General features: G+C 39.2%; 5 protein-coding genes across 8 annotated transcripts; 2 read left to right on the top strand and 3 right to left on the bottom strand.

Moving 5' to 3' along the window:
- Positions 1-4,981: 4,981 nt before the first annotated feature.
- On the top strand, positions 4,982-7,011 carry LOC146500474 (uncharacterized). The gene is made up of 4 exons (XM_085134459.1): positions 4,982-5,505; positions 5,709-5,802; positions 5,990-6,077; positions 6,191-7,011. The coding sequence occupies exons 1-4, from the start codon at positions 5,460-5,462 to the stop codon at positions 6,572-6,574; spliced, it is 612 nt and encodes a 203-aa protein (XP_084990585.1). The 5' UTR covers positions 4,982-5,459; the 3' UTR covers positions 6,575-7,011.
- A 4,718-nt stretch (positions 7,012-11,729) lies between these two features.
- Positions 11,730-49,048, top strand: uxs1 (UDP-glucuronate decarboxylase 1). Of its 2 annotated transcripts, XM_085134456.1 has the most exons (15): positions 11,730-12,453; positions 13,031-13,058; positions 19,348-19,396; positions 24,639-24,682; positions 26,683-26,743; positions 30,288-30,468; positions 33,801-33,905; positions 34,744-34,803; positions 35,364-35,485; positions 39,872-39,991; positions 40,444-40,487; positions 44,923-44,983; positions 45,088-45,145; positions 46,867-46,970; positions 48,327-49,044. In XM_085134456.1, exons 1-15 carry the CDS (start codon positions 12,363-12,365, stop codon positions 48,456-48,458), a joined length of 1,260 nt encoding a protein of 419 aa, XP_084990582.1. In that variant the 5' UTR covers positions 11,730-12,362; the 3' UTR covers positions 48,459-49,044. The 2 variants fall into 2 exon arrangements, with proteins under 2 accessions (XP_084990582.1, XP_084990581.1); XM_085134455.1 differs by lacking the exons at positions 11,730-12,453; positions 13,031-13,058 and having other exon boundaries at positions 16,344-19,396; positions 48,327-49,048.
- A 90-nt stretch (positions 49,049-49,138) lies between these two features.
- On the bottom strand, positions 49,139-61,851 carry ecrg4a (ECRG4 augurin precursor a). Its single transcript, XM_085134460.1, has 4 exons — positions 57,489-61,851; positions 54,248-54,289; positions 53,954-54,123; positions 49,139-49,727 (listed from the first exon to the last, which is right to left on the bottom strand). The coding sequence occupies exons 1-4, from the start codon at positions 57,556-57,558 to the stop codon at positions 49,578-49,580; spliced, it is 432 nt and encodes a 143-aa protein (XP_084990586.1). The 5' UTR covers positions 57,559-61,851; the 3' UTR covers positions 49,139-49,577.
- Positions 61,852-63,551: 1,700 nt separating this feature from the next.
- On the bottom strand, positions 63,552-68,874 carry otos2 (otospiralin 2). Of its 2 annotated transcripts, XM_085134462.1 has the most exons (3): positions 64,475-68,874; positions 64,238-64,302; positions 63,552-64,112 (listed from the first exon to the last, which is right to left on the bottom strand). In XM_085134462.1, exons 2-3 carry the CDS (start codon positions 64,299-64,301, stop codon positions 63,898-63,900), a joined length of 279 nt encoding a protein of 92 aa, XP_084990588.1. In that variant the 5' UTR covers position 64,302; positions 64,475-68,874; the 3' UTR covers positions 63,552-63,897. The 2 variants fall into 2 exon arrangements, with proteins under 2 accessions (XP_084990588.1, XP_084990587.1); XM_085134461.1 differs by having other exon boundaries at positions 64,238-68,874.
- A 3,453-nt stretch (positions 68,875-72,327) lies between these two features.
- Positions 72,328-112,487, bottom strand: LOC146500478 (cytoplasmic protein NCK2-like). Of its 2 annotated transcripts, none has more exons than XM_085134464.1 (4): positions 112,372-112,487; positions 87,545-87,786; positions 76,989-77,764; positions 72,328-74,408 (listed from the first exon to the last, which is right to left on the bottom strand). In XM_085134464.1, the coding sequence occupies exons 2-4, from the start codon at positions 87,768-87,770 to the stop codon at positions 74,214-74,216; spliced, it is 1,197 nt and encodes a 398-aa protein (XP_084990590.1). In that variant the 5' UTR covers positions 87,771-87,786; positions 112,372-112,487; the 3' UTR covers positions 72,328-74,213. The 2 variants fall into 2 exon arrangements, with proteins under 2 accessions (XP_084990590.1, XP_084990589.1); XM_085134463.1 differs by having other exon boundaries at positions 112,176-112,467.
- Positions 112,488-118,781: the final 6,294 nt, after the last annotated feature.

The raw sequence follows: 118,781 nt of genomic DNA on the forward strand, positions 1-118,781 counted from the left end.
TCTTTGTTGTTGTTTTTTGTGTGTGCTTAGAATGTAAAAGGGACACACACTCAAAAAGGCCAACAGGAAAATTTTATTTTTAATCCAGTGTTTTCCCCAAAAGACTTTCAAGTGGGTTGGTAGACAATGATCAATGAGCTGTTCAATTCAGGACCTGGGCAAACAGATTATCCTAAGCTGAGTGCTCATATTCTACCCAGTATTCAAGCACATCACTGCAACCCCCCCTGGCTTCTGCTCCGTGGCTGCTGAATGACCCCTCATCTGGGACTCTCCTCAGCTCTTTCTAGGACAGTGGCACGGCTGCCCCTCTGTTGGTCTTCCTTGGTCTCTTGTGTTCTGGGGGCCTCTGGATGTCTGGAGTTTTGATCTCCTCCATACCTGCTTCATGCCCTGGAGGACGGGGCAGTGGCCCCCCACACCCTCTAGCAGATCATTACATGAAGGAACCTTTTAAAAAAACAAGCGCGTCCATGCTCACAGGTGTACACACGGGTGATCACACACACAAACTACACCCTTTTTGGCTCCTACCTCAAAGCACACTGTGCTGTCGATCTTACGTGCTGCACAATAATGTTTAATATTTAGTATTTACTGTCATATTCCCATATATCATTGTGATGTTGTTTATTCTATTACTCTCATTTTCTTCTGCTTGTTTTCTTTTTTCTTTCTCAACAGGTGATCCAGGTGATCGATATATGTATTTTTTTTCTGCTTATTCTGTTGGTTTTTGTTTTTTGCCCTTCTCCCCCGTCCCTCTTCTCAACTGTTTTTCTTTCCCTCTTTCTTTCTCCCTTTTCTTTCCCCCAGTCAAGTCTGTCCAGTATTCAGCAAGTGAAAATAAAATAAATGATAAAAGGTGAATCAAATGGACCATTATGGCAAAGCTGGGATGGTCAATTTGGTAAAGAAAATCCGTTGGGCATCTTTCTTCGCCTTTAGACAATAATTCTGATGGCAAAAGAGCCAAACGGGACAGGCAAGAAAAAAAAAAGAGAAAAAAAAAAAGCACGACCAGGATATGAACTGTCTCAGTCTATATTTATTATAGCTTCCTCCTCCAGCAGCCCTACACCCAGCCCTCATAAGTGAATCTAGATTGTATAGTTAAATCAGCCATCAAGCAGGATGAAGTGTGTTATTTTGATGTCACTGTTGAAAATTTGCCTGCCTGTCCCTCTCCCCTTCTGTTTTTCTTTTCCTTCCTCTTTCTTTCTCCCTTTCCTATCCCTCACACATGTCTGTCCCGTCTGTAACAACTGAAAATAAAATAAAATAAATAATAAAAACAAAGGTTGATCAAATGGACCAATACGGCAATGCCATGATGATCCATTTGGCAAAATAAATCCATTGGGTATCCTTGTTGGTCTTCAGACAACAATTATGACGGCTAAAGAACCAAATGGGGAAAAAAAGAAAAGAAAAGAAAAAAAAAAGAAAATTTGCCTGCAAATCAAATGAATAAGAGTAAATTAAATCCTCTAAAGTTTTAAGGACATGATAAAAAAAGAAAAGAAAAAAGATCTGGTCATTTATTTGACAAAACTTAAGCCAAAATGCATGTAAGAAATTGAGGTATTACCCTTGCTGTTTCCATATGGATTAAGAGGTTAAGTAACAGCAAGATATTGCTAACAAAATGCACTTGATTTACCTGTATGAAAGCAGAAGTTTTGACAGTTTGCAGGTCTGGAGCATTCAGGTGTTTGTGAACACAATGCCAAGGAAGGAGGGGATCAGCAGTAATCTTAGAGTAATCCTTCTCGCAACTGTTTTTTTCCTCATCAGTATGGGAAAGGTTATAAGGTTGCTTCCAAACAATTTGAAGACAATTTTTTAAGAGAATTAACAGGAGGAAAATGTTCAAGACAATGTCACAATCACGTTATGATTGGACCTTTCAGCAAATTTACCCTAAGGTCAGACCATGCAATGTTCAGAGAAACTGCAAAAAACTCAAAAGCTAGGTCTGAGACTCATGAAAGCACAATCAAGACAAGAGAAAACCACAAGATTTTTAGAACAATGTCTGTTGGATAAACAAGGCCAAAGTGAAGCTGGCCACAAAGCACAGCACCACATTTGGAAAAAACCATATACAGCATATCCTTACAAACACCTTATCCCCTGTGTGAAGCACAGTGTAGAGGGGGGTTGATTTGGGTTTGTGTGCAGCCACAGGACCTGGGCACCTTGTACTCTTTGAGTCGACCATAAACTCCTCTCCATACCAGAGTATTCTAGAGTCAAATGTGAAACCATCTGTCTGACAGCTAAAGTTTTGTTGAAACTTCTTCATGCATCAGAACAATGAACCCAAGAACGACAGCAATGTTACAACAGAATGGTTTGAAAAGAAAATTCATCAAGGTGTTGCCATAACCCAGCCAAAGTCCAGACTTCCACTTGACTGAAATGCTGTGCTGGGAGAGCTGTAGATAAATGAAATCCTACAAACCACAAAGAATTGAGGGAACACTGGAAAGAAGAGTGAGACAAAATTCATCATGTGAGGGACCGATGAAGCCACACCGAAAAAGCTGCACGGGGAGCATTTTGGCTTAATTTTCATTAAATAAGTAATGACAGTGTTTTGTTGTTCATAATGAGACATTTAATCTGAAACAGCAAATGTCAGCTTCTTTGTAGTGGTAATGGAAATCAATATAATAACTGTTGGGGTATTAGGATATATCACAGACTAGACAATTTATGCCATTATTGCCACTTTAAGTACCTGCAGCTTCTTTCTGGAAAAAACATGTGACCTGTAGTTTTGATTGTTTGCTGCACAGCCTTGTGCTTACAGTCTCACTGAAAAAATTAACACGACATTTCCAGTAGCGAATTGATAAAGTGACTCTCTCATTACTCTGTTTACCCTCTTGTTACAAGGTTTCCTCTGTCGATCATGAGTTATGCCTGAAGAACACATGGAAATGTCACAGTAGATTGTAGGGCTATGCAGTCTTTGTGGCGAATAAATGATGAAACAGGAAAAGCCCAAAAATGAAAAATTTATATTTTTTATTCTAATTTCTAATACTGTTCATAATGTACAAATCATGTATTGCATGCAGCAGGATCAAGCTCTAAGCATACATTTATTATTGCCCTTAAAATAAATTAAATGTAAAAATAAATCACACAAACAAACTAAAGGAAATTGCTAAAGGTATTTAAAGCCCAACCTTTGCCTGTCACCAGGTTATTTATGAGCCATTTGAATGGTCAATCCCCATAACAAATAAAGGATAATCAATCATCTGTCGATACTGGATTATATAACCAGTTAAAAGAAAAAAAAATCAATTTGGTAACCTTATCCCTATGTGTCTTACAGCCAGAGGTTTGGGTGCAAGAAGTATTTCTGATGAGCTCTATTTAGGTGTCTACAAAGTGAATGTTCAGAGGGTGGTTGCAGACAAAATAATAACCTTAAAGAACAATTACAGTTATGAAAGCAACAGCAAGCTTGGCCTTTCAATGACTCAATGACTAACTCACTCACTGGTCTGATTAGAGGTACACAAATCAGGCATAACACTATGACCACTGACAGGTGAAGTAAATAACGCTGATTATCTCTTTATTATGGCACCTGTTGGTAGGTGAGATAGATTACAGAGCAGGCAAGCATGAGGATTTGAAAGAGTCTGACATGGGCCAAACTGTGACAAAGCAAAGAGCTGCACTAACTGCAGCCCTTGTGCTGCAGTTTTGGAAATGCTCTCACCAAAGAGCATTTCCAAAACTGCAGCTCTTGTGGGGTGTTTTCAATCTGCAGCGGTCAGAACAGTGATCAACCAGCAGTCAAACTAGCAGAGGCAGTGGGATGTTCTGGGCAATGCTCTGGTGGGAAACCTTGGGTCTTGCCATCCATCCATGTTACTCTGACATGTACATCCTTTCATGGAAACTGCAGTCCCTGATCATTGTGGCCTCTTTCAGGAGAATACTGGGCCATGCCAGAAAGCAAAAAAATGGATCAGAAATGGTTTTAGGAGCACAAGAATGGACTTGAAGTGGTGACACTAGCTGTGTCCCATTTCAGGGTCTGCACGCTTGAAGTACGCGCACTAGGCGTACTACGTACGGTGCGTACTATAAGTACGAGAAGTGCGGAAGTGAGAGGCTTGTGAAATGGGACGGTATATGCTTCGTCGCGCTGTTCAGGTTTCCTAGCAACCATGATACTAACCGCGAGACACGTTACATACAGCTTCGTTTGACAGAAATGAAGGAGAAAAATTTTTGTTGGTCATTCATTTTTGTCATGACATCACTTTGATTAGTTGAGTATCTGAGGCTGAGACCACAGGACTGTAAAACATGATTCAAGGGCTTCATTTCTGTACTGAACAGTCATTTAAGACTAGCTAGTAAATAATAATTACTTAATGTTGTTCATGAGACTAAAGTCATCTCACTATGGTAATGTAAATATCATATGGCCAATATTATAGTATTGTCAGATTATTATCTATCTATCTATGACTGACTTTATTTATCCATAAAATCATCAGATTCTCTGTAAGATTAAGTTCAACTATATATATATATTTAGAAGTAGAGGCTTTAAAACCAAGTTAACGCTGAAAGTACAAACATCACTAATGTCACACAACTTTGCCGGCATGTGGCCAACAGCAATGTTTTAATGTTCTTCATTATTAAACATTCGCACATGAATAAGTGACGTCATATTCAGTACTTACTTTTGACAGTTCACTCTTCGGCCGCTCCCTTCTTGCGGCAAAATTATCCACACCCACCGCCGCGCTATGAATTGTGGGATATATGGGACCACGAAGCGTGCACCGGACCACGCTTGATATTTGGGGAAATCAATGGCGCATTTGGAGTATGCATTTGAAGTACACTTCGAATTGGGACAGCCGTCGTCGCGTGGCGGTGACGTAACCGCACTTAAAATGCGTACTTCAAGCGTGCAGACCCTGAAATGGGACACAGCCACTGGTCGTGTCCAAATTCATGGGCTGCTTCCTCCTGAGGCCGCATTTGTAGACCGATTACGTCACAGCGACGCGCCGAAGGCTGTCCAAATTCGTAGACTCCTCCGAATGCAGCAGACAAATGCGTCCTCCTTTTCCCCGAATTTGAAGGATGGGTCGGGTGTGTCCTTCTTGGCCCACCATATCCCAGAATTCATAGCGCGGCCCAGCCAAGCTCCAGTTTCCGGCAATGGCGGCCGCTACTAAGTTTTAAAATTACTCTTATTAATCTTTCTGGGCCACAAAATAAACTTTAAACATATTTTCAGGCGAGAATGTGGGTGTGTAAACATCAAATATCTGCTCGGTTTGTCAAAATATGACATATTTGCAAAAGTGCTTCGACGTTGTCGGTGACGTCTGTCACCCCACCAGCTCCATAGCTTGCCGGCCCAGAATTCATTGGACATAACTTCATTGCACATTCACATAACGATGGCGGCACAAAAAGATACACCGGGAGACGAATACACTTTTAAATGTAAGTATATGAAAATCTGGTGGTACAAAAGTTACATTTTATAGCGGTTATGTTGTTAGGGTTGTGAATTTGCATAGACTTGTAATATTTATTTAAACAATCTTCATAAAAAGTGTCCGTAAACTAGCTTGTATGGTGGGTCCCGCGGTTTTTCATTGGCGCTTACATTTTTCCCAATCAACTTTTTTGTGATATGTTTAAAGGGACCAAAGAGCAAACGGCAAACTTCATCAAAACTAGAGGAGAAAATGATCACCTCTTCACCGGGGTAAAAAATTCAGCAACTGTGGGATGGAGGTACACGAATAAATCAATTTACACATCATATTCATCTGAGTACGGTTTCAATAACCCTCATTCTGTACAGAACCTGTGATGTCCAGACGATATTCCTCTTGTGTTCTGCTGTGAAAACTTTTGGATTTAGGGATTATTATAGTTGTTATGGTTTTCTCTCTTCTCTTATTTTTTTGTGTGCGATCAGGACTATTCTCGAGAAGATGGGCCTGCAAGGGAAAGTCACCCCCTTGCAGGCCAAAAAGAAGTGGGATAACTTAAAGAAAAGATACAAAGTATGTGTGCTGTCAAGAAGATAATTTTTAAGAATGAAATTTAATAAATGTACATTTACTAAAAGTTGTATTGTTTATATTTGTCTGTCATTTCTGATTTCCTCTGCCTTTAGGATTGCAAGTGTCCAGGGTCAGGTGAGGGAGTCAGTGGGAAGCCCACTGCTGCTACTTGGCCCTGGTTTGGCCTCATGGATGAGGTGATGGGACAGAGGCCTTCCATTAGGCCCCCTGTCCTTATTTCCTCTCTCCCTGAGGACACTCCAGGGCCAAGTACAGCAGTGGGTAACCAAAGCGAGATGGAAGAGGAGACAGATGAGGAACGAGGTCAGCCAGCAACAACGGGAAGGAAGAGGAGAAGGGAAAGAGGGGATGAGCTCCTTGAGCTCATCAAAGAGGACATGCAGTACCAAAGGGAGGCTGAGGAGAGGAGAGAACAGGAGAGCAGGGACAGGATGGACAGACTTTTTTCCATACTAGAAAAATTAGTTCCTAAATAACTTAAAAATATATTCAGATAATGTTCTTACTTTGTTCTATTTGTTATGTCATACTAAAAGTTTTTGATTAATGAAAATTAGTCCCCAAATTGGTTGTGCCTTCAGATATTCTTTTTTTTTTAAATACATTTCTTACCTTTTTCTGTGTTATTTTAAGTTTTTCATTATGAATAAATTGATGAAAACAGATTTCACTGAACTCATTTTATTTACAGTTTTTAACATGTATGAACATAAACTTTGAAGAGTTTTAAATGGACATTTAAAGGTAAATAACAATAAAACAAGAATATTTCTAAAACATGAATTTTAGTCAGAGAAGGAAAAATATATACAAATATTTACAAATTTTCACACAGGATTAACCAAAGTGACCTGTTCCTGGACCGTTTTTAAAAAAATATATACTTTGAAAGATCACACAAACAGAAAATCTCTGGCAGTGTTGCTGGATTTGCCGAAAGAAGATCAGACATGGATGGGGTGCTGCAACTGTGACCCGCGGTTTGTCTTTTCTGGTCAGAAAGTGGAGAATCGCACAGGGTGGTCTGCAAAGAGTTGTAGGATGCTTCCTCCCTCTGTCCACTGCATCGTCCATCCACAGGTTTGCAGGGCTGACTCAATCGACGGCTGCCACACCACTAAGAGGTTTTTCAGAAATATGCAAACCAGAGAAAGTGGATTCACTACTAGTATAATACATGTGACTCTGTAGCAGACAACAGTTTGAAAAAGTGGTATTAAAAAAGATGCTTAGATAAATGTTTACTTGCCTGTTAACAGTAGTCATGGTCTGGTGGTACCTCCTCCAGGGCAGACACCTCGGCAGACAGCTGGTCCCGCCACAGAGCACCACTGACTGCCTCCAATCCAGCCTCCCCCTCATCATCCTCTGCTCCATCTTCCTCAGGTTCATCCTCAGGAGCCACAATGTCGCCAGCACTGAGGCAAATGTTGTGGAGGATGGCACATGCTGTTACTACCTGTAGTGATATACATATACACATTATTCTTTCATACACACATATATATATATATACACAATTAATTTGACATTGGGTGGTCACTTACATGAGGTACAAAGGTGTGGTGCACCTCCAGCGCTTGCAGGAAGATGGCCCTGAACCTGTTCTTCATCATCCCAAAAGCACGCTCTATTATGGAGCGTGCCCTGGAATGATGGCTGTTAAAGCGCTGGGCTCCCACACCTTGGCCTGGCCTCTTGTAGGGTGTGATGAGGGGGAGTGGATGCTGGAGGCATGGGTACCCTCCATCTGCGAGGATGAAATGCCCTGGAGGAGGGTAGACTGACTGTCTGTAGAGTGGGCTGTGGCGGAGCACCCTGGAATCATGCACCGACCCAGGCCAGCCCACGTACGTGTCGATGAAGCGGCCCCGATGGTCACAAACCGCCTGCAAGATGATTGATGGAAACAGCTTTCTGTTCCTATAGCACTGACCATCAGGGCCACTTGGACACTTGATGCGTATGTGGCAGCCGTCGATTGCACCCACCGCTTTCATAAAGGCTCTGTGGCGTGCCAGCCCTGCAAACCCACGGGACACTACCTCCAGGTCCTCTGGGGTTGTTGGGAGGTGGATGACCTGGTAGCGAATGGCCAACACCTCTTTCGTGACTCTGTGGACGATGTAGTGGACAGTAGAACGCGGCATCCCAAACACTCTTGAGACCACCCTGTAGGATGCTCCACTTGCCAACCAGAAAAGAAACACTAGGATCTCAATTGTGGCACCCCATCCATGCCGCCGATCCTGGTTCAGGAGATTTAACAACACTGCCAGAGACTCCCTGCTTAGCCGAAAATCAGGCCTTGGATCCTCCTGGCTAAAAAAACGGTCCAGGACTGGTACACTTTGGTTAATCCTGCAGTACAACGGCCTTGTCTGGTTAAGGAAAAGGTGGAGAACAGCATAAACAGTTTTAATAGAAAGGTATGACTTCATTTATTTTATTACATCAAAGCATTATTCTGATTACTAAGCTTGAGTAAAATATACTAACACTGAGGAATAACATTTTATACATTTCATCTGTTTAGCTAAGCTTTTTTGTGAACTCAAAAATAACCCTATTTTCAGCTTTCTGACAATTTTACTGCAATTTTATGTACTAAAATAAGTAACAGATCATATAAATAATTGAAAATAAATGTAAACTTATAGAAGAACATTTTCTAAGAGATTTTGTTCATATATTTTGAATGACCGCCGTCATTCAGTCACTGAAATTATCCATAAAACTAGCTAAGTAATTCCTAAATGCATCAAGATTAATAGTTTTACCTGGATATGATTTTCTCTGATGAGCCTGGAGTACAAAACATGCCGGCGATGACGACCGCGACACAGTTTTTTCAGCTCGTTGATAATTAAAAATGAACACAAAAAACGGAGACAGATTTCAGGGTCCATTTTCGATTTTCGCGCTGTGGCGCTGACAACCGGAAATACTCTGAATTAAGGGCGGGAGTAGATCCGAGAAGGCTAGACCGTCCAATTCCACAGCCGTTTACTTCCGGCCTACCCGACCTCCTGAGGAGCCGGCCCACGTAGACCGCGAAGGCCGGCTCCTCAGGAGGATGCAGCCCATGAATTTGGACACGACCACTGTCTGTGAAGCTGATCGTTTGTTCCTGGTGTTGCAAAATAAACTGTTTACAGCAATATTTTTTAATCATTTTGATGGTCACTGTAGTGGCTATATTAATTTCTTAAAGTTCTCCCTGTCTCTTATATTTAATATTACCACACTACAGACAGACAAGCGCCTAATCACAACGATGGTAAAACCACTGCGTGTCCGCTTGTTTATTTTCCACATAAACCTTTCACAATAAGGCTCAAGATCCTGTTGAGACTTTTCAAAAATAAACTGAATCACGTGGCAGATGCAGAGTGTTTACGGAAGAAAAGCAAAAAAGAGCCTCAGGTGCTAAAAAAATAATAAATATAATATAATAATAATAATAAAATAAACCTTAGACTCAAACGTTAGAACAGGCTTTTCCCGCAGCACGCTGTGTAATAAATGGCTCCAGGTTACATTTCAGATCTTCTTAGCCTGCACTTACCCACTCCTCCAGTCAGATGGTTTTATCAGTTCCATGCTCCCAGCCAGTAGCGGTTTTAGATACGGGCGACACGGGCGGTTGCCCGGGGCGGCATCGTGGTGGGGGCGGCATCTCGGACATCGGCAAAAAAAAAAAAAAAAAAAATTGCTCGTACTCATGCTGACCCAGACTCAGCCAGCGCATACTGGGGATCGCATAGACATCGATCGGTTTTCTATCGCCCATTTGCTGGGAGTAAGGGCGCCCTCCGTTTGCGAGGTGCGCCTGCTGCTTGCGGCACAGGGAGGAGAGGGCGGGGCGGCGGGGGATTCTCTGGCTGGCTGGAGCAGTGTCTAATAACCAACTCGCAAAATAAAACAAAATAAAAACAAAACAACAAACTCGAAAAGACCAGACATTATAATACAGACTTATAATTTGAAATTCGAAATTCTATACACGAAAAGTGAGCGCAAGAGCCCTCAGTGCTCGCTGCTGAAGTCAAAGTAAACTTTATTGTCATCTCCGCTACATACAGTCCAGTATATAGAAAGACGAGACGACGAGGCTCCAGTTACAGCAGTGAAAGTAAACAAACAATAAATATAAGAAGAGTAAGAAAATAAATATACACTTTAGGATCAGGGGTAAAGGGATCAATAACAATTTAAAATTTATAATTTACAGTTTGATGATTTAAAGTCTCACACACAGCCCGTCGAAAGGGGAGGGGGGCCGGCTGCTTCCAAATAGAGCACATTTCATTCATAATGTTGTAAATCCAAGCCCATTATGTATTCATGATTTGAATCCTGGGTTGTGTGAAATCTCAGAAATAAACCCTAGACAAAGTGAACTAAGGTGTAGGTCTATTAGGTTATGTTGTGGTGATCCTCAAGTTGGGGGATTTGTGTTTATACTGGAGTGCAAAATTAAAACCAAGATGGACAAGAAAAGTTCAAAGCCATCAGGTGCTCAGTTTAGAAAAAAGAGAAAAGAAGAGGAGGAGAAACGAGCAAAAGATGCAGGTAAGCAGATGTGTCATTGGATAATGGCAGGTCATCCTGAAACAATCAGAATCAGAATCAAAATACTTTATTAATCCCTAAGGAAATTATGTGTGTTACAGTTGCTCCAAGAAGAAATGGTAAAAATAGTAACAGTAACAGACTAAACTCCAAACAATACAATATGTTACAGATTTTAATATTAATTAGTCATTGTCAATTGTTGATTTGTCCTGTTCTCATTGTATGAGGAATTATGATGGCTGTTTGGTAGCTGTTTGCATACAATGCATCGATGCATACTCTCTCTCTCTTCATATGTCTGTGTCTGTGTGTGTTTCTCTGGCGAAATTCAGTATGGTTCCGACAACAGTTTTATGTTAATGTATAATCCTTAATATGTTTTATGTGTGTGTGTGTGTGTGTGGGGGGGGGGGGGGGGCAGAGGGAGTGTTCGCCCGGGGCGCCAAACGGGCTAGGACCGCCACTGCTCCCAGCTCAAATCTAGAGGTGACAGGGCTTTCTCCATTGCCGCCCCGAGACTCTGGAATAGTCTTCCCCCCTTCATAAAATCCTCTTCATCCTTGGAAGTCTTTAAATCGAATCTCAAGACCTACCTATTTTCCAAGGCTTTCGGATCTCTTTGATGAGTGATCTCTTTGATCACTCTATATATCTTTTTTTTTTAAATCCTAAAGTCTAGGTATATCTACTAGTGCAAGTATATAAACAAGAACAAGTACAAGTAAGCGGAAAATGGGATACAGTGGTTTAAATGGGAAACTCAACAAGGTTCACTTCACACTGGAAAGTAGCGCAATGAATGAGCCATTGTGTGTTATGAAAAGAAATGAGTTTGGAACTTGAAAGCTACGCCTTCTTAAATAATGGAATTTAAAAAAATTACTACAAATAACAACTTGGGTAAGATATGTCTAAAATTTAAAAAAAAATAAAATTATATATATATATATATATATATACACATGTACACACACAACATCTCACGAACGTCACAGAGGCTGCAAGAAAAATCAGGCTGCTTAATCGAGCACCGAGCGGTCGCTCATCTGTTATTCCTTGGCCCAGGCGAGAGGAGCAAACTTCGATATTTCAGTGGTGTTAAAATTGGCGACTTATTTATTCTCGCGGTGCTTATTCGAATATGAACGTTAGCCACGGCTTATTTCTGCTATTGTTTCAATGGCAGTTATATTTAGTTTAGAATCTTGTTATACAGGCGTAGCTTAATGTGAAGCTAACGGCTAACCGTCCGTAGTGTTATCAATGCGTTACAGTAGTTTGAAGCTGTGTGATAGTCACATCCGCGTGCGAAAGAAGTAGCCATGTACTGCAGCTAATATGACCGCCTTCTCCGTGTGGGTATAAATGGGGTCAGCGAATAAGTTTAGACGTAGTTGTGAACGTTGACACTCCACGGTTTAGATTGCCACCTTTTTGTGTGCTACCTGTGCGTGCGCTGCTAGCCACGTAAACTGCTCCCGCTCGGTGTTGACGTAGCAGGACGTAGCATCTGTCCCTTGCCTGCCCCGCCAGGCTACACTTTCTGTGAATTTGTGGTGCCATCGCCAGCCTGTCCGCCCAGTAAAACCGAGACACACCGAGGACATGAACCGATGTAAAACAAAATGCTATAGCTGGACCTGAACGTGCAGTTCGCTTGTTTCCTGGTCCTGCTGCATTGAGCGGATGATGAAGCGGATCATCTGGATGATATCAAGCTTAAACAGAAGAATCATGAAGCTGCTTTTTGCCCTCGCTTTGATCGCCTATATTGCCTGTAAGCGCACGATTTTTAAAAAATCTTTGATTTTTGTAGTCAAGTTGCCATCTCTACAGTTTATTTTCACTCATGACAAACTGTACTCGTGTGACAACAACCAACTGTTGGGTGGCCAAGCCCCCAGCCCTCCAGTCCCCCAGAGTGCACCTTTCAAAGGGTAGACTGCCTACAAGTCGCCCCTCTGGATGTTTTTGATTTCATATAATTGTGTCTAATGCCTTTGGGAAATTTAAAGGATATTTTAGGAATTAATAAAGTAATGAGCAGGCTAATTAATACTGAGAATAAAAATTTGTTGCAAGTGTTCAGAGATTGGACACACTCAAAATGTGACAATTCTAGTAACGACACTAACTGCTATAGTAAGTTCATTGCTCAGTGATTTCAGATCCACTTGTGAAACTGTACAGCAGTAGTTGAAAAAACAATTGGATCAGTTTTCATTACTTGTTTGTCTTCAGCAGTTTTTGTGTGTATCATTGAAAGTCTAGCTGCCTCTTAATGTGACACTGCTCTGTTTATTCGTATTGCATTCATGATGATGCCATTAATGTGTTCTCTTTCTCTCTTTTAGCTGTTTGGGGAACATACACCAACATGAGGTATAGTAATTCATTTATCTTCTGCTTGAAATCATATATAATCATATATCACATAATCATATAAAAGAGAGTTTTCACAGAACTCTGCGCATTCCTTTGGGAGAACTGAGTACACACCCCATGATTCAGTAGCTTATAAAACCAGCTTTAACAGCAACAACTGAAGTAATGGCTTTCTGTGTGACTTTATCAGTCTCTCATATCAATGTGAAGGAATTGTGGTCCCACTCTTCTTTACGACATTGCTTCAGTTCATTCACGGCTGGGAGCATTTGTTTATGCAAAGCTCTCTTAAGGTTGCAATAAAGCATTTCACTCAGGTTTAGGTCTGGACTTTGACTGGGTGGTTGGAACACAACATCCTTGCTCCACCCTAATGTCCAAGTTATTCTGCTGTCGATTTGCTGCTGTTCTAGGGTTCATTAACCAACTGCTTGGCCCAGTTTCAGCAAGGCTTTATCTGCCAGGCAGATGGTCTCATATTTGACTTTAAAATACTTTGGCATACAGAGGAGTTCATGGTCGACCCAATAACTGCAAGGTGCACAGGTCCTGTGCTGCAAAACAAACCCTAATCATTAGCCCTCGACCAACATGCCTGATTGTTGGTATTACATGTTTGTGCTGATAGGCTGTGTTTGGTTTTCTCCAAATGTGGTGCTGTGCATTATGGGCAAACATCTCCACTTTCTTCTTGTTTGTCGAAAGAATGTTGATTTTTTATTTTTTTTTAAATGTCTCTTAGTATTAAATGGTCTGACCTCGGGGTGAATTTGCTGGTATGTTCACTCCCAGGAAGATCATAGCATTATGTAAACACACGCCTGACTCCTCCAGATCAGTGTACGGCTTCTACTTACTCTCTTAATTCCTAGAAGTAAGGGTGTACTTTGTTTTGCAGAGGACTGCGCAGCATACTGTGGATTTTCTTATCAATATGACTGTATGATTGATGATAGTCTGTTTAAAAATACACGATTTATTTCCTTTGTTTTACTTCTGATTCTGACACAAACTGCTCTGACTGCTTGTAGGCCCAAAACTTTGGGGGGAAATATTGATACATTTATTTCTATGTTGTAGAATAATAGGTAAAGTATTAGAACTGTAAAATAACACAATTCTAAATGGGGGAAAAAGGAAATGCACCTGCCGTTTGTCTTCATAACAGGTTTGGAAGCTTGGATTCTCAGCCATCTGGCAGCTTTTGTAGATACTCGCGTTACAAGTTTTTCCACCAGTCACTGCTGCCCAACTTAACTAACATGTAAACCTGGTTTGAGGTCAGGAGGAGACACAAACTCAGCGTCAGGGGATCAAAAGCTGGTTTAGTCATAGTGCTGGTCGCAAGTCTTCATAATGGGAATGGCAGCTGATTAACCCATGACCAATTTGCCCGTGTGCTGTGTGTGAATATAGTATTGTACCTAATGCGTCACTAATTTACTGGCCAGGACAACTCTGTCTGTCTCATAATGGTAATGTAGTAGTTGGTAATCTGAGAGGGTAACAATCTGCTTTTTCTTTTATTCATGCATTTATGTAATTTCAGAGAGAAACTATACTGAGATACTGAACTGTTGTTCAGTCCTCATTAGCTCCAACATGACCCGCTCAGCTCTGTCAGCATTATTTAAAGTGCTCAAAGAACCTGAGACAGAAACATAGTAGCATTGTTGCCATCTAAAATGGTTTTGGATGTGTCACTACAGTGTCACAAACATGTAATACATAAGATGAATTACAACATACTGTTTTTCCATTTTTAGTTTGATTATATTTGTACAAAAGTACAATAACTTTAAGCATTTACATTGAGACTTGAGGTAAAGTGAACAATAGTATCTGTAACCTGTTGCAGCAGGTGTAGAGCCATTAAAAGGTCAGTGTTTTATTATACATATACAAAAAGAAATTTCCATTAATGAAAAGATAAAAAAATGTCTACTGTTAATTATAGTTATTAGAGCAAAAAACACCAGCCAAGTAAAATTGAAATTTGTTGTTCTCCCATATTCACGCAGCCATAGGAGCCTTATGTTTTGTCTTAATAAAGCAGAACTGCTTTATTAATTGAAGCCTTTGTTTTACACCATAGCCTATTACTGACTCTGAAAAAGTGCACAACAGTCCCTGCAGTGATTGGCATTTTATTTGTTAATGTTATCATTGCAGTGTTTTAGACTAAATTAATAGCTGTTTAAGAGCAGTGGGGATGTTATACTGCATACACGGTTTAGCAAACAGCAAATGAATGAGCACTGAAAAGTATGATAAACATTCATAAAAGTTGGTCTTAGTTAATTGCCATACTTGGGCAATACAGTGGTTAGCACTGCCGCCTTACAGGAAAAATGGTCTGGATTTGAATCTTCTTGTTGGCCAAGGCCTTTCTGTGGAGTTTGCATCTTCTCCTTGTGGGTGCCTTAACTTCCACCCACAGTCCAGAGACATTAGTGATTCTGAAATGGTTGTAGTTGTGGATCCAATGGATATAAAGCATTCAAGTTCACAGCATGAAGTACTCTATGAATGTGTTTAAAAACACACACATTTTCAGTTTGAGTAGCTACTGTGGGGAAAAGCTCAATACTAGGGCTGCCACAATTAGTCTAATAGTCACGAAATCATCGACGACTAATTTAATGGTCGACGCGTCGTTTGAAGCTTTGTAAGATCCCGAAAGACGCAGGAATACGTAGTAGGATTTAAGAGTGTAATAATGGACTGAATCAGAAGATGGTAGCGCTGCATGTCCAGGGATGCCAGCTGCCGTTAAACCCCCGAAGAATAAGAAGAAGCAGTGACCTCCATCCTTCATTTGAAGTGTAACTGTGTAAACTTCAAATATCTGCTCAGTTTATCAAGACACCACATATTTTCAAAAGCGCTCCAATGTTTTCGGAGACGTCTGTTACCCACTAGCTCGATAGTAGAGGTGGGAATCACCATACATCCCACGATACGATATTATCACAATACTTAACGCATGATACGATATTATTGCGATTTTTCTTTTTAAAGGATTTTGCAATATTCAGATTCTGTACATAAAGGTAAACTTTATCAATATTCATTTTATCTAATAACAAAGTCTCACACTCAGTCTTTCTCTCATTTCAGTCAGTTTTATTGTTGACAAACTGAACGGTTTGTATTACAGTCTAGTCCAACTTAACTGAATACAACCATCTGGTACAATTATAGCTATTCTGAACTATGCAATTTGTGAAAACTATGCAGCCCCTTCAGCAACTGAAGAATTTGAAAGAAAATTAAAAAATATATAATTTTACATTAAATAAAAAAGTTTTAAACTTAATTAAAATAAAACATGTCTTAAATTAAAATAAGTAAACTGTCATGTTTATTGCTGCCATAAAAAAAGTTAAACACATTTGGACAGTGAAGGAATGTCAGGATTCTTGCTCAGAAAAAGGATCAACTGCAACATGCTCTGAAGTCAGAGCATGTTGCAGTCCACAAAATATCGATTTTTGCTGTCCCTGTATCGATACATAATTAGCAAACAAAATATCACGATACTACACAGTATCGATTTTTTCCCCCACCCCTACTCGATAGCTAGCCAGGGTTCAAGGCTTACTGGAGAACACCGGACTCCCAGCCTATAATTTTCAAACCTCCGTGGTCTTTCGTTACTCAGGTTAAACATGATATATAAGTCACTCAGATAATTTAAAAATTTTATTGTTTGGCTTTTTTCAGTGTTTTACTTGTTCCTCAGTAAATTGGTTTGGCTGAGATTAAAGTTATAGTTTTTACACAGCTGAATAAATGTCAAGCAGAACTGATTAAACAGAAGTCTGAGATGGTAGAGAATTTTCTCCAGTGTCCTGTTATATTTTACATAGAAAAAACAGACGGCCGAGTTTATTAAACTCCACTGAGACAATCTGCAAATTTCATTAAAAGTTTAATAAACAATCATCTTGTCTTTATTTTTAGTTAGCAAATACCTTAAACACTTCAAGCTGTAAGCTATCAAAATAATTGTTTGTTGCAGCCCTACGCAATACTAATACTTTTATTCCATTTGGATCAAGTTAAAGTGAGGAGAATTCACATTTGGACACAATTAGATTTTTTTTTTCCTTGTCTCAGCTGATGTCAGCAGTGCTCCCTCAGTTATGGGAATTTGTATAGCTAGCCTTCTTTTGTGTTGTTTTAGAAAATTAATGGGTGAATGTAAACTGAGTCAGTGTAAACCGGCATGTAACCACTCGATGGGACTGATGTGTAAACACATGCTGCATAGCTGTGTGAAAATTAACCTTCAGTGATAGAAGACTGCTGTCAGTAGCACTGCTAACATTAGCCTCACTCGGCACATTAATCTGATTATCTGTACAATGTTTTGCATGGTTTGCCACACCAGAATTTTATCAATGTTTTAAATGTGATTAGGCTATTGACAGATGTGATTGATTTCAACAAGCCCTATGAAGGGCTTGTTGAAAAGACATTACTTTATGTAGATGTGTTTAATAAACTCATAAACATAAATACCAGCTTTTTTCTGTTTCAAATTGTAAACATGCCGAGGAACCTTTTGTATTAGTAATTGTGGCCAAATTGTTGTACTTCAAATGGGTGGGAAAAAAATATAGCCGATGTAAGTCTCCAACAATGCACTTAACACTAATCAGAATTCATAGCTTTCCCTGAATGCTGGCATAATGTTTACTCATCTCTGTAATGTCTCCTTTTTTGCCAGAAGTAGGGCGTCTCATGAAGACGACCATTCTGCTCTTCTGTTTTGTGCTGTTTTATCTGTTTAATTAACCAGTCCTGACAAGTGTCTGTGGAGCTCAGTCTACAATGTGTCATTACTCCATAATGACAGATGCTTATTGCTGCACAACAACAGGAATTTACGGTTATGAATATACTGCCTTGTATGATATGAAATAAAAGGAGTAATATAAAAAAGGCATTCTACTCCTGGCATTCTGAGAAGACTTAGCTGTCAGGGTTAGATTGAATTGTAATGAAACAGCTGCAGTGTGGTAGCGATGGTGAAAAAGCAGCGTGTAGTAAGATGTGTTAATCCTCTTCAAAGATGGTGGATATGCTGGCTGACTTTGAAGTCAGCTATGCTCGCTTCCAGCTCTGTATTTTATTCCTGGATTGTGCTTTAGGTGCTTTGAATGATTTTGCTGTTCAGAAAAAAAAATTGTATTCCTGTTAAAAGATACCTGAGAGAAATGGGCTGGGATGCAAACAGAAGTGGAAGCCTTCTGCACTCAGGAAATATAGAAATGCATAAAATAGTGACTGTGTTGCATCTCTCTCATAGTTGCTTTTAACTGCTTTTCTACATACATTTTTCTTAGCTGTTGTAAAACAGCTTAAACGACTTAGTGGGATTACAGAGAGCAGCTTTATAGCAGACTATAGTCATAAGCTGTTTGATCTCATTATCCATACAAGACAAACATTTCATTGATATAATGTTATTTACATCTAGAGGTTCTGGCTCTTCAGCAGTGTAATTTACAGATGGGACTCCCTCCTCTGAGAGCATTAGCCTAGCCCAAAATCCGGCTTCAAATTGGGCTGTGTTGTTGAGTCATCTGTGATGTTGTGAGAACAAACATTTTGCCTTTTGGCTGTTGTTGTGGTGTCAACCAAAACAGAAAATACTTGCATACTACTTCCTTTCAATTGACATCAGCACAACGCAAAAGTAGAAAAAAATGTTGGAAACTGAGCTTTTAGAGCAGTCTCAAGCCGGAGCTTTTGGCTCACTGGGATTATTTATGCATCGATTTGCAATATTTGAAATCAATATTTGAATGTTTGTTGTGTCGGTCTGTAAATATGAAGGGTAAAACACACCATGTCAGTAATAGACATGCAAATAAATTCAAATTAAGTTTAGAATGTAATTGATAAAAACATTAAGCTACTTAGGTGCATGTAATGAAATAAAAGGCCATACAAAATATTTACTGTGAGTCAGGTAAAGCATGTAAAACATTTCTGTATTGTATTAATCAGTTGCATTTAGCTGGACTTTTCCCTTGCCTTTTAATCGTTATTATAATGGATTACCTTCTTGAGCTAGCCCGAAACACTCATCCCTGTTCTGCTTCGCTATCAATTAATAGTAAGCAGAAACAATGAATGTAGAGGGTTGAATGAACAGACAGGTGATGTGTTGTGTGTTGCTGCCTATAGGTCACAGCATGCTTAAACTTGTAGTTATATCCTTGTCCTTGATTAAGTCCTTTGGCCTTTTCTTTGTATCTCTCTCTCTTCATAGATCAATACAAGAAATCGGAGAAATGAAGATCAAGCAACAAATTGAAGACGTGAGTTTGAAATAAAAAAGCAGTTCTCACCACACTGATCTGTTTTATATTCACAGGTCCAAGGAGCTCTGCTCTGTGTTATCAGTTACTGTTTCACTTTCTCTCAGACTCACAGACATATTTGACATTTGTATTAATAATTTACTAGAATACACCCTCACAAAGGTGTACCTGTTGGGACAATCCATGCTTTTACTTCTTTCCTTATTGATCTGACCTAGATTTGTTTTGTTTTTTTGTTGAAAAACACACCACCACCCCAAATCAGGTCACCTTCTTGTCAAAATTGTTCAATAATCTTCAGACTCTGCTTTTCATATGGTTGGAGTCACTTTTCTTATTATTTGTTTATATACTTTTCATTGACCAGTGACTTTTGAATGTATTGTAGTTTTTTCTGTTACCCAAACTCTAAGTTTAGAAATTTTTTATTTAGTTTGGAAGACCTATAACACAATTAGTTTCTTTTCAACGTAGTCTTCAGAATTTTATTTGTTTTTTGAATCACTTTTTTTTTCTTGACTCACAGATTACCATGCATTTAAGAATACAGTGGATGGTTGGTTTTTTCTTTGTTTGTTTGTTTTTTAACCTCTAGGATGACATTTCTTTGTTTTAAGCTTATCAATACTCTGCTAAAAATTGAACAACTGTTGACTGAATAATATATTGACACATACTTTCCAGCCTTTTTGTACTGCTTGCTGTCAAATTATTGTCAGGAAGTTGCCATTGGAAACCAGCTGTTCCCAGTTCAGCGATTGCATTGTTTATGTTTCTTGCTCTAGTTTTTCTGTGACCTGTTTTTTTTGGGGTTTTTTGTTTTTTTTATTAGAGCAAATGATAAAGTTATATAAATGAGGGTGCCTTCTGTCAGCAAGGATCATCAAAGCTTTCAATATAACTCCACAAAAAGTGTAATAATGATCTCGTCAAGCAGCACTTTTGCAGATAGCCACAGTTTGCCATCGCCAGTGTGTGAATGTGAGTGTGAATGGGTGAATGACTGAATGTAGTGTAAAGCGCTTTGGGGTCCTTAAGGACTAGAAAAGCGCTATACAAATGCAGGCCATTTACCATTTACCATTTAAAATATTCAGTTTTTCTATAAGGCTGGAAGGGTCACCCAAGCAATGTAAACGATGTGGAGAAGAGCATGTAACTGCAGTTTTTGTTGAATGTAATTTAGTACATGCATAAGACTGGAAACATTAATCATAAATTCTTTTCTGAAGTATTGAATTTTGGTAAAGAGTAAATAGCAGTAAATCTGCATGCACATCTTTATCTGCCCTCTTGTAACTTGGGTGAAACTATCGTTAGACGTAATCCTGGGAGATATATTTCAAATCTGTTAAGGCATTAAACATCAAAACCCACAAAGAGCAAATTCTGTGACAAGACTGTTGCTGACAGTATCAAAAGCCTTGGACAGATCTACAAATAGTGCACATCAGGGTTGCTTCTTGTTGAGTGAATTAACTGTCGTCATCAGTAACAGCTGCAGCAGTTACTGCGCAATAAGCTCTGTAGCCGAGGGAAATTATTATTCTCAGGCGAGCGACAAATTGTGAGCTGACTCCTAATTCTAGGATTTAGAACAGGCAGCACAGGTGGATAGTTAAGTGTGACCAACTGCAGGGGATTTTACATGAAGTGAAAATGGATTTAAATATTTGTACAAGTGGTGACAAATAGGATTGTAGATGCGTGGAGTCAGGTCTGCAGACCAAAACAAAAAAACACTCACCAGCTAATTTTTTGCTGTTTACTTTTGTCTATGCCTCATCATTCTGTGACAGGTCTGAAAAAAATGTTAAATAAAGACTAGAAGCAGAAATGTTTTTTTAATGGTTGAGTTGTTGGTTTTGACTTTGGTCTTAAATATACAGCACTAACTTATAACCCCCCATCAAAATAATAATTAAACGCTTACCATGTCAACTTGGTGGTTATTGCGTGCAGTATGTGTATAGAGTTTTCTTTACTTTTTCAGTATAAAAAAGCTAGATAGATGCTCTTTGTTTCTTGTAAAAGTAATGAAACATTTCCTCTGAGTTTTGACTCTTAGAAAAAAGTTGTTGTTTTTGTTGTTTTTTTTGTTACATTTACATTAAGGTTTAATGTGAGTATTCACTTTGTGACACAGTCTGGTAGACAATAGTTACTTAGATCATGGCAAGATTATTAGAGGTAGCATAATTGTTGTTTGGTTAATAGACTGCAAATCTGCTGTAACATATACGTTAATGAAGATTTGTCGATTTACATTAATCCAGGCGTAGGCAACTCCAGGCCTCGAGTGCCGGTGTCCTGCAGGTTTTAGATGTGTCCTTGATCAAACACAGCTGATTCAAATGGCTAAATTGCCTCCTCAACATGTCTTGAAGTTCTCCAGAGGCCTGGTAATGAACTAATCATTTGATTCAGGTGTGTTGACCCAGGGTGAGATCTAAAACCTGCAGGACACCGGCACTCGAGGCCTGGCGTTGCCTACCCCTGCATTAATCTATCCATTATCCTCCCTTTATACATAGTCAGGTCATGATGGCAGCAGGATAAGCCATGTATCTGAGTCCTGCTTCTCCCCAGCAACACCAGTTTCCAGTTGTTTCAGATGATGAGATATAGAACCTTTCAAGCAGGTCGACACGGTCCTGCAGGAGGCATCCTAACCAGATACTCAAACTACCTCAAGTGGCCTTTTGACATTAAGGTGAAGCAGTTCTGCTCAAAGCTCCTTCCAAATTTCTGAGATCCTCGCCCTGCCTTTAGAGCTGAGCCGGGTTCCCTACAGACAAAACTCAGTTTATCTCAGTTCATTCGAAACCTTTTGGTCATTACCCAGATGTCTTGACCATAGGTGAGGGTCAGAGCATAGGTGGACTAGTAAATCAAAAGCTTCACATTTTTGGCTCAGCTCTCTCTTCACCACAGCACTCCAGCACAGCACCTGCCCTGCTGATCCACCACCTTGCTATCAGTATTGAATAGGATACCAAGTGATAAAGTTGGTGTAGCATTACATGCATTGAAATTTTCAGTTGCTGTGTATCACTCAGAGTTTTTGAATGTAAATCTGTGTTTTTATTCAGGAAAACAGTTATTTGGAGTTCATTTATGTTGGCTCCATCCAGCAAATTGAATCGAAACCGAATTTGATGCACATGAGGACACACACTGTTATAAAGTCAGCTTCGTAAAAGCAATTATAATTCCCTCAACATTGAATAAAAGTGAGTGCTTATCACAGATTGCAGATGGTCACTGAAATAATTGCAGTCTGTTATGATGTTGACCTTAGAGTTTTTGATCCTGTGAAAGCCATCATATTACTGGTAACCTTTTTTAATCAGTCTGAAGTATAAACTAAGTAAATCCACACTGTGATTATAACATGAGGTGCAAGCAGACTTGTTATTTATACACTGAACCTGGGAAATGACTTACTGCCATAAAGCGCTTAAATGAATTCAATAAAAGGTTGTGAGGAGATTTTACTCCTGTTAGCTAAAAATAGGATTGTTGCACTTTGTGCATCCTGAAACCTCTTCAGTCCTGTTTATGCCTCAGTGCCACGACAGCTGTGCCCAGAGGTGCTGCGTTTTTTTTGGCTTGTCCGTTTGTACCTTCGTCCAACCGTCACACTCTCATTAACGTGACTCCTCTTGAAAGCAGGGGATTTTTTTTCATAGTTGAAGTCAAAAGTGAATAATTTTTATTTGATGATCAGATGTGACTGTGAGCTCATGTTAGGCCCATTCGTGGGAAGGATATTGCAGGAACATATGGAGGGAAATTGATTACATTTGGTGCGGCTGATTAGATTTCTTTTTTTGCCATTGGCCAAGGTCACTGTGATCACACAACACATGGTTTTGTTCATGACTTGAGGATTGATTTGCTCTTATGGTAATATTACAAACCAGTGTTAATGGGATAAAACAATAAGGTGAGGGTATTTTATAATATGGGCTGTTGCATTTTAGACTACATGCCATTTCACCCGACCACATAAGCACACATACTCTGTTCTGTGCCTTTTAAGCAGATTGTAACTCACACACAAGCTTCTGTGATTCATCAGGGACAGTTTAGGGTTTAGTATTTTGCTCAGGGACACTTTAACATGCTGCCTGGAAGGGCTGGGAATTGAACCACTGACCTTCCAATTGGTAAATGCCCCAAAAATATCTTTTGACCTTTTAAAAGGTCTTTGGTTCCCAACTATTAAATACTTTGAAAGTCTTTACTCCATGTATTTATTTAAACACACAAATGGATGCAAACCACAGGTTGAGTGGTTGGCATAGAAATGCAAGGGGTAAATTCTAGTTCAGTCATACAGTTATACCTGTAGAAAACACTGTCACTGCAGGTAGCTGCAGGGAGTTTTGAGTAATAGGCAAAGACTTCATTGAATAGTTATTTTTAATGCAATGATACTACAAATTAGTTTTGTTCTGATTTCTCTCGAGTTCAGTGCATACAGTGAAGTTGTCATTGCTGGTTCAGAGTGTTGGTCAGACAAAACAGGCAGTGTTAATATAGTCATGTTGGTTTTCTGTCTTTTAAAATTGTTAGATATAAACTAAAATAAAAAATCTATTTCTGACATTTGACAGATCAGGTTTTTTGAGAAGAATCCTGCAGTGAAATAGGCAATTATATTAAAACAATCCGCAGTGAACGTGTTTATAGCATTTTGTTATTATAAATCATTGGATATACTATACAGGAGTGCTTGTACACTTGAATATAGGCTTATCAAGTATTTCACAAAGTTGCTGTCTGTGAAGTTCATCCTTTTTCCATCCCTTTAATCTTGAAATTCGACTCACATTTCTCTTCAACTACAATGAAATGTTTCTATCAGCCCTGACTCAATTCTCTCTCGGAATATCTGTCATTTCTTGCTGCTCTAATCTGTACCAAAGGAAAAATATTTTCAAATGTCCATAGGGATCACTATGCTTTTTGAATTGTTTGCATTGTATAGGCCAGTTTGGGTCTAAAGGACAGGAATATTCAGTAAACATAAAAATTTGCACATTTTGCAAGGAATACACATGATTTCATCTCTTGACTAAATCAATGTTATGAAAATAACATGAACTTGGTGATAAACTTACATTAGCATGCTGCGGTGGTAAAATTGAACCAGTGGAGGATTAATTTATTATTTACTTAAGGGCATTGCTAATTCAGCTCATGCATTTCTCCCTTTTTTGTCTCACTTTAGGTTGTGGCTCCTCTCAAAGAAAAGATTCGTGACCTGGAACAAAGGTTTGCATCTGGGTTTTTTTGTTTTGTTTTTTTTGTTGTTGTTTTTGTTTCCATTGAGATGTTAAAATATTTGCTCATAGCTCGGTGTGAAGGAAAGCTTAATGGACTAATAAGTAGGTTTAAGTGTCAGCATTATATATGCCTTCATTTCCTACTTTAAACTGTTGAATTTTCATTTGAAATTGCACTTATAGACTGAGAATGCAGCATCTGAATAACTTGAACATGGATTGACATTCTGTGCTTATTTAAAACGTTTATCTCTCTTTAACAGATGTTGAAGACAGAATGAATGCAACAGCAGCTAATTAATTGCATCTGGTGGTCTTTGTTACTTGTGATAAGAAGATTTCTACATCACAGGCTATCAATTAATTAACCTAATTTTGCATTGTTTTTATGATAGCATCTCTGGGTACAGTAATCCAGCTTGAAGATGTTAATTATACATATTTGTCTTTAGTACCTTTAATGCTAATAACGCTGACATAAAAAGGTATGTGTTTAAATGAGCCCGTTATCCCTAGTTTAACATGTGTTAGGGCAACAAGAACCTCTAAATGGAGCACATTTTATATCTACCTTATGCTCCTGAAGAGCGACTGTGGATCATTGAAAGCTAAGCCCTGTGAAAAACAGTTCTCCCTTACTGCTTTAACAGGATTTAAGAGGGGAGATATCAATTAGGTGTCGCCAATCAAATGGTCTTAGTTATTTGATCATCAGCAAGTGTGAGCACCTCTATAAAGTAGAAGATCTCACGGTTAGTTGGTATGGAGCATTCAGGTGTGTGTTACTAAAAGGCTGCAGCGTTCCTAAGAGTGGACGTTCTGGTAAATTCAAAGTGGAGATGTTTGCCCGTAAGGCACAGCACCACATTTGACAAAACCCAAACACAACACATCAGCACAAACACTTTACACTAGCTTTCAAGCCAAAAAAAAGGGGCTGCTTTTCACAGTGTTTCCTTGTGAGTGAACAATATTAAAAGAAAGTAATTAAATAAATCAATGAATAAAAGCTTGAGCTAAAATAATGGAGGTACTGAATATTGTTTCCCCTTGAGTGAGCTAATTTTGAAATGAAATATATGATTGTTTAAGATGTCATAGATAAGGAATATTGAATGCTTTTTGATTTTTATGGTAATTCTAAATATTCTTTGGTTCATGATGTTTTGGAAAACCATAAATAACCAAAAGGCAATAGTAAAAATTATTATGAGTAGTAGCAGCGCATTCATTTTAAATTTTCCTATGACAGCCAGGCCTTCATTTGTTCATATGTTTGGTCAGAGGTGCTACAAAATGTGTTTGTAAAACACATGAAATTATTGATAAAACTCTGAATTTTGCGTGAAACGTTCATACACACAATTTCTGCGCAGACTTGTGTTTACAGAGATACTAAAGTGATCCCGAGCACAGCAGCAAATCTACAACAGAAAGGCTAACATGAAAAAATAGAAGAATCAAGGTGCTACAATGGCCCGGTCAAAGTCCTTAACTCAACCTGACTGAAATGTTTTGCTGCTACCTTCAAAGAGTTGAGCATTAATGAATGCCAGCTAATCTCAATAAACTTTAGCATTGTTGAAGGAGTAAAGTGGGCCAAAATTCCTCCACACAAAATGTGAATGTTCTGTGAAAAATGTTCTTTTTTTTCATCATGCAAACAGCACAGGCTTAGTGGTGCAGCATTGTGGTTATTTAAAGGCCAGTTTTAATAATCGAGTTGAGGTTATTTTTGAAACAGTGTTGTATTCCCATAAGCAATCTTGAAATAAATACACTTCTCTAAATGATTAACCAGCTCATATCTTCGTTTTTAATTGTAGCTACACCAAAGGTAACCATAAAATATAGTTTATTGATGTTTATTAATAAGATTACAGGACTTGGATTGAGAGTAAGGTCCTAGATTGTTCTGTTTTGCTTTGGGCTTATGTGATTGTTTCTCCAGATGTTCTCTACAAAAGGTTTTTGTGTTCTCTCTTACAGTTTTTCTCAGAAATACCCACCGGTGAAATTCCTGTCAGAAAAGGATCGTAAGAGAATTTTGGTATGCAACACATCCAAGTGCAAATTGTATTTTCAGTAACCATGACATGACATAACTCTGAGCTTTCATAAGCAAAGGCCAACAGAAACACAATCTTTCCTCGAAGCCTGACTTATCTCCATGTTAACAGTAAACTGAGGGAAGTGTATCTTAAGTAGGGATGGGTATTGTTTAAGTTTTATCTGATACCGGTGCCAAATCGGTACTTTTGAAATGGTGCCGGTGCTTAAACGGTGCTCTACCGGTGCTTAAAGAATGGAGAACACAAACTTTGTCCAAAAAGCTCTTACGTTTTTATTTTTAGCAGTCTCTTATTTTTCTGCAAAATGATAAGCACCGTCCAGCCCCACACACGGGGCGATCCGCGCTAATGGAGATTTACCACACCCAGTAGATGTGCTCGGTGTGAGGTCTTACAGCAAGCTATCAAATACGGTGTATTTCTCGGCTTTTAAAAAAACGCTATGTGTTGCCAGGTGTTTCATCAGATTCGAGGTGTTACCTCCTTTGCACAGTATCACCTTAAAGCACTTGTTGCAGGCTGCTGAGTTTGCATCTTTTGCTGTGAAGTACAGCCAGACTTTTGACCGCTTTGCCTTGGGCATTTTTAACCTGTAGTTCTGCTCTAAAAGAACGTACGTGCCTGGGCCCGCCTACTATCCTTGGAAAGGTAAAATGATTGGCTAGAATCCAAAGTGGAAAAAAAAAAGCACTGAAATAAAGCACTGAAACGTGCGCTGCTTTTCAGTCTGGTTACTACCGTTTATGTCAGAACCGGTGCCATTATGGCACCAGATACCGGTACCCATCCCTAATCTTAAGGTGCTGTCTGAGAGAGCAGACCTGGATCGAAGGCCATCAGTGCTTCCTATAAAACACTTGCTTTATAGCAGTTTTACAGCAGCTATCGCCCACCCTAATTCTTGAAGTGGTGCTCACTATTGGGCCAAATGGGTGGAGCTGGACCTAGTGCTGAACTAGAAGGTCAGTAGTGTTGTGTGACATGGTGCAAACTAAATACAGCTTATTTATAACTACACAACATCAGACAGAAAACCATTTAAACATACAGATACCACACAAGCAATTATGAAAAATTAACTTTAAGCTAATTCATAGTGTTCATTTTTACGTTATGCTTAATTTTATATTCTTTATATGATAAAAAAGAATAAGGTCTAGTATTAATGTTGGCAGTGTATCACAGAAACATCTCGAGATATTCTCAAAAGAAGTCTGAACTTAATTATCTAGCTCTTTAGCCCTCCTTTGAGTCAGACTGTGAGCAGTAATGTAGCAACCAAGGACCTTCTGAATTACTCACCATCCTGCAGTGGAGCAAACAGGAAGTTGTGACATGGGCAGAGTTTTTTTTTGGTTTTTTTTTTTTTTGTTTCTTTGGGGGGGGGGGTTAGTGAAGAGTTCTGTTTTTTTCTTACGGTCAATGAAAACCATTTGGTAACTTTAGTAACTATACATAAAAGATGTTAACAACAGTGGCCTCAAAATACTTGGATTAGACATACACACATAAAAATAAGTGAGTCAGACAAAAAACGATTTCACAAAACTAGAATAAAAAAAATGTGTTTATATTGTGATCAACAGTTCAACTGAATCCATATCGGTCACATGCACTACGCTACAAAGACCAGTGAAAGACATTCCATGCTGTTTATGCGGGGTCATAAACAGACTGATTATGTTGGCTGCCACAAAAGCAGCAGTCCCTGTCCTGCAATTTCAGCCTTTGTTACCATGTGAAACAAAAACATTGCTAACGGCTGAGATTGGAAGTGTGCTGGAATTGAGAAGCAGTATTCAGATAAAGCAAAGAACGCATGATGAAGGTGCTTATATTGTGTCCCATTCTTAATTTCTAATTTGAGTTAAAATAGTTCCACTTTTTGACCGTTTTCTTTTGCCTCTGCTCCAGTAACATATGTCTCCAGAGTCACTGTGGAAGAACTCGTTTTCGGTGTATGCCACTGAGGATCAGTGCAGTCAAAGGGATGAATCAATTAATAAATATTTCCATTTGACAGATAGGAGAAGATCTACTCCAGAAATACCCACGCAGTCTTTGAGCCTATTTCCGTTAATTAACTTTGGATGATTGATGGTGTCCGGAGCTGCACTGAGGTCAAGCAGCACCAGGATGTAGATGTGTCTGTCCTGGTCTGAGGTCTGAAGACATGAATAAGTTATTTGTAACCTTTAGAAAAGCAGTTTCGGTGCTGTGTAGCTTGCTGTTGTAACTAAATACCGCTAGCAGTTGTTCTACAACCAGTTTCTCAAGATTGAGGCCAAATTTGAGATTAGTTTAATTTCATAAATATTCTAAATGAATATGTACGAATACAAAGCACTGTCTACTGCCATGGCTACATGGCATAGTTACTTCAAATTTAAAAATGTACATATCATCAGTGCAAAATAAACATTTTAAGGGATTATGTGAGCCTACTGGTAATGAGCAAATGAAACACAACATGCTTCTTATTCCAACAACGGGCAATAATTCAGGTCATGCATTCAGTTAACTTGCTAAAGAGTCAATAAGTTAACCCTTTAGTATTTTATTCAGTGTAGTAGAATCATTAATCATTTAGCAGATAAAGTGTTGGAAAGGTTAGAAAGACACTGCAAGCGTAAAAAACAGAAAGTAAGCTTTCATAAAGATTGAAGAGGTCACAAGAGTATAAGTAGTGCAATGAACAAGAGTTGAAACACAAATGCTGCATTGATTAAGAGGCGTACTGTTGGAAAATGGATGATCGTGTGTCTGACTTGGCACGAGTATTAACTGTGCGGCAGTTACTTTAGTGACTGCATACAAGGTGTGAAACACACTGAAAGATGTCAGCCTCTATGTATTATGAGTAAGAAGGAAAAAGTGAAAGAGATTAAACAGCTCAGGGACAACAGCAACTGCAAAGTGTTGGCCGTGAAACATGGAGGTGGGTGCCTTTATATTAAAGCTGGATATGGGTGACGAGTGACATTTATGGATGGCACTATATATATATATATATATATATATATTCAAGTTTGTATATGCAACTATTGATTGATTGCACAGGAATGCATGCAAACGACTTGGTTTTAAAGTTAACGTCTTCTAGTTTTTTCTTCTATTATCTTCTAGTAACCCTAACCCCTAAGTTGTTTGTTTGGTGGATGTTAACAGGTAATAGTGGAAAGTAAAGCAACAAAATATTAGCCTATTATATTATGATACAATATCACAATAATCTATGAAACAATGGCACAAAACCTCTCCACAGATTTGAGTCTCCCATTAATATTCATTTAATGGGAGATAATGAATCCTGCTGGCTTACGTAGCATATTTAATTGTATTTTAAAACGGCGGAGCACTTGCAGTTAGTGGAATACAGCTGTGGATTTGCATGCATGCTATGTTGAAGGTACTGTTTGCTCACAGGCTGCATTTCATTGCTTTGTAACGTAATATACACTTAAGAAGACTCCGCATACCCTGACATTGCAAACATATCCATCACTGTGTGTTTGCTATTAGATAACTGGAGGAGCTGGTTTTGTGGGTTCCCATCTGACCGACAAATTGATGATGGATGGCCATGAGGTGACTGTGGTGGACAACTTCTTCACAGGAAGAAAGAGGAACGTGGAGCACTGGATTGGTCATGAAAACTTTGAACTCATCAATCACGATGTGGTAGAGCCTCTCTACATTGAAGGTGAGTGAAAAAGTGAAAGTGGTAGGTAATGACCTTTTCTACTTATTTCTACTGTCTGCCTGTTGGTTGAAACAAGTGGTATAATCCACAGTGCTGCTATCTCAAGTTATTTTCCATTGAGTCAAATGTGTTTGATTCCAATCAGTATATCTGAAATAAGAAAATACGCTCTGTTTACTACAGCCGTATTGAATAACACCCCTTAGAAAACAAATATTACATCACTGCCTTGTGAACAGCTCACTGAGATATAAGTGCTCTATGTCTTCAGCATAAAGTAGCACAGTGCTTGATGAAGCCAGGCGTTCAAATGATGATGCAGGCTTATGTACACTCTAAGTTGAAAACTCAGACTTCATCCTGAGCTAAAAGCTAGGATTTTAACATGATTTTAACACAGTCATCCACCTGCTCTTGCCCACTTTGACGTGGACATCATGAGCATGGTTATTAAAACTCTGCACGCTTTGCTGGTTGATCACAAAATGCTTTTTCTGTTATACAGTAAAGTTGTTTATTTTTAAAGAAATGCTAAAAGTTAGGGTTCTACCTGCAGGTGGAAAGAGTATTGAAGTGACAGCGTTTACCTCAAAATATGAAGTTTTAGAGTGAGGAACATGTTTTTTCAAATTCGTTTTTTAGTTAGGTGTTTCTCAAAAACATTCGATTGTGGTTGCTGAAGTCTGACCTGAGCGAGCCAGAAATAAGAAAGTAAGCTTGCATGGAGGAGGGCAAAAGAGACAGGGGGGCTAAAAGGGCTTGTTTCAGATGGAGCATAAACTGATGGTGTTGCACAGAGGGCCAGTATAACAGTTGACATGCAAAACTACTCTACTGGAGTCCCAGAATAAGAATGTAGAGCTAGAAGCTACAAAAATAGGTCATCTTTAATGCTGTTCTGAGTAGAGGTTACACCACTCCAACCCCCAAAAGGATCCAAAAAAAAGAGTAATTTTAAGAAACATACAGTACTTTGGTGTCCACAGTGATGACTTATCACAGGGTCGTCTGACAGTGTTGTAATTCTAACTGCATTTACATTTTAAAAGTTTAATGCTGGAGAAGCTCAATTAAACCTATGTAACTCAAAACATTCATGCTTTGTAGTGTCATACAAAAATATACAAACTATCAGGTTAGCATTTCCTGGATGTGGTTATTTTTAAGAATGGCATTTTAGGGGTTATGAGAATTGAAAATGGGATACAAAAACAAAAGCATCCATCAATAGTTATCAATAGAAGCTATCTGCACGGATTGGAGTGATCAGTAGCGGTACGGCATGTTTGATGCACTTTCTATCACGATCTGACACCTCAGAGTGGTCAAGATCTGTAGGTGCCTGTCAGGATGGAAAGAGCTTTGGTATTCTGTTTTGATGTCAGAGTATTTGAGTTTCTCTGTTTATCACTTTTTCTTCCAGTCTATCTTTAAATTCCCAGTACATGCTTAGAAGAGAATTGTTCCAGGATGCTGAGTGCCTTGATATTCTCAGTCAATCCAAGTGTGTTGACATCGTTTGTTTGCTTTGGTATACCATCTGTCAAAAACAGCCTAACACTCTGTTAGACTTGGTGTCTACATAAGTGGACGAGAATGGGCAGAGGTGGGATTATTAACGGCAGGGAGGATTGACGGCTGAGGTAATAGCAGCCAGCATGTCTGCTGCAGAAAGGACATACTTAGTATTTTGTTCCAGTGTAGCAATTGGTTTTTCTGCCTGATAATGTCTTAAAGACGTCACTGCAGTTTGGTGTGAAAAAATTTCCCCATTAAAGTACCATACGCATGGAGAGTGCTAATGATGAACACATTTCATATGGAAGAGATCAACCAAACATGTCTGATTTACATTTAATGTTATTGCTAATATACAGTCTTGAAAATGTATTCTAAAAATAAATGCGCACAGCGAAAGAGATCTCCTGTTGCTCGCAATAGTCTGATCTGACGTCAGTGTCTTTGGAATTTTGAGAGGAACACATTTCTTGGCTTTTAAAAAAAAATGCCATGCGTCGCCAGGTGTTTCATCGGATTTGAGGTGTTACCTCCTTTGACAGTATCACAGTATCAGCTTAAAGCACTTGTTACAGGCTGCTGAGTTTGCATCTTTTGCTGTGAAGTACAGCCAGACTTTTGACCACTTCGCCTTGGGCATTTTTAATCTGTAGCTCTGCTCTAAAAGAACGTACGTACCTGGACCCACCTACTATCATCGGAAACGTAAAATGATTGGCTAGAATCTAAAATGTATCACATCTCAGGAAAAAAAAGCACTGAAATAGAGCACCGAAATGTGCGCTGCTTTTCGGTCTGGTTACTACCGTTTATGTCAGAACCGGTGCCATCATGGCACCGGATACCGGTACCCATCCCTATTATTAAATAACTTTGAGGATCATTGTAATTTTATGAAACATTTTAATTTGACACGTTTGAATTCGTTTAGTTAAAGAAAGGATATGAAGAACAAGTTTTGCTCCTCTCCACACAAATGATAGATCCAAAGGAGGAAAAGGTTGCTACAGTTTGGTGCCAGTCAGGTTACAGGAGTTTCCATTTAAAACCAATGTGCAGCTTTTAGGTCTCTGACTCTGGGGTTTATTCTCAAAGCCTTTGTATAATCAAAGATTCCCGGGAAAGCCATGGGGGACTCAGTGAATATGGAAGTATCCCACATATTGTTTTACCCATTGGCCGTTTGCAGTTTGGGGTAAAAAATAATCGAAATAACTCAAATAACACGACCTACTAATTTCTGATTACGTATGTTATTTATATTGTTCTAAACGCTTTTAAAAACCAGTTGTCTTCCATTTAAAATGTTTGACACATATAGATTTGCAACTCAACCTTGAAAGCCTCAAAGAACAACTGTTCTGGTTTGCAGTAGTACTGTTTTAAACCAAGCATTTCTTCAGAGCTAAAACTTGTTGTATTTCGAGTTTAGACTTACCTGCAGCTCCCAAAGTATAGATAGTTGTTTGTAGTCCATTGTTCTAATATGATATAGCACATATATCTGTTACTTTTAAGCCCTTCAGCTTGAATCTGCTGCATTATTACAGCTTTTTACCTCTCAGCCGTAAAAGGTTAAAGGGGTATTGTAGTCACCCACAGACACCCAAGTTTGTGAATGCGATAACTCAAGGACAAAGTGATGTAGGAGTTTTTTGCTTTTTGAGTTTAGTCTTTTCTCCTGCTCTTTTAAAGCCTAAGCTTCTTAAATTGATTATCAATAAAGGCTTTAAAACTAAGGAAAAAATCCTCATATACAAATTTTATGAAAACAGGATTGATTTATTGATTATTGTTTCCTCTGCTCTTCACAGTGGACCAGATCTATCACCTGGCATCTCCAGCCTCTCCTCCTAACTACATGTACAATCCCATCAAAACACTGAAGACCAACACCATTGGCACACTTAACATGCTTGGTAAGTAAACTCAGTACTCAAGGATAACTCAAGGATAAGGTTAAGAAGACTCACTAATTGCATTGCCTGTAAATCAGAATTGATGTAGCCTTTTTTTTTTAATTTCTCCATCCGTTTAACAATAAAATATTGTAAATAATTCTTCAGTCTTCAGTTAAGCCTGTATAAAAAATGTCTTTGTTGTCAAGTCAGACTGAAGAAGTAAAGGGAAAGAAATAGGATCCATTAGTCTCGCTCATTAAATTGTCAGCTTTTTATCCAGCTGCTCCAGAAAAAAATGCCTGTCATATTATTTTGTCTGGGTGCTCTCAGAATATTCAAACTTAGGTTCATTACTTAAGGATATATGATTCTGCGACCTATTCGATCCTTCATGAGAAGTCTGGTGAGGCTTTTTTTGTGTGCTAACAATAGTGATTAAGCTTTCAGATGTAAAATGCATTTCAAAACTCCATCAGTGGTACAGCTCTGAGAGAAGCAAATAACTTTTCTTTTTCATTTTCCTGCTGGTCAGATAATAAGTACTGAGTCAGAATAGCAGGTATATCCTTAATAGTCCTGTCATTTTTGAAGGGGCCACCATGAAAAGGCTAAGAAACTTTGTCATCCCCAAACAAAATGAAATGATACGTGGATACCAATATAACAAAAAGGACCAATGTACTGCTCTATGAGAATGTTTCCAGACACTCTCGAGTTGTACCGTCATTGTTTGAAGACAGGTTGCCTCCCACCAGATCACTTGTGCAGCCACCTCACGATCTAAAGTGGTTGCCCAGAGGTTCAGAGTGTTACCCGCTCAACCTACCATAACACTGTTGTTTTGTTTGTGTCCTAGGCCTGGCCAAGCGTGTGGGCGCAAGACTCCTGCTGGCTTCTACCTCTGAGGTTTATGGAGGTAAGAAAGATCTCTGAAGCTGGTTTTGTTTTCCACTGCCATTGTGAGCCTTTCCCATACCTGATGTTATTTACTGCTCATTCCTATTATCCATCCTGCATCTTTCACTAAAACGCAGTTTGGGTTTCAATCACAGCAAGAGCACAAGATTGAACAAACCTGGGTGTTATCTTATGTGTATGTGTGCGCTGTTAATCAGATTTTGAGAGTCATAATTGATGAAGAGGTTTAAAAAATCCAAATGATTTCTTACAATTTGTGCTTATTGTGAGGCTGAAGTATTGTACCGTGTTTACTGTGAGATTCAGAAATGGCAAATGAGAGCTTTACCCTGAATGCTAATGAAGGTATGTCATTCAGCCTGTTCTTACAGGCCTTAATTATTTATTGCAAATGTTTCATCTTATCTGCTAAGTGGTAAAATGCAGCTGTATCTTCTAGGCAGATATGGACGTGTCTGTGTGTGCACCAGTGAACAAGCAATTTTTTCTGTGTGGAGAAAGCTGAGCTGAAATTATGTGAAAACTGCTTGATCTGTTCCTGAAATAATTTTGTTTCAGATCCAGAGGTACACCCCCAAAATGAGGATTACTGGGGTCACGTGAACCCGATCGGTCCTCGAGCGTGCTACGATGAGGGGAAGCGTGTAGCAGAAACTATGTGTTATGCCTACATGAAGCAGGTATCCTCATCATTTAACATTTACTGTACAATAACATCGTCTATTCCTGATAATTATTATAAAATAAACCCTACAATTATCTAAAAAAACATTTAAATACAAATGAAAATCTCTACAATAATTGAATGTTTCTACTTAAACAGACACTTAATACTTTCTGGATGAGAGGACTAGAAATAACTGTCCATGCAAGCGGTGAAAAGGTTTCTAAGATAAACAGGTTTCTAGCAATATATTTTTTTAAAGTGATCATGTTTTGCTATGAGGCTGTTTTTAAGGCGATAGTTTCCTATCAGGCATGTCGACCTTGTGTTGAGACTTGTGTTTTATGATGAAAAATTCAGCAAAGCTCTTCATGATTTCAGTTATGTTAAGACGGATTGGTATTGACTTGATTGACAACAGCCTTTGATGATCAGATATGATTGACTTCTCTTGCCTTTTCTTCAGGCAGGTGATATTTATTTATCTGCCTCGTCACCCGCGCCCCCCTCAGAGCCTCATTATTTTTTTTCACACTTACTGAGAGAATTCTTGGAAATGGCTGGCTTTCAGAATCAAATGTCAGCTGTTTATGCTGCGGGACGAGAATATTGCACATAACATCTATTGCCCGGTCATGCAATCAAAATTCATTAACATTTAAAAAGGGATGAATGTGGGTTATGGAGCAGATGAAAAGGCATGTCTTACCTGCCTGTCGCCATAAAGAAACATTAAAGGGTGTGTGTGTACAAAAATTACAGAACAGTTTTTTCCAATCAAGTTATTTGATTGGACAATATGAAATTATGCTTAAAATGTCTCTTTACTTGGTTGTTATATTAATGATCATATGCATAACTGTGTTACATTGTAACAAAGGTGAAGATGAACAAGATTTTAAACAAAACATGCGACAGAGAGAGGAAAAAAAATAGAGCGTATGCTTTTGTGGTACAAAAAACCCTCCGATTATTCTCTTGAAAAATACCTGTGAGGAGAAAAAGAAGCTAAAGTGTCATCACAGATTTTCAACAGCAGGGAGTACACGGTTCTTAAATTAAGCACAGAGAGCTACTTCCTTATGGGAAGTGCCTGATGTGTTTTGCATAAAGACAGTACTGTGCAAGTCTTGAACTTCTCATTTCTTTGTTTTTTGTCAGGAAAATTGGGAAATAGTTTATTGAAACGTGCAGCCATACATGGAAATATATGAGGCAGGAGTTTTTACAGTTGTACAAACTTGGAAGTCAATATTTGGTGTGACCACATTTATTCTTTAACACACTCTCGTAGGCAGATTTTCTGATAATTTCTTTAAGTAGTCTTTAGGAATAGTTCGAATGTTCTAGAAGAATGGGGATTTTTAAGGACATTCAACACTCTTTTTTTGGATGTTGGCTGGCTTTGGTTCAGTTCTCTGCACTACTGTACTACTGTACAGCCTGTAGTAGAGCACAACTTTCTGTTTCTTCATGAGTATCTGAAATCTTGCTGAAAAGTTGGAGACTGTTAGAAATGATGGAGTGCAAAATGTCCCCCTCCCCAATTTTATCAGATTTATGCTTCAACAAATGAAAGTGAATAAAATGATTCAGCTGGAGCTTCACTTGAAATATTTTTGAAGGTAGAAACCTGCCAGTTTTGAGTGACTGGCTAAGCAGTGTGTACAACCTATAGAAAACGTTCAGCATAAAATATGAAATATGAATGAAACATGAGGAGTGGGGGATTAAAAGGTTCTGGAAATGGACCTTTTAAACATGGAAAACCGTGACAAATTTAGATTTGGCGGGTTTTCTGTTTACCATCATGCACCTCAGGCTCTTTTCAGTGCGTCTGATTTTTTTTTTTATTATATTTTTTATGCTCACTCTAAAAATGTAGCCATGTCCCCTGAAGCTGGGTCTCCTGTGGTGTGTAAAAATGGCAATCCCTTAATCAAATTTTCTTTTTTCATGAAGTGGGCAAATTTGCATGGAGTCTCATCTGGATCAGTCCAGGTTGAGAGAGAAAATTGTGTTGGTGTGCCAAAAATAGTCTCCAGGCTCACTGGCACTTTCTTACTCTGACACCTCAGGGGGCCAAACAAAACTCTGCATTAACAGCCTGACCCTGGGCTTGAACCGCCTTTAGGTTTGAACACTGTGACCACTTCAAGTGTCTTTGATTTAGCTTGGAGATCCAGCTCTTAACACCAGTCATGATCCATTACTAAATGTAGGTCAGTTTGAAACCCAAGTTGATGTTTTCTTTCATCTGCAGAGATTAGGCAAATTTAAATCAGGTGTTTTTCATTTTTGTAGGCCCCATTCCCAGAACCTTTTGATCACACTATCCTATTAATATAGAAGAAGGTGATTATATAGATATATATGTATATAGTTGTAGCTTACATGCATACCAATGCTTACATTAAGACTTTTTGTGTTCACTGGTTAAGTGATCTTTCTATATTTGCAGTTATGCAGTCACAGTGTGTCTAAGACTGCATTAGCTTAATGTTAATTTGCAGCTTTGTTAATGTCAGAGTTTAGAGGTTCCAGGTATTTTGTCTGAACTTGTCAGTCTTCTTCCTCTGTACACTGGAGTCATTTTTCACTCTGTTTAATGCTGGGACAGCCTCATCCTGGCACTAAAGATTTATCATACGGGCCAAGTATTCAGTGTTTCATTTGCAATTCGGCACGTATTGGTACATATTTATAAATCTCAAATTTTTACATTTTTAGAATGCCATCCTGTGCTTTGAGTCATATTTATTTATTCATATTTATGTTTTTCTTTTTATCCAAGAAGTTATATTATGGGTGGTGTTCCTAAAAGTTTCCCACAGGTAATGTAGCTGCAAGTAATTTAAATGTAGTCAGTCTGGCTCATGACCAGAACATAGAATCACAGATATCCAGGGCTACAGTTTTTTAAAAATGATATATTCCTGAGAGTCCTGTCAACTCTTTTCATGGTTCTTATTTATTGTCTATTGTCGTAAGTGTACTAATTTCCTCTTAGAAGACTGTTTTTACCAACATCTTCGGTGAGGTGCATGGACTGAGATTAGTGGAGGAAAAGTAACCCTGCTGAGTGCGTAGGAGTTTACCATTATTTACGGGACTGGGTTACATGAGCACACACGCACAGCCCTTTCGAGACCTCTTCATCATGTTGTCCTCATTGTGTCCTTAATCTTCACCACACTGAATATATTTGCAGGATGTGCCTGTTGAATTTCATGTTCCACATTTTCAAGAGAGCAATTTCCATAATTTTTATGTTTTTATTCATATTACACGACCAAAGACGATTCCACGTAGCATCTGAAGTAGTTTGTGGTGGTGCATGAGAATGACTTAAGAAGGTCCGTGGATTTAAAATAAGGAAGAACTTTCTCACTCTGGGATCAAGCAGAGTATCTATCCTCTACTTGGCCTCGATTATTTACTGATTTTTGACAAGTGGAGGTGATTATGTATGTGTCGGGATGGTATCCTGGAAAAAGTTCTGGCTAAAGGAGTTGGTTTAATTTCCTCCAAATTCTCAGATACTGCTTGAGTAGAAAACATGTTTAATGAGCAATGTAGGAAATTCTTTCTAGATAATCAACAACGTATGCAAAATGAGTCCTGATGCTGTGAAGACGACTTAAAGCTCTGTAGGGTCCATGGAGTTGATCCTTTAATTGTTATCAGGTCAAAGAATCAATCTCAATAAAGTGGGAGATGGTTTCCCCAAAAACAGAACAAAGAAAAATGTCTGGTTAAACTTAAGTTACATTTTTATATTTGGCTGTTTTGCTGGGCACTGAATATAATGGGAGCAGTTTCCTAGTTCAAAGCTTTTTCTCCACTTATTGACTACAGATAAAAGTCAGCATTTATCTATGAGAGGTTCGTTATATCTGATTGTCCATGTCTAAATAAAGTGTTTGTCAGACATTCAAATGCTCATTATGGAAGCGGGCTGCTGATGCTTAAAAACAGTAAATCTAAAGAAAGTTATTAAAACAAGGACACAGCTGTGTTAGTCTAACAGCTGGAGAGATTCTTAATATGTGATTGTGAGGCCCCCCCACCCCCACCCCATTACACATTTATGGCTTCCGACTGTTGGCGTCAGCTGAGTTGTTACAGTTAACAAAGGCTAATCTACTGCCCTTGTCCTTCCCTAATTACCTGCCATGTTGGAAAGGAACTCATTTATTTGTGTGTACGTCTTATTTGTGTGGGTCGATGCTGAGTTTCTAGTTTTTTAAGTGAGCCCAGCCAGACAGTGTAGAGTCAGTGATGTGTATAAAAATGTATATTTGTAAAAACCACAGGATGCTCAAGGATTGAGTGTTGAGATCCTTAAAAAGTATTCAGACACCTCAGAGTTAACAAGTTCTCGGTTCTCCTTTGCTTACAGGAGGGTGTAGAGGTGAGAGTGGCAAGAATCTTCAACACGTTCGGCTCCCGTATGCACATGAACGACGGACGTGTTGTCAGTAACTTCATCCTTCAGGCTCTTCAAGGAGAACCTCTCACTGTATGCATTTTAAGCTTTTTACTTGCTCGGCTTTCACCTCATTTGTATGTGCTGCAAGTATCGAGGCACATCGGGATCATTTTAAAGCACATTATATTAGTCCCACGTGGAAGATGGTTTAATATCCATATTACATATAATTTTCTTTAACTGAAAATTAAAGGATGGGTTTTATTATTTCAAATCTAGATCCTGACCTGTTTAACATAATTTTTTACATCATAAAAGTGGTTTAAAAGCATTACATTGAAACCAAATATGGATGCAGTAGAGAGAAATGTAAGGAATGGGAGCAGGGGAATAACATACATCCAGAGGTCCAAAGGGGAATCTGCTTCTGAGGGTATTTACACAGGGTAACACATGTTAACCTTGGCCTTGACTTTGACATTTTACAATGTCAGCTTGCTCATCACTCAAGGATAGCCTGTTTATTTTATTTCTTCTTTTAGGTTTACGGTACCGGCTCCCAGACAAGAGCCTTTCAGTACGTAAGGTAAGTTTACTAAATTAAACCCATTATATTTATCCCTGAAATGCACAATTTTTCTCGTCAATCTCCATTGTCTCATTATCTTAGACAACTCTTAAGCCACACCCCCTTTTATTTTTATTTTGCTTCCAAGGAGCCAAACTTTCCTTCTATTTTTTGAAGTAATCTTGAGCAATAGTTCTCAAGGCTTTCTGAAGATCATACAAAGTTTTTTCTTTTGACATTTGTTGCTTTTTCACTCGTTTTCAGTCCAGTTCTTGTATTTTCAGCTTTATGTAGTAAGACCCTCAGCACTGACCTATGAATCATTCAAGTATAACAAGGCACCTGATTCAAAGGATGATCCTGTGTCTTAGCAGAAAAATAATTTTAAATTGCATATTGAAGCACTTGGTTATGAGCAGCTGGTCACATAATTTGCATTTCTTTAGTTGAGTCTACAAAAAATAATAATAAAGATAACAGTTTGACATTCATAAAATAGTATTTTACAAGAGCTTTTAGCTGAAAGCTTATTCAGTTTCCTCAAATATATTACGAATACACTGCTTGTCGAAATATGTCAAGTGGCAGGTCTAAAGTAAACTATCTACAACAAACGAACAGTATCTGAAAGTCAAGTTTTTAAGAGACCAGAAAAAGTCTAGCAGAGGCCTGACACACGATCGTTGCCACTGTAAATCTTGTGTATGTTTGGAAGAGGTCAGGAGAGGGTACAACAGTGAGTGTGTACAGCCATCTGTAAAACACAGTGGAGACTCATTTCAGCCAGTGGTGTTTGAAGTCTGAGAAGTACAGTCAGATTTTGAGACACCATTCATACCACCTGAAAAGCTGCTGATTGGCAACACCTTCATTTTTCAGCATGACAATGACTCGAAACACACTGATAATGCAGTAAAAGCATTTTCAGACGAAAACCCCGTTTTCAAATCTCTCCAGGCTAGTGTGGACGTAGCCCAAGGCTGTCAGTCATGGATTAGCCTCCCCAAAGATCCAACCTCAACATTATTGAAGCGGAGAACAGAACAAAAGGCAGCCAACATTCAAAGAAGAGCTTTGAATGTCGTTGAAGCTGCCTGGAGAACTATTCCTGAAGACTACTTAAAGAAATTAAAGAAAGCCATCAAGGAGAGTTTAGACCAGCGGTCCCCAACCCCTGGGCCTCGGACCGGTACTGGTCCATGAGTCGTTTGGTACCGGGCCGCAAGAGTTGAGGCTCAGGTGTGAAATGTATGGTTTTCAGGGTTTTTATCAGTTTTCAGCGTTATTTTGTTATCGTTTTTATCGTTAACTCGGTTTTCTTGGGTCTTTTCACGTGTGTTATGAATAAATCTTCTTTTTTTTGGTACCGGTACTAGTTTTATTTTGTTGTATTTATCCGCGACACCTTAACAGCCGGTCCGTGAAAATATTGTCGGGCGTAAACCGGTACGTGGTGCAAAAAAGGTTGGGGACCGCTGGTTTAGACTATGTTAAATTAATTAGTTAATACCAAATATTATGTCTTGTTAGTAATGTAAAAGCCCTGTTTTTGTTTTTTTACCTCATCTACTCTATTTCCATTTATATTTGGTTATTATTTACTGAACATTTCTTTATAAATGAAATGAGGTGTGGCTCAAGACTTTTGCACACTATTGTGTGTCACCTGTTTCAAATATTATAACAAAAAATTACTAATAATGACAAATAACTTTTAATATGAAATATTAAGCAGTCTCTGTACACACACATATGCCAATGTAAACCAGAGTGAGGCTTTTGTTCATGGTGGCATTAAATTGTATGAAAGATATGTTTGTGGGTAGAGTTTTACACTGTTGTAGATTTTAATATAAAGTAAAGAAGCATGGTGTAAGTTCAAAGAGTATTTACTGGTTTCATTTCGTCAGACTGAGCAACAGGGATCAGAGGCACAGAGCATTTGAAGCTCTCGTATCTGATCGTAATATTTACCTGATGCCCTGTATGACTTTTGTGTTGTGTAAACAGTCTTGGGTAATCACATCTAAACTTTCACATCAAGCAATTAAAGATGCGCACTGGAGAATTTCATAATTTCAGTTCTGAAATGTTTTATTAAAAGTTTTTACAGAATTTACAAACAGCATTCATTCATGCATTCAATTTTGCATTGAAGTTTCTTTGTGAGTGATCAAAAGAAAAACAAATAGTTGGATTTCTAAGTGAAAGTAAATCCTTGGAAATTAACAGCAAATGTACCAAAAGTGTTTATATAAATGGTAACTGTGTCAATAAATAAAGTAATATGATGAGATAAAAGGAATGAACTCAATGAACTTTAGATTTTTAAAAGGAAGAAACATAGGGTGAAAAGGTGTAATAAATATGGTTGAAGTTATAAAGAAAATTTGTAGAATTATTTATAAATAATGAACAATTTGGGGAACAGCACTAAAAGATTCATTGGTGTGAAGAAGTTCACATCAAGTTTCTGCCGGGGGAGGTTCAAACATGCTGCTTTGTCTATTTCATCGTCCATTTTCTTAACTGCTTATCCAGCTCAGCTGTTTAAGAGGCGGGGTACATCCTCACACGGCTGTTTCATCAGAGTTAATTAAATATAAAGTAATATTAAATGTAATAGAAACAAAAAGCACAATTAAGTTCCCTTAACTGTCTCTGTGTTTGTTTTTGATATCAGATTGTTAACCTGCTAAATTCTAAACTAACTTTTCCAGAGTTGGACAGTCTTATCTCAGTGTCCACTTGCCTGCCAGTGTTAAGGTCTAATTATGTTAATTAAGTGTGTGTGTGTGTGTGTGTGTGTGTGTGTGTGTGTGTGTGTGTGTGTGTGTGTGTGTGTGTGTGTGTGTGTGTGTGTGTGTGTGTGTGTGTGTGTGTTAGGGAGAGTGAGAGAAACAAATGGTCCATATTTGATTTGCCCTTTAGGTTAGAATCATAAATTGTTCCGTACACTCTCCAGACACTTTGTTAGATACACCTTTGCTAGTATCATGTTGGACCTTTTCTTTCAGAACGATCTTTAATTCTTTGTGGAATCGGTTTTGGTTGGAAATTTGTTGGTTGCACATCCATGATGGGAATCACCCATTCCACCACATCCCAAAGGTGCTCTGTTGCACTGGGACCTGGTAACTGTGGAGGCGACTTGAGTACAGTAAACTCATTGGCATGTTTTAAAAGCCAGTTTGAGAAACCAGTGCATTACCCTGCTGAAAGCAGGCATTAGGCAATGGATTCACCATAAAGAGATGAATGTGGACAGCAATGATACTCGGCTAGGCTGTGGAGTTTAAACAATGGCCAGTTGATACTAAGGGGTTCAAAGTGTGTAAACACCTTTACACCACCAGCAACAACCTCAACAATTGATACAAGACAGGATAGATCCATACTTTCATCCAAATATCACAAAAATGGAGTTCAGGCAACATCTTCCATTGTCCAATTTTGGTGGAAGTGTCAAAACTTTATCCTCAGCTGACAGATGTGGCACGGTTGATGTGGTGTGTACTCATAGATGTTCATTGGAACACCTTGGTTGTAACAAGTGGTTATTTGAGTTGCTGTTGCCTTCCTGTCTGCTCAAAGCAGTCTGACCATTTTTCTCTGCTTCATATCTTTGTGTGTGAACATGTGTGAGGTGAAACCCCAGCAGATGTTCAGTTTCTGAAATAATGGTTTCTGGTACATCTGGTACCAATGTCAGTGCCATGTTTAGTCATCATCCTTTCTCATTTTGATTAACAATTTCAACTTCAGCAGGTCATATTGATCACGTCTGCATATCTAAATCCATTGAGTTGCTGCCATGTGATTGGCTGATTATACATTTGTGTTAATGTGCCATTCAACATTTGTCCATAAGGAAGTGACTTGTGTGTGTGTGTGTGTGTGCGTGTGTGTGTGTGTGTGTGTGTGTGTGTGTGTGTGTGTGTGTCGTGAGTAATTTAATTGATGGTTAAAAAAAAGGTATGAATTGATTTTCTTTGTTAGCCATGCTACTAGCATAAATCTGGAGATGTTCAATGTAGCAGATACTAAGCTTGGTATATTTTGTTTGTGGTCTGTGCAAGTGTGAAATACGTATACCTTAAATAATGTCATTTAAGAATGACATTATTTAAAAAATAAATATAGGACAACAGAAAAAAAATCAAACTTCTGTTCGTGGTTTTTAATTAGCATCCCTGAAAAGGAGCCTTTAGCCAGCCACAATGTCCAGGATAATCTGAGAGATTATCTGAAAGTGGACGTGCCCTATTTTTCCGGAAATGTGTTTATAGCCCTGTGTTGCTGTACTAGAGTAAAACAAGTGTCAGTCAGGGTATGCTGATACACTTGCATAGATAACACGTGGAGTATACACGGTGTTCTGATTAAAGAAATCTGTGCATGTTCATAAAGTGTCCTTCATATTAAAAATAGAGTGTGCTCCTGTGTTTTCCAGTGATCTGGTGAATGGCCTTGTCTTGCTGATGAACAGTAACATCAGCAGTCCAGTCAATCTGGTGAGTTCATAATATGTGGCTGCGTTTCATAAATTGAAAGGCAAATTGATTCTGTGTGTCTGACACTTGCTGACTCTGATGTAATGGATTAATTTGTTTTTCAGGGAAACCCAGAAGAGCACACTATATTGGAGTTTGCTCGCCTCATTAAAAGTCTTGTTGGTAAGTCTTGTGCGGCCTGTGCCGGCTCATGCCTCGTCATCTTTTTATCCTGGTGGTATAAGGTCGCCCTCACTGGGAGGAAGTTGACAGGGCATTTAAAAGCAGGATCACTTTCTTGTTTGGAGCAAATCACAGCTAACCATAAATGCAACCAAAATAGCGTCAGCTGCAATGGGGATGTCAGCGGGCCTCAGCATGAAGTATGCTAATGAATGCTGATGATACCTGAGGCAGAGAACTATGAAAGACTGCTCGGTCATAACCAGAATCCAAGAATGTGATAAGTTGATGGATGTAAGGCGTATTCCAGTGGATTGGTGACAGGTGAAGGTTCACAAGCTTTAAATGGGCTGCAAAAAGTGACCTCATGTGACAAAATAACCAAAAGAAGGGACGATATGTCAGATGACACAGTGTTGTGTATATCATGTGTTGATCAGTGTTTCTTATTTGTGGTAGTAGAGGCTCCAGTCTGCAGAGCAGTTCTAATCAAGACAACAATAAGTCCAACATGAGAGTTATACCTGCTGATTTCTTTTCTTTTTTTTAAACGTGTGTATACGTGCAAGGAAGGTTTGTTTAAAAGTGTGTCTTGGGAAGTCTGGCAGCATCTTATGCCCACAGAGTGTATGATAAAAGATTAACTTTTGGGGTCTGAATAGTGAGGTGGAAGTGCCCTAAACCTGCACTCTTTCCTGTGGCCAACAGGGGGCATTTCCTTTGTTGGCACCAAAAAAATCTATCTATATGTTGAAAATAGATATATTAAAAAAAATGTGAAAATGAGTGTTGATGTCTGCTTTATTACCTCAGTAAACTGTTTATGGATTTTCATTTTCATTTTGTAAATTGTGGTGCCCAGCAGAGTGAAAAAGACGAGTTCTCACATAGGAAGAGGGATTCAATTCAATTCAATTTTATTTATATAGCGCCAAATCACAACAAATGTCGCCTCAAGGCGCTTCATAGATACAGAGAAAAGCCCAACAATCATATGACCCCCTATGAGCAAGCACTTTGGCGACAGTGGGAAGGAAAAACTCCCTTTTAACAGGAAGAAACCTCCGGCAGAACCAGGCTCAGGGAGGGGCAGCCATCTGCTGCGACCGGTTGGGGTGAGAGAGGGATGACTCCTTAAGTACACACTTTAAATTTAAATCTAAGTTCTGCACTGCAGAAACACCAAGAAGGAGGTGTTTTGTTGTTTTGCAGTGGTAAACAAATAAGTCTAGAGTTTTCATTTTAGTTTTTTGATGATATTGGAAAAGTGTAAACTCAGTTGCAGCCACCAAATCTCTGAGTGATGGAAAAACAGACCACAGTGTGAAATGTTTGTCATCATGTGAAGCACACTGTATTGAATGAATAGTTGTGATTGGTTCAGCACTATCAAAACCAGGCGTAACCTCAGGGGTGTCAAGGGTTATTTAAGGTGGAATTACTTTTTTTTTGTCTTTGTGGTCTCTGCAAAGAGATGCATGTTTGTTTGTTTGTTTGGTTTTTTTTATGTTTTACTGGTATAGTGTCTTACATTATCAGTCACTATAGTGTGACATCATATTGCAGTCTCTGACTTACTTTCATAGTAACCAGCCAGGGCCAAACCTAGCACTGAATGTAGTTCCCTAAAGGTAAAACAGTCCCTTCAGTTGGCTCTGTGAAGAATAATAACATCCTCCTCCCTGCTGTCCTTTAAAACACTTCCATGTACACACACGCAGTGAGCCGAAGCCAGATCCAGTTTCTTCCTGAAGCCCAGGACGACCCACAGAGGAGAAGACCCGACATCCGCAAAGCCAAGATGATGCTTGGCTGGGAACCGGTGGTACGTGTGACGCACGACAGACACCGAGAATATTCTGAGATATTTGTAGTGCACACATGCTGTCTTCCACCATCAGTATACTTGATGTCCTGAAGTTTTTAATAGTGACTGAGCTGAGTGTTAAAAATGTTACATAATTTAAAGTTTATTTACACATGAGACTGTTATACATAGACTTGCGATTAAGTGTAAAAGAAACTCTTTGCAGTCCTGTGAAAACAAAGTACTGCGTCCATAGGAATTAGGAGGATAAATACCAGCTGGATGCTGCTAATCTTTATAAAAGCAGAAGTTTGGGGAGTTATCCCACGGGGGAAAAAATCAGTGATGAGCTTAGCCAAGCAGCTATTCCTACCATCAGTTTGGCACATTTCAGACTCTAGAGCAGGGGTGTCAAACTTAAATACACAGTGGGTCAAAATTCAAAACTGGAACAAAGTCGTGGGCTAACATTAATATTTATTGAAATGTATTTATTCCTCCAGATATAAGAATGAATCTTTTCTTATGGACTCAAACACGTTTTCCTGAAAAACTGAATATGGAACAAGCAAAGCTTAATACTAAACAATATATATATTAGCTGTATAATACCAGTAGGCCAGCTCTAATAGTAATTTGGTATGGCTTCGCGGGCCAAATGTAATTAGGCTGCGGGCCAAATCTGGCCCGCGGGCCAGAGTTTGACACCTATGCTCTAGAGTTAACAGGTCTCAGTTAGCATGTTCAGTTTAATTCAGTTTTATTTATATATCGCCAAAACACAACAACACTTACCTCCAGGTGTTTGATATTGTAAGGTAAAGACCCACAGTAATACATAAAAATCTGAGAAAACCCCCTATGACCACATACCTAGGTGACAATGGTAAGGAAAAACTCTTAACGGGAAGAAAGTTCCAGCAGAATTGGGCTCAGGGAGGGGCGGCCATCTGTCGCAACTGGTTGGGGGTGAGGGGAGGGAATATTAAAGTTAAAGGCAGCACAGTTTGAAACAGGAAAAAAAGAGCTTCTAGATGATAGCTATATTCAATATTTCTATCATCCAGTATCAATCTCACTGTTACCTCTTTAACCTCCTGAGGGAAAAATAAATGAATTTATCCAAAACATCAAAGGCCAGTCACACCGTGACTTCATAATATTTACAATTATTCCTATGAATTCAACACCTTAACTCGGAAAGAGAAGGGCAGGCTGTGAATATATATGACAGGGGGTTGTATTAGCCGGACTGTCAGTGATCTAAGATGCTAAATGATCGGTTAAGGGAAGGTATTTGACTCCGAGGTGTCGAACACCTCCTGTTCCTCCTGGTAGTATGTCAGCGTTTGATGTGTTGTCTTGTGTTGACAGGTGCCCCTGGAGGAAGGCTTAAACAAAACAATTCAGTACTTCAGCAGAGAGCTGGAGCACCAGGCTAACAACCAGTACATCCCCAAACCTAAAGCTGCCCGCATGAAGAAAGGAAGACCCAGACACAACTGAGCCTTACTGTTCCACCTCAACACAAAGATGTTAAGAGCCCTTAAAGTGCAGCTCTGTGAAATACACTGCTGATTGCTGCACTCTGGGAAATGGAGTCCTTTTTTTTTTGACAAGCAGAGACATCCTACTCTTAAAACGTATTTTACAAAGACTGTTGGCCTGCACTGGACCTACAGTTTTAGTGTCAGTAAGGCCGCCTTACTGCAGCTCGTGTGACAGACGAGCCTGAATCAGAGGCAACAAACTGAAGGCAAGAAACTTGCCTCAATCTACTTTCTTTTGTGAATTTATGCTTTTGCTATTTAAATCGCCGACATGAGAATTCTGCAAACAGCTTGCACTGTGCATCTGTGCTTTGTGTTTACTTTGTGTTTTGTCTGTAGAAACAAGCTATCTGAATTTGGTTTTTTCCACTGGATGTTTTGTCCTTCGATCAGTGGCATGCCGGCACCCTGTTGGCTGTCCATGCAGCGCACCGCAGGGCTGGGATAAACCTTCTAGAAAGACTGTTACAGATTTGCTTTTCACAACATCTTCCGTGTTTGTGGATTAATTATTTCGGGTGAAGATGCTATTTTAATAAAATATTTCCAATACTTTGCGTTTGATGTTGATGGTTAAAGACACCCATGTACTGTTGAGTCGGATTTAAGAAAAAAAACATGGCAGAGCCAAAGAAGTACAGAGCTACATCTTTATTTACAGCTAAAGGCAGAGAGGAAACCAGCTGTAGTTGTCGGGCAGGTGGATGTCTATGAATAAAAATTATTTTAGAATTAGTACGTAGAAAGACAGAAAATTATCATGAGAAATATATAAAGAAGGGGATCAAAGGATGATTTTCAAGGGGCTACACTACACAAAAGACAGAATACCTGTGAAGTACTTGAACAGGTGTGAGACTAAAGAGATAGAAGACGACTAACTGAAAGATCCAAAACCTTTGGTGCTTGTATTCTCAATGCAGTGAGTGCATAAATCTGCTCATAATGCAAATGATTCATTTTAGTACACCTAATTTAAAGTTGGAGTAAGGGTAAGTCTCCTGGGAATGAATGCTGCTTAATGTACCACGCTCTGATGGGACTGACATGCACCCAGATGTGTGCGTGTCTGTGGTTAATAGTAGTCGTAGTTAACATTAGCGCCGTGTCTGTAAGAAGAAGGATCTCGCGGGGCAATGGGAGCGTTTTCATCATAGTGGTGCTGACGGCCGGGGTCGTTGGCACGCGCGTGGTCCCTCCAGTACGCTATGTCGGCCTCCAGCCTCTGGTGAGACAAAAACACCACGGACGTCACTTGTTAATAAACTCAATAGAAGTCTGAAGCCAACAGACGCACAGGGTGCTGATAAGATGACCACCAAGACTGTCAGCAGGCATAGCTGTGGCAAATAGACCTGCATGAAAAGCAAACGCTGAAAAGGCCGATGCTATGACAGCTTTGGCCTTTTAAAGGAAGCAACAGCAAATGGCATTAGCACAAGGTGTCAACATGGCGCTGTTGGAGAAATACTGCTGTAGCGGGATGAAACACATGCTGTCAGAAATGGCAGCGGGGAGCTACTTTGTGCACTCGCCTCTCCTTTTTCTGCCCTTGTTCTGCGTTCCCTTCGCTCCTTAGGGTCCCCGGCGAGTTCTACACGAGAGCCGCTGACCTGGAAGAAAGCTGAATCTGGCGCTGTAAGTGGGTTTCTGTTTGTGCGTGAGAGAGAGGAAATTCATGTTGTCGCGTGTTCAGCCCTGCACCTGTACTTATCTGTTCATGATTCGGCCTTTTGAGGAATGTTTCAAGCATCGTTCAGCCATCAGACCAGTGTTTAACCCTCTGGCCTTGTTAAAAATCACTACCCTTTCAGCTTGTTCGTGGCCAAAAATGGCCACCCCTTGTTTACGTTTACAAAATGCTATAAAATTCATATATATTAAGAAAAATTCCCACTTTTTTTGACATGATTTTTTAGATTAGTACCACTGCTGTTCATGAAAATCAAAATTTCATTCAAATTCATAATTTTAACCCTTTAAATACCAGTTAGATCACATAATCCTAGGAACTCATAAATGGAAAAAATCACAAAACCCCAATTTTTTTCCAAATAAAACATGCCATCTGATTTACTTTCTAACCATGATGGAGGTTAGATGCATAGCAATAATTAACAGTATCAATGACTTTTATACATCTTTGTTTTTTTGTGCAGTGACAGAAAAACATAAAAACTTCCTCTCAGCTTGTTCGTGGCCAAAAATGGCCACCCCTTGTTTACGTTTACAAAATGCTATAAAATTCATATATATTAAGAAAAATTCCCACTTTTTTTGACATGATTTTTTAGATTAGTACCAGTGCTGTTCATGAAAATCAAAATTTCATTCAAATTCATAATTTTAACCCTTTAAATACCAGTTAGATCACATAATCCTAGGAACTCATAAATGGAAAAAATCACAAAACCCCAATTTTTTTCCAAATAAAACATGCCATCTGATTTACTTTCTAACCATGATGGAGGTTAGATGCATAGCAATAATTAACAGTATCAATGACTTTTATACATCTTTGTTTTTTTGTGCAGTGACAGAAAAACATAAAAACTTCCTCTCAGCTTGTTCGTGGCCAAAAATGGCCACCTCCTGTTTACATTTACAAAATGCTATAAAATTCATATATATTAAGAAAAATTTCCACTTTTTTTGACATGATTTTTTAGATTAGTACCAGTGCTGTTCATCAAGACCAAAATTTCATTCAAATTCATAATTTTAACCCTTTAAATACCAGTTAAATCAAATAATCCTAGGAACTCATAAATGGAAAAAATCACAAAACCCCAATTTTTTTCCAAATAAAACATGCCATCTGATTTACTTTCTAACCATGATGGAGGTTATATGCATAGCAATAAATAACAGTATCAATGACTTTTATACATCTTTGTTTTTTTGTGCAGTGACAGAAAAACATAAAAACTTCCTCTCAGCTTGTTCGTGGCCAAAAATGGCCACCCCCTGTTTACATTTACAAAATGCTATAAAATTCATATATATTAAGAAAAATTTCCACTTTTTTTGACATGATTTTTTAGATTAGTACCAGTGCTGTTCATCAAGACCAAAATTTCATTCAAATTCATAATTTTAACCCTTTAAATACCAGTTAAATCAAATAATCCTAGGAACTCATAAATGGAAAAAAATCACAAAACCCCAATTTTTTTCCAAATAAAACATGCCATCTGATTTACTTTCTAACCATGGTGGAGGTTAGATGTATAACAATAATTAAAAGTATCAATGAGTTTTATGCATCTTTGTTTTTTTGTGCAGTGACAGAAAAACATAAAAACTTCCAAAAATGGCCACCCCCTGTTTACATTTACAAAATGCTATAAAATTCATATATATTAAGAAAAAGTTCCCCTTTTTTTGACATGATTTTTTTAGATTAGTATCAGCGCTGTTCATCAAGACCAAAATTTAATTCAAATCCTGACTTTTAACCCTTTAAATCACAGTTAAATTACATAATTTTAATGATTTACAAAGGGATAAAAGCATAAAATCCCCATTTTTTTCCTAAATAATACATGCAAACTGATTTATTTTCTAACCATGATGGAGGTTAGATGCATAGCAATAATTAAAAGTATCAATGAGTTTTATGTATCTTTGGTTTTTTGTGCAGTGACAGAAAAAAAAATAAAAAATCCCTCTAATTTTGTTCGTGGCCAAAAATGGCCACCCATGTTTACGTTTTCAAAATACTATAAAATTCATATATATTAAAACATTTTTCTACTTTCATTGACTTGATGTTTTAGATTAGTATCAGTGCTGTTCATCAAGACCAAAATTTAATTCAAATCCAGACTTTTAACCCTTTAAATACCAGTTAAATTACATAATTTTAATGATTTACAAAGGGATAAAGGGATAAAGGGATAAAAGCATAAAATCCCCATTTTTTTCCTAAATAATACATGCAAACTGATTTATTTTCTAACCATGATGGAGGTTAGATGCATAGCAATAATTAAAAGTATCAATGAGTTTTATGTATCTTTGGTTTTTTGTGCTGTGACAGAAAAACAAAAAAAAACTCTCATTTTGTTCGTGGCCAAAAATGGCCACCCATGTTTACGTTTTCAAAATACTATAAAATTCATATATATTAAAACATTTTTCTACTTTCATTGACTTGATGTTTTAGATTAGTATCAGTGCTGTTCATCAAGACCAAAATTTAATTCAAATCCAGACTTTTAACCCTTTAAATACCAGTTAAATTACATAATTTTAATGATTTACAAAGGGATAAAGGGATAAAGGGATAAAAGCATAAAATCCCCATTTTTTTCCTAAATAATACATGCAAACTGATTTATTTTCTAACCATGATGGAGGTTAGATGCATAGCAATAATTAAAAGTATCAATGAGTTTTATGTATCTTTGGTTTTTTGTGCTGTGACAGAAAAACAAAAAATCCCTCTCATTTTGTTCGTGGCCAAAAATGGCCACCCATGTTTACGTTTTCAAAATACTATAAAATTCATATATATTAAAACATTTTTCTACTTTCATTGACTTGATTTTTTAAATTAGCACCAGTCCTAGTCATGAAAACCAAAATATAATTCAAATTTAGATATTATACGCTTTGAACTGGGTGTGGTTCCCAATCAGCCAGAGTTCACACCCAGTTTCACACCTTGGCTCAGGCGATTAGAGGATCATCAGGGGGTCCCTTTGTCCCTCTTGGGGTGGGGGGGACACTCCCACCTTCTTGCCATATTGCCAGAATAAATGGTCTGGAAGCTGTTAGGTTGACTTACAGCAGTAGCAACGTCTGCACCTGCATAAACTCCAGGACACGTTTACAAACAGTGTTTGTTGTTGTTTGCGCTGCAGCTGCAGGTTTGAACTGTGCAAAATGTCCTGTGATTGGGTTTTTTTTTGTTTTTGTTTTTGTTTCTAGAGTTAATATTTTGGGTATGGTCTCTTTTTATGAAAAATACAAGAGTAAAAGTGCTTTTCACATGTGCTTCAAAGCTAAGTTTGACTGGGAACCTCAAAGCTCAATATCCTGCATCCACAGGAATTCACTGCAGCCTATGTAATGTTTGATGCGTCATTATTTATTCCAGTCTATCTTGCAAATACATGTTTGTGCTGCAATGTCATGCACAAACACAAACTATCAGATCCTTAAGACCAAACCTATGTCAAAATTGTTTCATTATATTGGTCCATTGGAGTGTGGTAACCCATCAACCCCACCTTAAAATGTTTGTCTTAAAAACAAATGACGTGAATGAAAGGTCTCAACTTTTTGTACTCTCTGTGTATGTGTTTGTGTTACTCTCAGTTATTTTTAAGTGTTCCTCTTGGTTTTACTCACCTAAACCGACATTACTGAATAGTTGTAATGGTATTTTACTATAACATAAAGTAAGTCTTAAAGTTGACCTCTCCCAGAAGAAACATAACTCACCTGCTCATCATATCCCATGTACATAAACTGCATGATCCACTGCTGTACGTCCGGTCTGCTGCGATCCCAAAGGTTCCTCTTGGTTCTGCTCAGTTTTGCCAGGAACTCTTTGGCTTTGGAAGAAGGAACTGCAACTGAGGACCGTGATGCTGCAGTACCAGTTCCTGCCACTGGATGGAGGCACAACAGGGGGTGGGGGGGAGAAAGGTATGGTATTTTGAAAAATACTTAATGTTGTTGAGTTTTCTATCAGCCGCACAAAGACAATGTTAGGTATGTGTTTAAGGATGTTACCATCTCGCTTCAAGATCTTGTGTAAGTGGCCGTCGCTGGATACTGTAAAGTAGAGTCAACAGAGACATAATGAGCTGCAGTACAAATGCTTTTCTTCGTGGCAGGTATGTTAGACTGGTGATAAAATAATAAAAACAACTAACTCAGATATAATTAATCTTTAAAACAGCCACACATTTTAACCAGTCAGCTTAAGGTGTCTGTTTCTTTCTGATGCCATCTTCACAAAATTCTAAATACTATTCATTTATACACACTCACCGGATGATTTGTTAGCTACACCAAACTGGGCCCCTTTTTGCCTTCATTCTTAATGGCACAGATTCAAAAACATTCCTAATTTTTTGACATGACCGAATGACACAGTTGCTGCAAATTTTCCAGCTACATAGCCATGATCCTGCTCCACCACATCCCAAAGATTCTCTATTAAATTGAGATCTGGTGAGTGTAGAGACCATTTGTGTGCAGTGAACTCAAACATACAGAAGAGCATGGTTATTTTAAGTGGTTACTTGTTGCTGTTGCTTTCCTATCAGCTTGAAGCAGCCTAGCCATTCTCTGTCCGCTGACCTCAACGAGACATTTTCATGCAGAGAACTGCTGGTAACTAGATAATGTATCTTTTCTTTGTTCATTCTCTGTAAATCGTACAGATGCCGATCAGCAGTAACACTTAGACCAGACTATCAGTCACTAACAACTGCTCCGCATTCAAAGTCACTCACATCACTTTCTTCCTCATTGTGATGCACAGTTTGAACTTCAGCAGGTCGTCTTGACCGTGTCTACCTGTCTAAATATACTGAGTTGCTGCAATGTGATTGGCTGATTAGATATTTGAGTTAGCAAGCAGTTGAACATGCGTGCCTGACAAAGTGGCTGGTGAGCATCTGTCTGCATTTCTTTATGTTGTTTGCAGTGCAGCAGTTTTTCTGGTTGGCATCAGTAGTTTTACACCCTTCACTTGTGCTTATTCAGCCGACAAGTTGCCAACTCGCATCCAAAGAAAGCAGCTTCTGGCAAATTTGCATGTAAATAAATGTGCTGCGGTCACTTCCTAGAGCTCTTCTGGCACACTGTTGACCCAATGTTTGGAGCACTCGTGTCCAAGAGTTCACCAAACCAATCTAGTCAGATGACGTTTTACTGCACTTTATTGAGCCCCGTGCATGTGGGTGATGTTTCTGTAACTTAGTCTTTTGTTTGTTTCGGAACATTTAAACAGAAAACTGAACTCAACACCGGAAGATGCACAGAAATACAACCGCACAGGCATTTCAGTGGCATAATTCGAGATAAAGTTGGAGAGAAGTAGATTTATTCAGAATGTTCTCAGTACTGCAGCAGCTTGGCCTTCATAATGTACTATTAGTCATTATTAGTCATTCTTTCCACAGCTCTGCAGTAGTGTAATTATTCTTTTCTCTAACCATCATCATTAGAAATGTGTCCACTTCCTGACATCTGTAATAGTGCGTCAATCTGCTGACGTTTGAACCTTCTAGAAGACGAATATAAACTATGAAAATATGTATTTAAGTGTTTTTCTGAGATTTTTTTCCCGTGATGATGTCATTTCATCACAAAACATGAAAACATGTCATCAACTGTTGGTCTTGCTGCTATGACATTTTACACAAACGTTCAAGGTCCCTAGATGATTTATCCTACTGGCTTTGCTCATTTACTGACCTACTCTGTAGTTCCAGCAACTAATCAAATAATCAAAATCCAGCTTTGGTTGTTTGAGTACCTACAAGAGTCCTGACAGCAACTTCATCCTTGGTTTAACCTTTTTGCCTTGCAAATGTTATCATGCTAACATGATAAACTGTGATTCATTCTCACAGAGGAATGGGCAAACTGCTTCAACTTGGTAGGAATATAATGGTAACTAAAATAACCACTAATTACAACAAAGGCATGACTGAGAGCGTCTCTGAATGCTGTTGAACCTTGAAGCAGATGGTGTACAGCAGTAAAAGCTTACTTCAAACAGTAAACTGAGGCTACAGTTTGTACAGGCTCATCAAGACTAGACAATGGAAGACTGAAAAAATGTTTCCTGGGCTCATGACTCTCTATTTCTGCTGTGACACAGGGATAGTCTGATTAAAATATGCCTTGCTGACAATCTCGAACTGGTTTCTTGAACATGGGAATGAGTTCACTGTACTCAAATGACCTCCACAGTCACCAGACCTTAATCCAACAGAGCACCTTTGGAGTGTGCCGGAACAGGTGATTGCTGTCATGGATGCACACCTGACAAATCTGCAGCAACCGTGTGATCTGTGAATGAAGTGTATTTTAGCATGAAAAAAATTAGCATTGCACTGTACCTAGCAACCTAACATAGCTGCTTGCATGAGCCTCTGTAAGCAAAGCTATCTGTTGAATATTTTGATCAGTTTTTAAAGTCTGATAGTGCGATACCAGGGCACGGTGGCTGTACAGCAGGATGCTAAAACCCATCAGTCCTAAAACTATGCGTGATGCATGTCCGGAAACATCGTTTGCTGTAGAAACCACATGGTTTGCAGGCTGGTGCTTCAGACCATGAAGTTTGAAGGAAACCATAAAGAAGCAGAAGCACATTCCCTTTTTTTCAGAATGACTTTAATAGTGTTTTCCTCAACTATTTACCTTCACATTTCTGTTTCATATCATAGTTAGGGCCATTTAAGTGTTGGATATCTTGTTAGATCACTGAGTATTAGTTAACTTTGTCTTATTCCTCATACTTGAACAAACTTTAATTTTAAAACAGATCCTTTTCAGATTCAAACATGCAGGGATTGTTTTACTCTTATTTTATTTAAAGAAAAGCTCTTTATGAGCCATGTGTTTGCAGGCGTTTCAACAGAAGATTATTGAAGCAGATGTGAAGCAGATGTGAGTTTGCTCACATGGATTTTTCATTTAAAGTGACTTTAAATTCTGTGGAACCTTCTTACAAAATAGAATGAACTGAAAACAAAGACGACTTTGCAGGTTTCTAAAATGCATTTCAGAAGGGATCAATTGCACTTTAAGTTTGTGGAATATAGTAAAACATCTAAGTCTGATCCTTTTTTCTTAACAAATGTAAAGAAATGCATCTTTTTAACTAGTGCCAGTGCAGTTAAAAAGAAAAAAAGCAGCTGCAGAAATAAGACCTAATGGTATTGGAAACACTCGAGTTAGTAAAAGATGTAAACTTAGAAGAAGCCAAAGAAAAACAAAAGCTTTTGCTTACCTCTAAGAGCTAATAATGTCAGGAGTACAGCCAACCCCATTACCCTCAAATAGAAATGCTGGGATGCCATGTTGTACCCACTCACTCTTTCCAGATTTCCTTAAAGGTAGCAACTGTGCAAAAGCATTTGCACAACCATAAGAATGGGCGGAAACCCCGACTTTCCAAGTGGAAACTGGCCTGTGGCAGTGGAATGGTTTCACCTCCTTGCCTTCAGAAACACGACTGCACCTGGGAGGTTTTTTTTCTCCCCCTTAAGTGAATTTCCATGTGTGTACCAGATACTTTTCCATCTCCAGCTCGTACAGTGTGTGAGCAGCGGGGTTTGGGGGAATGCAGTTTGTCATGTGGGTTTATTCTGTGGAAAAAAACATTCCAGATTTTGAGCCTTTGCAAAGTGAAGTTGGTTAACTTAAGCTGCACCAATATGTTTTTATTTAACAAGAAATGTTGATACACTTTCTAAAGGGATTCAAACTGTGCAGCTTTAAATCTTTCTGCATTTTTATGCATATTTCTAGCAGCAATTTCCCTCCAAAAATGCACTAAAATACCTGAGCAGGAAGCCAGAAAGTGGAGAGAGCTGCTTGAGTTTTATTTCAGCAACAAGTCTGTGACCAGCAACGAGAATCTCTTTGCTCTTGTGTAAACCTTCAAATCTTTTGCGACTGCCTGAGGGACAGAGCGACGCTGCGAGTCTGAAGAATGTATAAAAAGCAACATTCAGGTGAAGAGAAGGTGAAATGACTGAGTGGCTGCAGCTTGAATTATCTTCTCTCTTCCATATTTTAAATTCACCAGCTGAAAGTGGAGACTTTCAATACAGCCACATTACATCTAATCAGTTTACACATATACTGGCACCTTTCAGCCAAGCGGTATCTTACTCTATAAAACCTTTTTGATGTGAAACATATTTGCATGTTAATGAATTCTATTTAATTCTATATACAATAAGCTCTGGATTTCTCCTCTTAAAGAAGTTGTAGTTCTGCCTTTCAGACAGTTTTTCCGCAATTCGATGTGGGAGTAATCTCTGATACAGAAGTCTGAGTACAGAAGCCCCGCTCACCTGTTATTCAAAACGTCAGATTGAAAAAGGTAGCCAATCAGGAGACGGTTACCTAAAGCTAAAGTTGGCTGTGCCAAGCCTCAGTATAAGGCAAATATGATGGATTTGTAGTCTGGATCCCGCAAAGCTTCTCTGTAAAGCCCAAGAATAAAAATATGGAGTCTTTAAAAACCTTCAGCTGCTGGAGTCACTGTTGTTATTCGCCTACCTCAGGGGCTTTATTTCATCTGTTGTTGTGTGTATTACCTGGAGTGGTTGAAATACAGGTTTTCTAGCTTTTGTGTTTGTCAGGTGGCTGACTGAACATGCACATTACTGTTTCTGCTGCTGCCTCCGTGCTCCACACAGCAGATTTACAGTTGTGGTCAGATGTTTGTGTCAACTCATCACTGGCATGAAAGTCATGGAAGTTTGGGGGCTTTTAATTACTTCTTTGAACGGTTCATTTTCCAGGGTGGAATGATTGTACAGCAGACATCTTTAATGGCTTTAAGAAATAAGAACTGAGTGAGCATGTTATTTGGGATATTTTTCTAACTGAACACAGGGTCAAGGCTCGTGTATACGTGAGCTCAAATCTTTTAATAAATGGTGTCCAAGGCCTATTAACTTTTTGTTTGTGGTCATGATGGACTACAACTGGTAGTTTGTCTTTGCCAGCATAAAAAGGACACATTAATCAAAACTCGAAAAACAGGAAAGTCCGAAGAACTCAGTGCAAATGTAAGAAGGAGAATTTTAGATTTACACAAGGTAGGAAGGTCCCATGGTACAGATGTGTCACCACTTTGCGAAGGTCTTGAAGAAACTCAATTCAATTCAATTCTCTTATCCTGCCCTCCTCCTCTCTCCCCAACCGGTCGCAGCAGATGGCCCCGCCCCTCCCTGAGCCTGGTTCTGCTGGAGGTTTCTTCCTGTTAAAAGGGAGTTTTTCCTTCCCACTGTCGCCAAAGTGCTTGGTCACAGGGGGTCATATGATTATTGGGCTTTTCTCTGTGTGTATTATTGTAGGGTCTACCTTAAAATATAAAGTGCCTTGAGGCAACTGTTGTTGTGATTTGGCAGTGTATAAATAAAACTGAATTGAATTGCTCCAAAAATTGTACAATACACTTAAAAGATGGGACCATGCGAGGAAACCAAACAATTAAAATCAACTCACACAAGAAAAGAGTTCCAGCCAGGATTATGTCAGAAGCTTCTTGATGGATACCAAAAGCATCTGGTCAAGGTGCTGAAGGAAATTTAACCAAATATTAGTGGGAGTGTGTGAATTATAGAAAATCCAAAAATTATGCACCAAATTCTATTTTTTTTCTTTCTAGTCCTCGGAAAAAGCTTGAAAACAGCTCAAAGACATCATTTAAAGTCTAAAATTGCCATGACATCCATGACCATGAGTGCATGTAAACTGTGTATTGTAAGGATGTGCAGCCCAGAAAACTGCGTGTATAAAAGTAAAATGACGTTAAAGCTCGTTTTCAGTGGGAGGTGACCTGCCAGCCTGTTCACAGAGGTCTGCATTTATACTGCTGGTCTGCAGTAACCCTGAATGGCAGCACAGTGTGCAGCTAATGATTAACACTCATTTACTAATAGAAGCCAGTGATAGTCATCACAGCAGTTAGAATAAGTGTTTACAATGAAGCAGTTCATCTCCTATGCATTCAAACTTTCATGTGTAAGGAGAAGAGTGTGATTAATAGAAATTAAAAAGTCTCAGATGACTAACTCGTGGTAGTTGTCACTGTGTTTGTCACCAGAATGAAAACAAACAAACACTTTTAGAAGACTTACTTAGAAATTCAAATTTGACTTGGCTTCGGTTTGTCATATAATGAACGTGTGTCGGACTGTGTTTGGTTTGGAACAACAAACAGCCTTCGCGTCTCTCAGGGGTAAAGCTGGAATGCAGGAAACCAGAAGCTGGCTGATGACTGTGCAGCTTTCACCGTGAGGTTTGAAAAGAACGGATAAGACTCGAGTAAACAAAAGACAGAAAGAGGCGAGATACGGAAGGTCAAAAAATTATTAAAATGGAGCGTGAGTATGAATATGTTCAGAAAGGTTTTTTGTATTTTCTTCACTCAAGCTCTTACAGAAATGGCTTTAAAAAACCAGCACTGTGTGGTGCTGTGTGAGCTGTGTGCTCTTTACACACAGACACAATTTAGCTCCTTGCTGATCAGACCAACAAAAAAAGAGAAAGAAGTTGTTCCTTCTGATCCCGACCGGCTGGGTGAATAGCTGGACGCTGTGAACCTCAGTGAAAGAGAAATGCCTCCACTCTCAATTGAGGCTTGTCTATAGAGATGATTGCACAGGAGTCTGTCTTAATCACTTCATGCACCGAGTCCTTGGGCAGGATGGAGACCAAAACCAAATAAAGATGCTTGTGAAGTTCTTTCTGTACCTGAGCTTCAAAATAGTTTTGTCAGAAAGCACCTCGTCTCTGAGAAAAATGTGAAACAGTTACAGTTTTAAACTCTGCACATAAAATGTTCACAGTAAAGGCAGTAAGACTGTGAGATATGAAGGGCTGAGAAGGAGAGAATCCTGCAGAAAATGTTTACATAGTTGTTGCACAGACTGTCCTGTAATTATGAAAGTGTTTTGTGTGAACTGTAGATTTATTAATCGTGCAATCTATCATTTAATTGTTAATTTGTTAGTTAATTACAATAGGAAAAGCTCTAAAACCTATGAAAATGCACAAAAATTTTTTAAATCTATGCACTCCTTCACAAGTCCAGTTGGCCGGATTCGACTTGATTCAGGCCTTCAGGCCTTATGTTTGAAACCTATTTTAGAGCCTTTGTGTTATATTTTGCTCTGTGGACCACTGTAACTCTGACACACTGGAACAAGGGAGGAGAATGGGGAAAAACGTGGAAAAAAATGAAGGGCTGAAATTATGTTTCTGACAGAATGAAGAACTTCACAGCCACGAAACCTTCATCTGGCATCTGTTTGATCCTGCCCAGTTAAAGAACAGCAAAGGTTTGGGATATGACTGGCACAGGGACTCCAATTCAGACACAAAGCTTTCAAAAAAACTTGCATTTGCTCACAGAACCGTGAAATGAGCATCTCTGCATCAGAGCATAACTGGGAAAAAGATAAAGTCAAAGAGGTAATCCTCTCATACTGTATATGCCAAAGTGCCTGCTGGTAGTTCAGGAAATTAGGAGCAGGAGCATCATAAGATCTGAAAAATACACTGAACTTTGGACTGAAACACAATTTCCTCTTATCGGTCCTTCACTCTTGCCCTCCGCACTTGTCTTTGCTCCCTCCGCACTTGTCTTTGCTCCCTCCGCACTTGTCTTTGCTCCCTCCTCACCCCTTCTCACACTTGATTTGACAGTCTGTGTGTTATGACCCGAGGCTGACACAGACATCCAAAATGTCTCTCAAAGGTAACACAAACCGGTCACTGGAAAAAAAAGAGGTGCCAAAGTAAATATCAGACTAAACTGAAAGCCCCTTTTATACAAAACACACCTTATTTTAGAGAAAGCTTTCCCTTTATTTGACCCCCTGAAAGTGCTATAATGCTTTTCCTTACTTTTTAATTTTATATATACATTTGTAAGATTATCTGTCTCTCTCTCTAGATACAACCTCAGATCAACCACAAAGCGTGCCATATTACATCACATCACTATTTATCTAAAAAAAAAAACAACACAGCTAAAATTAAGATCTGCTGTTAAAAGACATTAAGTAAACCCTTCCCATTTCCATGGGAATTATGAGTGGTAAATATCAGCCAGGTGCTGCCTGTCAAATGCGCTTGATTCATGTACCATCAGTGAGTGTGAGTGTGCAGTTTGTTGGTTGTGAGCCTTCAGGTGTGCACGAACACAACACCAAAGAGGAAAAACATGAGCAATGATCTTAAAGAAGAGAAGCGAGAGCGACGTGTCAGACTCTACAGGTCTCAGCTAGAGTGAAGTTCAGACGGTGCAATTAGAAACAGATTGAACAAGTATGGCTTGTTTCGAAGAGCAAATGCAACCACCTGCTGAATTTGGTACCACAGCGGTGGTTACTGTGGTGATTGTTACATGTTTTGCAGGCACAGGACCTGGGCACCTTGCAGTCATTGACTCAACCATGAATCCCTCTGTACTCAAAGTATTCTAGAGTCAAATGTGAATGAATTTGTTTAACAGCTAAAGCTTGGCTGAAACGGGTTCATGCAACAGGAAAATGATCCCAGGCACAGGAGCAAATCTACAAAAGACTGGCAGAAAAAGAAAAGGATCAACATGTTTCAATGGCCAAGCCAAAGCACAGACCTCTACATGACTGATGTGCTGCGGTAGGACTTAGCAGAGCTGTGGATAAATGAATGCCTGCAAACCTCAATGAACCTTTTAAAGAAAACTGGGCCAAAGTTCCTCAGCAATGTGAGAGACTGATAAACTCACACAGGAAATAGTTACTTCAAATTACTGTTGCTAAAGCTGGTTCTGCAAGCTACTGAATTATGGAGTATATTTAGGTTTTCGCAGGACTTGCATCCATTTTGCCTTCATGATTCTTCATGGCACAGATTCAAAACACAGAGCGAGGTGCTGCAAACATTCCTCGGAGACTTCGATCTCATTACAGCGTCGCATCCTTACACTTCCACATTGTGAGTCTCCTGTTCCACGACACACCAGAGGTGCTCTGTTGGACTGAAGCAACTGCACAGTCAGCAGTCTCCACCTTTCACTGTGTTTTTGCATTTACTGAGCTAAACTGTCAGCACGTACAAAATATACTCATACCAGCAAAAAGTAAAAGTGCTCATTTAGCACTAAAATAATTCCTGTGACTGTTAATGTGATGTTATTGGAGTGATTTGGTTTTCAGGTACTTTACATACAGTCATGCAGTTTGAGTGATTTACTCCACAGCACAAATGGGAAGAGAAGGAAGCACAAACAAAGCTGTGCTGCTGCAACTTGCTCTAAATTCATTTCACTCTTTGTGCTTTATTTTTAATGACTGCAGCGTATCCCAGCTGTCAGTGAGCAAGAGGTGGGATAACCTCGACCATGTGCCAGTGTAATACAGACAGAGTAAAGAAGCTAAAGTAAGATGCCCCAAGTTTGTATCTACTTATATAATCCCACATTATATCTCCCTGCTGTAAACATGTTTAGATAAAATGCACATTGACATTGTTTTGGTTTTTTTGCAATGTTTAAAGCATGTAAAAAACTCTAATAACAATGATTATCATCATATGTGATGATTTTTTCCAGTAAACATCTAAACAGGTAATACAGGTAACTTCTTCCTGTACTAACATCTTTCAGTTTTCCATCTGTACCCTTCATCTCACTCCTCAGCCTCAGTCTCGGGACTGTCATAGCCCAGCTCGCTGCTGATGGGGAAGTGAGCCCAGAAGGTGCGAGCCAAGTCCAGCATCCCATTATTGGCCGCCTGGGCTCGCAGCTCCTCCATCCATCCAAAAAAGTCAGATGACCACAGGCCCCAGTACGGCACGCTTTGCTTCTCCCTCTCCTCCCTCCTGCCAGCCGCCTCGCTCCCCTCTGAAAGCAGACACAGACGGCAGTGTGAGCGCACATTTCACACCTTGTCTCTCATCTCAGAATATCTACGAGACACAATAGCAGGTCCACTGATGTGTAATGCATTATACGAGCTGCAGACACACCTGCAGGAGGCAGGAAGCTCAGCAGAAGAAGAAAGAGCAGCGCTGACACGTACGGAGCATGCATGCTGAGAGACGGAGAGACAAAACACAAAGGACGTCTCATGAATGCCATCTCAAAAGCAGGTACAATTTCCACGGGATTATTGCATATTGTTTAAAAAATATTCACATTTCAGCTGACTGCACGTGTCTATAAAGAAGAGGAATGTTATCACGTGTGGATCCATGTTGTCTTACCTGACCAGCAGAGGATTCAGTTTTAGTCCTGTCCTCTGTCCTTCCTCAGATTGATCTCAGCACAATGACTGCATCTCGGTTTAAAGGTGAGAAAAAGGCGGACATGTTTGTTTTTCACATTTTGCCTCCCTTCTTACCTCTCATGGTCCTTTGCCAAAATCCTCTAATGTCAGATGGGTAAAAGATTCCTGTGTAAACGGGAATGTCAAGAAAACATTAATAATTATAGATTTAGATGAGGATGTTCTAATATCTGATGGAGCCGATTAAAGAATGAATGACTGTAATATAACCAGACTGTCACAACCATCAGCAGTTAAGTGTGACATCTGTGGCCTTGATTTTCTTTCAAGTCAAAAAGAAGTGAGAAAAGCAGCGAGAGGAGAGGAATGAAAGCAGATTAAAAAAAGACACACACACATACCAGGCGGTTTTCACACCTGCTATTCAGACAGTCTACACCAGCACTGAGCCAAAGGGCATAAAGTCAGTTGGCAGGTTTTGCACCCTCAAGTCTTCTCCCCTGTGAAATCTGCTTCATTCATTCATGACTGAATCCACGCCATGGATCAGAGGAGCAACGCTCTGATAGAGAAGACGCTGCACAAAACTTCAAGTGATCTTTAGAGGATGAGTGAATGTTATTGACTTACTGAGAGCAAATCCGGTGAAAAGACCAAAAAAAAAAAAACAATAGCTCTCGAAACTTTCTGACTTCCCTGCACCTCTCCTTTCTGCCCCCGGCTCCAGCTGAAGACTTAAATCTTTAAAGGTACCTCAGACATGTAGTTTTACTTTTTAAACAGGCTCAGTTGATCCCCAAAGGATGAAAGCCTGAATGAATAATGGTTTTATCTAACCTTTGTTTAACCACAGAAACACCACCAAATTAAAAAAAATAAAAAATAAAATAATAAAAAGGCCTTTAAAGAGCATCCTGGCCAAGAGAGGAGGGACTGACAGCGAGCGGAGCAGTAAATTGTAATTACCAAAAGCTTAATTAAATTTAGAAACTGAAGCTTTATTGTAAGCAACTTTTAATAAAGCTATTTTCTACAGTCACACTTGGTTGGATTATAAAATTATTGTGAACACGTGCAACGAGTTTGCAGTCTCATTGCTTTTAAAATAATTGCTTGGAAGACAAAGACGAGTTTGAAGACTTGAAGTCAGTCGGCATCTTTAAAACAACTTTGGTGAATCAAGATGACACAAAATCAACCATAGGGGCTGCATGCAGCCGAGCTGGCAATTGCATGTAATCTGATTGGGATGCTGTCTCGATTAACTATGATAAAAGACAAACTGTGAACCTGCTGCCATCCATCCATCACTCCAGCTTCCCTAACCTAAAGCATGCAGACACGAGGCAAACATGCAAACTCCACACAGAAATAAGCCAGCTAGATGGCGGCTTGTAACCCAGGACCTTCTTGCTGTAAGGCAACAGTGCTATCCACTGTACTGCCGTGCTGTCTTACACAGAAATTTACATCAACTAATTATATTCAGAGTAACGGCAAAATCTGGAAAAAAGATTTTTTAAACAGAAATTTCCCCACAAATAGTGACATAGTTGCTGCTGCAGGATGACATAATTGCTCAGCAACTTTTATATGGCAATATAATCAGAATCCAACCAGATTCAGTTCGATTACATTTTATTTATATAGCACCAAATCACAACAACAGTCACCTCAAGGTGCTTTATATGGTAAAGACCCTGCAAAAATACAGATGAGTCATGTCGCATGTTTTTATCCACTGTTTCTGTTACAGTGGAAGCATGGACAATGATTTTAGCCACAGGTGTTTTGTGGGTTGCCCTTGGGTTCTTTCTCACCTCTGACAGTCTCAGCTCTTGGTGTGAACTTTGCCCACTACTTTGTTGTGTTGTGTTGTGTTGTGAACACCCTGATCTATAGAAATGATTTTGTAGCCTTTTCTTTGGGTACACAGGAAAAAGTGTTGAACAGTTGAACAGATTCCCATGTATCATTTTTCATTTCTGAATTGTAAAAAATGACTCCAAGCAGGTTTTTCTTAATTTTGAAACTCTGACAGCATCACTCATCCTCTTTTTAAATATTTCTTATATTATTTTTAACACTGGATTAATCTGTTTTCCTACCTGCAACATCTGTGCTTCCAAAAGTGTAAAAGACCTATCTTTTTCTCTCACAGCTGTCTCATTTGTCTTTTTGTATTACCCAGCATTCATTACTCCACACTATCACTCCATAGTATAAGAACTGCAAACTTTTACCGCACCAACATACCCTTGTGTCACTTCTCATTTTTGTTTCCAGTTTTTAACCAGGTGGTAACAACTGTGGGGTTTATCCAGGATCCAAACAAAGCAAACATTTTGAGCTCCAGCTTTTGATAAGAGAAATCTTTCTCCTTGTTGGAATCTGGACAGATTGAGTTGGTTCACACTGCCTGCTCTCCTGGCAAAACACCATAGCTTATCTCTTTAAAAAACTTTTTGTTATGCTGCAAAGTATTTTAAGTTTTCTGTTTACGTGAAAACTTTTTGACATTTTGGGGGGTTTAAATAGGCTGAATTTGATTGAAAGGAATAATGTTTATAATCACAGTTATGTGCAGGGCTGATGAGCCAATGGATCATCGTTAAACTGCAAATTCTCAACACATTTTAATGCTAAATCATTGGGACTTTTACTTTCCTCAATAATGAGTCATTAGAAAATACACATTTTAGTTTTTCATGTATTTTGAGACTGGGTTTTTATAGAGCTGGAATATAAATGTGTCCAGATTTAAAGCACTTTGGGTCAGCTTCTGTTGTTTAAATGTGCTACAGGTTGTAAAAAAATCTGAATTTAACAGTCAACACAAAAAAGTTTAATTTTAATAATACATGCCTGAGGTATATTTTAATTTAACACAATTGTTTGGGCTAAATACTGAACTTAACGATATTAATACTTAGTTGTTCACCAACTATATTTACATATGAGGCCAGATAATACAGTCAGTTAAGTTAACCTACTCGTACGTCTTTATGATAATAAATGCATTGATTATCTCTCATTTTAAACTAATACATTTAGACAAAACTGAGGTTATTGAACTCTGCACGACATTATCTTGACCTTTAGTAACACTGTGAGAAATCTTGGTTGGTTTTGACCAGGATGTTTCCTTCACTGTGAATAATAAACATATACATGAGATTACCTTCATTAATATATATGCACAATATCTTTAAAACTGTAAATATCCCTTCTCAGATTGATGTTGAAAAATGGTAAATGGACTGGTTCTTATATAGCGCTTTTCTACTTTGTCCGAGCACTGAAAGCGCTTTATACAGCTAATTCATTCACCCAATCACACCCATTCACACAAGCACTTCTAAGCTTAAGTATCTAACATTCATACACATTCACACTCCGATGGATGCATCGGAGAGCAACATGGGGTTAGTATCTTGCCCAAGGATATTTGGCATGCAGACTGGAGCAGCCTGGGATTGAACCACCGACCTTCTGGTTAGTGGCTGATCTGCTCTGCCACATGAGCAACAGCCACCCCTAGAAAAACTAATTAAAGCATTTCCACTGAGAAGCCTTCAGCTGATCCAAACCCCTGCAGCGAGCGTACCGACAGGGACTAGAAAGAGAGAACATTTCTCACACACTGGCTTCTCTTCATTGGCTCCCTTTAAATCCAGAATTGAATTTAAAATCCTTCTCCTCACATAAAAAATCTTGAATAATCAGACCTGTCATATTTTAAAGATCTCATAGTAACATATTATCCCAACAGAGTACTTCTTTCTCTGCTAAACAGACATCCTCTCCACTTTTATGATTTGATAAATCTTATTTCATTACACTGATATACTCTGACTGCTTTGAGGCTTTCCATAATGAATTGAGGGTTTCTTCTTCACTCATCTCTTTTCACTCTGTGTTTATGCATCACCACTCTCCACATCTGGTCATGGCGGATTCCACCCTGAGCCTGGTTCTGCTGGAGGTTTCTTCCTGTTAAAAGTTTTTACTTCCTACTGTCGCCAGGTGCTTGTTCATGGGTGTCATATGATTATGGAGGTTTCTTTCTATATTCTAGTGTATTTACTTTACAGTATAAAACGCCATGTGTTGTTTTGGTTTCCTCCCCCAGCATGTTGACAGCACTATGTGGGAAAGCAGATCACTGGATCACTTGTCTACCAATGTCAAATTAAACTTCGGCTTCATCTTAAAGAGGTCGACCAGGTGGCCAGTGAAGCCTATTTTGAAACAACAGATTTAGTTGTGCAGGCCACATGGGGGTGATATAAATAGCATTATTGAGTGCGTGACAGTGGCTGTTTTTCTAAATACAAAATGACCTACAGACAAGTATCTGCTGATGGATAAATAAATAAATAAATAAATAAATAAATAAATAAATAAATAAATAAATAAGAGGAGAGGTTTGGTGACAAGAACAAGCTGAAAAGGGTACAGTTTGACCTTAAGGTGAGACACGGGGAGTGCAAGGACTCCCACAGACGAGCTGGCAAATAAATTAAAGCAAAACAACATCAAGAGAGGTGTGGATGAGCATGAGGCAGATTATAGACTTTGACATCAAAGATCATGAGGAAGGGGAGGGCAGGGTAGATAGGATTGGTGTGAACGCAGTGCTGTGAAAAAGCATTTGTGTCCTTCCTAATCGCTTAGATTTTTGCGCCTGTGTCAAAGATAACCCGAGTAAACACAAAACGCAGTTTTTAAATGATTTCAGTTCTTACAGCTTTCATACCCATCTCGCCTGTGTGAAAAAGTAATTACCCCTTGTTAAATTATGAATTGATTGATGTCATTGAGGTGATTAACCAAATTTTTCACAAAGCTGAGTTCAGTTTCACTGCCACAACATATCACTTAAATGAAACCTGACAAAGTGAAGCAGGCTAAACGATCTTAAAGATCAACACATAGCACAATCTAAAGAAAAAGCTGACAAAGTCACTGACACCGATTAATCTGGAAAGCATTACACAGTCATCACGAAGGCTTTGAGAGCCACCATCTACAAATGGAGGAAAGTGGGAACAGTGGTGAACCTTCCCAGGAGGGACTGGTCTATCAAAATGACTCCAAAAGCACATCAATGACTCATCCAGGAGGTCACAAAAGACCCTAAAACAACATCTAAGGAACTGCAGGTCTCACATGTCGCAGTTAAGGCCAGATTTCATGATTTAACAATAAGAAAGAGACTGGGTAAAAATGGCATCCATGGGAGAGTTCAAGGAGAAAACCACTGCTGGCCAAAGGAACACAAAGGCTCGTCTCACATTTGCCAAAAAACCCCATCTTGATGACTTTTAGGAAGATACTTTGTGGACTGCCGATACAAAAGCAGAACTTTTCGGAAGGTTTGAGTCTCATAGCAAATCATAAAAGATCACGGCAACCATCAAGCATGATGGTGGTTGTGTGATGGTCTGAGGCTGTGTTGCTGGACTTGGGTTCTACATTGGGACGATGATCCAGAACACACCACCAAGTCCACTTCTGAATGGCTCAAAACACAAAATAAAGTTTGTGCAGAGGCCTGGTCAAAGTCTGGATTTACATTGAGATGATTTGGGATGACGTCATACAGGCCACGCTTCAAAACCCTCCAGCATAGCTGAAAGAAGAGTGGGCCAAAATTCCTCAACAGTGACAGGAAAGACTCCAGTTATCCAAAATGCTTTCAGCCAAGGGTGGCACAATCAGTTAAAATGTTTAGGAGGCAATTACTTTTTCACAGCGCCAGGTAAGTTTGGATAAGCATTTCCCCTTAATAATAAATCATGATCTAAAAACTGCATTTTGTATCTTCTTAGGTTATCTTTGTCAAATATTAGAGTTGGTTTGATGATCTGAAACATGTGAGACAAATAAGAAAACAATAAATCAGGAAATGGCGAAATGCATTTGTGCTCTCTGCTGGATAAGCCCTACCTCAATACTGAAATATTGTTTTATTTAGTGATCCCCTGTTTTGTGTTGTGGCCCCTTCTCTCAGTTATCGGTGCCGCACACGGATGGCCACAACTCTGCTTTCAAACAACAACTCTGATTGTCTTTGTGTTTGAGTCAGTGGGGTAGAAACATGCTGTGGAGCTAAGAAGCACAAACGTCTTCATTAATTTAATGTTCCTGTTTTCCACCAGAGACGGGGAGTCGACTCAGCTGCTACGAACACTACAAAATAACAACAATACCAAAATAAGTGACTATGATAATTGGATTTGAATTACTCCAAACAAGAGCAGTCAGTCAGTAATGATGCCTCTCCCTGCTGAGCCTTTGCTTGCTTTGAGCTCACTCTTTTAAATCAAGTACACTAATTTTAGATAACCATTCACGTGTGCTCCCCTGTTCACCAGTTTATTCTTTGGCCAGCTAACTCTGCATTATTATTGAAGACGAATTTTGAAAGAGGCTGAATGGAAATCAATGAAATTGCTGACATTCAGCTTTAAACGAGTTTAATTCATTCAGATTAAATTTGCCAAAGACTCCCAGCAGTGTGAGTTGCCAGAACAACCAAACACATAATCCTGCTGCTCAGGTGAACAGTTCAGGTGACGATCGAAAGAGCCCAATACTGCCACCATGTGGGGAATTCTGCGTACTGCGGCACACATTTTCTCCAACGTTTTCAGTTATTATTATTAATAATAATAATAATAATAAAGTAACTTTTACAGCTCTGTCTCATCTTTCCACTTGGACACTGCTTTGTAAATAACAGCTGGCCCAAAAGACGGTGTACTCGATCTCCGTTAAAAATGTGAGACTAGAGAGCCAATCCAGATAAACCCCGGTGCAGTTTAAGGTACGTTGACATGCTGCAGTCATCACTCTCACATAAAGATATGAAATCCCACCTGGCAGCTTGGTCCTGTCAAAGCTGAGGCAGATGGTGGTTTAATTGTGACTGACTCAGACACAAACACACTGCGAGGGTGACCTCAATCATCAGAACGATTCTGGTTACACCAGCTGACGTTTGTAGGGGTTAGCTATTTGCCAGACAGGATTCAAGAGGCCTGGGGGGACTTTAAAGGCTGAATGGGCTTGTATACAGTGGTAAACCCCGTTAGATTCCCTTAAATAAATGTGTGAAATAAAAAAGGAAACGTTCCTATTTAAAAAAAATAAAAAATTTACACCAAATTTAGAATGAATAATTCTGAAGTGATTTTCATTTTTCAGACCGGTGTAGTCAGGTTTATTAAAAGCAGATGTGCTAAAAAGAACACACAGGAGCATAAAGTACAATCCTGAAGTGGTTTTAAGACCCAAGGATGATAGAAAAACTCCACATCTTGCTTAAAGCTGCTTTCATATAGTTTAAACACCAAAGCAATCCCAGGACAATACTGAGACAAAGGTTGTCTGTTGAACTCAGCCAAGCTATGGTGGGGAAATTATTTGCAAATGCTCTGAAACCTCAGGGCCTTGATTTCATTGCTGTCTGATAATTAATCAGACAGCAATGAAATCGGCAGAGAAGGAATTTAACAGGAGTCTCGTATCACCGTTAATTTGATCGCATTAGAAAATGAGAAAGTCTCTCTCTCAGAGCAGAACGGCTACACCATGCTGGCATTAACCTTTCAAAGTAATCACTGAGACAGTAATCGATCACACGTAATTTAGTATTCTTCAAAAAATTTTATTGAACAAAAGTATCTCAATTCTCATCACGTTGTCGGTGATACAGTACCATAGTTGGATCTTAATGATTCATATATGCACCTCTTCTTATTTTGAATATATACATACAGTGGAGACAAGAATTAAATAACAATGCTCAATAACATTCAGGTATATCATATAAAAGCTGAGGACCCCATGATCAACACTTCCATTGGTAAACAAATGCACATAGCAAACGAAAATAAGAGGAAAATGCGTGGCAGGGACTAAGGTTATAACTTTCAGCTAAGATGAGAATGTATTTGGTTTCTTGACAGTGAAAGATGAATTTTTTTAATATATGTGTATATAAAGAGACAGAAACCTAAGCCCTGTTCCACTCTGTTACTGTTCCTACACCTGTTAGACATGCACAACACATATCAAGGGTACAATGGCATCTCTATATTTACCCAGAAACAATTATCTTTGATTTCACTTCTACCTGGAGTGTCACAAACTGTTTAGCTGGCCATGCTAAAGGCAGCCAATCCCGATTTCAGGGTGGATTATTACTATTCATTTTACTTTTATAAAGATAAGTTCGTTCAATTTTTCTTTTTTGCTAGATTCAAAGAGGCCAGGCTTCAGACCTGTCATACGTTCAGTAAAACTGGACTACTCCAAGTCATTTTGTGATTCATTTGTTAATAAAAGAAAGATTTTGTGATTTGTAAAGGCAGTATATCATTTTCTAAATACTCTGAAACAGGGTCTAAGGTAATAACTTTACCATTTTTCCTTTTTGAAGACTTTTTTGGTATAATATCCCTTCCAAAGTTCTCATCGGTCAGATGTGAGAAGGTATTTTATTTCCATGGGCAGGCGCTGGAGCACATCAAGTGTAATTACTCAGGTTAGCAGAAAAAAGCTTTTTATTATTCTTCAGCCAGTATCGTGAAATACTGGAGAACAGTAACATGTCCAGCGTGACACTATATAAAGCATGAGCACAGAGTTATGAACGACTGGCGTACTATGGCGAGTGCAGTGCAGCCCTGGAGCCAGTAGTAATGGGTACAAGGTGGCACATTTGGTTACACATTTAAATAAAACATTTAAACTCTACAGGAAATCAGAAGTCTCCACTATTGCATTAGTGCTCCCACCTAGACTGCTTTTAGGAAGTGCTGTATCCAGATTTTAAGTACTACAAACTAACGATGGGGTCTGTGAAGATGGAAACGAGGAGGGATTTAAGTTAAACAAAAAAGAAAGGAGAAATTTAAATGGGGAGAAAATGAGGAATGGTGCAAACTCTGAGACAAAGGGCAAAAGGCAAGAGAGTGATTCTGGTCACTTTGTGAAGTCACTGAATGAAGAAGCAACAGTTTAAACCTCCAGAGAGGAAATTAATTTAACTATTTTTTAAAAAGAGACAAAAAAAAGCATCAACTCTGTAACGAGCATTTCATAAAAAGAAAAAAAAAAAGTGAAGAAAATAAAACAATGGCCAGCGATTTGACAGGACAACACCAGAGTTAGGTCCCACAGAGGTCTGAGTTCTCTCTGAACTCTTAAATGTCTGTTCTCCTGTGTGGATTAAGAGCAATGGTGTAACTTACAATGTGCGTGCTAGTAAATGGACATTATGTATGACATCAGAAGGAGAGCTCAACACCCAACAAGGCTTCAGGCGTTCTGTTAGCAGCAGATTTGGTCACTGCAGTTTGCACATCTTAGATTGAGAGGCTGTTTTGTTTTTTCCTTTTTTCTCGTATTTAATTCTTTTGGCATGGTGTTGTAAATGAAGGATGCAGATATTTGCTGACACAGTGCTGGCTGTCTTCAGGTTAACGGCTCGGTTGGAGAGCTAGAGAAAGTTTCACCTGCTCACTGCTAGGACAGATAAGACGCGGAGGTGCGAGAGAGGATCTAGACGTGGTACAGACGCCACAGCAAGAGGGTCCAGAGCTAAGGCTTGAGTTAAGACAGTCGGGGAGTGGCATTAGTGTTTGGTATATGAGAGCGCATGTGTGTGTGTATGAGCATCCAGTGTAGGTGTGAGGGTGTGTAAATCACAGCAGCGCTTTGACCAGGTACAGCTTCTCCCCATGTTCGCTGGTGAAGATGGGAGCTTTCTTGTAATGCTCCACAAGTTCATCCATGGAGTTAAACCTGCGCTGGCCAATACAGTACACTCCGTCTGACAGCTGCACTTTAAAGTGCTTATTCTTACCCACCGCCTTCAGAGACACGGAGAAGTCACTGGGCTGAAAAACAAAAAGGCAGACAGTTGTTACGGTTAGAAATGTGAGAGAATGACTGGGGGGAAAATGTGGAATTAAATTCAAAAGCAGACTGTGTTACAACCAGCAGGTGGCAGCATACACCTAAACTTAAAGAGCTTGAACTACATTCATCCAACTGCAACATGTGAAATTCTGGTGTTCCATGAGGAAAATAAATAGATAAAATGAATAATCCCATATACCATCCAACCCCACGTAGAAAGGTGTTTTAATGCATGTCATTGCTCTTCTTAGATGTTCAGTCCGAGCGGAGTTTTACTCTTAACGCTTCAATTTTCACTGCTGTAAGTGGGACGTTTTTTCTGAGGTCACCTAAAATCCGAGTTGAAAGTGTGACCGCATGCAAGCCGTATTTATGACATCAAAAACGTGCTGAAGAAATCTGAAACCCTGCACCAAGACACAACCTAATCTTTTTTAGATACACTTAAAACAAAAAAAGAAGAAATTCACTTCATAACAGCTGACATCAGATGGCTGCAGTGCAATGACAGAGGTGATCTACAGCGACAAATAATATACAATTCAATTTAACGGTCACCGTGAATTGTCCTTTTCGTTAAAAAGAAAAATCTAATAAACTCTGTCCTGCATGGAATCGCCTTTATTCCTTATAACACAAAGATGCATTTCAAAGCTGTTGGTTTGTAACCATTTCAGCCAGTAATGAAGCCACAAAGGCTTTTGCTCCAAACCCTTAACCAGATTTATGCCTTCCTTAATCAGCAGCTTTTCAGCCGTGCTTGCATAACTGAAGATATTTCAAGACAAGCTTGTTAACAATATTATGTGTTGTAGGTACTGTATTAGGTTATACAATGTCACTGGTGGTTACGGAGAGAGCACTGTGCAGGCTATGCCATCATACACTCACTGGCAAATTCATGTTCAGGTGCTCGTCAATAAAAATATCTAATCAGCCAATCATATGGCAGCAATTTAATGCATTCAGGCATGTAGACGTGGTCAAGATGACCTTCTGAAGTTCAAACTGAAAACCAGAATGGGAAAGGAAGGTGACTAAACATGTGACTGAACTGGCACTGTCATTGGCACCAGACAGGCTGGTCTGAGTATTTCAGAAACTGATGATCTACTGGGATTTACTACACAGCCACCTCTGATGTTTACAGAGAATGGACTGAAAAAGAGAAAATATCTACTAAGTGGCAGTTCTGTGTGAAAACGTCTTGTTGATTTCAGAGGTCAGAGGAGAAGTGCCAGACTGCTTGGAGCTGACAGGAAGAGAACATTAACTTAAATAACTACTTGTTACAACTTAGATGTGCAGAAGAGCATCTCTGTATCCACAGCACGTTGAACCTTGAAAGAGATGTGCTACAGCAGCTGAAGACCACATCTGGTACCACTTCTGTCACCACTTCTGTCAACTAAGAACAGGAAACTGAGGCTGCCACTCACATTGGCTCACCAGAATTGGACAACAGAACACTGGAAACACTGGAATTGTTGCCTGGTCTTATAAGTCCCTATTTCTGCTGCAACAATCAGATGGTAGTTTAACTCAGAATCCATTCTGCCTTGTATCAATGATTCAGGCTGGTGGTGTAACTGTGTGGGATATTTTCTTGGCACACTGTGTACTCCTTAGTACCAACTAAGGGTCATTTATCAACAGCTGAGCATTGTTGCTGACCATGTCCATCCCTTGAACAGCCCAGTGTACCATCTTCAGATGTGGTTACATGATAATGCACCATGTCTCAAAGCTCAAATCATCACAACATGACAGTGGTCTCTCTGTAATCAAATGCCGTCCACAGTCATCAGATCTCAATCCAATAGATCAACTTTAGTATGTGGACGAAGAGTTTCGCATCATATGCAGCTAGCAAATCTGCAGCAGCTGTGTGACGGCATCACTTCAACGTGGACCAAAATCTCTGAAGAATATTTCAACACCTTGTTGAATCTTTGCCAAGAAGATTTAAGATAGTTCTGAAGGCAAGAGGGGGTCCAACGTGGTGTAACTAATAAAATGGCATGTACTGGAGTGTAATTATTATGAGCTTCAGCAGCAACACATCACTGAAAAAACTTGAGGATTTGACCAGAAGCCTTTTGTCGTTATTAGTGTAAGCAACAGCAAAGGGTATATTCTGTATAGATTTAACACAGTTCTACAAATTAAGCTTCTAAGTAGTTAAAAAGATGGATGGAAAAAAAATCCTTGCTAGAAGTTATTTTTACTGAGAGTGTAATTACTGTAGCAGTTTCAGGTTAAATATTTCTCCGACCAGCTGCTTCTGCTCTAAGCATGTGAATGTGAAAAATCACGTGATTGCTTATCAGCTGCTCCAAAAGGTTGCATCTAATGTTTGTGTTAAATAGGACTGATTACTAAAAATGTCACATACATCATGTCTTTAAGCTTTTAAAATACTTAAACGCAGGTCCTGACATGGAGAAACATGCGGCACATATTTCCAAACTCTGCTCTTTTTTTCTACCAGGATTCATCCTCAGTTTCTCCCAGTACCCAAAATACTACTCTATCATGACTTCACCCAAGTGACTCACCGATGACTCGCTGTCTCGTATAAGGAAGTCACCCTCTTCGCCTTTCTCGTTGAGTATACACTCAGCCTGGTGTCTGGTGATGTTGCCGTAGTACCAGTCCCTGCCAGCGAACCTCCCTGAGCGTGCTGGTGCCAGGAGGCGGTTCTGTGGGGAGCTCGACGTAGAGGAGGGCGGGCCAGGCCGCTCGTCCAGCACCGTCACATAGTTTTTAGGTACCAGGCCCACCATGCCACGTGAGTTTTTACACCTCCACCACTCTGGGTCGTTCTCTGGCTTCTCCACCACTTCCATGACTTCTCCCTTCTCAAAGTTTAGCTCCTCCTCCGTCACAGAGCTGAAGGGGTAGAGAGTCTGAACCAGGTGAAGAACTCCCCCACGGCCACCTGTGCGTCCGTTTGCCAACAAAGTTCCTTGAGAAGCTTCGAGGTATCCCCGCGAGGAATCGCCCTCCCCTCTATCATCGGACCCTCCGAGCTCCTCTTGGACGTAATTGGAGGGAAACCAGCCTACCCGCCCCGCCTGATTACCCCGCCACCAGCCGTCACTGCACTTCTCCATCACAATCACTCTGGAGCCTTTCACCAGGGTCAGCTCATCATCCCTCTCCGCTGTGTAGGCAAACTTAACTATAGCAGGGATATTGAGGTCATAGATTCTCTCTGCTGCTCCTACCCCAACTCCTCCACCCCCACTGCCATTGGAGGGGTACTCTGTGTCTGAGCTTGGTGTTGGGGAAGCATCTCGGGCACTCGTCTTTCTCTTAGTTTTTCCTAAACCTGTACACATAAACAGAAACAAGAGTAACGTTACACAGATGGTAGCAAACACACAATTCTTTCCTCACATTTCTACCAGATTAGTTATATCATAATTTGGTCTCTGCAATACCCCACTTTTCTTACCAGGTCGACACTAATTGTGTCTGTCTGGTGCTAGTTAACAAATCTCATATGTCCCCATAGCTTGTCTTATACATGTCAGTTCAAATAACTGGATAGGTCGCTCGTTCTACTCTGCATGTACTTTCCTGGTCAGACTTGTTCCAAATTGTTGACTATGCCACTTTCCAGTAAAGAGTCAACATGACAGACTTCTCTCACTCGCGTCATACTTTCACTTCACATACACCTAGTTGGTTTAGCGTGTTTAACCATGTCTGCCCAGCTTAATAACCTAGTTAATCTGTGAAGGTGCAGAATCCATTCTGCATCCAAACTTGCATTTAGAGATAAAGATGTGATCATTTTTAGGATGAAAAGGCTTTTGTGAAAAAATGCCACATTTTGGAAAAGCATTGAATAGTTTAGTTTTAAAATTTTGCTGTTACAAATTCTAATAAGGAGCACAAAGGGCACCCAATGATAAGTGGGAAATGTTATAAACAGCTGAAAAGTAGGAACTTTTTCAAATAGTCATGGACATTACTTTACTACCAACATCTAATGTTACAGGTTGTTGGAGAAAGTCTATGCCCACAGCTCTGATATATTTCTACACTACCCTTATTAAGAGAGCCTTCAGCAGCTGCACGTGTGATTCTACATGAAGCTGCACTCATCACAGAGCAGGAGGGTGCAGGGGACTAACAAACTTCGGTCTACCAGTACTCTCTATGGCGAGTGGCAGAGAGGAGCAGTACATTCAGCTGATCAAACAATAGATAAAGATGAATAGCAGTGCATGGAGGGGAGAAAAAAAGAAGAAAAAAATTGCTACATTCTAGCTTTCAGTCATTGTGATCTTTTTATATGAATAGTGCTGTGAAAACTTTTTTTTTTTTAAACAATTTTAAACAGCTTGAAAGTCCGTTTATTCCATTCTCTGTAGAGATGATTCCATACTCCTTCAACAGTGTTGAGGTCCAGGCTCTGAGGAAGCTTGGTACATTTTTACTCCACCAGCAGCATGTTTGGGATGACTGTCATGCTGAAAAATGAAGCTGTTGCCAATCAGAAACATTATAGACGATATTGCACGGGGATCAAAATCTGATGGTACTTTTCTCAATCCATAAATCATCAATTTTGACAAGATCCCGAAAACCACGGGCTGAAATGCAGCCTCAAACCATGACAGAGTCATGCCTGTAAAAACTCCATTGTACATCTCTCCTGAACTCCTCTGTATACACAGATGATCATTTACACCAAAAATTTCAGATTTCAGAATTTTCCAGTTCTTGTGAAATTTTGCAGTAGCAGTTTCAATTTATCTCAGTCTTTTATAGTTCCCAGCTGTCATTTCTTTTGTCCTGCACTTGTCCAGTTAAAAAAAAAAAAAAAAAAAAAAAGTACACTGTGGAGATATGCCTAGTTTTCTGCTAAAGCTCTTTCAATTCAATTTTATTCATACAGTGTCAAATCACAGAACAGTTCCCTCAAGGCACTTTGTAAAACTGCCATCTTTGGCATTTTTCATATATTCAACTAAAGAAATGGGAACACATTATGCGTTTTTGTGACAGGGTGCTATTAACAGAGCGCCTAAGGTAAAAATTAGTTCTTTGCTATACTATTATGACACAACAATGGTTCATCCCTTGAGGCAGGTGCCTTTTTCTGCTTCAGTGACTCATAGGTGAATGTTAAGTTGCTTAACAAAAACAGCAGCAAACTGCAAAACAGCAACAAAAAAAACATTCCTGTGAAAATGGTCAGGTACTAGGATTGGACTGAACGAACTAAAAAGCAGCCACTGTCCAAAAAGACATCGAAAGACCTTCAGAAAGCCTGGAGAAGTATTCCTCAAGACTACATTTCAAGTAGAATAAAATCTGGTTGCTTGGAAGCTACATAAAGAAATGAGGGGAGCTCAGGACTTTTGCACAGTAATGTAAACACTGCTGGAATGACGGCAGCCGTTGTCATTAACATGTGGGTATGGTGATTTTGTCAAAGTGGGGCTACAAAAATGTATTTTTACAGAGCAGAGCAGCACCTTGGAAACAGCTGTTTTGACTGCTGGTTAACATGGGCCGTACTTCTGTTATTTAAAACTCCTTCAGCTATATGATAATACAAACATGGGTAAATGAGAACGGCTTTTCTGGGATTTCTCCGGTCGTAAAATAAAGTGTATATGAAATTAGATAGTAGCAGATGAGCCAACAGATACAACTAACTGACAAAAAGGCTGATAATAAATTGCACTGAATCACAGAATTTGAAAAAAATCTGTATTAAATCAGTCGTCAAGTCTTTCACTGAATTACAGTTTAGTAGTTCTGATGTTCATACATATGGGCCCCATATTGTACCAACACTAAACATATAGAGATATTTCTGTTGTTGTGGGGAAATGGCATTTTGTGGGTCTTCAGACTCACTGGAGGGATGTTCATAAGCAATCAAAAACTGAATTTTGCATAATATGTTCCCTTAATCTTGTAAGAAATACCTAAACATTAATCAGTTCTTGTATATGAGCAGTAATGAAAGTTGCAATAACCTGAAGTAGATAACTGGAAGTAAGCAATAGTCAGAATGGCCTCTGCTGCTATGGGAAAGGAGGCAGTTACAGTCACAAGAAAACTAATTGAGGCTGCAAGTTGTACTCATGGGCTGTTTGAAGCATTACAAGTGAAAAAAATACTTTAGATACAGGATATGCTATGAGAAACCTCAAAGGTAAAGGGCAGAGTGATACTTGCGATATTAGAATTAACAAAGAGCTACTCCTCCACTCACACCGAGCACCCCCGCTACTCATAAGGATTGAAATGAAAGCTCATTATCTGCTTGGTATTCTGACGACATCATCTACAGGCCGTGCACACATCTATTTAAATCAAAAGGCTGAAAATAGTTGATGCTGACAGGGAACGAAAACTGGAGCAGCCACCATGGGCTTGATAATGACAGGCATATCTAGGATCAAAGTCAACTCCTGTCTTACCTGTCTCTGACTTTTTCATTCATGTACTTTCAAAGAGAAGTATTTAAAAACGCACGTTTTTAATGATATGCCACACGGCTGACAACATTTATACCATTTACTTGACAGTTGAGGCTTGTGTCATATGCTCATGTGTGCCACTAATGAGTGAAGTGAGCATCTTGACAGCTAATCACCCATTTGTGCCACAGAGCAAGCTGAAATGTCACTGCCGAATAGAACATTTACATTGTTTTGAAAATTGCAGGGTTCACACAGAGTACCATGAAACTTGTTGGCAGAGAGAGGGAGGAGAGAAGAAGTGGAGTGAAGAGAGACAAGGGGTCCCTTGGCAGCTGTTCCACACACACACATACACAAAACATGCAGGAGACCAGGCACATCAGAGGCCACAGCTGACAAAAATGCAAAGAAGAGGGATGAGATAGGAATAACAAACAGATCATGTTTATGGATAGCATATATCTGATAGCTGTGTGTGTGTATGAGTGTATGGGGGAATATTCTGTATCCAGTGACTGCAATCCAACTACTAGACTCTTGGGCCCATTTCAGGTGAACCTTTACAGATATTTAAACACACAGACATACACACACCACCCAAGTAAAAACACCTGACTGCACGGGGGTGGGGGGGTCTACTTGTCAAAGAGGCTAAATCATCCTTTACCAAGTTAACACTGATACGCGCTATAAAGTGGGAAATGAATTCTACAGTGTGTTTCTCCCTCGTTCAAGTACATATATGGACCAAAGCCAAAAACGGCTCAGCTGTTCAGTCTGTACCTCTCTAGTGTAGCGCCCAGTCAAAGATGCCAGGGTTAATTTCTTTCTAGTGGAAATGTTGCTTTTATGTTAAAAGCTGTGGTGGCAATCGACTAGAGTCTCATTCAAACATGCACTGCACCACCGTATTTCTATAGGCATCAAATGGTCTTTAACCCGACAGATCTCTAGTACAATCCCAGAGTAATCACTAACTGTGCCCATTTATGAACACCAGCAACAATTGTCTAATTCAGAGCAAACGAGTGAGCATCATGTGTCCTCCCTCCTGCATGTTCTAACCAGGCAGCTTCTCCACCTAAATTCAATTCAATTCAATTTTATTTATATAGCGCCAAATCACAACAAATGTCGCCTCAAGGCGCTTCATAGATACAGAGAAAAGCCCAACAATCATATGACCCCCTATGAGCAAGCACTTTGGCGACAGTGGGAAGGAAAAACTCCCTTTTAACAGGAAGAAACCTCCGGCAGAACCAGGCTCAGGGAGGGGCGGCCATCTGCTGCGACCGGTTGGGGTGAGAGAAGGAAGACAGGATAAAAGACATGCTGTGGAAGAGAGACAGAGATTAATAACAGATATGATTCAATACAGAGAGGTCTGTTAATACATAGTGAGTGAGAAAGGTGACTGGAAAGGAAAAACTCAATGCATCATGGGAATCCCCCGGCAGCCTACATCTATTGCAGCATAACTAAGGGAGGATTCAGGGTCACCTGGTCCAGCCCTAACTATATGCTTTAGCAAAAAGGAAAGTTTTAAGCCTAATCTTAAAAGTAGAGATAGTGTCTGTCTCCCGAATCCAAACTGGAAGCTGGTTCCACAGAAGAGGGGCCTGAAAACTGAAGGCTCTGCCTCCCATTCTACTTTTAAATACTCTAGGAACAACAAGTAGGCCTGCAGAGCGAGAGCGAAGTGCTCTAATAGGGTGATATGGTACTACAAGGTCATTAAGATAAGATGGGGCCTGATTATTTAAGACCTTGTATGTGAGGAGCAGGATTTTGAATTCAATTCTGGATTTAACAGGAAGCCAATGAAGGGAAGCCAAAACAGGAGAAATATGCTCTCTCTTTCTAGTCCCTGTCAGTACTCTTGCTGCAGCATTTTGGATTAACTGAAGGCTTTTCAGTGAGTTTTTTGGACATCCTGATAATAATGAATTGCAGTAGTCCAGCCTGGAAGTAATACATGCATGAACTAGTTTTTCAGCGTCACTCTGAGACAGGATATTTCTAATTTTAGAGATGTTGCGCAAATGGAAGAACGCAGTCTTACATATTTGTTTAATATGTGCGTTGAAGGACATATCCTGGTCAAAAATGACTCCAAGGTTCCTCACAGTGTTACTGGAGGCCAAGGTAATGCCATCCAGAGTAAGAATCTGGTTAGATACCATATTTCTAAGCTTTTCAGCGCCGAGTACAATGACCTCAGTTTTATCTGAGTATCTAAACCAGAGTATTTCCAGTACTAAGAACCTGCCCGACTATACCCTGCTGAGCACCATGTGTGAGAAAGCCCAGTTGTGAACAATGTCTATCGACACTGTATAGATTTTTCTCTGTGTGTTTTGTAATAACAGCTCAGTGAACTAAAAAGTTGATTCTGGCAATGTTTGGTGCCACACACCAAGAACTCTTGAGCACATGCATGAAAAACCGATCACTGTCAGGCGTCTCTATTAACTCATTAGGAACATTAATGTACAAGTGACCTATAACTGAATGATAGAAAGCAATGGTACCTATCCTAGATAGGTACACATACCTCTCAGGTGCACATTCCCCCCCCCCCTACTCATTTCCACTTCAAGGCACTGGCCTACTGGTTTGAGCAGCAGCAGGCTTTATTCTCTCCTCCCACACATTCACTCCCAACCTTCACCTACCTCTTCATCTTCTGAAAGAAGACTCGATTTTCAAGCCCAGAGGACTTCAACTCAGAGGGAAGTGAGTTGATGAAAGCCTCAGTGTCTGCATGTTGCAGTATATTGCTTCACTCTATAACTTAGAGTTGAGGACAGTTGAGGGGAAAGTTACTGTAATAAATAAGTCCACGAAATCCAACATTGCCCAGCAGCAAGTCTGTGCAACAATCAAAAAGCAATACCTGGTCCTGGAGGAAAGTATTGGCACTGACTCATCGAGTGGCATGATTTAGGAGTAGATGAAGTGAATCACATGAGAGCAATGCAAGTGTGTGTATTTTTTTTTATAGCAGTGTTGCTCTGTTGATATGAGTGCCATGGGAAGCAGCTATGGACACCAGTATACCACTAGTGGGCCATGGGGATCTTAATGCATTACTGTGTGTTAACACCAGCATAACCTGCCAAAAGGCTCAAAGGAGACAAATGAGGTTGAATAAGCTGTAGAGCCCCCTTTTATCATACACTTGTTTACATTTTGTGTGTGGTATTGCCCAATTGGCCATTTGCAGTTTATGTGTACTGTGCCCATAAATCTATTAGCATACAAATATAACTGGATTACTTTGATATTAAAAAAAAAAAAAAAGATTTATCTGCTTTTTGTTCTGCTGAAAGTCTACTTCTATTACAGATCATATAAAACATATTCAGTATAGTTGCTGGTAATCTGACTCTGTTGTAGGGATGTGCAATATGACCAAAATCTCATATTCCGATATAAGACATTTATCGTCCTGACAACGATATAAATCACAAAAATGTAAAATTTTCTGTAAATTCCGTGAATTTCGGGCAACTCGACTTGCGTGAAGTGTTTCCAGCTGGGTGTCCTTTACCTGGAGTCCATGCATTAAACTATACATTTTTAGACATAAGTTGTAACGGCCAACATTTTCTTTCAACGTTTGAATCTAAGGTTTATTGTTTAGCACCTGACGGCTCTTTTTTGCTTCTCATCCTTCTCTCTGCTTCTCATGTAGCATATTTTGAAAAGTCTCAAAAGGATCTTGAGCTTTATTGTGAAAGGTTTATGTGGGAAAACAAACAAGCGGACAGCGGAGCAACGTGATGGTTTTACCATCATTGTTGCTAACGACAACACGTAAAAAACAGGCTCTTGTTCGTCCGTAGTGTGGTTATATTAAATATAAGAGAAAGAGAGAACTTTAAGATATTAATATAGCCACTACAGTGACCATCAAAACGATGAAAAAAATATTGCTGTAAACAGTTTATTTCACGACACCACAAAACAGACGATAGCGTAATAGGAAACGATAGATGTTTTTATATCGTCATCTGATATATATCGTTATATCGAACAGCCCTACTCTGTTGTGTTAAAAAAGATGGGTGATCAGAAGTTGCTAGAACCCAAGACCTAGAGTACCAAAATAAAGTGTGCTTGAAATGGCTGCACATTCTTTTGAAGTTTGTATAGTTTAAGCAGGACACCGGTCTATTTAACCTAGCACTGACAATGACCATGTTGCTAAGCGAAATGGGCCATGGGTATGCCGCTTTTTAACCTGAGACAGGAAGAAGTGCTTTGCACAGCTCCATATTCACCCACGCACCATCACTCACTGATCGCAACAGATCAAACAAACAGACAACAACAAAAAAAACAAAAACAAAAACAAAAAACCCCCAAAAAAAAACACACAGGTGGACAGAAATCTAACTTTTCAATATGTTGTACAGTGAGTACTGGCCCAGTTTCAGCATTAAGTAGGACTTTAGCTGAATACTTTCAGTCATTACTGTTTTTATTTCCTGGGAGAGCAAAGTGGGGCACAAGGCAGCACGCAGCCATTTAGAGTTCAATTTTGCCTCGAGTGATGTTGATGATACAGCCACATTAAAGCACAGAAAATGAAAAGGAAAAGCTGAAGATAACAATAATTATAGACTACCAACACGCTGCATAAACACAATGGACTGACTGAAGAGATGAAAAATAGAAGAAAAAGGCCAGGCTACTGAGAGGATGAAATAATCAAGCTCCCAGCCAATCAGATTCTCCATTTCAGTGTATAAGTTCCATTAGCGGCCGACCTCACCTATTGCTCATCACCTCATCATGACAGCGTACTCGCCTATTGAATTTTCTCTGGCTTTTAACACTAAAGAGCTACTAGCTGGAAGCACGCTACTTAGACTGAAATGGAACTAGGCCATAATGATGTAGTCGATATGTAACTTAGTCAGAGGACAGAGAGGTAATCCATCATTCTCGCACAACCATTAGGCGGTTGATTTCTCCACTAATTAAACCACTGATCATAGAAAAGCAGAGACCTACAGTGACGGAGAAAAGAGCTGATGGGAACAATACTGAGGTGGGGGAGTGAGTGAGGGGATGCTATTGTCTCTGTACACAGTGAACTCTTATGAGGGTGACAGTGGCAGGCTGTGCCACGCTAGCCCACATGAGGCTACAGAGTTTCCCCGAGGGCTGGTAGCCACAGAGCTGAGAGTAATCAGAGCATTAGGCTAGACTCCTTTCAGCTCTTTCTCTATTCTCCACTTCACTGTCCTCCCCTCAAATCTAAATATGGCTGCCTTTCAGGGCCACACAGTTACTATTTTTATTCCAGTTGTGCATCTTGATCACCCCCCCGTTAAAATTTAACAGCAGGCATTTCTATTTTTTCCCCTTCTCACCATATCAGCCTCTCTCTCCTTCTTAAAAAAGATATGTCATACTGAAAGTGTCAAAACAGATGAATTTCAGTGTTGCTCTGCCTCCGGCTCTTTTCCTGCTACAAAAAAAACAAGAGCAGGCTTATTTCTTGATGTCGGCTGTTTACCAGGACACACCACAAATCTGTAAGCAATCGGCCATCTCATTTGTGAAGGCTATTTTTCTCGGTGGTCACCTCTGTGGCATTTGTACTCCAGGGCAACTTCTCTCCAATCATTTTGTCACCCTACTCCTAAAGTCCAAAAGAAATATGTTAAAATAACTTAGAACACGTGCTATTCGAATACTTGATATCTAACAGGACCCCATTGTGAGACTATTTGTCTTGCTACGAGTTATAATAAATTAAACAAATACCAGGATGCCTGACAGCCATCACAGATCATATTTTGGAGCCGTAGCTGAAAGCTCAGAAATAGATTCCACTGTGCAGCCGCACTAAGGAGCTCACCGTTAATTTAGGAATGTCTCAAAATACCAACATCCGCTACTGTACAGAAAGTTAAAGTCAATGTTCTCCGGCACGTGTGAAAGCCCTGTGTGCCACATATTCAGTCTATGCCACTTTAAGCTGTTGTATTATGCATAAGGTCACATATAAACTCTACTATATCTCTGTTGATGTCTTGATTGCAAGACAGGCAAGCACATAAAAGAATTACACTTATTTTCTTTTAAAGGTTTGTCATACTTGATGCTAACAGACAAAACTTTGCTGTCTTTCATCCATATTGTTTTTATAATTGGCTATTACAAAGAAAACCTCTATTTTTGATCAGGGTGCTTAAATGGTGAATGGTAAATGTATTTAATTCATTCAGCCATACTATATTCTCTGCAATCCCTGTCACAAGCTGACAGCTATGGCAACATATAATTTCTAATATATTCAAGTCACGAATGGGGACTGAGAGACAAGAGTGCTGACAGCTGAGAGCAATGGACAACTCAACAAGATCCCTGCAGGGCACAGTAACAGCTCCCAGCAAGGAGGTAGACATGGTGAAGAAATCATTTTACTTTTTTTGAGAGAGAGAATTCAAGCAAACACAAGTGCACACACACAGACAACTGCTTAACACCGCATCTTATCTCCTCCACCACGGCGCACAGAGTATTGAAAAGAGGATGCAGAGATTTTCTACTTTTACTGAGAATAATCTCCTGGCAGTAGCAACTTGTACACACAAGGCAACCTTTGACTTCTAAGCAGCGTGTGACTGAATTCCTCTTACCCAGAGTGTCTTTGATGTTCTTCACAAGTGAGCCTTTCTTCAGGCTGTTCTTGCGCTCGACGTAGTTTGATGGCACATATCCCGTTTGATTGGAGGCGTTACGGACACGCCACCAGGTCTTCGAGTCGTCCAGGAGGAAGAGACGCTCATTTTTACGGATGTCAAGTTCCTGGTCCTGCTGGGCCGTGTAGTCCCACTTGGCTACAACAATCACCTCCTCTGTCATCTTTCATGGAGTCCTCCTGTGGGGAGAAAGAGAAACCTGGAGTGAGCCAAGGACTAAAACTCTTTGTGAACTGCCATACAAATGGTGTACATCAGTATATACATATACATTCACAGCAACTTATGTGCTATTAGTAAGCACATAAGTTAATTATTATAAGGAAATACCGCTTCTGACTCATCACCTGACTCCAGCCATTAGGCAAGTTATATTTCATCTATAAATCACAACCATAGAGTTGTTCTTTGTTACTTATTAACCAGATTTGCTGTCCACCATTATTAACAATGACAAATACAAAGACTGCAAAAACATCTTTTACAAAAAGTCAAAATATGTATTTTTTTCCCCTTAATGCAAAGGATAATTTAGAGGTGAGTTTATGTGAGGCTCTGCACTGCTGTGACACATAAGAAGTCATAAAAAAAATAATCCATACTCATCCCTGCACAAAGTTATTAAATCGCTTATCCCAGCTCACACTGGACATTATTCTGCATACACCCTGTACGGGGGTTCCAGTCTATCAGAAGGCTAGATTACGTAAGTAAGCTAAATATGACAATCTCATGTTTGTGAGTCATATTTAATCAAAATTTAAATAGATAATTCATTGGATGGAGACTAGAACAACTCTCTAAACTGCTAATGAAATTCTTACTGGCAAACTTTTTCTTTTTCAGGATAACGGTGCTAAAAACATCAACCCCTCAAAATAAATAAATAATAATTCTCAAAGGACTTCTTTGGAACAAAACAACAAACACACAAAATCAATTTGTGTGCTCATTTTGAATTCACCCTCTCTAGCACGCACACACATCCACATTACTTTGCCTATTAGATTTTTCTGACAGACAGTGAGCAATTACATGCTCTACTTCACCAAGCCTTAGGTAAGGTCATTCGACGTGAGGCATTGACAAGGAATCACTTATGATGCAACCAAATTTGGGGGAATCTGCACAGAGATATAAGGAATGTTTGATGGAATTTTTTACTCCAGTTTGTCAAAATCCGCTCTGTGATAAAAGCCACCTCATGGTATGAGAACCATCTTAACAATCCAGTTTATATTTAGCTCTCTGCCAAGTAAGGAGTCTACAAGTGGAAGCTCGATTACTTCAAGACATGACTGACGAGAAATTAGTGGAGATTATAAGGAGCCTTTTGAAGATATGGATAAGTTAAATAATTGACAGTTGAAAGGGGTGTTATAAAGCTTTTTTGCCATCTATTGCCAAGCAACTTAATCAAATAAAACTGCCCGTTTGATATCTACAGTCTAATCTAATGTAAGGCTATCAGGGAGCTATTGTGAGGCACCAAATTACAGCAGTAACAAAGTTCAGGGTTCAAAACAGATAAGCACAAGCATGGGGAGCATATGTATGCATATATGAGCACAACAGTACATGGACTGGACACAAGGGGAACAATCAGCAGCACATATTTATAATGCAGGGGGATTGTATATTCCCTTACGCCTATAATCATTTACATTTTAGTCTTTAATGAGAGGGCATAGCACAGATAAAGAACAACCACAAAAGAGATTTATGACTCATGAGAAGAGGAGCTGCACAAATTAGACCGTATAAAAAGATTCCATTACTGGTGGAACGATTGATATCTTCTGGGTAGGCTACATTTTATGAAATGCAAATGGAAGCACTCTAAAGCTCCGGCTGTTTTTTCAACCGGAGAGATTCAATTCTGCTTCAATTAGGCCACGACCGCAGAGACAGTGCAGCCGATACAGAATACATTCTTACAGTTACAGCCGAAAGCAGGCTTGTGTGTCACTGCACGACAGCATCTAATAGCCGCTTTCTGTCTCTGCAACAGAACAATAAAAACTGAAATGCAACAGTTTGAGCAGATGAAATCTGCACTCATGAATGTGTCTCTGCTTGTTGTCACTAAGGCTGTCAAACTGGATTTCTTCACGGGCTTGAGCACGGACAACAGAAGAAAGGAAAGGAGGAAGCTTGTGCAATGCTGTTATAGCTTAAGTTCACCCTAAGTTAAATTACTCAACTTTCCAGGAGGTGACAACTTTTAGTGCACTACAAAGAATTCAGTAGGAAAAAAAGAGACAGAAGGGACAGTTTGATTTTCAGAAAAAGCAGCAGCTGTGCTTCTTTGGAGAGGGCAGGAAATTGAAAAGGCAGATTTATGACAAGATGAGGGACAGTGACGTCAACTCTTCTAGGAGACAGGAGGTATGTGAACGTGCTGTGGCCTTTATCTGCCCCAGGCTACAGCTTCTAGGCCAAGCTACTTCGGTTGCATGATTACACTAAACCTGAGGAAGTCTGATTGGTTATATGCTGTACAGTTGTCGCTTTTAAGATGTTGTATAAAGCACATAAGAAACGTTCAACAGCAATAAATCTGGCCACACTTCTACACAAGAGTGGTTGTTACACTCACTCAGACCTTTGAGCTGAAAGTCATTTTCACGCTTGTAGTGCAACTAAATTTGAACTGATTCCTAGATCTGAGCTCATTCGTGGTTATACTTTTGAAGAACAAATTAACAGCTGCGAACATGCAACCAACTCGTTCCCTCAACCGATTTGCTGTCATCACAAAATGTCAGTGTCACATATAATCCATTGTATAAACTCTAGAGCGTAACAGCAGGTCTTGCTGCACTTAACTGAACTTTATGTGCTTACTTTTTTCCACCCCACTGGTGTCACCCCAGCGAGTACTCATTAAGGAACAACTGATGATTATTAGATGAGGCTGCAGTGACAAACAGGTAGAAAACACATGAAAAAAGCCACAGTACAGCCATGTTATGGGGGAGTGCGAAATGAGTCAGCCTTATGTATCTGTTGATATCAGCTTACTACAGAGAGTATTTGAGCAAAAACATAAGTGAGTAGTAAGGCTAACCAAAATAACAAAACGAATCCAAACTAAGACAGTCTTAAATGTCAGTATAAACTCCGTAACAATGACACACTGGCCTGATTAAAACATTAAAGATCCATTTGAAACTGTTAATCACATTCTTCATTAATCAAACCACGTTTTAAATTGTAGGTATAACGTTGCACAGACATGATGCAATAGTGTGGAGATTGGGACTAAAGTTAGCCGTATTAACAGCTACAGCCTTCCTGCCTTGCAAGCTACCATCCAGATGTCTGTGCAGACACTGCTTAGGTCCTGGGGCTTTTTTTTTTTAAGTTGTTGGAAAATACTAAACATACAAAGCACAACTGCTGAACAGCAGCAAAACAAAGTGGTTACACATTGCACCAGAATAACTGAATATGTGACCGTTTTTCCCACCATCCTATCATGATGGTCACCACCTATCAACCATTAGGCCAATTTCTGTCTCTTTGCCATCCTTGCATCAGGCAGAGTGATGGCAATGCTGCTTCAAATAAAATCTGTCATCCTCTGTCAGCTATCATGTATGACACAGTGGCAGCTGTATCACAGCTCACTGTGATACCCACATTGCTCTTGCTGTTGCAATGAAATCCATCAAGGCAGTTAATACAGAAATCAGTCTGAATGCCTTTTTTGATACAGTGAACTGAGCTTAAAAACAGGATCTGCTAAAGAAAGAAAATTAGAAAGAATTGGCATTTAATAGGATCAAATGGCTTCCTTGGTATTATTAACAAACAAGACAGGTGGCTAAACAAAAAGGTCTCTCTCTGCATGAACGCACACAAATATACAGGAAAAGGAAATAAACCAATTTAGGCGAGTGTGAATTTGAAAGGGGGGGGGGGGGGGGGGGGGGGGGGAGCCACACATTTGAGTGCTTCTCTCATAACCCCCCGTTATTCTGCTAAGAGAGTTATGAGAGAAAATATGAGCAGCAGACTGCTGAGCTGGGCTTCACCAGTACTTCACAACTCTCTTCTAAGGGGGTGTTAGAGGCCCTTTCAAATGTGCACAAAGAGAGGGTGAAAGTAAAAGAGGATTATGAAAAAAGAGAGGATGTTTAAAGGGTGAAAAAAAAAAGAGAAAACGTCTGGCAGAGCTTTCCGTGTTCAGCATTCAGGTCAAAGCTAGCCAAAATTCAGCCAATGGGAGAACACTTCCACCTCCCCCTCCACTCCACAGTTTGCAATAGTTGCTTCTCACAGGAAGGAGGACTGCTTTACTCCCTGCTGGTGATCAGTGTCGGAAGCATTTGGAGTGCACTGAACAGACTGAAACATGAGGAAGCCAGATTCACTGCTACAGCCACTCTGGACAAGGCTCTGCAATTTAACGAGGCCTAATGGTCCTCTTCACAGAATGATTCGTCTCCAGCAACATAACCATGCCAGAGCAGCATTCAATGCCTTTCACATACAGTCAGTGTTGACAATATTTTCCACATGTATGCCTGCTGCCGTCTCATTTACCCCAGTTTTGCAGGCTGAAAAAGTGTGGCAGCTACGTTGTTAAACAGAAATATGTTACATCCTCTCGATAGGCTTTCAGTGCATCACCCACTCACACACAAAGTACATTTTCTGTCTCTCACAGCCCTTCAACAGAGGGTGTGGTATATGATATGAGCTCATCTGCCTCCGTATTGAGGTTGGCGAGTGCTCTTCAGTTTCAGGAAAATAAATGGGCGCTATACACATGGATGCCATCAAAATAATAAAAAGAAGACGAAAAAAAAAGCACCAAACTCAAACCACTCGAGGACAGCTCCAATACAACACCAAAAGCGCTTCTTGCTGTCTTCTCAAAATAGGACTGAGAAGAAGGCACACTCAGACCACACAAATAGAACCCGGCCTGCTATCACAACACCATATGACTGAACATCTGAAGACAGAGGAGGCTTTATCAAATTCAACTTTTCCAAAGCTGCAAAGCACAATCTAAACCAGAGAACAAACACAGCCAACTCTAGTAATAACATCCCTAAAAATCCAGCCCTGTTTTCTGATGATTCCATTGAGTCTGAGCAGCAGACCCCAAAAGAAACATATAAACAGAAGTATCCAAAAGTAAAGCCAAATAAACGTTTGAGTATGAGGTTTTAAAGTGATACTACACTATCCAGCACTGTGCTTTTAAGTTTGGGATTTGTGGATGAGATTAAACAAAATCAAAGGCAGGCTTAAGCATCCTACTATCATTACGTACTTCAATTGCCTTATATTGGGGCATTTAGCATTCAGTACCTTTTTAGCATCTTTTAAAGTTTTTTTTCCCCTCTATGTAAGATCAGTTTATGTACGACATAGCCTGTGATTAAAGTTCCAAATCCTCTGTGCCTGCAGAGTGAATCTATTTAAACTATAATTACAAATACACACAGCCCCAAAATACTAAAATGATGCTCTTTTGTTGCTACGTTGCGCAAACAAAATATGATTACATGCACACAAGCCACAAGTTAATATGCTGAGCTTGTGCAATTCAGGTGCATGCAGCCACCTGAAAACAGAGTTTAGAAAGTTTTTTGTTTAACCCTCTGAAAGCAATATACTAAAATTCCTGCTGCTCTAGCAGAAAAGCATTCGACTGTTCCCATGAGCCAAGCTGGAGCGCGAGCATTCAGCACACAGATGGCAATAGTCTTCACAAATGCGCCAAATTATATCCAGCATGTCAACTCGTATTAAAAGCTTTGGGTGTTTGTATTAATGAGAGCATTAACTGCTTCTGCTTTTGGGGCCTGCTTGTTTAAAAGCACTGTAAGTGTGAGTAAGGGCTTTTGATACCTTTTGCATATACACAGAATGTGCCAGTGGTAGCGAGTAAAACCAAACCAGAAAACAAAAACAAACAAAAATACAAACAAAAAAATGTCATGGAAGTTTTAGGGTATGTATTAAAGCACCAAAAGACTAATTGAAAAACGGAAAAAAAATAGATACATTGAAATTTGTAGTTGCCATAGCATACTGTGCATTTTTATATAATCAATAAGAATCACTCCAGTTCACTTCAACCACTGATGAAGCAATCTTGCAGTGTCACAACACAACCATAAATCTTAAGCTGCCTAAAAACCAATGTAAGAAACTTCCTTCTTTAACAGGACCTTCCTCTCTATAAGCAATTTTTCACATGTCACTTTTATTTTCTGTCATGACTTCAGCTTTTCTCTCCTATACAGAGCCAAAATTGTTAAATCGATCTCCGTGACAATAATCATGGGTGGTCCCTTTTTCACTCGCAGGGGTTTAAAATAGAAAAAAAAGGAGGTGGAACCAGAAGAGTGTTTCCAAATGCCTTATAAAGACACCATTAAAGAACAAGGTTGGTGTTAACATATTTGATGATAACTTATGTATTTCATGTTAGAAATTACATAAAAATGTATATTTAACACTTAATCTCAACAGTGAATCTGTTCTGAATGTGAAGTGTTATTTAATCTGTTGATGTTAAGATACAACTGTACAATATCCACTAATCAACAAATCAGTGATTACTACAGCAGTACATGATGTGCCTTACCAATCCCTGCATCACACATGATCTCTGCAGACAAATGGCAGGTGGTGTTTTTCCTACTTAAGCGTTTCCTATTTAAACTTTTTTTTAATGATTGCATTATGCGAGTTGCTGTTTTAATCAGCATTTCTTAATTTAGCAACACAGCAGTGAAATCAGGTTAATTTTATATCATTATTCCATCATAATGATTGCAGTGAACGATGATAAACAACACTGAATCCCTACTGCATCGAGTTCCTGCTAAATTCCCTATTTTCTCTCCTCTTCACGCTTAAATAGCTGACTTCTAACTTGGGTTGTTTTCTCTACTCCTTGACGCCTACTTTAACTCCCTTCGATAACAGCGCAGAGCTTGTTCACTTTGCACACCTCTCTGCACTCCAAACACATGACACTGCTCTACTGTGCACCTTGTTTTCTGTAAATTTCATAACCCAAACCTCTGTGCACAACCTCTCCCCGCTCCATGGCATCACCTATTAGCATTGTTTTCTTGTATCTGTTTTATCCAGTTTTGTAGCCCTGGTTCACATAAGGAATAGACAGTCTCTATTTTTAACAGTGTGATACTATAGTATTCATCTTCTTTGGGAGAACAACAAAAGGCAAGCATTGTAAAGCACAGTGGGGCGAGTGTAGTGAACACAGCTTTGATGTACAATGGCAATGTTTTTCCTCGATTGGAGTGGAGACAGAAAGCACCTGAGGTGATGCTGTGTTTGTGTGACAAAGCTCGAGAGAGAGCGATAAAGAGAGGGGAAAAAAAAAATGTGTGAAAAGGGTCACTTCCAAGCCAAACACCAAAGATGGTGCACTGGCTTTAAGCTACAGACATGTTTAATTAAGTGCACCAGACTATTTTTCTAATCCCTCACCATAAACCATGCCTCCAAGGATCTGCACTCTGCACGTCAAGACTAAAGTGGTGCCCAAACACTAAGCTTTTTCAAAAAAACAAGCCTTTATATTGGTTAATTGTATTGCAGTCTGGAAAGGGCTTTGGAGTATGCTGATACAGGTATGCAGGACACATGATGACCACTTGCTACCTGCAACTACTATTATTATTCCCTGCCCTGTCTCATACCATCACAATTTTACTCAATCTCGCGCCACACTGACCTACATCATACTAGAGAGTTGCTACGACTGATTTGACTGGGTTGCATATTTGTGTTTTCAAATGCATCTCCGTCAAGTAATGTCTAGAAAAGCTCAGGGATTGAGTCCCTGTGTGAAAACTGCTTAATCCTGTGTTCATGTCTGCTGCATTATGTGTGTGGATTGCAGTAGACCAAAGCAGAGGACAGATGGTTTACTTGGGCAACAGTGGGAAGGAAGAATGCTCAGTGCATCATGACAAGCCCACAGTATCCTAAGCCTAGCAGCGTAACTAAAGAAGGCTTCTGGGTCACCCGATCTAGTCGTAACTATAAGCTTTATCGAAGTCTTAAGTGTGATCCTAAAAGTAGAGCATGTCTTTTTCCTGAATCCAAACTGGGAGCAGTTCAGAGGGCTGAAAGCTGAAGACTCTTTCTCCCATTCTACTTTTAAATACCCTAGGAACCAGAAATAAACCAGCACTAAAGTGCTCTATTGGGGCGATATGGCACTATGAGGTCTTTAAATTAAGATGGGGCTTGATTATTTAGGACAAGGTTCTGTATTTGAGGAGAAGGTTTTTAAAGTCAATTCTGGATTTAACGTGGAGCCAATGAAAAGAAGCCAAGAGAAATATGCTCTTTCTAGACTGTTTCAGTATTGTAAAATCACTCAAACAAGTGTTAATTCATTCAAAGCAATCAAGTTAGTGGGACACAGACCATCAGTGGATTACTTTGACACTGAAATCTTAAAACTGGACATGTCTCAGGCAAGTTCAGAAGAATTTCCCACTCTTGTCCCTTAAGTCATTTGCAACTATCTTAAAAGATAAGAGAAGACTTTATTGATCCCACTGCAGGGAAATTTTTGTATTACCTCAGCTCAGGTATAGATATCAGAAGGAAAATACAAAAAATACAAATAAAATACAAACAAATATAAAATAAGTAAGATAATACACTATATACAATGGTAGCATACACAGTATGTGATTATGGATATGGTTGTGGAAATATGCAAGACATAAAATATAAACTATATAGTTATAACATAACTATTCTACCACTACTATTCCTATGTATAATCGAGATCAGAAACTAGAGTTGATCTGGCCCTCATAATTAAGACTGTTAAGTGTTACTCACTAAAATAGCATATTTAAGGTTTGAAAATATACAACTCCCTTTCAGACTACTTGTGCACCTCAATTATATGGCCTTGGACCAGACCAGGACCAGGTTCTGACCTGCGATGCATACCAGTTTATCAAAATATGCCAGCACAGAGCACACAGGAAATCCTAGTATTTTCTGGCCACCACCAACCAGATGTAACAAGCACTTTCCTGAAAATTAAATTCAAGTTGAACAGTTGTAATAGTTGTTTTGGCATACAGGACATAAGCACTGCTGAGACACAATTGCTAAAACATGATCAGTCCAGACATGCACAAGGAGGTGACTTCAAGAAGGAAATATGTCAAATTTAAATTGGGTACTTTTTAAAAAAAAAATCTATTATATATATTAAAAAAATATACACATTTTACAGAGAATGTTAATGAAGTGGACTTAAAATATATCCTTTTGTTCAGAAATTTGCCACAAAATAAAAACCACTGGTTTTGTGTTTTTGTAGGAACTCCAGGTTTCATAATAAAAAGTTAAAAGGATATAGATATAGGATTGCTGGGTTTGCGCATCATTAGGGTCCCCTGAGTGGTAGGGTGGAGTTTTGCCCGCTCGCACTTCTTCATAATGCATTCCGTAAAGGCATAATTGGATTGGGATCTCGGGGGTTTGAATGCTGGGTCATCACCTTGGGCTCTATGCCATACTCATCAAGAAAGAATATTCCTGACAATAATGGTCTTTTTTTAAATTTCTTTTTTTTTTAAGACTTTTCTATTGGGGAGGGGGGGAGGGATTAGCCGTTTAGGGGAGGCAGCACCCTTGCACTTGCGGTGTGTGTTTTGTCTGTAACTACATTTATGTCCACATAATTGTCAAGTCCCAAGGTTTCCTGGAGAACACCGTAACAATGATTAATCTTTCTCTCTTCACCTGTCAGCAATCAGTGTATCAAAATGCAAGCTGTGGCATCTTCATAAATGAATAAATGGGGTTATGAAAAAACGCACCAGATACAGGTCAGATACAACTCCCTCGTTACAGCTGTCCAAATCATTTCTATGAAATTGGCTGGACCCCTCAATTTTTCCCCCCAACAATTTCTTCTTAATATGAACTGTTCTTCCACAGAATAATTAATTATAAGGCAAACCGTCATTAACTATGGTTATTTTAATGACATCACATACAAAAACCTATGACGTCCACATTGCTAACTATGGCAAAAAATGTTGATAATTCAGAATAATAATACAGAATTAATTTTTATTAAACGTTTATTATTTATTCACTTTACTTTTACCTTCTACTTTTATATAGGATATTATCTGGTCGCAGTCCTAAATACAGAATTTAACCACAGAATATCACAGATATGCTGGCAAATGGTCAAAAACCCTGTCTGATTATGTGTTCATTAAAGTAACTTGGAAATGATATATACATACTCTGCAAAAACAATACTTTCCCCAAGAGTTAAATCACCATCAACATTCTTCACTTTGAACTGCATCACAAAGTTCCCATACTACAGGAAACAAAGACTGGTTTCATATCTTTTTGAAATTGCTGCGTCCCATTCATGACTCACAAAAATGTTGGATAGTTTAAAAAGACCTGATCTGCAATGTTGATGTAAAGTAAGGCATCAGAAAACAAATCACGGAACAATAGCTCACAACTAAGCAAGTAGCTGCTACTATTACTCACAATACAACACCCTCCAGGAAGTTATTATAATAAAGCATGTTTGACCACTGCAAGCTCAGGTTCAACAAGCCCTTACTTCTAATGCACTCCTTTACCTTAACTAGAAAATGAGACGTCTATTTTACTGCAAACTGCAGGTTCCTGTCAGAGCAACATTAGATCTCGAGTACACTTTATAGCAGTAGCACAAACATGTCGTGTGTGCGTCTGTCGGTCAGTACAAAGCAAAGTGCTAACAAAAACCTAATACTTCAGTGGATTAGTACAAAATTTGTTTTTTCCCCAGTATGAGTGGAAGTTTAAACTCTTGACACAATGCTCTAGGACAGGTGCACCACTAGATGTATTATTTTAAAAAACAAACAAACAAAAAAAACAGGAACATAAATGATTAAAGAAGCAAAATGGGAATCTGAAAGCTTTTTTACTAATATTTTTTACTAATATTTTTTACTCTCAAATAGCTAACTTGACAAGGGTACAGTGACCATAAGCATGCACAATTGGACTGTAGTTTAATACATTAACATGGAAGATAAACAATTCAAAATGACTGTTGTGTGTATAAATTGCTTCTTCGACTTAAAGCATTACATATTTAAAAGGGGTAAGATTGCATGCCGTGCACTAGCAACAGTCCAGCGTTGTATGAGGAAATAACCACCCAATGAACCAATGCACTCATTTCATGTTAATACTCAACACTCTCAGAATATGTTGTGAAAGACTACGTTAGAAAGTGAGGAAACAAGAACACTGAGCAAAGTCTTCTGAAACTATTCTACACCCATCCTTTTTTGTGTAACACGAACCACTGTTGACTATTAACCATCCCAAGTTTTACCTTCTCTCTGTGCCTTCAACTCCATTTGGTTTTCATTCTACTCCTCCCTCGGCTATGGACCTGAATTATTCTCTTTGATCAGATCCTACATTGAAGCTCCCAAGAGAGAACAGACTGATGTAGTAATAGCAATGCAAAAAGAGTGGTGCAATTCAATGCAGACCTGTTGAACAACTTCTACATCCCTGTGCACATGTGGATAATTTACAGCATTTATTCTTTATTCATAGTCATCCTTTGACAGTGGCTTGTTTTTAAAATAGTATGTGCATAAGTCTTCATTAAGCAGATCTCCTAACTAATATCACTGTAAACGACTGTGTCATCAGACTTTGAGTGCATACATTTGTTTCCTTTACTCAGGGGGCTTGTTTCTTTTCCTCCAGCCTCACAACAATCAAAAACAATCCAGCAAAAAGGTCTCAGAGTTAACACACCATAAAGCCTCTCTTTCTCCGGAAAGCATGGGAGAATAAATGGAATTTACAGCATGTAGTGAAATTATTTTAGGTTTCTGAAATTGTAATTGTGGCATTAGTATCAGAATCTGGGATTTTTTGTTTTTTCCTTTCTTTTTTAAATCTGAGCCTTAATCTTTGCTTAATGATCAGCATATAAAAACAAAAACAAAGATTTTGCATACTCCACCTACATTCCCATGCGTCTGCTCTGTGCACTAATGCTCACCGCATTTGAAGAAAACATTTTCCAGGACAGTTTACCATGTTATTCATTTTTCCTGCCCAAGGATGTTCCATGATCTATATTTATCTACATTTTCCAAGACACTTTGGAACTCTTTACCAAGCTTCAAAATAAAGTTGTTAAAGCTTCTCTTTCTTTCACATGTTTATTTGTCTGTATTACATAACTGCTTTGGCATCATACCCATGGAAAACACCAGAACAGTGTGGTAAAAATGAAAGTGTCAATACCTCAAAGCTACAAAGCCTTTTAATATACAGACAAGGTCCATTTCGGTTCTTAGCAGCCATGTTTTAAAATCAGGCAACTAAGTTACAGTGGTGCTGTATATTCTCTATGATTTGAGGGTAGATAAAGCTGGAAATGTGCCATTTCGTGCCATCAGTGTGTTCTCCTTGCTGGCCACTTCTTTTTGCTGATAACGTAAACAATTTAAATACATCACACCATCTGAGCTCTCCTGCTCATATTATATGGTTTTCTGCACCACAGGCATCCATAGCTTGACATTTTACACTACACTTCAGTGTCGATTTAGTGTAGCCTGAGCACCGGATGCCATTTCTGCTTCCACAACATGCAGATGATATAATTTCTTCCACATAAAACAGTGAAGCACCGTACACACATCTGCCGGCAGCTTTCTGCCCTCCCAAGGTCGCGTTCTAACAACTGTAGCTCTGCCAACCCAAAAAAACAGCAGACTGGGTGAATAGATGTCCTGTAGCAAGTGTATATGACTGTGTCCATGTGAAAGCAACAAAGAGACACTCAACAGTGGAAAAACAGAATGTGTGCAGTATTTAATTCTCCGGAGACCCCTGTGGCATTCTGAGCCTTACATCTCATAAATAAAGAAGGATTTCCTTCAGCTGTAGCCATGCGTGTGAGAGAGGCTAAGAGAGAGAGAGCGAGAGAGCACAAATGGATTAGGGGATGCCTATCATATTGCTACCAGCAACTGAATCAACTCCCAAGCACGCAGCAGTATATTTGAAGACAAATACAAGACAACAACATATCTTTAAAGCCTAGAATTTAACAAGTACATGATCTGGTGATTTTAGATGGTAACCTTCCTTAAAAGCAAAAATATCCAACTTGAGTTATTCCAAAGCATAAGTCTGTCCTTGAACAGATTTCATGGGCTCCAAGTTATGTCTTGGTGAGCCAAACTGTCACGCAGACGATAGCTGTGACTGCTTTTGACTGAAGTTCAGAGAGGCTGTCTCTGCAGCTCTTACATCACACAGAACTGTGATACAAGCCTGGGAAAATACAAGTCAAATAAAGTTAATAGGCCACTAGACAACAGTTGTAATCCAATTACTGCATAGATCATAAATATTCAGTAGCAGCAGCACGATCGGTCTATTAAATATTTCATACAAATCAAGATAAAACTGGGTCATTTGACTAATGGCGTTAATTAATCAATTTATTCGATTAATGGTGCAGTCCATGTTCAGAGGCACATCAGGCTGCAAAACACTGCTCAGCAGTTTGTAATAATTGAGGTTTTCAGGCAAGGCTAAGGGTGGTGTCTAACATTTAATGAAAACATCTCTAATGCTAATGGAACTAAAGGGCTGCCAGTTTGGGCTATATAACATTAACCAAGCTAAAACCTGCAGCTGCATATAGATGTTCTGTGTTATTTCTTGTTTTCTTCACCATGTAACTGTGACAACAATGTTTAGCTCCTGTATTGTATAAGCTGTGGAGCGGGTGGCACGTTTTCACAAGAGTTGAATTCCATCCATATAATCCCTCCCATAATGCATGCCCCAGCAAATGCACACTGTCTGCTCTTACTTTCTTTTTCTTTTCTGTAGTGTGGGGATTTCCCTTAATCTCAAGGATTTCTGAATCATCTTGTGGGAAATTACTTAGAATCACATACCCGATTCTCTGCAGACTAAAGTCACAAGCTATCGACAAACTTCCTCTCAAAGTCATACTGATGAGAATTCAATAAAACCCTTTAAGATAAGCAGCTGGGCAGTGGGGCAAGCTACACTGCATGCCCTTGGTGCACAGATGGCTACGAGTGCATTTTGTTAAATCTAATAAATTGCAAAATAGGCTGGTTTTGCTGATCTAGGTTTGCATCTATGCTTATCTTAAAGACATGTAAACTGGAAAAACTGCAGTCCAGAACACAGAACAGTCTCAGATCAGTTAGGCTCATCTCAAGTCCCTGAACTTCCACAGTTTGCCCTCCATTACACAGTTCAGAGCTGAAGATGCTGAACTTGTGTATCTGTATCGCAAGGGCCAAGAGTCAGAAATTTCTGAGAAAAATATTGACTATTCAGGATTACAAAGTTATACAAACTCAGAAGATCTCACAATACCACAACTTTACAAGAGAGAAAAACTTTGCAATATAACTTTTTTTGGGGGTTCAGGGAGACACACGGTCTCACTATACACGGCTGGTACACCCACACACACGACAGACCACTGCTTCCTGTGTATGTTATTGGTAAATGATACTGAATAAAATTTGTAACTATATTTTGCTGAAGAGAACTACATGTGATTTTACCTCAGAATCACAATATCATAAACATTTGGAGTTTAATAAGAAAAATGATGTGAACTAGGCTCTTCAGAACAAAAACAAAACAAAACAAAAAGACCACACAGTGATGTGGATAAGGCAAGGGCTTTTTAATGCATTAAGATCTAAATTGGAGAGATGCAGTGATAGCAGGTTCCATCATGTATACTCCTATACCTGAGTATGGATGTATGTGTGTAAAGCAGTCCCTCTGTGGTATGAGGAGGCTGATGCAACCTTGCAAAGTAAAATCAGTGGGGTTTTTGTTGTTGTTGTTTTTTTTAATACATGCAAATTAATCTAACACTATAACATGCCATTGTATGTACTAGACAAACTAAACTGACACAGTTATCAACATTTGCACTCAGAGGTAGTGTGTGCCCCTTATAATCAAAAATATCCAGCTGATAAAACTCTGAAAGATGAATGAAATCTTAACTGACTCACAAAACTGAGGCAAAGCAAACAGCTAGATTGTTTGCACTGGTAGGGCAGTGGCTCTTTTGGGAATGTTGGGTCAATTTTCAGTCAGAAAAAAAATAAAAACAATTTCCTATTATCCAATTCAAATCATCCCATTTGTAAGAGGAAATATTTTCATTTCATATTCCGCCTACAACTTAAAACACAGTCGTGGTTTTAGCTGAATATAAAATCTACAGTCTGCAGCCTATTACCTCTGGAAGATTGGAAACAGGGGAAAGCAGCTCATATATGTATCAGCAAAAATAACAAAATCTGGCTACCAGCAACTCCAAGATTAACAGTATTAACAATGAACAATGCATATCAATGTTCAATCTGTTAGAATTAACTCTATTTAATGAGAGAATTACTTCTTAAACTTGGTTGAAGCCATAAACCAGTGACTTCCCCAAGTCTTCACTGGCTTGAAAGAACATTTTCTTTCCTAAATTGTCAAAACAATGAAGGTCATAAGTATTTTTTTTTTTCGAATCAGATTACTCCCATTTTTCAAATTAATCTTACTAGGTTTTGATGAGTTTAGTCAATTAGCGAAATTACTGGACACGTCATTCCAACCTGTAACAGTGAGAGGCGTGTAATTTAGCAATCAAAGAACGCAGCAGCTGCAATGGCAAATCTGAATGGCAGGTCAAGATGCATTCAAGCTGAGGTTAGAGCAAGGGCAGATCGAGTGAAGAGCCTATATGTTAGTCCCGGCTGAAGTTCATTACTGGCAGGAATAAAGAACAGCTGGTAAAACATAATTTGGCATTTGAGGTAGTACATGTGTGCATGTTCCTCAGGCCAACATCAGAGTCATCAATGCTTGAGTAATTTTGAGTAAACAAGAGGGTAAAATCAGTAATAAAGAAAAGTAAACATCGTCCCAAATGTTCCATAGGGCTATTGTTATCTTTTTTTAAATATTATTTAGCTTGTTTAATTTTATATTTAACATTAAAAAAAATTACCAAATCCAAGTGACAAGATTACCTCATAAAAACATAGCCGATGTCTCTCCATTGCAGAATGTGCGCCCTATGCGGAATAACTCATCCATTCAGAAAAACTAATCACAAATATGAATCATAATGTTTACTAGAGTGCGAGTGCCTTTCACAGCGTCCATAGGAATGGTGAGAGCTTGTTAATGAGGCTGAACCGCAGAGGGATGGGAGTAATGTGGGCTGCGATGCTCGGAGGGGAACTTGGATTTTTCTGTGAAATACAGATAAGCAAAGCCCTCATGCTCTGTCTGCACGCCGCCTGTTTCTGCATCAGTACAGCCAAAGGGGAAAACGTTCACTTAATTAAATCAATTAGAGCATGAAGGGCCTGTCAAAGCCTCCGCAGAAAAACAACAGGATGGAATAAACTCACAAAAAGTTCAAGTTTTTCCATGAGCCATATAAATTTCTCTTCATTTCACGACTTTTAGATGTCAACGTCATGCAAATGGTCTGAATAAGATGGTGCTGTGGCCTTTAATTAGTCTTTTAAATTCTTTCTAATCTGAGACATGAGGGGTAAAGGGCGCATCAGTATTTGATCACTAATTTTTTGATGTACTTATAGTTATTTTCACTTTTGATCAATCTAATGAAATTTTAGAGATGTACAAATATTGATACAAAACATAAAATGTGACTTTTTATTTATGTCATTATTTGCACCCAAAGTAAGATGTCAAACTTTTGTCCAAAGTTTTAAACTCTTACAGTAAAGTGTTGGGTTTCACCCTCGCTCAGATTCTCTCTCCACAGCCCAAGTAGCAATTTTCTGCTATGCAATCTGAACCCCATACCTGCTTAAGGAACATGTTGGACAGCAGTGGACTCTTGATTACTGTTTAATGAGCAGTTCACCGGAAGGTTTATAAATTTAAGGTCATATTTCTCCACAGAGTGAAGCGAAGCTGAAATCATAGTCTGCATGGGTAATCTCCCTGAAGACCTCAGAAGCTTTACATCTCCCAACCCTCAAATCTCCATCTATATCCATCATTTCAGTAAGAAAACCTGCCAACGTATTGCCTCAAACTCAATAGTTGTCTGCAGAAATATGCCATCTTCTCTTCTGTTTTTAAAATACAATAATGTCCCTAACTTGCACTCAAGTCTTAACCTCAAACTGCAGATTAATAAGTGTGTAGTTTTGACTCTGTGGATAAGAGAATGCAAGACTGAGAAACTGTGCAACTGTACTCTAACCAGCTTTACACTTTCACAGCCTCCCCTCCCTCCAGCGCTCACCCCTGCCACCTCCCTTTCATCACAGAGCAGGATTAGGCCTGATGCCCAGTGGTGACACAAGGACACTGAAGCCAACAGACTGTTAGATCAGTTGTTGGGCAAAAATTAGGAACTCGAACCGGGTGGAAGCGGATGGAGCTGGGAGGTGATGACAGAAATGAAGGACAAGAAGGAGAGACTAGACAAACTCAAGGAACAAAAGAGGAACACAGGAAAGACAACAGAAAGTCTAAACTACTTTGTAAAGTCATCAAAAAAAAAAAAAAAAAAAAGAAGCCGCCAAAAGTGACAACCTGGGGTGTGGTGTCCACTAGACACTAAATGTTTAGATGCTGATGTTTCAACAGGTGATGTTTCTCATGGCTTTGTTAGCCTATCATAAAGTAATATAAATAAAGATGTATTGCTACAGGCATGAAAGTCTCTGATGTTGTAGTTATAAAGTAAACTCTGGGCAAAACTTAAAACAGCATAAAGCAAAAAACAGACTTCAGATAATACTATATACTGGTAAATCTCATTAATCTGACCCATCCTCATTACAGTAAAGACTTTAAGTCTTATTTATATAGACTAGGACCCAATGCATCAAATGTACTCAGTTAACAAATTAACAGAACAAACAACATGAAGGGTGTTTGTTGGTTTTGGAGAGGTCTGTGTGAGCGTTTAAGTCACACAAACTCTCTTGTGCTCTGTGATGTTTATGGACCTGGGCTGGTGGTGAAATGTGGAAAAAGCCTGATGTTCCAACACCATCCTCTGTGCAGAAAGAACTAGTCTGTTTGTCACTCCAAAGGGCTTTTTGTTGTGGGGTTTTTTTTATTTTTTTTATCCTCTACAGGTAATATTGCCGTTTATGGCATTTTGAGAAAACAGTGAGCTTTTTTCTTTTTAGTGAGCTGAGACCTTCAGCTGTAGCAGACACTTCTCTTACAGGTAGGTACTAAGTTTGGGCGATTAGACAAATATATCAACGATAGGTCGTGCCTTTCACCGATCGTTTTTACAAGAGCAATTTATTCATCTATCCATCCATCCATCCATGAGTAAGTTTGCTAATAATGTTGGTAGAAGCTAAGAGAAGCAGTCAACGGAAAAAAAATAAAATAAATAATAGCGCAATTATAACAGCACCCTCTTCCAGCTGCGAACAAATGCACCCTTCTCAGAGAGTGCCCAAATGCAGCGATTCATCTACTCAAACTCAAATAAAAGAAAGAAGGAAAGGCAGTACACAAAAAAAACCAAACCAAAAAGTAAGTTAAAAATCAAATCATCTCTTCTAGCAGACATTTTAAAGAGAAAATCTCTAACGTAAAGTATTTGGCAGATCTCAAATAAATATATAAACGAATAATCCAAAAAGTAGCTATATTATTGCTGTAACAAACGAGAAAAGAAGATCAAATATTCCCTCCAAACAAAACGTATAAATTCTAAACACGCAAATCAGTGTGTGCATGATTACATTGCTCCACCTATCAAAAAGTCACCTTGCTTTGCCTATCGTCGGTTAGTGGACTTACTATTCAGTTGGAAAATTTTTTACATATTGCCCAACCTTAGTAGGTACACACCTACCTGTTAACAAAGAATCATTCTATCTTGATGATGAGATATAAATGTTATTAGATCTGTTAGAATAAAGCCTCGTGCCTAGGTTATACTGTTACGATCACTCATTCTGTTATACTTTTTTAAAGTCAAGGCCCTTGTGACTGGAGTCTTAAATTGCCAATGGGATTGAAGCAGACATGTTCAGATGCCAGAAAGAGAGGAATGAATGTCTACATTTTGGCTTCCAAAGAGAAGAAATAATAACCACGATAGACAAATACATTTTTAACATTCAGTTTAGCTATAAAACTCAAAGTTGAAACTCACATTTTTTTCCAGGTGCAGCTAAGATTACTAAAGAAGAGTTTTAATCAGTAAGATACATATACACTTTACTTGGTGTAGATGTATTTTGTGTCAAAGTTTATAAAGTTGAACCTGTTAAAGGAACAGTTGCCTTTATCTCTGAATTGCTTAGGATCTCTCACATGGTTCACCCACAACTGCATGCAACATTAACCGTCAAGTGCAGGATCTCTATTGTTTGCTGGGCCTACCACAGCCATAAACAGTATAAAACAGACACAGCTTCCATGTTGGTGAAATAAAGCCAATGCGGAAGACCCTAACAATCTGCATCTATCTGGAAGACACCAGATGGTGATAGCTCCAGTTACAAAGAGATTTATGGTTCTATAAAAGTCTATGGGAAAGGGTTTTTCCTCTGTAAAAACATTTCTACGGGGTTTATGGGCTCAGTCACTAATTTTAGGTTATGCTGAATAAATATTAAGTCAGTCTTGAAAAGAAAAGCTACTTTTCAGCTGCTGCCTTAGTGACAAACGATCACCTCCCTGGATCTGTCCGTGTATTTGATTTGGCAGATTTTTATGCCGGATGACACCCCCAAGGAATTTGTGTCTCCTCCCGGCATCAAACCAGGGATCTTTTGCTTGTTAGGCAAATGTGCAAATCACTACACTGTGAAAAATCATGTTAAAAAAAAAATCATTGCACAGAAAAAGCAACACCTCGGACCAGATGTAGCACACTAGGATAAGGAAAGGAAAATTCTTATGATGATCACTTTATACGCTAACAATATTTGTGCATAACTTAACTTTCCATTTTTCAATATTTGTTCAAATAAACCACATTGCGCTAAAGTGACCGGCTGACACTTCCATCCCAGAGCCATGTTGATAATAACATTGAAAAAACAGAAGAGAAGGGAAAAAAACATTGATGGGCTGCAGTGACGTGGTTTGAAGGAAATAACACCAACTTTAAAAACAAACAAAACCTAAATGAAGAAAGATTATATTTCACCAACAAGACCACACACACACAGCACCATGGTAACCTTCCTGAACCAGTTTAAACAGCAGCATGAATCAACTTTCTTCTCTTATATCACAGAGTCACAGAAGTCATAACTGCATGTACTGTCAGTTTAATGGATAACTATTCCCCAGATTACAGATGATTACAATGACAATGAGATGGCCTTCATCTTGCTTCCATCGTGATTCTCTTCAGAAGCATTGCTCAGTGTCTTCTCACAGCATTTATTAATTCCTTCTTCACTCCTAGTAAGCCCTTTCCCTGAGGGACACAAAATCTTATGCTTTCCACATGAAAAAAAAAAATCATTTTCCATGGATGTTTCCCCCCTGCTGTAGGCTCCTGAAAATGTTGCTGGAAATAAATTTCTATTAGGGCTGGGCCATATCATACCGTTCACGGTAATACCGGTATAATCTTGGGCAATGATAAGAAAATGAAATATCGCGATAGAATATGGGTAAAACGCACATGCGCAGTGCCTTTGTTTTCATACGCACATGGCGGAAAAATGAGAAGGGCGAAAGCGGGTCGTTGAATGAAACAGATGAACCAGAATTGGTTTGTAAAAATGCTGCAACTTCAGTGGTGTGGAACTGGTTTAGCTTTTGTCCGTCAGATACACAACAAAGCACTATTTTTGGTAGAGCATGCTAGCGGGCCGTCGATATTAGTGTTTTTTGGAAAATACGGCACACTTAAATTCAATCCTTTGATTTTTCTGAAAATCCCCTTATAATTCCGTGTGCCTTATGTACGTATTCTGGTTGTGTTTACTGACCTTGAAACAATTTTATGTGTTTGAGCACATTTGACAGAGCTCAAAAATCTGTCAAATGTTTTAGTACTACTTTGCTAAGCTACGAAGCCGCGCCACTTGATGGATTGTCAGAGCATTACTGCTATCGTAGTCAGGAGCCTTGCGGAGTGACACATACTGTGCTTCAACATAATATTACCGTATTGTGTGTGTGTATAACTCCTTTTTAAGTTTTGTGGATATTATGCATGGTTATGGTTATGTCGGCCAATTTCCACTGGAAACGCCTTTTGGTTAAACTGTCAGCAAGGAAAGTTGTTTCGTTATAGCAAATTTTCAAATTTCTTTTGTGATAAATATTTTTGGTCATATCGCCCTGCTCTAATTTCTATTATTTTGTTTGGGAGGTCTACACAGAAAACTGCGTCTTATACTTTCTTCACAACGTTCTAGACAATGTGAAGAAAGTGTAAATAAAATTACCCTCACTCTCCAAGAGACAGTCCATGTAATATAGGTCATAAAATAAAAGGGGATGATGAAATAGGCTTTATAACCCTTTTCTCACAGCAGGCATAAAAATAAAGATGTATTTCGCCTGCACTCGAAATCTTAAATCATTTAACTACCACTTATGTTATTAGACTATAAATGACTCATTGCTACATTACAGACAATTTAAGATCGCATATGATCGACTCAGCGCCTTCTTCTCTTAAAAAAAAAAAAAAAAAAAGAGAGAGAGAAAAAAAAAAGACCACTTCAAGTACAAATCACATAAATCAGCAAAATGAGAAAGAATCAAAGCATCACTTGCTCGGAACAAAGTCATTTTCCACTGGCTTCCACTCAAAACAACAGAAGAACAAAATATTGTGTGGGCACAGCGCGGCAGTATGCAAGGGATTTTTTTTTTTTTTTTTAAAGGCCCATTAGGCATATACAAGAAAGACGAGCAGAGTAATTAGTCACAGCTCATAAAAGTGCAATCAAATACACAGAAGAAAGAGGATTTGGATTAGTATCTCGTATGTAAGAAGAAAATAAATGCAGCTCAAATGACAAACGTGCACATGTTCCAAGTTTGATAGTGGAAGTTAAGACATGCAGATGAAAAATAGCAATTTGTCACTAAATGCAAGGGTGATCTACATGCTTGTATATATCAACATCACATATACTAAGAAATATTCATATTATATTATTTTCTCTAAATCGGCACCAAACGTTTATACAATACCGCCTCATCTGACGTCCAGAATATTTTGTTCAACACTTGCTACGAGCTGCCTTCATATCAACTTCAAGTGACAAAGCTCATGCAAGGTGGAAACAAACAAAGCCATATCTTAACACCAGTGTTTGTTCTTTCTATCAGATTGGATATGAGGTTAATCATTACCTGTGGTCCAGGCTGCTTCATTCACTTAGGCACAATATGGTAGGAAAAACCATGCATGTTTTAATACCCCAATGCTGAATCACACACTGGTTAAAAAAAATGCTTCAGTTCATCTCCAGCACTTGGCAGACTATTAAAGGGGGAGTTCCCACAGATTGACTCTTAAAATGTTTGACTTTATTAATTGATGATGGCTGCCTGAACGCACCATTGGTTTCAGTCTCTGCAGCACATGGAGACAATTTAATGTGTGTCATTTTGAAAAGGGCTCTTCTATAAGCCCAGCTTATAATGAAACATGTCAATTATAAATTCTTGAAAGGAGAGGTAATGAAAGACTGCTTTAAATGATGCAATTGGAGCAACCAGCCAAAAAAAAAAGTCCCAAATAATTGGTTTACAAAGACTTTAAAGAGGGAAAAAAAGCAGCATCTGCAAAATTGACTTAATCAACTTTACATTAAAATGACAGAATTGCTTAACATGTGCACACACTTGGTAATCAATGATTCCTTCAAAATGTACCTATAAAACATAAAATATGCCTTAGATCGAAACCTCATTTAAAAGCATGCATGCAACAGGATACAGCAGGTTTGCAACAATTATCTGACTCACTTCTATTTTACTTTTTCAGTTATAACTGTTTATAAGTCGTAAAATTGAAGAAGAAAAAAAGGCATGGCGTGAGTTATTTTAATACCGCTTTTTTTGTCTGCCAATCAAAAATACAATAATATTCAGCTTACAATCATAGAGGATCAAGAAATGCAGCAAATATGCACTGTGAGGTGGAATCAGACCCAAATTACCCGATCACCGTAATTCCCATAACTAATAGTTTCAGGTCAAATTTAGGGTTTAACTGAACCACCACATAATCTACAACACTCATACTAAATGTTACTTGAGTGTGAAGTCAGCCCGAAAAGCTCACCTTTCCAGTGAGTACATGCAGTTACTGCACTTCTCGGTATCATTAGCAGTCTTTCTAGTTTTAGTCATGTTTCTGATATGCTGGAAATGCAAAGCACTGAAACTCGCGTTCTCTCTTTGCTTTGTGATGTAATAGAAGTTTATGCAATTCACACTTTATCTCTCCATTATTGCACATGCCTACACGGCATACCTGTTCATTTCTGAGTGAACCTTGTCCTAGACTCAGAGCTAACATGGTGCTCTTGTCAGAGGGTGTGTCGGCAGAATAGGTGTGCCACGCAAGTGTACCTGTATGTTGAAAAAAAGAAAAAAGAGAAACTGTGCTTTCTTATAACCTCAGTCCTTGCATTTGCATGCAAGTGCAAATTTCCCCCCGTCTTCTAGAATAAAAGGGACTTTACTTATGGACAATAACTGCCACAGCAAGACAGACAATGCATGCTATTCTCTGCTGCTATTGATGAGGAGGACGCACGGTGTAGTTACCACGAAAAGCCACTAGACATTCAACATTGACAATCTCGGCATGTGGCACCAGTCGCCAGTCTATGGTGTTTTGGCAAATGTGGTTCATTGTGTAAGCCACTGCGTTTTTAAATAGGCCTGCTGACAAACGCAGTTCATTGTAAATGTAAAAAGAATGACAGGAAATTGTGTGTGGGGTTTTATTAATCAGAGATATAAACGCGAGAAATTACTCAAACAAGAGCAGATGCCTGAGAAAACAGTCTAAAGGACCTGCCTGAGGATTGCTTGAGTAGCTTGCGCTTACAGGCCTTTAAGAAGTGGCCCCGCAAAAAAAAATGCTAAATGATAAAGTTGATAAATTGGAAACCATTTGTTCTGGCTCTATAAATGAAAAAAGAAAAATATCACTGTTTGTGTAGCTCGTTAACAGCAACCACTCAAACGCAAGGAAAAACCGAGGCTGTAGTACACAGCGTCCAGTGAAACCACCTCTGAGTGGACAAAGACCCAGCGTCAAACCTACAAAGTGGCACGAGCAAGCTGCCGTTTTTCTTTACCCCAACTTTTACCTCAGCTTGTAATGACATTTTTCCCGGGAAAATTTAACTGAAAACGGTCGTTTAAGCAGCACTGAAATGGCCAAAGCGACCAGTCCAACTGCACCAACTTAACACAGTTCATTTGTGGTTACAAGGCTTACCTTAGTGTTCACTCCAGTGAGAATGGGCAAACAGCGACACGCTCAACAACAAACCCCGAACCAGAACCCGCCAATCAAATTGTAAGTTAGGGAGCCCGCGCGAAAGCCGCGAAAATAACCTCCTACATCCACATAACCACCGGTTTCTCTATTTTTTCTTTCTTTTAAAACAAGAACTGAGCATGAAGTGTCCGACCTATTATCGCTTGTTTTTTCCGTCGCAGGCTGACTGCCTCCACCTCAAGCACTCGTTTCAAGCTCAGTCTACGGGGCTGCCAACTTCCGCTCTTTGATTTCAAAAGAAAATTCCTCTGGGCGTAGAGACGTTGCAGTCAAACGAGACTGAATTTGAAGTCCGGAGGAGATGGTGATAGAAATGTAACTTCCAGGTGGGAAAAATAGGCTTTTATTAAATGTCTTTAGATTTTTAAAGTTTTCTTTTAAGTTTTTAAATCATATATGTCTTATGTTTCGGTTTATGGCTTTTTTTTTTTTTTATCTCCAAGTAACCAATAGTTTTATTTAATAAGTTGATTCAGATGATTCGTCAGGATATCTGCTCTTAAAGGTGTCTGGAGGCTTCACAAAAACTTGTTTCCAGAAGAAACAAGGTTCTTCTCCTTCAGCCGGCTGCTCCTTTTAGGGCGTCACCACATCAGATGCTCTGGCTCCTATCACTGACAACCTCCTCTGTCACACAACCACCTTCACTACATCCACAAATCTTCTCTGTTATCTTCCTCTTTTCATATACAATAGCCTTTGTTCAATCTACCACCTATCCCTCCTCTGCACATGTCCAAACTCTCTCAGCAATACCTCTCTAACTCCCTTTCCAAACCTGTCCATGGACTTACCTGGTGAGTCACAATGAAAATTTTAGCATTTCCAAACCACACATAACAGCAGGTCTCACTACCCTCCCAAGGTGGCTGTGGCTTAGGATGTAGAATAGCGCCAGAGTATTCTTGGATAAGATACTGAACCCTGAATTTCTCCTGATGTTCATCAGAGTGTGAATGCTAGATAAAAAGCAATTAGATGGAGAAAAAAAGCGTTTGTATGTGTGTGAACGAGACATGTTGTGAAATGTACTATATAAAAACCTGTCCATTTATTTTTTTTTATTGTAAACCTTCCTTGTTTGCATGTTCACCTTTCCATCTGTCTTTGACTTTTTACAACGACTTATGAATATATCATGTCAACCCCCAAATTATTTATTAATTGAACATGAAACAGCTAAATGTGAAAAGAAATGCAAGAAGGATGCAAATAAAGATTATGAATTTGAAAATATTTTATTGTCTATTTTAATTTTTATTCAATCTGCTGTTATTCATTTTTGCGCCTACAATTTTCAATGACATTTTGCTCCTGTGTGATCTAAGATGCCTAATGCTTTTATTTTGAAGACAGATTCTTTAACTTCCGGTTTGATTTCGTTGAGCGCGCTCAGCTTGATCGCCGGTCCCCTTGGTGACGTCACCCACACCGGGACTTGTACAGGACAACGCCGAGAGAAAGGGAGAAAATGTGGTGTACTGTGTCGCCCCTTGGCGACCACACTGGGAAATCTGATGTATTTTATTTTATTTTTTTACATGAAAAGTGATTTTTTTCAATAGCCTGCAAGTAATTAGAATAGAATAGAATAGAATAGAATAGAATAGAATAGAATAGAATAATCCTTTAATTGTGGAAAGGGGAAGGGGAAGGGGAAATTTGGTTGTAACAGCAGCCAAAAAGACAAATATACAAACAAACAGTACACAGGACACGGAATGGAAACATACACAATTTTTCTTACATATTTACATTAAGAACAATGGTTACTATAAACAGAGAGTACTGTACAGTTATTAAATTAAATAAAAATAATTACAGGTAAGAGCCAAACCAGGTTGTAGTGAGAATTGGTTAATTAACTAACTTATTGCAGTTACAGCATTGATGTAAACATCTATGTTTGTTGGGAGCAGTTCAGATTGTACAGTCTGACAGCTGCAGGGAGGAAGGACCTGCGGAAACGCTCCTTCATGCATCTAGGATGCAGCAGTCTGTCACTGAAGGAGCTCTGCAGTTCAGCAACATCTACATGCATGGGGTGGGAGACTCTGTCCATCAGAGATGTTATTTTGGCCAGAGTCCTTCTGTCTCCCACCACCTGCACTGGGTCCAGGGTGCATCCCAGAACAGAGCTGGCCTTCCTGATGAGTTTATCCAACCTCTTCCTCTCAGCTGCCGATAAACTGCTGCTCCAACATACCACACTGTAAAAAATGACAGATGCCACCACAGAGTCATAGAAGGTCTTTAAAAGCGCTCCCTGGACTCCAAATGACCTCAGCCGCCTCAGCAGGTAGAGTCTGCTCTGACCCTTCCTGTAAAGAGCATCAGTGTTGTGGCTCCAGTCCAGTTTATTATTCAGGTGAACACCCAGGTACCTATAAGAGTCCACTGTCTCAATGTCCACTCCCTGGATGTTCACCGGTGTCAGTGTGGTGGATCTGCGTCTCCGGAAGTCCACCACCAACTCCTTGGTTTTCCCGGCGTTGATCAGCAGGTGGTTCTGCTGACACCAGTCAACAAAGTCCAGAGTCCACTGTCTGTACTCTGAGTCGTCCTCACCTGTGATGAGGCCGACTATGGCAGAGTCGTCAGAGAACTTCTGTAGGTGGCAGTGTGGGGAGTTGATGGAGAAGTCTGCAGTGTAGAGGGTGAAGAGGAACGGTGCCAGCACAGTTCCCTGTGGGGCCCCCGTACTGCAGACCAGCGTGTCAGAGACACAGCCCTGTGACCTCACATACTGTGGACGTTCTGTGAGGTAGTCCAGTATCCACTGGGACATGTGGTGGTCCACTCCTGATAGCTCCAGCTTGTCCCTCAGAAGTCATGGCTGGATGGTGTTAAAAGCACTGGAGAAATCAAAGAACATGATCCTCACAGTGCTTCCAGGCTTTTCCAGGTGAGTCAGAGCTCGGTGCAGGAGGAGATTATCTTGAGTAAACTCATAAACAAAAACTTTGTATTGATGAGTTCATCAAAAAGTCCCTCCTCGCCCGTCAACTATGTGATTAATCATTAATCATCATTCGTCGTATTACACTTAAGTAAACTTCACTGTTCACACACTAAATTTAGACTTTGTGCAGTTGCTTTCTCACCTGTGTATTCCTTCTCACTGTTTTCATCACTCAGATGGTGTGCTATTTACTACTGTGCCATATACTAATCATCCTACACACTTGTAACTGGTAAAAATAACACGAGGCAGAAAAAAAGTTGCATTTAGCTCATGTTAGGGTTAAAAACAGTCATACACCTTGACACTTCAGAGGTCCAATGAGCAAGTCTGATATTTACCAGTACTTAGGTTGAGTAATCAAAGAGCAATCAGATTAAAGGCAGCACCCCCCCCAACCCCCCACCCCCACGTTTTATTTTGTTTCTCAGACGCACCTAACCTACAGTGTATGACCTCATAAGTGCTGACAAGGCCACATTTTCACGAGTAAACCTTGAGCACGAGTAACTGGTTGCATAATAACAGGTTGGTTTTTACATCCAATCAAAACAAGTCAGTCCTAAGATGGTAATAAAAGAAAGCTGCACTGAATCTTAAAGTGATGCTGATCTAATTTAAAAATGGAGTCCCTACTGAAGTGTCCAAAGTGTCCCGTATTTCCTTGCTCAGTATCCCACGGTGATTTGCTGTTATAGGCACCATTCGAAATCAAATAATGTCTTAAATCTAATTTTGTCATGAGAATTAGAGCTGTGGCAAAAAGCCAGAATTTAGTCAATACCTCTCCTGACTTCTTCTCAGCTATATACTTCATGTCAGTTTTATGACAGTTTGTCTGTCATGTAAGAAAAAATAAAATAGTATTGCCATTTTGCATGCTGTGAAAGTGCAGTCTCACATTAAGACTACATCCTGTGTCTCTGACTATAACACATTTGTAATTTATGACTGGATTTGGATCCTACTCAAAACACAGTTTTCATAGCCAAAACCTTCTGTTCCCACTAATCTCTTATGTGCAATATCCATCTGTTTTAACAGTTCAGTTGGCCCAAATCCACGGATGCTGATTCATTTATGCGTACCTCGTTCCACTGCACCTCCACACGTCTCTATTAATTCCTGCAATGTAAAGCGAAGCAGTTACCTGTAAACGCCTTTTGACACTCATCTCAGCAGGCCCAAACGACACTTTTTGTATTTATTTCAAGTGTGCAGTGAGAGTGAAAATAACACTGCACATGTATAGAGAGGCTCTTGAAGCATTGGATTTCCTGTCACAAGGGGGCAGAACATCCTTGGAAGAAATGCATATCCATTACTGATATGCCAAAAGCTTTAATGTGCCCTAAATGCTGCAGCAGATCAGATACAGTGCACCAAAAGTATCAGGATGGCCGCCTGCATCGTTCCCCTTCTGCAGCACAAAAGCTAAAATGCTTTTTGTCCTTTCTAATCCACCAAACTTTGCACCACCAATACAAAGTCCCATTCGCATGCATATTGTAAGAAACAGTGACTTGTATGTGTATGGATCATGGGCGCGGTCCCCGTAATCATGTGCAAATGCCTAACCTTCATCACCATAGCGTCAGGATGTGACAAATAAATAACCATCTGCTGACCTTTTCACCCACACTCCACCCCTCACCCACAACTACCCCGTCTTATTCATCATACACAATTTTTTTTCTACCTCAACAAACTAATTTAATTAGAAGACAGCTAGATGAATAACTGCAAGCATGTGCTTATTTTTAAACATACACATTAAAAGTTCAATCCGTTTTAATGCTGCGGACTCACGGGTAATTGGAAAGAGCTGATGTGCGTGTTCACACTGCTACACTTGGTATTATTAGATTTCCCAGTTGGACATCATTCAACATAAAGTTCATTATATAACTTTCAAAAACAACATTACATGTCTAAGGGGGGAGGAGGCAGCGTTTAATGTTGCTGAAGAAGTGCAAAATTATTGGAATGGTTTGTCTTTCATACCCCACTCCTCCTAATCCCGAGGCAAACTTGATTTATTAATCAGGACTGAGTCACACATGTCACCACTCTATCTGCTCCTGCTATAACCAGGATGTCTTCCATTTTAGAGACACTCCCCTCATATTCTCACCAGTGACACTGTATCGTTGACTACTGAGGGGCCTGCAGCTGAGCAGAGCTATAGTTACCATGCTGATGAAACTGGATGTTTATTTTGGCAGAAAGGCGCCCCGTGTTTAAGTACACCTGACCGGAGGTGGTGATGTACGTGATGAACCAGCGGCTCCTGTGCTATGTTTGCAATTCACTGACCTCAAGGCCAAGTGAGACTTTTAGTCTTATGAAATATAGATTGCATATGATGGAAATGAGCATCTTTGATCCTTCAAGGAGAGAATGTATTCATCAAAATGCAGAAATGTATTAGCTTGGTGTCATAGATGTAGATATGGTGCTTTTCCCCCTGCTGTTAAAATATCCACAGTGGAAAAGGCTGGTTTGAAGAGGGTATGAAAGTTGGGTAGTGGATTGCAGAGAATTACAGATAGTTAATGGCTGGATATTAAAATTAGCTCTTACACGTGTTTCTGGAATAAAAAGCAGAATCAGAATAGTTTAATAATCCCCTATGGTTGCACAGCCAGCACCATTCATCACCATTCTACAACCATGCTTAACAGCTGGTATGAGGTGTTTCTGCTGATATGCTGTGTTCGGGTTTTCTCTAAATGCAGTGCTGTGTGATATACCCAAACAGCTCCACTCTGGTCTCATGTATCCGAAGGACATTGTTCCAGAAGTCTTTTTTGTTTTATTCAGGTGCAACTTTGCAAACCTAAGCCGTGCTGTCATGTTCTTGTTAAAGAGAAAAGAGGCTTCCATCCAGACAAGTCATGCAGTACTTGTTGAGTGTGTTTCTAACTGCACTGTCATGAACTTTCACATTTAGCATGCTAACAGAGTCAGAGATGTAGCTCTTGAGTTAATTGCAGTTTCCCTGAGCACTGCACAATGTGACCTTGAGGTGAATTTGTTGGGACGTCCAATCCTGGAAAGTTTGGCAACTGTCTTGAATGTTTTCCATTTGTGAACAGTCTTTCCCTCCGCAGGATGACAGCCCTCTCTGGCAGAAGGAAGCCTTTCTGTCAGAAAAGCTTTTAAGTCTTCCAAAACAAACTCCTTGCATTCTGAAAAAAGAAATGTTGTGAAGGGAAACATCTACCACTACCACATGAGATGTTTTGTATCTGGTTTTGGAAAGCTATATACATCACAGTGACATGGCTGATCAGCTGGAATGATGGCGTTAGAGCCACATTAATATGATTCCTTAGGGGAAAAAACACAAATACACAAATCTTTACATACACACCAAACCAGCTCCCATCTGCAGTTTCTTATTTATCATACAGACATGAAAGAGGTACCAGTTCTGTCATCTCCCAGGAACAACAAGGCTGACTGTTGTAGTAACCACAAGTTACATTTAGACTGTATAAACGTCTACACCTGGATAAGTTCATTCTTACACAAACATTGATTTTTGACCAGCATTTTGCAGAATTAAATGTTTAACT

The sequence above is a fragment of the Neolamprologus multifasciatus genome, chromosome 16 (assembly GCF_963576455.1).
Source record: "Neolamprologus multifasciatus chromosome 16, fNeoMul1.2, whole genome shotgun sequence".
Classification (NCBI taxonomy): Eukaryota; Metazoa; Chordata; class Actinopteri; order Cichliformes; family Cichlidae; genus Neolamprologus; species Neolamprologus multifasciatus.

Excerpts from the sequence above, each read along its gene's own strand:
- LOC146500474 (XM_085134459.1), top strand. The coding sequence starts at position 5,460 with ATGGCGGCACAAAAAGATACACCGGGAGACGAATACACTTTTAAAT. Across the intron at positions 5,506-5,708 it reads AGACGAATACACTTTTAAAT|GGACCAAAGAGCAAACGGCA; the intron begins GTAAGTATATGA and ends ATATGTTTAAAG. Across the intron at positions 5,803-5,989 it reads TCAGCAACTGTGGGATGGAG|GACTATTCTCGAGAAGATGG; the intron begins GTACACGAATAA and ends GTGTGCGATCAG.
- uxs1 (XM_085134455.1), top strand. The coding sequence starts at position 19,223 with ATGAACAGACAGGTGATGTGTTGTGTGTTGCTGCCTATAGGTCACAGC. Across the intron at positions 26,744-30,287 it reads AGGATCGTAAGAGAATTTTG|ATAACTGGAGGAGCTGGTTT; the intron begins GTATGCAACACA and ends GTTTGCTATTAG. Across the intron at positions 39,992-40,443 it reads TTCAAGGAGAACCTCTCACT|GTTTACGGTACCGGCTCCCA; the intron begins GTATGCATTTTA and ends TTCTTCTTTTAG.
- ecrg4a (XM_085134460.1), bottom strand. The coding sequence starts at position 57,558 with ATGGCATCCCAGCATTTCTATTTGAGGGTAATGGGGTTGGCTGTACTC. Across the intron at positions 54,290-57,488 it reads GACATTATTAGCTCTTAGAG|TATCCAGCGACGGCCACTTA; the intron begins GTAAGCAAAAGC and ends TCTACTTTACAG. Across the intron at positions 49,728-53,953 it reads ACATGGGATATGATGAGCAG|AGGCTGGAGGCCGACATAGC; the intron begins GTGAGTTATGTT and ends TTGTCTCACCAG.
- otos2 (XM_085134461.1), bottom strand. The coding sequence starts at position 64,349 with ATGGCATTCATGAGACGTCCTTTGTGTTTTGTCTCTCCGTCTCTCAGC. Across the intron at positions 64,113-64,237 it reads GAGCTTCCTGCCTCCTGCAG|AGGGGAGCGAGGCGGCTGGC; the intron begins GTGTGTCTGCAG and ends GTCTGCTTTCAG.
- LOC146500478 (XM_085134464.1), bottom strand. The coding sequence starts at position 87,770 with ATGACAGAGGAGGTGATTGTTGTAGCCAAGTGGGACTACACGGCCCAG. Across the intron at positions 77,765-87,544 it reads GAACATCAAAGACACTCTGG|GTTTAGGAAAAACTAAGAGA; the intron begins GTAAGAGGAATT and ends TTATGTGTACAG. Across the intron at positions 74,409-76,988 it reads TACGAGACAGCGAGTCATCG|CCCAGTGACTTCTCCGTGTC; the intron begins GTGAGTCACTTG and ends TTTGTTTTTCAG.